Source organism: Carcharhinus amblyrhynchos, chromosome 19, assembly GCF_965287045.1.
Source record: "Carcharhinus amblyrhynchos chromosome 19, sCarAmb.v2.hapA, whole genome shotgun sequence".
In the NCBI taxonomy this organism is placed as follows: Eukaryota; Metazoa; Chordata; class Chondrichthyes; order Carcharhiniformes; family Carcharhinidae; genus Carcharhinus; species Carcharhinus amblyrhynchos.
In genome coordinates, this window is record NC_137342.1 from 11,017,109 (window position 1) to 11,161,287 (window position 144,179).

At 43.1% G+C, this 144,179-nt stretch overlaps 1 protein-coding gene across 1 annotated transcript; it reads left to right on the top strand.

The window, feature by feature from the left end:
• Positions 1-54,436: 54,436 nt before the first annotated feature.
• Positions 54,437-115,858, top strand: lmo3 (LIM domain only 3). Its single transcript, XM_080207817.1, has 4 exons — positions 54,437-54,518; positions 56,568-56,781; positions 104,346-104,471; positions 115,114-115,858. Exons 2-4 carry the CDS (start codon positions 56,576-56,578, stop codon positions 115,217-115,219), a joined length of 438 nt encoding a protein of 145 aa, XP_080063943.1. The 5' UTR covers positions 54,437-54,518; positions 56,568-56,575; the 3' UTR covers positions 115,220-115,858.
• Positions 115,859-144,179: the final 28,321 nt, after the last annotated feature.

Here is a 144,179-nt window from a genome sequence, read left to right on the forward strand (position 1 = left end):
CCAATGGGTATTCTACCTCTGCTTCATGGAGGAGTGCCTCTGAACTCCAGTGGAGGCAGTGAGCAGGAGGTGGGACGTAATAATGCTATGGGATGGCAAGGGGAGGTCAGTGGACCAGACAAGGAAAGCCTCGGCACAGCTGCAGCCCGGGTCAGTGGACATGTTGTGGTACTCCACACATGGATCCAGCACCACAAAAGGTTTAATTGTCATCTGCACTTGGCAAGGGTACACTGCAGAGACATTTTGAAGGATTCTTCGTGAGGCTCGGGGGCATATGATTCACAGTGCCAAAAGGCACATATACTTGTTCTAGCCAATGCTGGGAGATTTACCCACTAGCCTTGGGTGCATAGAAGGGTGCGGTGTACAAATCTGACAGGTACCTCAGCCAGGTGTTTTGGGAGAGAGGAGGGGTGTGAGGCAGGTATGGTGTTGCGAGTAACTGGTGGACTAATGAATGTACTTCTCTTATGCAGGATAAGAGAAGCCATAATGCTATTGTGGGCACGTGAATGGGTGGTGGGACGGCTCATACTCACCAAGTATGAGATGGATACCCTTGTGTTTGTGTGCAGGCATAGAGGAAGGTCCTCAGGTCATGGAGAGGCAGGGGTCTCAGAGGAAGGTAAGAGTATGGACAGATACGAGACAGGCAGAGTGTGTAAACAATGAAGTATTTCTTGTCTCAGTGTCCCCAGTGATCCTGCAATCACAATGCCATCATGCGGTAGTTGTTCAGAGGCTCAGTAATCCAGCTAACATGAACAGTAGCTATGTGATAGTGGGTACAGACATAGCAGGTGAGCCAATCTGGAGAGGCAGTGGGGAACCTGAGGACATCCATCTGACATCCAGGAAGGAACCACAGACGGATGTATCCGTGTCACACTCTCTCAGAGGACCAGCATAGATACAAGCACATTGGTTTAGATGGTAGTGACCTGTGGGAAGAGTATGGCACACTGGTATGAGGAGTTGGCAGAGGCAGAGACTGACCCGTGTGCCAGCTTTTGGAGGCCCATTGTAGAACAAGACCACGCAGAGTCTGAGGTAGACAATGAGCCTTTGGAGTTAGCAATCGGGTGTCAAATGCTGAATATTCAGCAGGATGCACAAGATCTGGCAGAAATCCCTCAAGGTCTGCATGCCATGGTACCTGTCAGGGAGGAGTTTGTACGGAGTGTGAGCACTGCACTGGCCCTGAGCACCAAGTGCACAGCCTCCTCCATTGACCGAGTGGCGTCTCTCATGGAGAGCTGGATCCAGAAACAGAATCAGGGGCTGCATTTGAACCTACAAGCCCACACACTAGCAGTGAATATCAGAGGTCACAGCCAGTGTGAGAGCTGACTGTGGCACCCAGTCTCTCTGCTGGCTGCCCATCCATCAGTGATGAGCGGGGAAGGGTCCAAACTGACCTCCTGCTGGTGGATGAGCTGCTGGCCATCTCTGCGGGACCCTCTCTGGGCTGCAGCTCCTCTGTCGCCCTGTCAGTGACCGTGGTATTTGATGAGGCCACGATAATTGAGATGCGTCCAGCCATGGCACTGAACCCTGCCAGGAAGTGCCCACTCACCCCCACCAGCCAGAGAACAACCGCCAAAGTCTTCCGGGCCAGCAGATTCAGCAAATCAGCCTCAAATGTCACTGCCAGCAAGTGGGTAGGGGGATGGTACCAAGACGTAGCACTCGCAAACATGAGGCATCATGTGCATGGAGGGGGTTTTCATGGGCGAGAGTTTTCATTTTGTCAGTGTTATGTATTATTTTTGTATGGCTGTTTACACTCGATTGTTATGTTCCTTTTTTGTTACTCACAGAAGGAGATAAATATTGATTTTATTTCAATTGCCTGGGTATCCTTCATGTTTTCCATTGGTTCAAGTCATGGCAGTGGCTTCTGCTAGATGGCAGGGGCTGTAAACATTATTACAGATGTTGGGATTCCACGTTGAGGTCAAAGGATTGTCTCATCAAAAATGTTTGGTGAGAAGGTGGCACCCTTGGCAAGAGGATGAAACTATGGCTTGGCAGCCTTGCCAATGATGCATAGAATTGAGGCTGCCCAGATGCCCCTGCCTCCCTAAAGGTTCCTCATGTCTGTTTCCGCATCCTCACTCTGCGCCTCCCGAGGCTGCTCATCAGACCCATCCGTTGAGTCAATCTCTGTGGTCTGAGGAGCTGCCTCACTATCTTCATTATCCATTGGGTCTCCCCTTCTCAGAGCCAGATTGTTTGCTGGGTTCTGCATAACGATCAGGAGCAATTCTGGAGAAGATTACAATGCTCCTCCTCATTGGTTCCGGGCATCTGAACCTCATCGTCAGCAGCCCAATGGTCTTCTCAGTTGCCGTCCTTGTAGAAGGATGACTCCTTCTGTATCTCTCCTCTGCTTCTGTCCTTAGTACCAGGGTGGCATCATGAGTCACCATTTCAAGGGATAGTCTTCGTTACTTGTTATGGTATGGAGGATGGTAATTGCCAGATTTGTCCAAATCCCAAAGGGAAACCTGGACAAGCTATCACAATGATGGGCAATTTGTATTTTATTACAAGAAGGTATCTCTGCTATATTCAGGAAATTTCAAACCAATCTTGAAGATTTTAAATACTCAATTTAAAAACTCATTTTAAAAAAAGAAAAACTCAAACACACAAGATTACATTTACACAGTTAATAGTAGTTTTACAAATAATACCCAAAAGATTTCCATGAGGTTAAACACAAAATTAAACATCCTTTTAAGATTGCTGCAAACGTTCAATGTGGCTGCAGGGGCAGTATTACACAGATTTCACCCTCTTTCATTCGATACTGAAAAATCAAAGCTTGTGTCAAAACTCTTCAGACACAAAGCCTGTCTTTTCTGAGGGTGGCTTCAGGCTCCTTTCTTCACAGATCTGTTTCAGTCCATAATCTGGAGTTAAGAATCTGCTACTGACCATGAAACCATTTCTGGTTGTCAGAAAAACCCTTTTGGTTCAATATTGTCATTTAGGGAAAGAAATCTGCCATCCTTACCTGGTCAGCCAACTGAACAAGAGCAACTAGGGTTGGGCAATAAATGCTGGCCAGCCAGAAAAGCCCATGTTTTCAAAGTTTATTTATTTCCATTAACACTGCAAAGAAGTTACTGTGAAAATCCACTAGTCGCCACATTCCAGCACCTGTTTGGGTACACTGAGGGAGAATTTAGCATGGCCAATGCACCTAACCAGCATATCTTTCAGACTGTGGGAGGAAACCGGAGAACCTGGAGGACATGCAGGTTCTGCATAGGCAGTGACCCAAGCCAGGAATTGAACCCCAGGTCCCTGGCGCTGAGGCAATAGCACCAATCACTATGCCACCATGCTGCCCAATGTCCCAGGAATGAATTTTAAAAATACTTTTCGGGATACCATGGTCATAATTATCTATCTAGCCTCCAATTTCTCCTTAAATATGTTTTCCCTTTTAATTTTTAAATCTATTGTTTCTACGTCCCTTTGGAAGTTTCCTTTATCAGAACGTACTGATCTTTCATATTATTTTTATGGCTAATATTTTAGGGTAAAAATGAACTTTAATACTTTGTTCTATGCACTTACAATCTTTACCAATTATGTATTTTCCTTTTGAAATGCATTAGTTAAACTTCAAGTCATGTCCCTTATCTTCTAATGCAAATTTCCAATTATGCTGCTCACTGTTCTTGTCTATCTTCACTTCAAGGTACTTCAAACTGGACCTCAAACACGTTGAGGTAGCTGGATAGGGTTACCTTCTACAGGCTGTTCCACCTTGCACTCCCTGCTGGCCCTGCATCCCTTTATGCCTGTGCCTCTCCTCCCACAGATGGTTCCCTGGAACTCTTCCCATGGATACCTGGTCTCTCCTCGCTTCTGCACCTCTCTTGCTCTTCGATGGAGGTCCCACCAGTGGAATCTCCAATGCCCATGTTGAGAAATGCCTTTGGGTCTTGCCAGAACGCACTTGCCAGAAATCCTCCAGTGGAGTTGGAACTTCCAATACAAACAGTTCAGCAGAAACCAGTCGGAAAGGTAACAGAAGCTCAGCAATAAAACAGTAACACCTGAACTCCAAGCAACTCATTCAGCCAATGATGCTCTTTTATCCCACCCTTCAGTGATAAAAGTGAAAAACAGAATGGCCACAGGCAACAACAGCAAAATGGCAATGGGCAGATTGCCTTCAATTGCTCCCTTAATTCATTATTGCTGGGCGCATTTCTGACTCCCGCACGCAGCCACTAACCAAAATATCTTGCAAGTGCATGACAACATTAGGGTGCAAACCCGATATTTTCTCCTGAGGTTTTACCTATTTCAGATTGAGTGTCCAACCACTCCTAATGCATAAAATTCTGTCCATAATCTGATAAGATCTATTTTATTATTAATGCAGCATGCTAACATTTTACATTCCATTTCGTCATGACTTTTCCTAACTTTGGTGCTTTGATTAGATGAGGACGGGAGGAGGGATGTGAATCAAACAATACCTACAATGGCAGAAGGAGGTCATTCAAATGCTCCAAAGCTTCTTGGTGCATAGGCTTCCAGGATCTCTCCATCCAGTCCTGGTGAAAACATGTCAGGTTTGTACGTTGAAATGTATAATGTGATTAATAGATTTTGTACCTTAATTCAGCTTAGATGTAGCAGTTCAAGAAACTCGCACCCACCTTCTCCAGGGCAATTAGGAGTGGGCATTCACTGCTGGTCTAGCCAGCGATGCCTAAATCCCATGAATGAATAAAAAAAATTGACAGCAATTTTAATAACCTGCCGTTTTTACAAATTCCAACTTTCAGACAATCTTCATGCTGAATCCAGATAATTATTTTGGCTCTCCTGGGTGGAAAGGTTCACAACAGTTCAACTGGACACCTTTTCTTTTTTAATTAATGGAAGATTATTTCCAGAAAAAACCTTTGCAGACATTCAAGGTCATGTATCTAGCAGGTGAATCACTGGATAAATTCTTCAACGTATATTGTTGCTGATTTATACTGTGATGTACTTAACTTGCTAATATTCATTGTTCTTTTGTATTCTCAGGTTGCGGACAGCATGCGTGAGATTAAATGAATGGCCGATCCCTTTTGCTCTGGAAGATGGTAGCAAGTCCTCAGGTGACAGTCCAGTTAGGTGAGGAATTCCACAGCGTTCACCCGAGGAACCATCTTGTACGTTCAAATCCAGATGACTTGGAAGCCCAATTGGAGATGTTGGTATTCACTTGATATTGTTCTTCTTATCCTTTTCATTACTATAGATAGTTGAACAGATCATCTTTTCTTAATTTGTTCTTAGGATCTGGGACCAGCATTTGTTGCCCATCCCTAACTGCCCTTAAACTGAGTGGCTTGCCACCAAGCACCAAGATAGATTGCTTTTCAGCTAAACCCTGAGTATTTGCTGTGGGCCTAGAGTCGTATGTCAGCCAGACCAGATAAGAACAGCAGATTTCCTTCCCTGAAGGACATTAGTGAGCCAGATTAGATTTTATGACAATAAACAATCGTTTCATGGTCATCGTTAGATTTTAAATTGCAACAATGGTTGGTTTCAGATTTCACCATCTGCCATCCTGGGATTTGAACCTAGTTCGCCAGAGCTTCTCTTGATAATTAGTCCAGTGACAATACCACTAGATCTCAATGCATACTGAATGGGTTGATGCAACATATTCTGCGGCCACACCGTACTCAGTGGTATATGAAGTGAGTCCAGTGACAGGGATACCAATCAAGCATCCTGCCGTATCACTTAGCAGAGATGTGTGTCTTTATTTGCATTTAGTGTATTTTATAGTACAGAAAGAGGCCAATTAGCCTGCCATGATCATGCCAGCTCTATGCAAGAGTAATTCACCTAATGTCACTCCCCTGCCTTTTCCCTGTAAGAGTAATTCACCTGGTGCACTCATCTGCCTTTTTCCTGATAACCTTTCTTCTTCATGTAACTATCCAATTATCTTTTGAAAGCCACATTCACAGACAGTGCAATCCAGATCTTAACCATTTGCTATATTAAAAGAAAGTGCTCCCTTATGTTGCTTCCTTTACCAATTATTTTAAAGCAGTTATCTTCTGGTTCTTGGTTCTTCCACCAATGGGAAAAGTTTCTCCTGATCTACCCTTTCCAGACTCCTCATGATTTTGAAACCGCGATCAGATCTTCTCTCAACCTTTCACTTCTCTAAGAAGAGTAGCCCCATCTTCTCCAATCTATCCAGGTAACTGAAGTTCTTCATCCCTGGAACCATCCTCATGAATTCTTTTTGTGTGTTTCCTCATGCCTTCACATCCTTCCTGAAGTGTGGCACCCAGAACTGGATACAATACTCAGGTAAGGCAGTAGCTGAAAATCAATCTATCTTTGCTGATTTGTATTGGTGGCATTGTATTAATGGTTCCAATTCAATCTTTGGATATTATCAGGGAGATTTTTCAGGGTCTATTCTGAAGTACAAAACATTTGGAAAGCTATCGGGGTTGGAGAGTACACCTGCAAAGACATTTGTCCCATTTTTCTCCTGCAATTTGATCAGACGGAAAATTTGATGGGTTCCATTTCATTAATGCACTGCATGATTTTCTAATGTTCAGGTGATCCATTGCACCTGAGCACAGTCCAATGTACATTGTTACCCACAGCTTTATCCAACAGACTGTTCTGTGACAGTTCATGAGAGTCAGTGGTATGGTTGTAACACCAGAACTAATACTAACTGCACTAGAAGAGTACTGAGGCAACCATTGTGAGTGAGATTGTTATGGTGCACTTATACACCACAAGCTTAACACTGATACCTTACACTTGGTGAATGAATCGGTTATCAAGGCATGAACTGACTCCAAACAGAAGCGGAGTGAGATCAGTTTCTTTAAGAACCTCACACCATTTCATTCTGGTGTCAAGTCAACCCTGACTGCATTTACACTGAAGTGCGATGTTACGTGAAACAAAAATATACTTTATACAATACTGAAGGCAACCAGTGATGAGGGTACAAGAGCATAGTGGTTATGTTACTGAACTGGTAACCCAAAGCTTCAGACGAACAAGCTAGGAACCTTGGCTGGAATTCTCCAGCCGTCCCGCCGGCAGCACACCCTTACCGCAGATTTCCCAGTGGTGTGGGCTGATGTCAGTGGGAATTCCCATTGACAGGGGTGAGGCCAGAGAATCCCACCACTAGCAAACAACGGGCCACCTCCCACTAGCGGGAAACACACGGCTGGGATACTGGAGAATCTAGCCCCTTGCGTTTAACTAATTGAGAACTTGAATTCAATTTAAATAAGCTGATATCAATAAACATTGTCTATGAAGCTGTTGGATTGTCAGTAGAACCCAACTGATTCCCTGATGTCTTTTTACGGAAGGATCTTTAGCCAATTGATTGATACATAATCTCTCCTTGCACTAATGTGATTGACTTTTAATTACTATCTGACGTTCCTTCACTGTGGCCGGGTCAAAATCTTGGAACTCCCTCCCTAACAGCGCTATGGGTGTTCCTACATCACCTGGACTATGGCAGTTCAAGAAGGCAGCTCACCACCACCTTCTCAAGGGCAACTAGGGATAAGCGATAAATGCTGGCTTAGCTAGCCTTGTTCACATTCCATGAATTTTTTTTTAATTCCTTAACCATTCAGTTGTAGCAGGCTGTTAAAGGACACCATCTTATCAGAGCAGCTAGGTATGGGCAATGAATATTGGACTTACCAGAAAAGGCCATATCCTGAGAATGAATTAAATATATGGCCTAGTTATTCCAGTAATCTGTGTACAGTGTTAACGCACAGGGACTGTCTTTAAAATCTATTATTCATGTCACAAGTGGGATTAGTTAACACTGCAATGAAGTTACTATGAAAATCCACTAGCTGCCACACACTGTGGCACCTGTTCGGGTACACTGAGGGAGAATTTAGCATGGCCAATGCACCTAACCAGCGCGTCTTTTGGAATGTGGGAGGAAACCAGAGCAACCGAAGAAACACATGCAGACACGGGGAGAATGTGCAGACTCCGCACAGACAGTGACCCAAGTTGGGAATTGAACCCAGCTCCCTGGTGCTGTGAGGCAGCAGTGCTAACCACTGTGCCACCGTGCCACCTTTAATGTAGAACAACTGTTTCAGAGGCATTACTTTATCCCCATGGGCAATAGCTTTGGTACCATTGCTACTTGCTATTGATTGAGAACTATTGCCCAATGGCGTGAATTAGGGGGTAATAATGCAGACTACTTTCTTACCGTTTAGCGAATCATATTTACCATTTTGGCCCAAGGCTATGATAAAAATCTGCCGACAAGTTTTTCTATGTGATGGAATAATAATGTGAAGAAATGAGTCAGTCCAGCTACCTTATCTTGTATCAAAATTACATTAGTTCCTGGATCACCGGATCCTGTCAGGTGTCACCTTGCAAGAAGCAATGAAAACATCATCAGAATCTCGAGAGGAGCGGGCATCCCTCGGTATATTAACCCCAGAAGATGTAGGGCAGGGACATACCCAAGGCGCAAAGGATGTCTTAAAGAGTTAACCCCTTGGCCTACCAAGGGTGGACTTTATTTCACCGAAGACTGTCAATTCAATGGAAGGTTCGGTCTCACAAAGGGAGTCTGGTGGCACCAGAACAGGGGGCTACCTGAGAAGCAGACAAATGGCATGTTACAGTGAAAGTCAATGAGCAAACCTCCCGACAGAGTGAGGAACAAAAGGCTGCTTACTGATCCGGGCGTCTGATCTTGCTGCATGCTACTCGGAAATGAGAAAATCTTGGTTCATTCATACCTGTCCAGCTTTTAGCACTGGGAGGCCTGATTGTTGTGAAATGTCATGCGTACAGATTTAATGCATATCTATGTACCTCCAATCTTCTGAAACAAGAAAATGCTCCATCATTTTTCCCTGTGTACTCTCCATTCTCGGGGAATTAAACGAGTGCGGAGAGGTGTACGAAAACCAGCAGGCAAATAGAAATATGGAATCAAAAGAGAAACGGTGATTGGACAAGTTGATTGGAGAAACAGGAGAAATAGGGGAAAGTGCAGTGAAATTGGAGCATAGGAATTGAGCGAAATGATACAGCTGTGAATTAGATTGAAGAAGAATTGTGGAAAAATAGCGTGCATTGCAGGAAACTGAAGCACAATGCACACTGAAAGTAATGCCCTGTATACTCATAACCAGAATCTATGATTACAATCTTAATTTGTACCATTCATTGCACATTATACTAGAGCTTCACAATGGTGCCTGGAACTGTTTCCTCTGGTATGTACAACATGTTCCCAAATGTCCTTCAACTACCTCAAGGCTTCTGTTGAACGGTTCTAAAATGGATGGAAATCTAGCATTTGTACTGTGCATGCACAGATTAGTTCTTGCAACAGAGAAATACACACAGAGGCAGGCAATCAGCCATTGTCCCTGCTGCCGAGCCACTATCCGGGATGCCTTGTCCTGTAGTCACGTGTAGGCGTGGTTGTAAAGCGAACAGAGGATTAGGTTCAGGCCATTTCTAGAGCCTTCCTATGAAAAACGATAACAAGGTGCCGGCTGAGGCCAGCGTACGTAGAACTGATTTTTCTCCCTGGCTGACGCAAGGGTGCTTACCCAGTTCTGGCACGTCTACACCTAGCCGGCTGAGGTCAGCTAACTCAGTGAGCTAACTCGGAGATCAAAAAATTAAGTCTGAGGCGAATTTATATGCAGAAGCACTAGCAAGAGTTGAGTCACATGCAGTTTGGCATTTAATTGGCCCTCTGCTTTTACGTTTCCCCAATGTTGAGTCACGTTATTTAAACTGATGGCGGTTGAGTGCTTGATAAAGGACATATCCCTGCATCTTCAGAAATGGAGGAAGGGGAGGAATTTATGGTAGACCACATCCAGGAACTTCTCAAGGGATGTCTGTCCAGAGACATCAGAAGGAATAGTGAATAATTTGAGCATGCTGCTGTTTGCAATCACTTTAGATTCTTGTGTGGAATAACAGGGCATATTCTGCAAGGTTGTGTAACTGGCAAGATTCCAGGTCAACAAATCATGGCTTTAATATTACAGACAGAACTCAGAGGTCTGATCACATCTGGCAAGGCTGCACACTGATAGTACAACCTCCCTGACTTCATCCTAACATTGGAAGAGATCATTAAAGTAAGCAAGTTTATTTATTAGCCACAAGTAAGGCTTGCATTAACACTGCAATGAAGTTACTGTGAAATTCCGCTGGTCGTCACACTGTCTCCTGTTCAGGTACACTGAAGGAGAATTTAGCATGGCCAATGCACCTAGCCAGCGTGTCTTTCAGACTGTGGTAGGAAACTGGAGCATTCGGAGGAAACCCACACAAACACGGGGAGAACGTGCAAACTCCACACAGACACTGACCCAAACCTGGGAATTGAATCCAAGTCCCTGGCGCTGTGAGGCAGCAGTGCTAATCACTGTGCCACCATACCGTTCATTATTAGATAATTATTTCATTAAAAGATTATTATTTATCAGTAGATAATAATGTTATTTTAAGCTTATTTATTAGTGTCACAAGCAGGCTCATGCTGCAATGCAGTTACTGTGAAAATCCTCTAGTCGCCACACTCCGGCGCCTGTTTGGGTACAGCGAGGGAGAATTTAGCTTGGCCAGTGCTCCTCACCAGTACGTCTTTTGGACTGTGGGAGGAAACCATTCACCATCTTTGCCTTTTTCAACCTTTTTCAAGGTCTTTGTCACAGAGGCTTATGGAGTATCTTCCTCAATTTTGGCTGCCTCAGAAATTTGCAACCATTGCAGTGATTGCTTTCCAGCCGCGATCCTCAACAATACAACCACCACCAACCCAATCTCAGTGAAGGCTGGAGTCAAATGAGGCTGTTGCAGCAGGAGACTCCCAGGAGGACGGCACAAACACTTTGGTGATGTCCTCAAAGCGTTCCTGAAGAGATCAAACATCACCACAAGCGCACGGGAGACCCTGGCTTGCAACCGACCAAAACGCAGACTGTTCCAGTGGAAAGGCACTGAGCACATTGTGACACTCCATCGGGAATATGCAGAGTAGAGACACAAACCACCTAATAACTCGTCCATCCAACCCTTCAAACACAATCTGCTCCACATATATCAGAGTCTGCAGGTCACCACAGTGGATTCCTCAGCCATCTCTAAACCCATCACACTGGAATGGAGGCAAATCACAGTGCCCGATGTTTCCAACATTTCAATAAATACACCCTGACTGAAATCTGTCACCGTGCCGCAATCATACTTGGAACCTCAGAGCAGGGCAAGGACAGCACTGCCTGTGGCTGTGAAGCTGACATTCCCCATAAGGGTTTATGCATCGAGCTCCATCTAGGATATAATTGCAACATTTTGCAGGAAAATAAGAGGTTTAAGATTATGCTGGCTGCAACTTGTAAATCGGCAGAGATTGTTGGATGAGGGGGTTAGTGGAAGGAGGAATAGGTTTGAGAATATCATCACCATTGGGTGGCATTCTCCCATCTGGGATTAAGTCCTGTGGTGGTTGGGGGATGGGGGGGTGGGGAGGGTGGTGGTGTTCCCCACTGCAGAGATCGACAGGAAACCATGACATATCCTCTGGCCCTGACCTCATTCATTGTGAACCCAGGGATTCAGTGCTGCATTCGTGACAGGGTGAGCGCCTCCTGTTGTCATGTCTGGGCGCCATATTTAAAAGGTGCCCAACATCGCTGACCCACCACTAGATAAAGAAGGTGAACCTCCTGGAGAAAGATGATGGATCTCCAGGAACACTCTGAGTCTGGAAGATGGAAACCCCACCCCCAACCTCCAAAACACACCCCTCCGCCAACTCTCCGCGCCACCCACCTGTTGGCACCAAATCTGGAAGATCCACCCCAAGATGCTCTCTCCATCCATTGCTGTGCTGTTCCTATTAATCCTGCACTGCCAAACTAGCCCCCAGCCCCTGCCCTCCCTCAGCATTTTGCACCCCCCCCCCCCCCCTCACCTCCACACTACCCTTATCTTTCTCTTTACATCGCAGTGCCTCTGTTACTGCTGTACCCATCCATGGTCACTGACAGCCTCCATCCCAAACTCTGGAGGCAGATCCAGGCCCTCTTCAAATAAATCCCGACTTCATAGAATCCCTACAGCGCAGGAGACCATTCGGCCCATCGCATCTGCACCGACCATAAACCCACCCAGGTCGAATCCCCATAACCTTCATTTACCCGGCTAATTCCCCTGACACTAGGGTCAGTTTAGCATTGGCCAGTCCACCTAACCCATACATCTTTGGACTTCTGCAGTCCAGGGTGTCTTCTCAGAGAAATAGGCGTTGGGAGGAAAATTCCGGTTGGGCCTTCAGGTGAGAGCGCAGTGTGTCAGTGAGTGCAGTGAAATCTGTCTGGCTGACGTGGCTGTCATGGTTGAATAGCTGGCAGTGTGTAGAAGCTGTGAGATGTGGGTGTGAAAGTGGCAGCAGTGTATGAGGGTGGGGTGAAACTCTGGATGTTAGGCCCGAGTCTGCTTTGATAATGATGGGTGACGGGGCTGGGTAATTGAGCAGTTGCTGAGGCTGATAGTGCAGGTGTGGCCTTTGAAGATGCATTCGTTCGTGGCAGGTGATTGAATCTTTCATGACATTCCATTCAAGGCCTCGTGGCTTGACCCCTGCCATTGATCACCATGACTACCTGGGCCCACTCCTTGTCTAGACAGCATCCTGCGAATAGACATCGTCTCTCCCACTCCACACTACCTCAGCCAAGGCCGCCAGTGCATGTTAAAATCTCTCCCATGTTTGTCTTCACATCAGAATGAATTCCGCAAGAACCTCAGACCACTCTGGACTTTCCCTTTAAGAGGTGCAAGCTGACTTTAAGTATTGCAGGCTGACTTTTAGTGGTGCTGATGTTGGGTCCCCTGCTGAGGCAAGCGGCAGCAGTTGGTGTTGGTTGCGCATTGCAATCGTATTTAATCGGTGGGCAGCACAAAGGTAGCAGGCTACCTGCATCGGAAGTACGAGGCACGGGTTAATCCCCCACTGCCAAACTAGCCCCACACCCTCTGCCCTCCCTCTGCCTCCTGGCCCTCCGCCTCCACACTACCCTCGCCTTTCTCCTTACATCGCAATGCCTCCGTTACTCCTGTACCCATCACACTATTGTCTCGGTCACTGTTTGGAGGGAATCAACTGCCAATGAATGTAATTTTGTTTTGATGTAGCTGAGAGCATGCCATGAGAAAAGATGCAGTGATCCAGCTAGTAAAACTAATATGAGCTGAGGAGATTGGAGTTAAGGGCATCCGGACTGGAAATTGTAATGCCAAACATACAGTTCAGCACTGGGTGGGAGATACACCCTGCTGAACATATTCCAGCTAAATGCACTTGCAATTTAACTTAAATATGAGAAAAGTATTGCTGCTACTTTGTCTCCACTATTTACAGTACTTGAGATTCTAGCTTTTAGTAGGAATGCTGCACTTTAAAGTATTCATTGAATCATCTTAGAATAGACTGTATTTCAAACAGTGTTTGGCACTAGAAATGAACATAGACACTGGAAAAATATTGCAGTCGCTATGGGAATGACAGAGAAAATGGACTCAGACAGATAGTGATTCCTTCAGCTTGATCCTTTATGATTCTCTTCTAGTTATTGTGTGCATAAATTCACTCCCCCCAATAAAACACAAGAAACATGGTTATCATAGCACTCATAAAGAAAGGAATAATTTTAAATTCACAATCGCTAATAATACAGGTATCAGCAAAAATTGCTTTTAATACACCATGTTGTGTAAGTGTTAATGACCCTTTCAAACCCCATTTCATTAAATCAGCATTAGAGTGCAGTAAAATAGATATTACGTTCATCATATTCAGAACCACAGTCTAATTATGAAGCATTTCCAAACCTGAAACTTTTTCCAAGCATATAAATTAATATAAAGCCCACTCCTAAAGTAAAATGTTCTAAAATGTTATCTTCTTTTTCTTTTGCCTTGCATTATTTTAAAGGATTTTTAAGGTAGTGTCATCAGTACCGATAGAATTGGGATATCGTTAGTTTCAAAAATAATCCTGATGTTCTTCTCAATCATTGTTTGTCTTCCTTCCTACGAATCACAATTATTTTTGACATACGACCTCAGTACAGTACTGAGGGAGTGCTGCTTTGTTATGGGTGTCAGAGAAGCAAGGCCCAAACATTAGTTCAATTGGAATTAAAAAAGGCTTGCAAAAGAAAGAGAAATTCTCTCTATGTGATGATACTGGGCTCTGTTGATATATTTTATGTTTAAGGTGGGGCTGCTTTAAGAGGCAGTGTTTTGTTATGAGAGTCAGTTTATCTGAGACAGCATGCAGCTCAAATATTGAGAATGCAGGGGATTAACTGATTTTAGCTTGGAATGTGTTACTTTGTATAGTTAATGGACATTTTGTTTATCTGGTTTCTCCTGAGATTTTAGATCAGATATGGAAAGTCATATGATTTAATGCAGGAAAAAAACAGTTTCATTTTCATTTTAAAATGAAGAATAGTGGCTGACTGGAGCTGGTTGAGGTGAGACCTGGTTCTATGGGTCCGATTTTGCCATCGTGTTGCGCCCATCTTCAGGTGTGTAAACTTGGTAAAGTCAGGTGTGAGACGAGTAGTGCGATCCGCACCCACCTCCCCACCAGTTCCCCCTTTACCAAGGCCCGGAGAAGGCCGTGATTGGGACCGCACACGAAATGGGCACGACAGCCATTTAAATGTATTTGCGTGCATTTAAATTGGCTTAATAGGCTGCACGCCCAATCTTACCAGCACTTCCTCTTTCACCAACAAGTTTGCCCATCCAGATTTGGAGCGAAACAGGCGCGCTCTACAGAAGTCCGATTTGCGCTGCGAAGAGGTAAGTGCCAAGCACTTGAGATTGGTGGTGGGGAGGTGTGGGAGCGGATTCCACTGCCACTCTGCCTATGATCAGCAAGGGGGAAGGGGGGTACCGCTGCACTCTGCCTGTAATCAATGAAGGGGAACGGGGGTCCGCTACCACTCTGCTTGTGATCAGTGAGGGGGAAAGAGCGGAGGGGCCACGATCAGTCTGGGTGGCGGGTGGGTGGGGGGATAAGGGGGTCAGTAACACTATGGGGGTGGGGCAATATCTGTAGGGGCCAAAGGGAGGCATTATCTGGCCCGGGAGGTATGTGGCAGGGGAGCCAAGTTCTATCTTTGTTTTCTGCACGTGCGCAGTCGGAGGTGCCGATTGGAGCCGCAGGATTTTGAGCAAGTTAAGCCCCGCCCACTGGCTTGGTTGGCTTCATAATATATCTTGGTTTCTGATCTGGTGCCGTAACACCTGGTCAACATTGGCATTTCGATGAGCATCATGAAAATAAATGTAATGAATATTTGTCTCATTTGTGGGAATCATGTTTCTTTTGCAATTGATTGCCACACAAGTGAACATAACCAGGAATTAATCGTGGAGTGCATATTTATTTATTAGTGATACAAGTAAGCTTATATTAACATTGCAATGAAGTTACTGTGAAAATCCCCCCGGACATCACACTCTGGCGCCTGTTCTGAGGGAGAATTTAGCATGGCCGTTGCACCTAACCTTTCAGATTGTGGGAGGAAACCAGGGCACCCGGAGGAAACCTACACAGACACTGGGAGAATGTGCAAAGTCCGCACAGACGTGAACCAACCTGGGAATCAAACGCATTCCCCAGCGTTGAGAGGCAGCAGTGCTAACCACCGTGCTACCGTATTACCGCCACATTGGAACATCCACGATGAGACCCTTTCTAAATGAGAGTTCTTACTTTCTTGCAATAACACGGTGGAGACAATGGGTAATACACTCTGGACCTTATCTTTCTGCCCGAAAAAAAGAATGTGTTACTTTGCAGTAGAGTCTTCTGTACTACATGTGGTGTGATCTACTGAAGGAGACTTCAATTATTAACATTTATTGAAGTGTTTATTCATCTAGTTCAACAGAGCTCTGTATCTAAAAGGACACTGATTGATAATTACATTCTGACACAATTCAGAAACAAGCAACTTAAATAGCAAATCCATCCTGGATATTCTAAAAGTGAGTGGGATTGGTGAAATCTAAATTAATTTGTAAATGAGGCTGTAACAGTTGACACTGTCAATCATATATTGAATCTTAGCCTTATTTGAAAACTTAAGTAATTACACAGTTCAGACATGTATTAAATTTAGAAATGGTAACATCTTTATTTAAATATTAATTCTGGAGTGGTCGATCTAATATTTAATTGCTGAATGTTGAAATAACTAATGTTTTTTAGCATCCTTCTCAAGACAATTATTTGTATTAAAAAGAACATTTAAGTAATACTTCAGATGTAACGATAAACTGTTGAATTGATGGCAACTTATTATTTCTCTCAGAAACGCATCAACATATTTCACAGAAAATTAATTATCTGGAAGTGTGAAAACTGTAGATATGTTAGAAAAAGCCATTTTGCACATAAGATAATCTGACTTGATGTGAGTTGAGAGAAGAATGCTGGTCAAGATGCTTTGACTAGCGCCACGGAATCATTAATGTCCACTTAATGAGGTGGAATGGGATCACAGCTAAGGAACAGTAAATGTCTAACAATGCAGCCCTCCTTCAAAACTCGTACTGGAGTGTCAGATTAGATTGTAGTGTAAATTCATGAATCCTGCATTCTAAATGATTAGCCATACTTAGAGGGAATGTGAGACATGGAATCCGTGGGTGACATGGTGGCACAGGCGTGGCACGGTAGCACAGTGGTTAGCACTGCTGCTTCACAGCTCCAGGATCCTGGGTTCGATTCTTGGCTCGGGTCACTGTCTGTGTGGAGTTTGCACATTCTCCTCGTGTCTGCGTGGGTTTCCTCCGGGTGCTCCGGTTTCCTCCCACAGTCCAAAGATGTGCGGGTTCGGTTGATTGGCCATGCTAAGAAATTGCCCCTTAGTGTCCAGGGACGTGTAGGTTAGAGGGACTAGTGGGTATACTATGTAGGGATATGGGGGGTAGGGCCTGGGTGGGATTGTGTTTGGTGCAGACTCGATGGGCCGAAGGGCCTCTTTCTGCACTGTAGGGTTCTATGATTCTACAGTGGCTAGCATTGCTGCCTTATAGCATAAGTGATCCTGATTCAATTCTGGCTTTGGGTGACTGCCTGTGTCGAGTTTGCATGTTCTCCTCGTGTCTGCATGGGTTTCCTCCTGATGCTCCAGTTTCCTGCCACACTCCAAAAAAAAATGATGTGTGGGTTAAGTTGATCGGCCATGCTAAATTGCCCCTTAGTGTCAAAGAGACTAGTAGGATAAATATGTGGGGTTTTGGGGATAGGATCTGGGTAGGATTGTTGTTGGTGCAGGCTCAACGGGCTGAATGGCCTCCTTCTGCACTATAGGAATTCTGCATCTACTGTGTGGCAGCATATTTGCAATACCGGGGTCATGAAAAGGGGTGTGGGGCAAGGGGAATGAATTTCTGAATAGGAAACCTGCAACTACAAGTTTGCTAATTGTCACACAGAAATTAGCTGCTGGATGTTTTGGAAAACCTTGTAGTAGGCCAACTGTCAGTCGAACAAGAAAACTGCTTAGCAACAGAGAGCAGGAAAGTAGGGGATCACAGGTGGGAGGGAGCTCTGAAAATCGCAAATGGGTGAGGTGAGAGAGAGGAATCCGAGGTGGATTTGAGGGGAGTTGCCAATGGCAGAAGGCTTTGGGCGTTGGGCAAATCAATAATCGGGTGTTGGGGGAGTTGGAGATAGCAGAGACTGGCGGGGGTGGATATGTCAGCCAATTGTGGCTGCGTACAAAGGTTGAACTTGGAGAAAGCACCCCTGCTCCTCTTCTTGGTCCACAAGCTGTGCATCTCCTTTTACCTTTTGGTTTTCCAGAAGAGTCCATAATTTGGGTGGGATTTTCTACGCTGCCCACAGCATATTTTGTGGCACAGAGGTGGCCCACATTGGCTACTGATGGGACCTTCTGGTCCCACCACAGTTCCCATTCTATGCAGTCCCTGTCGCTAGGAAACCCACCACAGGGGTTCGTCATTGGCAGGACCAGAAGATCCCGCTGGTAAGAACGGTTGGAAAATTCTGGCCATTATCTTCCATGCTTCCGACATTACAGCAGTGACTACACTTCAAAAATACTTCATTGGCTTTAAAGTTTCCTGAATCATGAAAGGCACTGTGTAAATTAGAAATAGGCCATTTAATCCTGCTCTGTTGTTCAATATTCAATAAGGGCGGCATGGTGGCACAGTGGTTAGCACTTCAGCCTCACAATTTCAGGGACCCAGGTTCAATTCCCCACTTGGGTCACTGTCTGTCTGGAGTTTGCACATTCTCCCCGTGTATGCGTGGATTTCCTCGGGGTGCTCCAGTTTCCTCCCACATTCCTAAGATGCGTGGTTAAGGTTGATTGGCCGTGCTAAATTACCTCTTATTATCAAGGGGATTAGTAGGGTAAATATGTGGAGTTGTGGGGATAGGGCCTGGGTGGGATTGTTCCCAGTGCAGGCTCGATGGGCCAAATGGCCTCCTCATGTGCTGTAGGGATTCTGTTCTATCCTAAATGCATGTCTGACTTTTGTTAGCATTTGACATCTCCAGGGATATAGTACAGCTATAATATGGCCCAATTATAGATCTCACCCAAAGCCTTAAATAAAGTACTGGTATGTCATTTTATTTCCATTTTCTACATCCTGAAAACTATTTGAGGGACATTGCCAATTCATACTGAAATAGGCTTCTTTTTCAACTGTAGGGATGTGTTCATTTGAAAGGCGTTGACACTGCTATGATTCATCCAACAAAGGGCCCTTAGAGTAAGCAAACACCTAAATCCAGCCAGATTGCAGCAGATGTGAAGCCAGGTCTCAGAGTTGAATATGAGCCCATCACATTACCCAGTGGTTCCCATTGCTTTGCCACTGGGCAAGGCCCTCAGATCCAGGTATTCCTTCAGGTTTGCCTGGGTCCAGCGGATGGGATTTACCTCCATTTTACAAACCTGTGGATGGAGAACTCTGAGAGGCAGTGACATAGTGGTATTCTCACTGGACTAGTAATCTCGAGGCCCAGGGCAAAATCTGGGAACCTGAGTTCAAATCCCACCATCACAGATGGTGAAATTTGAATTCAATAAAAATTCTGGAATTAGAAGTGCAACGAAAGCAATGAAACCATTATTGGACACATTGCGGGTTAGGTGGATTGGCCGTGCTACATTGACCCTAGTGCCAGGGGATCAGCAGGGTAAATATGTGGGGTTATGGGAAAAGGGCCTGGATGGATTTCAATCAGTGCAGACTTGATGGGCTGAATGGCCTCCTTCTGCTCTGTGGGCATTCTATAGTTCACTAATGTCCTTTAGGGAAGAAAATCTGTCATCCTTACCTGCTCTGGTCTACACGTGACTCCAGGCCCTTAGCGATGTGGTTGACTCTTAAATGCCCTTTGAAATAGAGGGCAGTTAGGGTTGGGCAATAAATGCTGGCTCTGCCAGTGACGTTCACGTCCCGTAAATTAATAATCAAAAAGGAATTGTCCACATTGCATTAGAAAAAGAATTATGATCAAGGTGATTTTAATGTCTATCAGAAAATCCAACCTGGAAGCTTATCTTGCTCCGATTGAGACTCAGGCTACCTGATTTGAATTGAAGGATTTCCATAACAACAGGCATCTCCTGCAAGAAAACGGAATGATGAGGAGCGATTGGGAACACAAAACATTGTTGTGTGATTATCTGTATAAATATTATACTTCTAAACAAACAAAAATTGTACAGTATTTCTCTCTCTCTCCTTTGTGCATTTGCCAGGCAACTTGCCTTAAATCGGGGAACAGGATAATCTTGATTTTTTTTATGTTCAACAAAATTTATAACTCTGTGAGACAGAAATTGAAGGTTGCATTTACAGACCAGGTGAGACAACAGGCCCCCTCACCCACCCTCACTGCATAATGCAGTGATCATAGTGCAGTAATGGCTGGAAATCAGGAGTTAGAAAGGCCAAAGGAACATGTTGAATTTCCAATCACTACTTTTAAAGTTTATTTATTAGTGTCACAAGTAGGTTTACTTTAATTAACACTGCAATGAAATTACAGTGAAAATCCCCTAGTTGCCATACTCCGGCACCTCTTCGGTTACATTGAGAGAGAATTTAGCGTGATCAGTGCACCTAATCAGCATGTCTTTCAGACTGTGGGAAGAATAACGGAGCACCCGGAGGAAATGCACGCAGACACGGAGGAAAACATGCAGACTCCACACAGAGAGTGACCCAAGCCGGGAATCAAACCTGGGTCTCTGGCGCTGTGAGGCAGCAGTGCTAACCACTGTGCCACCGTGCCATCCCTAGGGAAGCTGTACTGAGCAAAGTGATGAAGTTTTCGGCTGATAAGTCTCCGGGTCTCGAAGAACTTTACCCTGAGTCTTAAAAAAGGTCACTAGAGAGGTAGTTTATGTGTTTGTATTAATTTTCCAAAATTCACTACATTCTGGAAAGGTTACATCAGACTGGAATGTAGCAAATATAACTCCACTATTTAAGAAGGGAGGGAGAAAACTATAGGCCAGTCAAATGAAGTCTGTCATGGCTAAGGTATGAGAATCGACTATTAAGGAGGTTGTGGATAAAGGAGAGACTGTAGATATACTGTATTAGGACTCCAGAAGGCATTTGATATGGTGCCATTTCAAAGGCTATTGCAGAAAATAAAAGCTCATGGTTGCATATTATCACGGAGAGAAGATTGCCTGGCTGGCAGGAAACAGAGAGTATGCATAAATGGGTCTTTTATTGATTGGTGGGATGTGATGACTGGAGTCCCATAGGGGGCTGCGTTCAAATTTTACCATTTATATAAATGACATGGACAAGGGGAGCAAAGGCATCTTAGCTAAGTTTGCAGATTACCAAGAGACAGGTAGGAAAGTCTGCTGTGAGTTGGATGTAAGCAGTTTGCAGACAGACAGAGGTAGGTTGAGTGAATGGGCAAAAGATCTGGTGGATGGAGTATAATGTGGGAAAATGTGAAGCTTGGCAGAAAGAATAAAATAAGCAGAGTATTACTTTAACAGAGAACGACTGCAGAAAGCCAAGGTGCAGAGGGATGTAGGTGTTCTAAAGCATGAATCACAAAAGGTTGGTATGTGGCTACAGCAAGTAATTAGGAAGGCTAATCGAATGGTATTCTTTATTACAAGAGGAATTGAATATAAAAATCAGAATGTTAAGCTTCAATTATCCAGCACATTGATGAGACCACATCTTGAACGCTGTGTGCAGTTTTGATCTCCTTATTTGAGTGAGGATGTAAATGCATAAGAGTTGATTCAGAGGAGATTTACTAGATTGGCACCTTGAACGAGTGGGCTGTCTTACGAGGAAGGATTGGACAGACTGGGCCCTGTTTCCACTGAAGTTTAGAAGAGTGAGGGGCTGGCTTGATTAAAGGGTATAAGATCCTGAACAGTCTCGACAAGGTGGACATGGAAAGGATGTTTCCCCTTGTAAGTGAGTCCAGAAATACAGCACACTGTTATAAAATTAGGCGTCACTTTTTTAGGACAGAGATTAAAGGGAAAGCAATCTCTCATAGAGTTGCACAACTCTGGAAATCTCTGCCTCAGCAGGCAATAAAAGTGGGTTCATTGTATATTTTAAGGCAGAGTTGGATACATTCTTAAAGAGTAAAATACTGCGAGATGCTGGAATCTGAAACAAAAGCAGAGAAAGTTGGAAAAGCACAGCATGTCTGCCAGCGTCCTTTGTAGATAGATTCTTGTCAAGCAAGGGAATTCAATAGAGGGCAAATGGCAATGTGAAATTTGAAACACAAACAAATCAGATTTGACCTTATTGAATGGTGGAGCGGGCTCGAAGGGCCTGAATGGCCTATTTTTCTCCTACATTTTATCTTTGACTGTTTGTAAATTTAAGGAACACACTCACCATTGGTGGAAGGTCACTAATACAAACAGAGTCACGTGCCTGAGGTCGGAAGACAATTGTTTAAAACAGTAAACCATTTTCAAGTGTGATTTAATTTCCATTCAATCTTGGAGAGACCCTTGGCTAATTTCTGTTCAGGCCTACCCAACAACATTTACCAGGAGGAGTCCTTACAAGGGATGAACTAAACTAATATCCGAATGACACAGGAATAAGATTAACAAGGAAACTCCTGCTTTGTTGTACCTGCACGGTGGCACAGTGGTCAGCACTGCTACCTCACAGCGCCAGAGACCCGGGTTTGATTCCCCGCTCAGGTCACCGTCTGTGTGGAGTCTGCACATTCCCCCTGTGTCTGCGTGGGTTTGCTCCGGTTTCCTCCCACAGTTCCGAAAGACGTGCTGGTTAGGTGCATTGGCCCTGCTCAATTCTCCCTCAGTGTACCTGAACAGGTGCCGGAATGTGATGACTAGGGGATTTTCATAGTAAATGTAAGTCTACTTTTGATTAATAAATAAACTTTAAAACTTTTTTAAAAAATGACTTACTTAGGTACCAAGGCAAGAAGAGATATTGCTACTGACAATCTTAGAAGATTGGGGCAGCACGGTGGCACAGTAGTTAGCACTGCTGCCTCACAATGCCAGGCACCCAGGTTCAATTCCTGGCTTGGGTCACTGTCTGTGTGAAGTTTTGCATGTTCTCCCCATGTCAGCATCCTCCTACAATCCAAAGAAGTACAGGTCAGGTAGATTGACTATGCTAAATTGCCGCATAGTGTCAGGGGACTTGCAGGGTAAATACATGGGGCTACAGAGTTAGGGGCTGAGTGGATTGTGGTCAGTGCAGACTTGATGGGCCAAACGACCTCCTTCTGCACTGTAGGGATTCTATGGTTCACACTTCCCTTGCATTTAACATAAGTAAGCATGTCTTGCCTAATGCATTTGTAAGTACAGCTAATATGTTCAGTGCAATAAAAGCAAAAGCACAGTCAGTTCCAAAGGCACAGTGATCTTCAATATATTTATGACAAAGCAATGTGCATCTATGTGCGGGACAGGGTTGTGGATACCTGCATCATCAACCTGGATCAGAAGAGGGCCTTTGTCAGAATATCACACATCTCCACGATGGCTGCACTCTCCAAAATGGGTCTGCGGAAGGAATCCATAATTGGATCCAACTGCTCCAAACAAACATCATTGTTGAGGCCACACTTGGAGTATTGTGTTTAGTTTTGGTCACCATGTTATAGGAAAGACATTGATAAACTGGAAAAAGTGGAGAGAAGGTTTACGAAAATGTCAACAGGAGTAATGGGCCTGAGTTATAGGGAGAGGCTGGGCCAGGTTAGGACTTTAATCCTTGGAATGTAGGAGAATGAGGGGTGACCTTATTGAGGTGTATAAAATAATGAGGGGCAGAGATAGGATTACTTTTTCCCAAGGAAGAGGAATGGAAAACTAGAGGGTATAGGTTTAAGGTGAGAAGGGGAAAGATTTAAAAGGGACCTGAGGGGCAACTTCTTCACACAGAGGGTTGTCCGTATATGGAATAAGCTGCCAGAGAAAGTGGTTGGAACAGGTACAATAGCAACATTTAAAAAGCATTTGGATAAGTATAAGGATGGGAAAGCATTGGAGGGATATGGGCCAAACATGGGCAATTGGGACTAGCTGGAAAGGCACCAGGGTCAGCATGGACTGGTTGGGCTGAAGGGCCTGTGTCCGTGCTGTATCACTTTCTGACTCTACCAAGAGCACAGATTCAATCAATAGGTGGGAATCGGAAAGCTTTCCAATTAAACTAGGAATCAGGCAGGGCTGCCCTCTCTCTTTCCCGTCCTGTTTGTGTGTTGCTAGGTTCATCAGGGAGGATTCGGGTGTAAGAGGAATGACGATCCCAGGCAGCAGATGCGCACAGGTCAGAACTGCCCTGCACCTGGCAACATCACCGCCTTCTGCTCGGATTCGCTGTCAGCGCGCAGACTGATCAACACCTGTGACCAGTTCAAACTGGCCTCGGGTTCCAAAGTAAATTGGGGCAAGTGCAAGACCACGTTCTTTGGGAACTGGACTGTCTGACCCCTGTCCCCTTCACTGATAGGTGCTGGGGATATGGTTTGGAGGGAGCAGGGCATGCATTAGAAGCTGGAAGGAGTGAGTAGATATAATGAACCAAAACCTATGCACATGGAATGCTGCTCCCTCTCCATTACAGGTAAGAACCTGGTTATCAGGTGTGAACACAGTAAGAAGTCTGACAACACCAGGTTTAAGTCCAACTGATTTATTTGATAGTAAACTCACAAGCTTTCGAGGTTTCCCTCTTCATCAGATGAATGAAGAGTTCTGGCGTTGTCAGACTTCTTACTGTGTTTACCCCAGTCCAACACCAGCATCTCCACATCACATCAGGCGTGAGGCAATCTTGGTATTGCTGTAAGTGGCTCAGGTCTAGCCCATCCCACACTCCTGCACTCTGACAATCACCCAGCCATTTTACACTTCATCTGGGGGTCAAAAATGGGCTGTGTTCATCGGGACACCACGTACAAACCTCTAGATAAAGGGAAGGAAAATATATCCAACATTTCCCTAATCCTGATAGCCACCTTTGTGTGTTGCTGCATCAAGCTCTGCATCCACGTGCTGAGGTTTTACCTGTCCCTGGTGTTGCGAAGGATGGGCCACGCTCCCTCAGAACGCTCCACGTAGTTGGATGTGCCCTTCATGGAAAACGTTATGCAGACAAATACCTTTGACCACAAGTCTATCAGGAAGTAGTCCGCACCTAACATCCTGGAGGCCCTATGGGAAAAGGAGATGGTGGATCCTGTCAGATGTTTCCCTGAGCAGACTGTCAAATTCATCTGACAAAATGCCTAAACACCAGAACTTTCAAATAAGCACCGAGACCGACCTTGACTGGTGGTGAGAAAGGCCCTCCCTGTCAGATCCTTCCAACACGCCTAAAGTTTTATCCTATCTGCACTTGTCCTTGAGGTGGCTGCAGTGGGCAAGAGACACTGGACCGCCTCCCTGTGCCTTTGCACAGACAGTCTGGAGAGAGATGAGGTGGTTTTTGTCATGGTTCATCCAGAGCAGCTCCGTGAAGCAGGACTCTGTGCTCTACGGGCTGTTCCCTGGGATGCACTCCAAGACAAACATCAGCCGATGCTGGAGGATCATCAACTTGGTGAAAGACGCTCTTATGTCCACCCAAAACTTGTTGGTGTTCCAGTGCAAAGAGTTGTTTCCGATTGAGTGTTGCAGACTTGTACATTCCAATACTCAGGACTATGTGCTGAGGGATGCATAAAGCTTGGGGCAGCAACCGCAGAGATGGGGGGAAGTTGCTGTCAAAGACCTTTCAGCCATAGTGAGCTGAGAGAAGCAGAACTGAATAAAATTCCCCTTGAGCTGTATGACTCACATTGGATGTGTACAGTGAATATTAAAAATATCACAGTTGTATTGCATCACCTCAGAATGCATCTTGTTTGATGTAGAAAACTTAAACACCTTTGCACCATTTGTAATGGCCATTTTAAAATGTCTGTAACATTTCTTTGACTGTATCAAAATACTTCAGAGTACAACACGATGTATGTAAAGAACCTGAATATGGTTGTACCTTCAAGCGATGGCCATTTCAAAATGGTTGTAATGTTCTTTCAGATATGGGCAACAGTGGTTAGCACGGCTGCCTCACAACGCCAGGGACCCAGGTTCGATTCCTGGCTTGGGTCACTGTGTGGAGTTTGCACGTTCTCCCCACGTCTGCGTGTGTTTCCTCCGGGTGCTCCAGTTTCCTCCCATGCTCCAAAGATGTGCGGGTTAGATGGATTGTCCATGCTAAATTGCCCCTTAGTGACAGGACTCTGAGCTAGGGTAAATGCATGAGATTGTGGTCGTTGCAATGGGCCAAACAGCGTCCTCCTGCACTGTAGGATTCTGTATTTTATGAATAAAATATGTTTTTGCCATTAACAAAGGCAAAGCAATGACAACCATTTTGCTGCATGTTACTCAACTTCTTCCCCGTTGCATTATGTTTTATTATTTAATATTTGGACAGTACAGTCAACACAAAGGAATAACTAGAACGTGGGTCAGAAAATCCTTTATAAACACAGCAAGTTATTAGGATGCAGAATGCTCGACCAGAATAGTAGTGGAAACAAGACCCAGAATAGATATTGAAAGGGGAGTGGATAAGTGTTTCTTTTTAATGAAATGCTGTGACAAAGTTCAACTGGTGCTGCCGTCTGGCGATTGAAATCATGATGAGTGGATCTGTTCGGGAAAGAGAAAAAATATATAAAGAAATGTGCAAATTTTTATCATCAAACATACCCATAAAAAAATCCTCAGGGTTTCACTGACTTTTATTTCTGCACTGTGCAAACAGACTACTCTCATTCACTATATTACGCTTATATCACCATCATTTGTAGGAGGTCTTGTGGCACAGTGGGTCCCCACCTCTGGACCAGAAGTTCCAGTTTCAAGTCTAATGCCAAAACTTGTTGGTCACGGAAGGAGCTTTCATTATGTGGTTCAACGGGTTGATAACCAGCTTCGGAATCATTCCATGAATCCACAAAGGTGAAAATGTGTGCGAAGATGTGCTTCAAAAAAAAATCAACATTTGTGACACTGTGAACACTGCCCATAGGTTGCCAACCCTCCAGGATTGGCCTGAAGCCTCCAGGAAATGTAGGTCAATCTCCAGGCCACTGCTGTGTACAACCCTGGGGAAAAATCACAGGGACATTAAAAACATTTTTACATTTTCTTTGAACATTTCTCTTTACCAGATATAGAATTATTGAAAATGAGGGAGGGATGCTGTGTGGCTGACAATCATGCGTTTAGTTGGGTAATGAGTCTTTTTGCTTTCCATTTGGTGTAGAAAGTGAGTGTCTCACAATGGTGGATATGTTGGTAGACTCATGGCTGGACTGTGGGGGCGAGTCATGTGATGAATCCTCTGGGAATACAGTTACCCACAGCAGGCAACCCTGCTGTTGTCACTTGCTATAGTGTGTGTATAGCTTATTCCCATTTGCTGCAGTGTAAATACGGACCATTAGCATTCGTGCATACTAACCATCCCATTTTTATAATCAGCATACATCTCATCCCAGTTTGTTCATGTTCCTATAGCCTATCTCCATAGCCACCTCCACCTTAAAACACTAACACTATTCATGTGCTTTAAGCCAACATGTCAACACTTCTGACATTCCCTCTCTCTCTCTCTTTCTCAACCTTTCTGCACCCTGACAGTGCATAGGTCAGACTTTCATCTTTTCGTGTAGCTAATTTTTCCTGGAACAGATCCGTAGTCTGTCAGCCAAGGTATGCTCGCACACGCACGCACACACACACATGCACGCATGTACGTACATGTGTGCACACACACACACACAAACACACACCAGCACCATCCACACCACTAGTATTAGAAACCATTAAGAAAGCCATGTTAACTTTATAAATCATGTCAAAAATTGCAAATTTGCAAACTACAAAGCTAATAACTATGGCTATAACATGTTAATCTTTCTCACAGTAAAATAAATTGTCGAGTGGGTGGCACGGTGGCACACTGGTTAGCACTGCTGTCTCACAGCGCCGGGGTCCCAGGTTTGATTCCCGGCTTGGGTTCCTGTCTGTGTGGAGTTTGCACATTCTCCCTAATTCAGCGTGTGTTTCCTCCGGGTGCTCCAGTTTCCTCCCACAGTCCGAAGATGTGCAGGTTAGGTTGATTGGACGTGCTAAATTGTCCCTTAGCGTTAGATGGTTGTAGGATAAATAGGTAGGGGTCTAGGGATAGGGCCTGGGTGGGATTGTGGTCAGTGCAGACTCAATGGGCTGAATGGCCTCCTTCTGCACTGTAGGGATTCTATGATGGGTTCTATGAAGTCCCTTTTCAAGTACATTTGGAATTCTTTTAAAACTCAGTTTGTTCCATGAACCACTACACGCAATCTGAAAAGGGGGGAAGTATTTATGTTTTTTGTAAGGCATAGAATATGTTTCCATCTGTTACTTGTGGAGAACTGTCTGGAACTGTGACAAGTAACTAGTGTTAAATAAGTAATGCTTTACATTCCCTTGGTAAGACAGGCAGACGTGTAGAGAAAGGGGCTGAATTTTATGCTCCTCTGATAGTGTGTTTGAAGACAGGTGGGCTTGTAAAATGCAGCACATATTTGACCTGTCACCCTCCCACTTGCCTCCAATCTCTCTCTCTCCCATTTTATGGGGGAACGATGGCAGCTTTGGACCAGCCCGCCCTGGGCCTTTTGAGGTCCCAAAGTCACCTGTTATTGCCAAGACATATGGCAGGGAGAGGGGGAGAAGATATTGATTTGTGGTCATTTTCCCTTTCAGGCCAACAAGCAGAAAAGGATCATCTGGCTTAAGGAGAAATTGGGACTAGAGTGGGTAATTGTCCGGGGGCTGGCGTCCTCTATTAGGCAGAAGATGCGTAAGAGACTCGAGTAACCATGTGGGCTGCTGTGCTGTTTTTCAAATCAATCAGTGTCCTTCGTGTTTCTAATGAAGTGTGTGAATGTGCATCATTGCAGAGCATGGGCTGCCCCCGTGCCCATTGGAGACGCTTCCCCAAAGATCATGCCCACCTCCCACCTTAACCTAAACTCCAATCTTACCCGCAACCACGCCCCCCCCCACTACCCCTTCATCCGCTTTACCCCCTCACTGGGGACTGCCAGCCAGGTTCTGTCAATACACCAGTGTCGGGGGAGAGGAGGAGAGGAACAATGCCCTATAACTTCCATCCCAAGTATTCACAAAAGGCCATCTAGTCCATCAAACTGCCACATCTAGTCCATGTTGCCTCCACACATGCCAAAGGTTTGGGCCCCTATCTGATACAATAAATGTTTGTTCCACGGGGAGTTCATCCTGAAACTTTTGTCCATTGATTGCAGAAAATCGGGAAAAATAACGTGAATGGCCATTTATATCTCACCCAGGTTTCCACCAAAACAAGGACAGGAGACCAGGTAACAGCCAGGGAAATTTTATTCATGAGCTCTTTCCATTAGTGTTCTTATAGCAACCAGCCAGATGGATTGGTGAGTCTTTGCTGGTCCTATACTTTCCAATATTCCTATTCTGTGCCAATTGGAGGCACTTCCCCAAAGGGCATGTCCCTCTCCACCATCCTTAACCTAGCCTCTGAACCCCAGACTCCCCACCACCACCTCACCCGCACCTCACCGGGGCCTGCCAGCCAGGATCTGCCAATCTGCCAATATACTAGAGTTGTGGAGATTGGGGAAGGTGGGGTTGGGGGGTGGGGCGGGGGGGTGCTGGTGGTATGGTGGTGGGGGGGAGGAAGCAGGGAACACACGTCCTGTAAATTCCATCCCAAGGTATCAGAAAAGGCCACCTGGTCCATCAAAAGGACAGTCATCACAAATAGCCACACCTCCCCCTCTCCCCACCATGTCCCTTGGCATTAATAGGTGACTTAAAGATATCAATAGGCCCGGCCTCAGCTAGTCCAATATATATAGAGCGTCTCAGCGATGCCTTTTAAAGAGAATGAAAATGTTGCATTTTATCACTTAAATCATAGAATCCTACAGTGCAGAAGGAAGCCATTCGGCCCATCAAGTCTGCACCGACCACATCTCACCCAGACCCTATCCCCACAACCCCTTGCATTTACCCTAGCTAGTCCCCCTGACACAAAGGGGCAATTTAGCGTGGCCAATCCACGTAACCCGCACATCTTTGGACTGTGGGAGGAAACTGGAGCACCCGGAGGAAACCCATGCAGGCACGGGGAGAACATGCAAACTCCACATAGATGGTGACCTGAGACTGGGATCAAACCCAGGACTCTGGCACTGTGAGGCAACAGTGCTAACCCCTGTGCCACCATGGGAGCTGGGGTGGAGGCATGCATTTGCAACTGATTTTCAAATAGAGAATGGAGTTTTTAACTAAGGTTTATTTAAACGCAAAGATTACTTTTACCATCAATTAGTTAGGTCAGCCTGAATCACTGGGTGTTTTCACCCTACTTCCTCTAAACCATCCTGCACGGGTAAAAAAATGTTATTTGGTGACTCAGAGCCACATGGAGAGAGATAAAGAAAGATATTTCCTTTCTATGCCAAGGTATGAACAAATGTTCCCGGGTACAACACACACACACACACCCTCTTAGTGCTAATTACAATTCAACTGAATCACCCTGTAACTGTCGAGAATAAAATATCCTTTTTCACCATCCAAAATAATTCACAGATGTACAAGACATATGGATGCAAAGCAAAGCTACAGCATATGCACTGGGGGCAAGGGAGGATGCTGGAGAACTTGAGGCCCTTGTAGTTTGTAATTTCATGGAAGCATTTCTTTCTGGTCTTGGAGCACAGGCTACACCAGACAAATACAATAAAACCCATCACAATAGGGGAGTCATGGGTGCAGTACAATATGTGGTGCAATTCTAGAATCTTTGAAAGATAATGGGGCACTTTATTTGTGCTGAAGTATAACACAAGAAGAACAGTTATCCTTCAAATATCCAACTGAAACCCCACAGAAATCTTTTTGACCTTGGACATTGGTGACAAAAGAATCCCAGAGAAATCATTGCTCCCCACCTTCCTACAGCCCTGTAAAATATTTAAGGGAAGGATTTTACATTTGAGTAGTACCTACTACTAATGGTAGAATAACTGGACTACCTTGTCCGGTGCCTAGGGGGATAGGGAATGTCAATTTAAGATATTTTTATTGTTGTCACAAGTAGACTTACATTAACACTGCAGTGAAGTTACTGTGAAAATCCCTTAGTCAGCACCCTCTGTGATGCGCCTGTCTAGGTACACTGACGGAGAATTTAGCGCGGCCAATGCGCCCAACCAGCACGTCTTTCGGACTGTGGGAGGAAACTGGAGCACTGAAAAAAAGACCCAGGCAGACGTGGGGAGAACGTGCAGACTCTGCACAGACTGTGACCCAAGCCAGGAATCGAACCCAGGTCCTTGCTCACAGTGAGGCAGCAGAGTTAACCACAGTGCATAAGACATACATGAAAGGGAACACAGAAATCTAATTTAAGGCCCCAGTGCTAAGGCCAAGCATTTTGAAATGAATGCTACAGGGGGAGGGGGGACGCAAACAGTATGTTGGCCATACGTACATAGTCCTTCCATACAGCAGCAAAAAGGGAAAGTGGCTGGATGGCTGATCTAAATATACATCAGTAAGAGAGAAAGAAGAATGACTACTTTCCATTTTTGCTTTTAAAAATCAATCCTGAAAAGATTAAAAATGTAAATCCAGATCTCTCTCACTTCACGTCGCAAGGATGTAAATCATTAGAAAAAGTGAAACCTGAATAAATGGCTGAGAAATGGACACTTGAGAAAAAAGATTTATATCATCTAATATGTGTATTATGTATATTCACCATATAATAAGAAAGAGATATATTAAGCAGTGATGAATCTCCAGTTTTTGAACATTGGCCTTTTATGTCTGGACCTAAATAGTAATAAATCAGAAACATGAACCATTAATTTGATTTGATTTATTATTGTCACATGTATTAGTGTACAGTGAAAGTATTGTTTCTTGTGCACTATACAGACAAAACATACCATTCACAGAGAAGGAAAGGAGAGAGTGCAGAATGTAGTGTTTCAGTCATAGCTAGAGTATAGTGAAAGATCAACTTAATATAAGGTAATTCAAAGGTCTGATGGCAGCAGGGATAAAACTGTTCTTGAGTCGGTCAGTACGTGACCTCAGACTTTTGTATCTTTTCCTCAACAGAAGAAGGTGCAGGGTGTTTGGGGTCCTTAATTATACTGGCTGTTTCTCCAAAGCAGTGAGCAGTGTAAACAGAATCAATGGATGGGAGACTGGCTTGAGTGACGGACTGGGCTTCGTTCATAACCCTTTGTAGCTTCTCAGTCTTAAACAGAGCAGGAGCCACACCAAGCTGTGATACAACCAGAAAGAATGTTTGCTATGGTGCATCTGTAAAAGTTGGTGAGAGTTGGAGTGGGCATGCCGAATATCTTCAGTCTCCTGAGAAAGTAAAGTTGATGGGCTTTCTTAATGATAGCGATTGGTGTGGAGAGACCAGGACAGGTGACCTGGACATGTAGAAATTTGAAACTCTCGCTCATTTCCATTTCACCCCCCTTGATGTAAACGGGGCATGCGCTCCACTACATTTCCTGAAGTAGATGACCATCTCTTTCATTTTACTGATATTGAGGGAGAGTTGAATGGGTGTGACATATAAACAAAGTTCAACTGAAAATATGTTGTGGTGATCGGACTTGTGTGTGTTTTCATCTGGCACTGATACAACAGTAACAGGGAGAAAGTAGACAAAATGTTCTGAGGATTATAGCCATCTGTGGTTGGAATGTGATCCAGTAAATGTTCCAGCTGAGTCCAAGGAGGAAATCTGAATCTCACCTTCCAAAGAAGAGATTTTCCATAACAATGGCAATTCTAACTGAATTACGACCACTTCCCACCCCAATATAGCTCCCCGGATATGGCTTGAGTTGGGGTTGGTGCCAAACTGGCACAAAGCTGCTGTCATAAATTTGTGGACCCCTACTTCCAATCCCAACCATGACACATTTAAAAATCCTCCCCCGCAATCTCAATTTTTTCCCAATTCCTCCCTCTCCCTGATTTCTCAGGGAGCTTTTCTCCCTGTTCCTGCTCTAATGAAGCTACCAATACCCTGTAGAAATGCAGATCCAAGGACATCTTTCAGACTCTGGTACTTTGCCCATGGGCAGTCATCCTTCATGCCCTAAGTTACTGTCTCGGAGCTACCTAATAACAGAGGTATCGGAGCAAAGCCCGATATTATCCAAATAGTGCTGAAATGCACACACATCACTGTGGGGAGGGATGATTTGATAGAAGGAGGCCATATGATTTGAACTGAGGAACAAAAAATGGCACAATTATACCTTTGGAAGTGTCCTGTAGACCCCCAAACAGTCAGAGGGAGATAAGAGAACAAATATATAGGCAAATTTCAGGAAAGTATTGCAAATTTCAACCATCCTAATTAGGATAAGATAAGTGAAAAAGATATAGGGCAGGATTTTATGGCCTTGTTTGTCCCAAAGCTGTAAAATCCCACCCGAGGTCTTCAGACCTTTCCATGGACCATCCCATGCCCGCTCCAATTCTTGTGGCGGGCAGACTAATAAAATTCAGATTGTAGGGCGTGACGTTACCAGCTTTGGTCCTGCTGCAATGAAATTGGAGAATTTGGCACCTAGCCAAATCTCCATTCACTGCAGCGGGATGGGAAAATCCTGCTGGCCTGAATGGCCATAACATTCCCACCATAGAGAACATAAAATTCTTAAAGTATGTTCAGGGAAACTTGTTCAGCCAATATGCAGATAACTCAACGAGGGATGGAGTGAAAGTGGATAAACGGAAGGGGTGTCTGTGCGAGAGTATTTTCATGGCAGTGATTATGATTCAGTCAGATTTGGTGTAGTAATGGAAAGGGGCATAGATGACAAATGTTAAATGGTCAATTTTGCTAAGATGTTATTCAGCAAAAGCGGATGGGACTAGTCGAACCAATGGAAGGTATTCCTGGAGAAAATTGGGAAGATTCGGGATAAACATGTTTCTATAAAGAATGTGGCAGAACTCACAAACCAAAACTGCCCAAAACTATAAACGGTGAGATCAGTTAATAAAGAGAACCTTCATCGGATACGAGAGTTCACCACTACAGAAAGTCTACAGGAGTGTCGAAAAGAAAGAGAGAAAATCAATAAAGAAAAGAAATTCTGGGAAATAAAATCAAGAAAAACTACAGCTGTAGTAAATGCCAACTCGGTGGCACTGCTGCCTCACAGCACCAGGGGCCCAGGTTCAATTCTGGCCTTGGGTGACGGTGTGGAGTTTGTCCCTTTTCCCCATGTTTGCTTGGATTTCCTCCAGGTGCTCTGGTTTTCTTCCACAGTCCAAAGATACACACGTTACGTGGATTCACCATGGCAAGTTGTCCATTAGTGTCCAAAGATGTGTAGGTTAGGTGGATTGGCCATGGTAAATGCATGGGGTTACAGGGATAGAGTGGAGTGAAGGGCTTGGGTGGGATGTTCCTTCGGAGAGTCGGTACAGACTCAATGGGCCAGGTGGCCTCTTTTTGTGCTGTAGGAATTCTATGATTCTATGTTTATGAGTACATAAAGACCACAGAATTGCCAGGGAAAGACTAGGAAATAATTCAAAAGCATAATATTGTGGCTGCTGGAAATTTGAAATTAAAACAGAAAATGTTGGAAATACTTAACAGATTTGGCAACAGCAGATGGAAACATAGCATTGCAGCTCGATGACCCTTCATCAAAATATCAAGAGTAGAGTCTATTAGAGATCATAACAGGAATATACAAAATAGGAGCAGAAGTAGGCCATTCTGCCTCTCGAACCTGCTCCAGCATTTAATAATATCATGGCTGATCAGTTTGTGTAGAGGAGTAAAGGGGGAAGATATCGCCATGGGTCTTAAGGAAAACCTTAGGGTGGATGTTCATGCCCCAGTGGAAGCAGAAGGGGATTGAGAAGACCATGTCAGCTAGCGCGCTGGTATACCCACTGAAAGGAAGCTGACTGGGATTGTGTGATCAGCCCTCAGTTACTCGATGTGATGGGGGAACAGTTCCATGAGCTGGAGGTGGTCACCTGAATGCTGGACAGGCTGCCATCACTCCAGGCCTAGAAGCCCAGCCTTGCCTGCCTGTGTATCGGTACAATCAAAGACTACCCCTGCACAGGAATTCCATGTTGAAGTGTCCTCCTGATTACTTACCGTTTACTGCAGATCATTGGTCCCTGCAAGCTGGAAGCCTTCTAATTGGCTCTCCAGCTTTGAGAGTCCACCTGATGCTATTAATTGGGCAGGGAACCTGTCACCGTTCCAATTAAAGGGACGCCCCCAAAAGACCAATGATTGTTTCCCCAGGGAAGGATTTGAGACAATGAAACTAACCCGATTCCTATTTCCCACTTCCAAAGTGAAAGTTCAATCCTTTGTGTCTAAGTTCTAGGGGAAACAGTGGCACAGTGTATTGTCGCTGGACCTAGTAATCCAGAGACCCAAGGTAATGTTCTGGGGACCTGGGTTTGAATCCCTTCACGGCAAATGATGAAATTTGAATTCAATAAAAATTTGAATTAAGAATCTATTGATGACCATGAAGCTATTGTCAATTATTGGGAAAAGCCCTTCTAGTTCACTAATATCCCTTAGGGAAGGAAATCTGTCACCTTTACCTGGTCTGGCCTACAACAACAATGTGGTTGGCTCTCAACTGCTCCCTGAAATGGCCCAGCAAGCCATTCAGTTGAAGGGCAGCTAGGGAAGGGCACAAATGCTGACCCACATCCCATGAAAGAATAGAGAAAGGAGCAATTCACCAAAGATGATTTCAGTTGAAGAAGTGTTTGAAATATTAGACAGAGTGAAAGAAGAAATATTAAAAGGCATCTTTGAAATTAAATAAATTGCCAGATCCTGCTGCAATCTATACCCAAGCTGTTGAGAGAAGCAAGGAAGGAAATGACAGAGACTCTAAACATCATTTTTCAGACATTTCTTCAAGTATGTCCTCAAGCACTGGAGGACTGCTGAGGCGTACCGTTCTTTAAAAGAAGGGAGCAAGGAATGGATGTAGAAGTGACAGAGTTGGCAGGCTAACCTAGGTGTGGGGTAAATTATTGGAAACGTTGCTGAGGGACAGTATAGATCATCATTTTGAAGGGATCGAAAGAATCAGTGGGTTAGATAAGAGAAGATTGGGTCTGATTAACTTGACTGAAGGAGGTAGCAAGGAAACTGAGTGAGAGGAGAGCTTTGGTGTGTAGGTTGCATGAATCACAAAGAATTGGTTTGCAGGTGCAGCAGGTACAGCAGGGGCGGCATGGTAGCACAGTGGTTAGCACTGCTGCTTCACAGCACCAGAGACCCAGGTTCGATTCCGGGCTTGGGTCACTGTCTGTGTGGAGTTTGCACATTCTCCCTGTGTCTGTGTGGGTTTCCTCCGGGTGCTCCAGTTTCCTCCCACATTCTGAAAGACGGGCTGGTTAGGTGCATTGACCCAAACAGGTGCTGGATTATGGCAACTAGGGGAATTTCACAGTAACTTCATTGCAGTGTAAGTTTTACTTGTGACTAATAAATAAACTTTAATTAAGAAGGTAAATGGAATTTAGTCCTTCATTGCAAGAAGGATGGAATTTAAAAACAGTGCGGTAATATTGCAGCTCTGTAAGGTGCTGGTGAGTTCATGAAAAGATCAGCCATGATCTATTGAATGGCAGAGCAGGCACGATGGGCCAGATGGCCCACTCCTGCTCCTAGTTCTTAACGTTCTTAAGTTGGGAGGATTAGTCATGGTAAATGCACACAGTTTGGGGATAGGGTCAGGGGAGCTTGGTAAGATCCTGTTTTGGAAAGTCAGTACAGACTTGAATGGCTTCCTTCTACAGTGTAGGGATTATATAGATGTCGACATGGATTTTAGCAGGGATTTGACAAGACCCAACACGGCAGGTTAGTCAGACAAATGAAAGCCCTGGGATCTAAGGGAAAGTGACAAGATGAGTCCAGTGGCAGAAAGCAAAAGATAATGGTCAATGAATGTTTTTGTAATGGAAGGCTGTTTTCCATGGGGCTCAGTACTGCCTCCTTTGCTTTTCGTCATTAATTTAGCTTAAATGTAGGGGGGTGAAGAAATACTCAGATGAAACAAAAATTGGTAGAGTGTTGATAATGAGGAAGAAGGGTGTGGACCAAATGAAGCTATCAATGGTCAGATAGGCAAAAAAAAAAGGCAACTGGACTACAATCTGGAGAGGTGTGAGGCAATGTATTTGGGGACAGCAAACAAGGCAAGTGGAAACACAATAGGTGGTAGGATACTGAGAGGTGCAGAGGAACAGAGTGAACTTGGACATAGGGCGGATGGGTAAGGGCAAACACAAGGGGGAATAATGACGACAGAGGGGTATGCAAAGGTGAGGGGGGGGCAAAGGGTGAGGGAGCATAAGAGCAGGCAGAGGAGGAAGGAGGTGAATGAAAACGATGAGCAATGGAAGGCAGAGCGAAGACCAAGGGCTGGGAAGCTGGACCCCGACAAGGATGAGAAAACACTGACAAACAAGGAGGTCAAGGGGATTCTGCACCTCCTGCACGCAGACTCCAGAATATAGGGCAGGGCCTTGTCAGTGTGGCACATCAGGGATGGTTTGCACCAGAGATGTTGTGGTTTGGGAGGTCACCGTTGTCCTTAGTCCTCTTTGGAAATGTGAAACACATCATTAGTTCAAGGGTTGGGGACAATGAATCATATTCTTGCTGTGAATGGATAGGAATCACAGATAATAGGCAATCCAGAGGTAAGGTGGACCTCACAATCTGAAGTTAGAGAAAGAGACAGTGCAGAAGTGCAGTGAGCATCCATTGGAAGCATTGTGTACCCCAGCTACAGGGAGGGGGCAAGGGCTGCGTGCATCACAGAAACAATGCACAGCTTGGTCTGCGGGGCTGTCCTACAGACCATGTTCCCGAGTGTGGCAGGCCCTGTACTGGGCTGCAGGGAGTCTGATGGTGGTGACTGGGGGAAAGTGCAGCCTTTAGACAGGGAGCACCTTGTAAAGAGTGGGGAGGTGGTTGGGGGGTGAACATGTGAAGTTCTCACTTGGGGTGGTGAGAGTGGTGGGGACTCACTCTGTACATAACGGCGGATGCAGTCTCCAGATGGGATGGGTCGAGATCCACTTTGGTCTGTAGAGTCCATAGCTGAAATGCCAAATTTCCTTAGTCTTCTGAGAAAGTAGAGGCGTTGGTGGGCTTTCTTAACTATAGTGTCGGCATGAAGGAACCAGGACAGGTTGTTGGCGATCTGGACACCTGAAAACTTGAAACTCTCGACCCTTTCAATTTCATCCCCGTTGATGTAGACAGGGGCTTGTTCTCCTTTACGCTTTCTGAAGTCGATGATAATCCCTTTTGTTTCGTTGACATTGAGGGAGAAATTATTGTTGCTGCATCAGTCCACTAAGTTCTCTATCTCATTTCTCTGTTCTGTCTTGTCATTGTTTGAGATCCACTACGGTGGTGTCGTCAGCAAACTTGAAAATCGAGTTGGAGGGGAATTTGGCCTCACAGTCATAGGTGTATAAGGAGTATAGTAGGTGGCTGAGAACACAGCCTTGTGGGGCACCGGTGTTGAGGATGATCATGGAGAAGCTGTTGTTGCCTATCCTTACTGATTACGGTCTGTGAGAGGTTGGAGGCTAGATAGTTAGTTATGACCTGAGGAACATTTTTTAAATTCATTCATGGTACATTGGGTAGCACAGTAGCACAGCGGTTAGCATTGCTGCCTCACAGCATCTGAGATGCAGATTCGATTCCCGGCTTGGGTCACTGTCTGTGTGGAGTTTGCACATTCTCCCCATCTCTGCATGGGTTTCCTCTGGGTGCTCAGGTTTCCTCCCACAGTCTGAAAGGTGTGCTGGTTAGGTGCATTGGCCATGCTAAATACTCCCTCAGTGTACCCAAACAGGCATCGTAGTCTGGCGACTAGAGGATTTTCACAGTTACTCCATTGCAGTGTTAATCTAAACCTACTTGTGATACTGATAAACAAACTAAACTTTAAAATTTCTACATTTCACTGTCGTACTTGATGAGGGTGGAGGGCAGAAATCCTTCACAGACCCAGGAAACAAACTTGTCAGTGCACCTCAGCAGTTCAGTGGCCATATTTGTCGAACTGTACAGTCTTCATTCTTGGTAAGTGGAGTACTCCAACAGCAAAAGCACACCGGCTTGGTAATAGAACCACATGACAGCTTCGGGAACTGTAGTAACAAGCAATGCAAATAGAAGTGTTAGACTATTTCACTCAACAGTACTGAGCGCTGCATTTGCAAAGTAAGGTAGGAACAAATGAGTGGTCACACGCAGAGTAAATTACCGCTCGTTACTGTCAAATGTTTACATTGATACAAATGGTTTTGAAAAATGCTGGCATAGTACAACCTTTCCGGCAACGTGGTACACCAGGAGGAGGTTCATTGCAGTTGTGCGATGTGTTCTCAGTCTGTGTCACACTGAACACATAAAATTAGAATTTCCTCCTTCTAAGATCAGCAAAAATGCCCATTTGTCATTGTAATTAAGGACCATTAACCGAATTGCGGGATAGCATGGCTATGGAATGATTTTTTTTTAGCAGTAATGAAAAAACAGAATCCAATTATTACACTCCAGTAATGATCCTTTAACAGTACACAAGCAACTTGCAAGCCACTTAACCAACTAAATGTCACAAAATACATTGAATCCGGAACATGTAATTTTGGAGGAAATGGTTCAACTGCAAGTTGATCGAAAAAGATTAACAAGGACAAGGGTGGCATAGTAGTATAGTGGTTAGCACTGCTGCTTCACAGGGCTAGGGACCCAGGGTTCTATTCCCGGCTTGGGTCATTGTCTGTGCAGAGTGAGCACATTCTCTACATGTCTGCGTGGATTTGCTCTGGTTTCCTCCCACAGTCTGAAAGAAGCGCTGGTTAGATGCATTGGCCATGCTAAATTCTCCTTCAGTGTACCTAACCACGTGCTGGACTGTGGTGACTTGGGGAATTTCACAGTAACTTCATTGCAATGTTAATGTAAGCCTGACTTGTGACTAATAAATAAACTTTTTTACTTTAATTGCTGAGCACCTCACCTCCAACCATTGCGACTGGTGCATACAAACATACAAAGGCGAATGTTGCATTCATCTAACACAGAATGGCCAGTTCATCTGTTTTTGGACATGCTGGTGAAGGAAGGGGGAAGTCGGGATATTAAATTCAGTGATCAACCATGACCAAAATGAATGGTGGAGTAGGCTCGAAGGGCCGAATGGCCTACTCCTGCTTCTAGTTTCTATGAAGAAAGAAGGGGACTGGGGAAATTCCCTCATCTTCTTTCTCAGTTCTGCCACAGCAGCTTTTGCATCAACTTGAAGAATCAGATGTAACATTTTACCTCAGAAGTAATTGATTTGATTTGATTTGATTTATTATTGTCACATGTATTAACATACAGTGAAAAGTATTGTTTCTTGCACGCTATACAGGCAAAGCATGCCATTCATAGAGAAGGAAAGGAGAGAGTGCAATGTGTAGTGTTACAGAAATAGCTAGGGAATAGAGAAAGCACAACTCAATACGAGGTCCATTCAAAAGTCTAATGGCAGCAGGGGAGAAGCTGTTCTTGAGTCGGTCGGTACTTGACCTCAGACTTTTGTATCACTTTCCCAACGAAAGAAGGTGGAAGAGAGAATGTCCAGATAAAAGTTTCTCTCTGTACAGCACTGAAATGGTAATCTAGACAAAGCACACATTTAGGTTTAGACACTTCTGACACAGAGGCAAAAATTTTAGTGAGCCAAACCAACAAGCTGTAACCTATACCAGGTGCAGAGGGTTTGGAGTGGGACCAGATAGCTTCCAGAGGTACAAAGGAGGAAGTGTGTGCAATATTTCACCTCAAGAGTGAGTTTGGCATCTGAAATTCAGCAGAGGTGTGACCGAAGTTCCACAAGTCGAAGCACATCGCGGCGAGTGTATCTGGCGATTAGTTACACTGGCCATCAGTGGGCATGCGGAATGTGACAAATATTAAAAATAATAAAAGAAAATAGCTCCACTGTCATAAGGAAATCACAGCAAAGTTTGTCATCCAGCAGGACGACAAACATCAAATGCAAGTTATATCGTACATGCCATGGTGGGAAAAGGAATGTATTGCAGGAAGGAAGTTCCACGGAGTAGATCACTAAGTAAAATATTCACTGTTACCACAATGAAAAGAATACTGATGTTCACCAACTGAGGACATCACATGTAAGTGGAACTGAATCATAAATTCAGCAACCACTCACTTTAGATTAGGATGTAGAAGTTGATATTTTTGGATAAGAGAGCTTGAACAGCATTGTTCCTGTAAAGATTGGATGGGGATTCTAAATTATAAAACATAGCGTTTGTCAGAACAATACCATTCTTATCATATATTCCCTGTTCTGCATGATATGGACCATTACATACGTTCATCAAAGCAAGCGTACTTAATAATGAAATAATTGAAATAAATAAAATGCACACTTATTATGTTCTATCAGGTCTCAACAAAGAAACCCAACAGGAAGAGCACGAACAGACAATACAAAATAAAGGGTACAGTTATTAAGGGGGTGCAGGAACAGAGGGATCCGAGTGTATTGGTGCATAGGTCATTGAAGGTGGCTGGACAGGTGGAGAGAGCAGTGAATAAAGCATATAATATTCTGGGCTTTAACATTTGAGGCATTGAGTATAAGAACAGTTATGCTAACCTTACACAAGACACTAGTTAGACCTCAGCTGAAGTATTGTGTACAGTTCTGGATGCCACACTATAGGAAGGATGTGGGGAGAAGTTTAAAAGAATGGTTCCAGGGACGAGAAGCTACAGCAGTGAGGATAGATTGGAGAAGTTGGGACTGTTCTCTTTGGAGAAAACATAGAAACATGTTTAAGAAGCCAAAAAGGAAATTTGATAGAGATGTTTATAATGAGGGGACTGAGCGTATTAAGTAGGGAGAAGCTGTTCTTGTTCATAAAGGGATGAAGAACGAGAGGCCACAGATTTAAAATAATTTGCAAAAGAAGCAAATGTGATGCAAGAAAATAATGTTTTCACAGAATGAGTGGTTGGGGTCTGGAATGCTCTGTCTGGAAGTGTGGTGGAGGTAGATTCAATTGAGGCATTCAAGAGGGCATTAGATGATTCTCTGAATAGAAACAATGTGCAGGGGTACAGGGAAAAGGCAGGAAAATGGCAGTAGACTATTGTGCTCATCTCAAGAGCTGGTGCACACATGATGGGCTGAATGGCCTTCTGAGTCAGAGTGATTCTGTGAAATCAACTATGTATACCTGGAGATCACCATTCATCTAAATGCTAACAATCACCAGCATCAACTTAACACTGCGGGAAGTTATCATAGGGATCTTGAGGAGCCAAATCAGGGTGTGACCTTGCATAGAACTGGTAAGGATGGCAGTAGAGGGAGTTAATAGTAGAAGGTGGAGCTCTAAGATGTTGACTGCTTCTCTTGAGGTGCATGAGGATTCAGACTTTAGTGTCCTGTTTTTAAACTGGTGCTATTAGAGGCATGTCACCATGATGCATTTCCTTAACCCGGAAACATTGGAAAGTAGACTCAATAGTGTGACATCAAAGACGCAGATCTGTACTTGAAATTCCACACGGGCATCAGTTGTCAACACTGCTGCCTGGCAATAAACATGCACCTTCAACAGGTTTGTCCAGGTTATCGAAATATCTCTCATGGCTGTTCCCTCTGCTCAGTCAGAAATCTCACAACTCCAAGTTAAAGTCCAACAGGTTTATTTGGTAGCAAACGCCACTAGCTTTCAGGGCTTTTCCCCTTCATCGGGTGAGTGGGGAGTCCTGATCACCAACAGGGCATATAAAGGCACACACTCAGTTTACAGTTTACAGAATACTGATTAGAATGCAGTCTTTACAACTAGTCAAGTCTTAAAGGTGCAGACAATGTGAGTGGAGATAGCATTAAGCATAGGTTAAAGAGATGTGTATTGTCTCCAGACAGGACAATAAGTTGCAAGCCCAGGCAAGTCATGGGGGTTACAAATAGTGTGACATGACCCCAAGATCCCGGTTGAGGCCGTCCTTATACGTGCCAAATTTGGATATCAGTTTCTGCTCAGTGGCTCTGTGCTGTTTTATGTCATGAAGGCTGCCTTGGAGAATGTTTACGCGAAGATCAGAGGCCGAATGCCCATGACGGCTGAAATGTTCGCTAACAGGAAGAGAACAGTCTTGCCTGGTGATTGTTGAGCGGTGTCCATTCATCCATTGTCGTAGCGTCTGCATGGTCTCCACAGTGTACCATCCCTCTGCTACCAAGGGACAGATAAGGATATGTGAATATAAAAAAATAGGAGTTAGATTAGGCCATTCAGTCCCTCAAGCCCACACTGCCTCTCAATGAAATCATGGCTGATTTTTCACCTCAACTCCTGCCTGCTCCCCATTTCCCTTGATTCCCTCAAAGAGTTTTGCGTATACTTAATGATGGAGCATCACCAATCCTCTGGGATAGAAAATTCCAAAGATTCACAACCCTCTAAACTAAGGAATGTCTCCTCATTTCATTCCAAAATGATTGACTCCGTTATCCAGATGCTGCTCCCCACCCTCCCCTCCTTGTTCTAGTTTCACCAGCCTGGCGAAACAATCTCTCAGTCTATCTTGTCAAGCCTCTTCAGGATTTTACGTATTTCAATGAGATCAGGACCGGGATTTTCCGACCTCTCAAGTCAGTGGGATTTTCCCATCTTGCCTTCTCCTTCTTTACTGCAGTGGGAGCGTGTCGTGAACGGGAGGTAAGATCGTGCCCCACCTCTCACTCTTCTAAACTCTAGAAATTATCAGCCCAATTTACTCAGCCTCTCGTCATAGGACTACTCTTTCATCCTAGGAACTAGTTTTACTGAACTTTCATTGTACCATCTCCAAGCCAAGTATTTCCTTCCTTGGAAATGGAGGCCAAAACTAACCTTGTATTGTCAAAACTCCAGAACCACTGGGCGGCACGGTAGCAAAGTGGTTAGCACTGTTGCTTCACAGTTCCAGGGTCCTAGGTACGATTCCCAGCTCAGGTCACTGACTGTGTGGAGTTTGCACATTCTCCTCGTGTCTGCACGGGTCTCCTCCAGTACCCCGGTTTCCTCCCACAGTCCAAAGATGTGCATGTTAGGTTGATTGGCCATGCTAAGAAATTGCCCCTTAGTGTCCAGGGATGCAAAGGTTAGAGGGATTAGTGGGTATAATATGTTGGAATGTGGGGGTAGGGTCTGGATGAGATTTTGTTCGGTGCAGACTCGATGGGCCGAAGGGCCTCTTTCTGCACTGTAGGGTTCTATGATTCTATGATAATCAACTTCAACATGCTTGGAGTATGGCAATAAGTAGCCAAAGGAAACGGATCTAGAGACCTCATTAGTAGCCACCGTTCAGTGATCTGTAGGGGGTTTTAAGGATTTGCCCTCAGTCATGGCATGCATGAAATAGCAAAAAGAATTGAAGTGACCCCATACAGTCGACCTGTACCAAGTCATGGCCCTGTACCACTGACAGCTGTTTCTGAAAGCCAGGAGAAAAGTGTGACGTAATTACATCTTGGTATCATAAAATCCCTACAGTGTGGAAGGAGGCTATTCAGCCCATCGAGCCTGCACCGGCAACAATCCCACCCAGGCCCTATTCTGGACGAAACCCATGCAGATGGGGGAGAACATACAACGCAGTCACCCGAGGCCTGAATTGAACCCAGGGTTCTGACGCAGTGAGGCAGCAGTGCTAACCATTGTGCCACAATACCACCCACACAAGATTGGGGTTCCTGCGCCTCGCCAGTTGTCTACACAGCCACCTACCTACCGATTCTAAACTAAAAGCAAAAAACTGTGGATGCTGGAAATCTGAAATCAAAACAGAACATGCTGGAAGAACTCAACAGATCTGTCAGTGTCTGTGAAACAGAATTAACATTTGGAATCCAATATGACTTATATACAATATAGTATAAAATCCAGTATGCGGGGGTGGGGGAGTCACAATGATGCACAATGGATAGGATCATGGAGCTTCAGTAGTCAGCTTTTGGGGCACCGTATTTGTCAGATCAGGAGAAAATGTGTGGACATCTGGTGGAACTCCTCAACGTGGTGGGAGCTGCTGGACTGCAAACAGAGGAATTCATCATTTTCATGAGCGCCACTTTGTTCTAGGGTCTCAACTGCAAGAGATCTGACTATGACCAGGGCAGCACAGTGGCACAGTGGTTAGCACTGTTGCCTCACAGCACCAGGGACCTGAGTTCAATTCCCAGCTTGGGTCACCGTCCTTGTGGAGTTTGCACAGTCTCCCCACGTCTGTGTGGGTTTCCTCCGGGTGTTCTGCTTTCCTCCCACAGTCCAAAGATGTGTAGGTTAGGTGCTTTGGCCATGCTAAATTGCCCCTTAATATCCCAGGATGTGTAGGTTAGAGGGATTAGCAGGGTTACAGGGATAGGGATTGTTGTGGTTGCAGCCTCGATGGGCCCAATGGCCCCCCTTCTGCACAGTAGGGTTTCTATGTTTCTTTGGAACTGGAATTCCAAACACTTCTGAAGAAGAGTCATACGCACTCAAAATGTTAACTCTGTTTCTCTGTCGTCACAGATGCTGCCCAACCTGCTGAGTTTTTCCAGCGCTTTCCGTTTTTATTGCATAGCAATGTTACATTCTCCACCAGAAAAGCATTTTGTGATCAGGACCTCCACCAGCAAAAGGAAGAAATTCCAATCCAACAAGGGACAAATTCGAATCCAAAACATAAGCATCAACAAAACATAACATAAGCCTGCTGTGACTGAACAAAACGTATACAGCAACGCCACAGTCGTGACTAAATAAATGAAACAAGTAGATTGTGGAGATGTGTCTAATCGAAAGTACCAGTGCCCTTTAACAGAGATCATTAACAGGTTTGGGCAGTTAGACCTGTTTCACTGTCTATATTGGCCAGCCTGCTCCTGTACATTACTCTCCTGGCCTCCACGACTTGAGGATGGTTGGTGGAGCTTCTGTCCGTGGCAATAATGTGCAGCACTCAGCAAACCAGTCTAATTCTGTAGATCTCCTCTGGTGCATATTGTATATCTTATTGATCAATTCAAGCATCTAAAGGATTGTGTTAACACCATGATGTCTGCTGAGCTGTTATATTTTTCTCTGTGTATTCGGTTGTATCTTTTCTGTTTTAAAGAAGGAGGGCATAAAGGCATTTGGGTACATGCCGCTCACAGATGCCAGTCACTCATTGAAACATTTCAGTCAGACCGCATGGCTCAAACCTTCCCTCTCCTCCACCTGCATTGCTGGTTAAATGGATTTCCGGGGCTTCCAGAAACCTGGAAGCTAAAGGGAGGCAAAAACTGCTGGATGGTAAAGGAGGAAGGGCGTTTCCCCCGAGAATGACAGGAAGACCTGTCCCCTCCATTCAGTCAGTCCACTGCCGCTGATCAGAAGTCATGGTGGTACAGTGGTTAGCACTGCTGCCTCACAGCACCAGGGTCCTGGATTCGATTCCCTGTCTGTGCGGAGTCTGCACGTTCTCCCCGTGTTTTCGTGGGTTTCCTGACACAGTCCAAAAGACATGTTAGGTAGGTACATTGGCCATGCAATGTACCTGAACAGGCACTGGACTGTGGCGACTGGGGGATTTTCACAATAATTTTCACAACATTGCAGTATTAATGTAAGCCTACATTGTGACACTAATAAATAAACTTCAAACTTTTAAGTACTATGATCATAATCACTGAAACCCAGAATGTGGGTCTGGCCTAGTATCTCTTTGACCCCTTCCCACTATCATCTCACCAACCACCACCTCCCCCGCCACCCACTCCCCCCAGCCCCCCAAACTGCTCCTTGTGTAAACTGTTCTATAACCCCCTCATCCTAGACCTTGGAATCTCTATCCTACAATACAGGAGGCCTAGCTATTCTTGCATTGTGGTTTCTGGTGCAGAGAACCCACCACACGCCCCCAGGGATGGACACACACACACACACACACACACACACACACACACACACACACACACACACACACACACACACACACACACACACACACACACACACACACAGAGAGTCCTCTCTCCTCTTGAAAATCCCAACCCAGTAAAGATCAGGGTCTTGCATTGTTGTGTGTGTTGGTGTAAGATGTAAAATGTCAATGATGGCACTTACGTTGGGGAAAGCAAAAAAATGTGTTTGCTATTGAGATGTATGTAGCTAGGTTTGTAACAATACAAGTCTTCAGATAGAACTGTGCGCTGGAACTAGTTGACTCCTGAGACCTTTGCAGTGTGCGTCTGGATTGTCCCAACGTCCAAACATTTTAAGGTGCTGGTGATCTTTAGGGCTTCCGGCAAGAGTGGACTGTACAAATCAGTGAACGTTGTCCATGCAGCTTTCTTAAACCAGTTAGCATATCTCATATCATTGTGCTGTCCCTCAAATATGATTCCAAGGCAGCTTATGCACCTCTCCTCCATTACGTATAGATAGTCTACTTTCTTGTCATAGACCTTGAGCTTGGTGCAGCACTTGTTGTGCACTGCACATCTCCTGAGCCTCTCTATACCTGAGCTGACCTCTCCTCTTTCATCACAGTATTCCCACCAATGGTCATGACACAAAGCTTCTTTGAACCATGAATATACATCCATATTATTCATTTCCCTGTTGAAGTGACGAGGCTTTGAAATGTTTCTCTTTAATATACTCAATACAATCAGGACTCTTATATTCACTCTGATGCTCCCACAGAAGTTTTTATATTCTTCCACAGAAGGCGGACATCATTGGCTCAACCAGCATTTATTGCCTGTCCTTAATTGCCCTTGAGAAGGTGATGGTGAGCTGCCTTCTTGAAACACTGCAATCCCTGAGGTGTAGGCACACTCACAATGTTAAAGGAGGGACATTTAGGAATGCACCCAACAGCAGGGATAGAACAGTGACGCAGGGCCAAGAGTGCCATTCTCATTTCCAGTGCATAGGTTGATGCTGGTGAACCCTTGTAGCTTTGACCCCTTTGATCCAAAAAAATTAATTTCTTTATTACTACTTTGTAGCAATTTGATACAATGTACTAGGCCATTCAAGTTGCCATTAAAGAGCCAATCACATTGCTGTGGATCCACAGTCACCTGTAGGCCAAACAAGGACGGCAGATTTCCTTCTCTAAAGGATATTAGTGAATCAGATGGGGTTTTACATCAATTTTCAAATGGGGAGGCGATAGTATTATCTTTAGACTTTTAATCTAGAAACTCAGCTGTTGTTCTGATGATCCGGGTTTAAATCCCGGATGGTGGAATTTGAAGTCTATAAAAAAACTGGGATTAAAAGTTTACTGATGACCATGAAACCATTGTCGATTTTCGAAAAAACCCATTTGGATTTCTAATATCCTTAGGGAAGGAAATCTACCATCCTTACCTGGTCTGGCCTATATAGGACTCCAGAGCCACAGCAATGTGGTTGACTCTTAAATGCCCTCTGAACAAGAGTAACTAGGGATAAGAACATAAGAACATAAGAAATAGGAGCAGGAGTAGGCCATCTAGCCCTTCGAGCCTGCCCCGCCACTCAATAAGATCATGGCTGATCTGTCGTGGCTCAGTTCCACCTTCCCGCCCTCTCCCCATAACCCTTAATCCCCTCTCTTATCAAAAACCCATCAACCCGCGTCTTAAAAATATTTAGCGAGGCAGCCTCCACCACTTCAACGGGCAGAGAATTCCAGAGATTCACCACCCTTTGAATGAAGAAGTTCCTCCTCAACTCCGTTCTAAACAGCAATAAATTCTGGCCAGCCTTGTCCAACAAATGATTTTTTAAAAAATAATCATTTCATGGGTCTTCACTGTCCACAGGGATTGTGCCAGAGGACTGGAGAGTGGTGAATGTTGTTCCTCTGTTCAAGAAAGAAAATAGGAACGACCCTGGTAATTATAGGCCAGTTAGTCTTACTTTGGTGATTGGTAAGTTAATGGAAAAGGTCCTGAGGGACTGGATTTATGACCATTTGGAAAGATGCAGCTTAATCCTAGATAGTCAACACGGATTCATGAAGGGTAAATCTTGCCTCACAAGTTTGATTGAATTCTTTGAGGAGGTAACTAAGTGAGTAGATGAAGGTAGAGCAGTTGGTGTTGTATACATGGATTTTAGTAAGGTGTTTGATAGCGTTCCCCATGGTCGGCTCATGAAGAAATTAAGGAGGTGTAGGATAAAGGGAAATTTGGCTGATTGGATAAGTAACTGGCTATGAGTAACTAGAAGGCAGAGGGTGGTGATGGATGGAAAATTTCCAGACTGGAATCCAGTTACCAATGGTGTACCACAGGGATCAGTGCTGGGTCCTCTGCTATTTGTGATTTTTATTAATGACTTGGAGGAGGGGGCCGAAGGGTGGGTTAGTAAATTTGCTGATGACACCAAGATTGGTGGAGTAGTGGATGAGGTGGAGGGCTGTTGTAAGCTGCAAAGAGACATTGATAGGATGCAGAGCTGGGCTGAAAAATGGCAGATGGATTTTAACCCTGATAAGTGCGAGGTGATTCATTTTGGTGGAACAAATTTGAATGCAGATTACAGAGTTAACGATAGGGTTCTGAGGAATGTGGAGGAAAAGAGAGATCTTGGGGTTCATATCCACAGATCTCTGAGGGTTGCCACTCAAGTGGATGTGGACGTGAAGAAGACCTATAGCGTGTTAGTGTTTATTAACAGGGGGTTAGAGTTTAAGAGTCGTGGGGTTATGCTGCAACTGTACAGGACCTTGGTGAGACCACATTTGGAATATTGTGTGCAGTTCTGGTCACCTCACTATAAGAAGGATGTGGAAGCATTGGAGAGAGTGCAGAGGAGATTTACCAGGATACTGCCTGGTTTGGAGGATAGGTCTTACGAGGAAAGGTTGAGGGAGCTAGGGCTTTTCTCTTTAGAGCGGAGGAGGATGAGAGGCGACTTAATAGAGGTCTATAAGATGATGAGGGGGATAGATAGAGTGGACGTTCACTATAAGGTTCACGGTGGGAGATACAGGAGGGATGTCTGTGGTAGGTTCTTTACTCAGAGAGTGGTTGGGGTGTGGAATGGACTGCCTGCTGTGATAGTGGAGTCGGACACTTTAGGAACTTTCAAGCGGTCATTGGATAGGCGCATGGAACACACCAGAATGATAGGGAGTGGGATAGCTTGATCTTGGGTTTGGACAAAGCTCGGCACAACATTGAGGGCTGAAGGGCCTGTACTGTGCTGTACTCTTCTATTTTCTATGGTTGCAATTACTGAGTCTAGCTTTACATTCCAGTATTGTTAATTAAATTTAAATTCCACCATCTGCCACACTGGGATCTGAACCCAACATTCCCCATAGGGTTAGCCTGGACCTCTGGATAGTCCAGAGACATCACCACGACACCCCAGCCTCCCTCTTAAGTGCATAGTGCTATAGGGGTTCACCATTAATGACCCTGATAAGGCCTTAACCAGCAAAAAAAAACATGCATATGCCTCTAAATTTGACAAATCTGTTTTTGACAAGCCTGAATGTTCAGACCAGCAGACAATGGATATAGAGTTGCTTCATTCTGACTGAAATTTAACGTCACCAATTTTGTGATGTGCTATGACCTTTGCCTCCTTGGGGACTATCAAAGTTCTTTTGGAAAATTCTTTGACCACATCTTCCCTTTTGTTTGAGGGTGGGGGGGAAAGGTACACAATGAACCTTATCTATTAGTGAAAGGATTGTCAGTGCCAATCCAGGATTCTACAGTAGAGGAAATGTCTCCCTCTTTTAAGTGCAAAACCATAGCATTACCATCTCCCAAAGTGCTCTCTGTTTTAGGCTGCTTTCCTAATTAGCGGGATGATAACAGGCTTGCTGATTGGCATTATAAAAGCATTGGTTTGGCTTCATCTGTCCCAGGTGTGTGGTATTTTTTTTTTCCTTGCTGTTTCAGAGCAGCACCTCTCTCCTTCATTGCTCCTTAAAGTTTCTATCTGAGGAATTAAAACAGATTTTGGGGGAGAGGAAAAAAAAAGACATTAAAACAGAACTTCCCCTGCCAAGGCTGATCATTAGTGGCTTTTATCAGAAAGTACAAACTATACAAAGTTAGTTTATCTTTCCCTTTGTTATCGGAGTGGAATAGAAAGCAAGTGAACGGGAAGGGGAAAAAATGATGGAGCTCTGTCAGTGAACTGAATGTGCTATTAAAACTGGCGTCACTACAAAGGTTAGCAGATCTAACTGTCAATAGTATGAGCGAGTGGAGTCCGGTAAGGAAGGGAGGGAGGGAGGGAGGGGGGGAGGAAGGCAGGAAGAGAGGAGGGGGGGTGGGGGGGGCTTTGTGAGAAAGAGATACTTTGATATTTTGGAATGTTAGAAGGGTGAATGTGAAAAATTGGAGGTTGGGGATCTAATTACCCAACCGTAATTGGGGGCTGGGGAATAAGTTGCAGTCCTCTCAACTCACCACAGATCAATTATGTTAAGAGAACATCTGTAAGTAGAACTTAATGAGGTCCATTAGAGCAACATGTACAGCCTCCTCTAACAGTACTTGTCAGCTTCTTGGATGAGCTGAAGGAAGCTGCTAACTAGGGACCTGGTGAGGTGCTTAAATACTGGAGGAAAGGAGCTGGCCCACTCAGGTTTTGTGCTCAGCTAGAGAAGAGAGAGAGCGCGAGAGAGACAGACAGGTGGCCCTTTCATCCTTGCTGTCGCGGTTAGAAGGAACAAGTAACTGGTTCTGCCGTCATTCCCATGAAAAGAAATTTGCTCTCTTTCTGTCTTCCTTGGAAACTGAGGTGTTTTTTTTAAAAAAAAGAGGGGTGAAAAAACCCAACACTTAATTCTTGCCTCCACAACACCCTGTTGTCTATTATTTTTATTTGTGTGTGTATAGGATTTCTGTTTTTTTTATTAAGGAAGACCTCAAAACAACGCATTAGTGTGCAGCAGGGGGAAAAGTGAAAACGTGAACATTTTTTTTGTTTAACTCCCTCAGCAGTGATTTAATATAAGGTGAGTTGAATAATTGTCTTGTGCGGTACATTTTGATTTTCTTTTAAATGCTGGTAAAATAGGGGATTAGTGCATTATTTGATGAATGGGGGACCTTGTAATGGATTTTGGTTTTTTTTTGAGATACAGCTTGGGCTGGGACATTTTACAAGTAGGAAACAGACATCTCCTCTTAGTTTTTTTTTGAAAGGGGGTTTCTTGAGAGTCTTCAATTAAGCACTTAATTTACCCACTGTGAAAGGGGAAAAAAATGTTTGCCTAGTTAAAAAACAAGCTGCCAGTCTGATCCAGGGAATAAGTGCACAAATTCCTCTTTGAAAAAGTGGGGTGGGGGGGGGGGGTGTGTGATGGTGGGAGGAATTTTATGAAGGTTATGAATTGGTGTTTTTTTAATATCTGGAGAATATCAGCCGATGATTAAATTCCACCTCTTGTTCGCCAAATCACTTTGTGTGTACCAGTATTTCATCGCTGGTAATCACTGATGATCACATCTGTGCAATGTATTAAGTGGTGGGCCTCTTCAACTGTGGTTTGTGATGATTTTGTGAATTATTCATATGATTGTGAAGAATGGAAAGGGGGGGGGGGGAAGAAGAGAGAAATGCTATTTTCTGTCTTTTGACAAAAAAAAATCCCTGGAAATTGCATGATTGGGGAAGATAGCCCGCATTCAAATAATTTAATTCATGACAAAACCTAATTACTGTCAGGTAATACCCTGTCAGCTTTAATGCATTTCATCAGTTTATAATGAAAAGAAGAGCATTTTATGATCCATCTAATTATCATTACATTTTGTGTGTGGTGGGAAGGGGAGGAGGGGGAGAGAGAGAGACAAATGAATGACATGGAGCTGAATGTTAACTATTGATTCCTGTATGTTTTCTTATCAAATGTGATGGTGGCATTTTATTCCCCTCTCTCCGAAAGAATATATAATCGGAGGATTTTTTTTGGAGTGGGGGGCAGTTTGTCACAGGCGTGTGAGAAAGTGGTTCAATGTCTGCAACTCGCTTGGTGTTACTAAGAATCTATTGCCACGGTCTAAATACAGTACTAATTACTGGGAAATGATGTCACTGTCGGCAGAAGAATAATCCTATCATTTAATTAGTTGAATGACTCAAACAAAGATTTGCATAGATGCACTAATCAGTTACCATGAATTACAGAACAGTCATTGCGAGCGAGGGGTAGCAGATCATAGTTTTATTTTTAAAAAACTCATCTCGAATATAATTAATTTAATTGTTCTCATTATCTGTTCCATTTATTTTGTTGTCTTTCAATTTCCTTTCTCGCTGTACATTGGCGAACAAAAAGCATAGATATTTCATAGCAATTTGTAGATCGGGGTGAAAGGGTTTTTTGTGAAAGGGGAGGGGGGAAAACACCTCTTACTACACTTTTTTTGTGTTCGTCAAACGGTCAAATCAATAGGAAAGCGCTCATTAATCCGCAGTCTCTGGTACTGGAGGAACTCGGAGAGGTTCGTTCTGATGGCTTTACTGTTCTGTAAAGGGGAGTGTTGTGTGTGTGTGTGACTGCGTGTGGTTGTGGCTGCGAGCAAGGCTGGTTGTAAATGTCACCCATTGGGGGGAAATTGGCCATTGAGGCATGATCCATCCCATAGCTTGGACTCAGCGAGAGAAGCGTGTGTTTTTTTTAAAAAAAAACCCCTTCCCCAAGTACGGGGAGCGCTGCCGTGTGCTTTGACTGAGAGCTTTGTGTGTGCATTTCACAGCCGTGCTTCCTCGCTAATAATTGAATGACCTTTTACTGCATTGTGTCTCGCTGGCGAAGGATTGAATTTGTAGATGATGAAGCTGAATTCGTTTAGGACAATTCTCATAAGCTGATAGGTAAGTTGTCCTCCATCACTCGGCGCTGGGAAAGGTTACGCTGCAGATACCCAGACACCTGTGGCTGAGTTGCGCCCAACTCGATTACTAGCAGCTCCTTAAGGACCTCATTATCTTAAACTTTAAGTGCATTCCGGACCCTTCTAGTGTTTTGACCTTGTATTTGGAAGGAAGTACGCGCCGTTACCCTGAGCATTTGGAGTCGGTTTCTTTTTCATGTTTAATAGGGACGGTAAGTGACTGTGTCTTCCCCCCCCCCCAGCTGTGTGTATATATATTTTTCTCTGATTCGAACTTGTTTTTTTTCCGCGAGTGTGGAGTAGTTACGGCATGTGTGCTTAAGTTGATTTGTCTGCTAGTTAACATTGTCTGGGGTGTCATTTTTAAGTTGAGACACAGGAGGTCTTGCTATTGTAAAGCAGCACCAGGGGAATGGGGTGGATAGAGATTTAAAGCGGAAATTTTGGGTTTTTCTTTCTCTTCCCATCCCCCTCCCTCACCACCACCGCCCCGCCGGGGGGGGGGGGGGGGGGGAGAAACTCGCATGTGGCTGTGTCACTGGCATACAGTCGCCGCATGCATACACACAGAATTGGGTCTGTAAGTGGCAGCTTGGTAGTGGAAAGTGCGCTGTGTTAATGCAGTGTGTGTGTGTGGGGGGGACAATGAGCGTCCGCGGCTGTCCCTACACCCTGCCCGCTGGCAGCCCACCTCCTTCGGGGGAGGAATTGCTAACCGGGGCCCCTTCAACGTCAACCCGGTAGACGGAGGGGGGAAAAAAGGAAAGTTTTGGTAAGATTGCAAACCGTGTCCTTTCTAGAGCTTGTTGGGTTTGGGAGTCGAAACGTGAACGGCTCTCAAGACAGAGCCTCTAATTTCTTTTACAATGTCTATTTTTCTTGTATTTAGCAGCGTGGCGCTTTCTGCTACTTAGTCTTTTCTGAAAGATGTCCTTTTTTTATTCCGGCAATTAACGTTGTCAGGTTTTAAATTGCCACCTTCCGTCTGTATCTTGAGGAAAGGATGTTAGCGCCTAGATTGGGCATGTTAACGGGAAAAGTGGGGTTTTCTCTCTCTGTTTTGTATGCTGGTTGCATCAGAAATTGGGCTTTGCTGTTGTAAATCTCTCATTGGCCTTTGCCAAGCACCAGCACTTTGCTGCCATGGAAACTGTAATTAAACTGATAAGAGTGGAAAAATGTCAGTATCTCTCAGCCTTACAGCTGCATCTGAGGAGAGAGAGAGGGAATCAAATTGGTTCCCAGCTCCACTGTTTAAAAAGCTTTTTTTTTACACCCCCCCCCCCTCTAAGGAAGAACTGGGGACATTTATTTGCATTGTTGTCTAGGGTTAGCCCTGAGCCGCCGGAGGACAAGAGCGAGAAACGGTTCTTGATCTCAGCTTTCAGCGTTTTTCTCTTTTTTAAAAAAAAATCTTTTGTTTGCCATCCCTCGGCGACCTAATGCCTCTGTTTTGTATATTGGCAAAACCCTTTTTTAAATTTGTCTCAGCGATTTCCCCACCCCCCCAAAAAAAAAGCTGTGGGACTCAACTCCCAATCCGCCCAAATCCATCCCCTGGTGCAAGCTATTTTAACAATCCGCTTGGGAACCGCTATGAAACAATATATTCTGGGGAATGGGAACTCCTTACTAATCCAGTGGCTGGTAATGAGTTTCGACACTTTTTCTCTCTCTCTCTCGTTCTCCCCTCTTCTCCTCTTCTCTACCCCCCCCCTTCTCTTTCTCCCCTGTTGTTAACTACTGAGGCTGTTTCTTGGGGGGGGGGGGGGGGTGCCGTGGTACTAGGGTAAGAGAATGGAGGAAGTCAACCGTGGACACTCGTTCACAACGAAATCCAAGCAATTTAACTGGCCACAGTCTGAATGCAATGAAGTAGCTCTAACCATTACTCAATGTAAACACTGTGGTCCGTGCCTAACCCTTCATTTAGAAGTTCTGCTTTCTCTCAGATGGATATTTGTGTGGGGCTCATTGAAAAGGATGGTGATTGGGGGGGGGGGGGGGGGGGGAGGGAGGGGGAAAGAGGACAATGTGGCAATTGCAGTTTTGATCTGATCTCTCGCTAATGGGCTCTTTAGAGCTTTTTTTTCTCTACCATATAATGGACATCTTTTGAGCATGCCTGTCTGTAAAGATCTCAATGCGACTTGGGGAAGCGCATTTCCTACTGAGGCAAGTAGGAAATTAAATCACTTCTGCACACCCCCTCCCCTTTAAAAAGAGTTTCGACTCAAAAACATACTGACCTGGGAGGAAAGCTAGATCAACTCTCTGGAAAACGGGCGGCCAATTGGGCTTCGATGCGGTAAGGTGGAGTGAAATTCAAGTTTTTGAGGATGGGGATTAGGTGTGACTTCTCCTGAGCAGAGGTTCAAGTCCCGTTACTGTCGCTCCAATCGGTCGGATGACTTTTGTATGCGAACGAGTCATGTCTCCTGTAATGCCACATGGAAAGAAAATTGCCTCTTGCCGGAAGAATTGGGGGTGGGGGGGGGGGGTAGTCGGAACAATATAAAACCCTGAATGGACCTCCCGCTAGGAGACCACAATTACAGTTGCCCTCCCCCCCGGTGTAGGGGTACTGCGCTCCCTCTCTTCCTCAGGAACCGACAGGCGTGGAAATAAGACAGGACACACAGCAGCATTTTATGGTTTTGCCTACTTCATACAGAACATTGTCTAGATGGAAATTGAATATTCAATTGATTAGCTTAACGCTGCAGGCTAGAAGCGCGCACACACTCACCACTCTGCTGTCAGTAACTGATCTTTCTCTCCCCCCCTCTACCTGTTCTCTCTCTCTCTCTCTCTCGCCTAGGTATACAAATGCTCTCAGCCCAGCCAGACACCAAGCCGAAGGGTTGTGCTGGCTGCAACCGGAAGATTAAGGACCGCTACCTGCTCAAGGCGTTGGATAAGTACTGGCATGAGGACTGCCTGAAATGTGCCTGCTGTGACTGCCGCCTGGGCGAGGTGGGCTCAACGCTGTACACCAAGGCGAACCTCATCCTCTGCCGTCGAGACTATCTGAGGTATGGAGTGCTCTCTTGGGGGGGGGGGGGGGGGCGGTGGAGGTTGGGGAGGGCAGGGCACAGAGGAACCATGAACCGAAAGAGAAGGTGCTGGGAAAATCTCAGCAGGTCTGGCAGCATCTGTAAAAAGGAGGGGAACAAGAGCTGAGGTTTCCAGTCCAGATGCCCCTTCGTCAACGCTAAAAGGCTTAACCTTAGAAACCTCCCTGGGCTGGTTTCATTCATTCATTTCCTGTTTGGGGGCACATTCGTGGCTTTGGAATGATAGGACACTCTACAATCTGTGATCGCCAATCCTGTAAATGATTGAATAGGGTGAGGAAGCTGCTGATTTTGTTTTTAGTGGTGTCTGATTTCACCCCTAGGAATTAACCCTACATTAATTAAAAAACCGATATGTATTTTTCCTACCTTTTTTTAATACTGTTTTCCTCCTCTATCCTCTTCTTTCTCTTCCCCCCCCCCCAAAAAAAAAACCCCGGTCCATTCAGAACATCAAAACCATCTAAAGTAATACGCAGTCTATCGGAAGGTGTCTTTATTCAAGTAATCTGTACTGAGTTCCCCCCTACAATCCTTGGCCGTTGCGAAGTTGGATAGAGGAGTTAAAACGTTGACTTGAGGAAAATGAGTGAGAAGTTATTTGTTTTCGGATATGTTATGTAAATATACAGGTCGCAGCCCTTCGCAGTATTTAAAACTTAAACACAAGGCTGCGGAGATGAAGTAACCTTGGCTACAGTGGAACTTTTTAAAATTGATTTTTATTTTTTCAATGAAATTCTGCAGCACTTGGTAACTTTAGCCTCCAAAGCTACTGCGCTGCCCTCTAGAGGCTGTTCCCTCCTTCAAAAAATCGACTGCGTGAAAAAATGTTTTTTTTAGTCGTTCATCAGCGGGCCACTGTTTGTGCCTCCCCTTGTGCTCTCCAGGTAGAAAAGTGGTGGGTTTTTTTCCTGGGGGCGGTTTGGATATAGAATATTTCTTATTTTTTTCTTTAAAAATAATATGGGGCACAGGTGGATGATCCATGATCTGCTTGGATGGTGGAGCAGCAGGCTCGAAGGGATTTTTTTTGTTTCTTCTGCTCCTAATTCCCATCTTGTGTTTGCCACATTACATAAAGTGATGTGCTTAAAAGCGACACTTTTTAAGACAAAGTTGCGCAGAATGGTGCTTTCTCTCTGCTTTTAGAGCAAAAAGCCACTGAACACATTTTAGGGGACTTAAGGGGGGGGTAACTCTAGGTCACATGCAGTCCATCTGGGTTCTGAGTGGCGGACACAAGGTTGTCACATTCTGCAGATTCCTGTCCGTGTAACTTTTTTATTCTGCCTAGTATGACTGAAGTAATATGGATATAAAGTAAGTGTGCACTGAACAGAACTGTAAATATTTTTGTTTCTATTATTTGACATTGATATTAAGCATTTTCTGCAACTCATTATGAAATATTGGGTGTGTATTTAATCTTGTAGGGTCGTGGTTAATAAACGAGCTCAAGCATCAATATTGCAGTTCTGAGATGGAGGGTCACTCTAGTCTAGTTTGCCCATCGCTGACTCAATGCATTGAACTTGGTTTTCCTTCTGATGTCTTGGAATTACTTTTCAAAACTAACAGTTGATGTATTTAAGTCACAATTCCTTGTTGGTTCAGAATAATATCGGTTGAGCATCTGGATTTCTTTGCTATTTGCCCATTCTTGCCTTGATTTTTGCACTTCATCTTCTAGTAGATGAGGCCTGGGCAGACTGAAGCACAATTTGGTCTGCTGCAGTGTTGTGAATATTTCCCTCACCCTCCCCATAACAGTTGTGCATGGGACTTGTTTTCACTGCCCCCACCCTGTAAACTAGATCATTTTAACTTGCAGTTATAGGTGGAGTTGCAGCAAAATAACTAGCCGGTATTTGGTAGGGGAAATAGTTGATACGTGACTGTAGTGGAGGTATCGTGGCTTAGATGCGTATTCTGGTTTAGCAGCAAGGCCATGACAAAGGCCGTTACTTTTAATCCATTACTGAAAATAAGTGGCCAATTGTTGCACCAATTTCCTTTTGCTCGCAATAACTGCACAATGTTTATATCCTCTTCTGTACATCTCATTTTAGTCATGATGTGACTCTGAAATTAGTGGGGAAATGTATGGGTAATTGTTAAAGATAACCAACAATTGCTCTGGAAACCTTTCAGATAATAACTTTGTATTTGACTTTTTAAAATCAAACGAACTGTCCTTTAATGTATAAGCAGGCTGATCATTTCACATTCCAAGGTTGTGTATTGATCTCTCAGCTTTTTAGTAAAACTGTAGAGATGTCTTCAATGTGCGCTTTGTTTATTGAGAATAGAGCATGTCATTTGGTTTGTCGTTTTATGGTCTGTCTCAAAATGACTTTTTTGAATTTGATATGTTAAACTAGCAATGAGGGACAAAAAAAAGTCTGACGCCTTTTATAACTCCGTGCCGTCTGAATATTTAATGTTTAACTTTGAAACTTGGCTACTCCGAATTCTGCTCAAAATCTAAGAGGGTTAAATTTATCATTGCGCTTTCTAGTAGACAAAATTTTAAATCTTGAAGAAAAGTAAATGGGGATCAGATCTGGATGATGTGAGCCTATAAATCCCCACTTGTCGTATGTAGGCCTATTTTATTACCATTCTAGTACCAGCATCCAAAAAAACCTTTTGTGGCTGTCGGCTATAGACAAGCATTGAGGAATATTTTTCTCAAGAGTCAGATGCAGTACAATAAGTGTCTGAATTGAATAAATTAATTGGAACTGACCCAATCTGAGTCCATTCAAGTAGTTGATTTAGCTTGGCATTGGTAATTAAGACTGTACATTGGAATTTGCAGAAAATGGGAATTTTTTTAGCTGCGTGTTTGTAAATTGGGAGGAATTCTGAATTTATTTTCAACCATTAGCTGAAGCGAAACGCCTTTTGTTATAGTCCGGTTTGTCGCCAAGTGGTATTCATTCTATTCAACCTCTGTTTTGCTGTATATTGTCCAGTGAAAATAGTGTAAACTCTGCATTGTCATAACTGTGAAGATGTCCCACATCATTTAAATTTCCAAATTGGAATGTTTGCTTTCAAATTAGATGCTTTTAGGTCATATTCTACTGTAATATTTGCAACATTTGTTTGTACTTAAAATACTTGCGCTTTCTCCCTCAATGCCAACTCCTGAATTTAAAATTGAAACAGCATTCTATTTTCACTGGCAGGAAGTCAAATGGCCATTGTTGTCTCATTTGGGATTTTTGTATCAAAGACGGTACTCGGTAATGCTTTATTTGCACAGCATACTTGTTATATATCCAGGATAAATAATGTATTGAAGGAGGATGACTCCAAGTGAAAGGAAATATTTTAATACTTGGCATCCAATGTTTAAATGGCCATTGAGCCAATTTTGACCCCTCTTGAATGAAACCAATGTTAATGTTTGCATTGGAAACCTCTATTGCTAAGTGGCAGCATTGCTTGAAGTGTACATCAGATGCTCAGCACAGCTATATCGAATGTAGATCAGGATTGGAAGATGGATGACGCATATCCCAAAACCATTTCTGTTATCCAAGTCAAAAGTGGCACGTGCAGAATAAATCTGAATTTGACAAGTCATCCAATAAGTGTAGTTTGAAGCAGTCAACATACTGCAGTTATTTTTAAACTGCAATAGCCCTCAAACTTTCCAGGTAAACTTGGTTAAAGCTGGAAATTCCAATTTCCCAAATGTCTGAAGCTACTCTAAATTTTTTGGCTTTTCAATCTATCTACCTTCAAATTAACAATTCCTTGCTCCCTCTCCCCCCCCAACAGATCTTAATGTGTTCTTCTTCTGTTAGAATTTGATATGCAGTATATTTATTTTGATTGCCATGTTGACTGCAATCCACACTGACCTTGTTCCAAGAGACCTCTGACTTTCATGACCTGTGTACTGACCTCTTGTTTTAACCAGGTTTTATGTATCCTCATAATTATGTAACACCTTGCATTTACCATGGATAACATAGTGGTTAGCACTGCTACCTCACTGCTAAAGGCCTGGGTTCAATTCCAGTCTTGGGCCACTTGCAGAGTTTGCATGCTGTTCCCATATTTGTGTGGGTATCCCCCCAGATCAGTTTCCTCCCACAGACCAATTTGGGGTGCAGGTTAGGTAGCTTGCTCGTGTGAAATTGCCCCTAAGTGTCAGCAGGATTAGCACGGAGAATGGGGCAAGGCTTAGGTGGGATTGTTGGTGCAGGCTAGATGGGCCAGATGACCACCACCTACACTGTAAGGATTCTATGATCTTTGGATTGTGGGAGGAAATCAGAACAACTGGAAGAAACCTACTCGGACACCGGAAGAATGCATGCAAGACTGCTGGGGCTTTTGTAACCAAATCTCACCTCTCTGACTCTGAGCATCTTCCTAACACACTCTCCATCCAAGTACTGTACAAAATGATTGTATTCACTATTTCCTGTCATCTGTATCACACAGCTTATGCTCAGTGATTTCAAACTCTTGTCGTAATTCATCTCTTCACTGCCATCTTATCCTCAATTTCCCCCTCGAGTAAGCTCCCCAGCCTGTATTTACAGCCATGCCCTTGACCTTGCTATCTCAAGTCCTCGTTATTCCCAACCTAGCAATCACAATCTCAAAAAAGCATCATGGGTTGGTTGCTTGTATCACTGTCCACCTACAGTTCCAGTTTGCATCTCTCTCTCCCTCCCCCCAACACCTTCCCTGTATTTTTTTGAACGTGCATTCCCCTCAATCCAACAGTTAACTGACATTTGTATTTTAGATCTTCTGTCCCTCCCAGCTCAAAGCAAATGTGATCCCTCTTGCAAACTGCCATCGCCTCTTCTTCATCCCCCTCATTCTTGAACATGTCATTTCTGAAACTCATGTCCATCTTTCCTAGAACTTCATGTTCAAGTCTGTCCCTTGTGCAGTACTGAAATTGCTCGCAACATATGCAGATGGCTTCCTGTGTGATTGATGCAGGGAAGCTATCCCTTCTCCACCTGGATTGTTTTTCCTAATGGTAGCCAGTGAATTGATAGCAATTGCTTCTCTTCCTGTTTCCATGTTGTTGGCCGTGCTATTCTTCCATCGCTACACCCCAAGCCACATCCTCCCAGGTTCATCTGTTTTCACATGTATGTCAATTACACCCAGCTCGTCACCACTTTGGGCCTGTTCCCACTGTCTCCAAATTCAGATTGTTTGAGAAGACATTTCCTCTAGCTAAATATTGGAAGACTGATGCCAACATCATTGGTCACCACAGCAAACTCTATTCCCTTGCTGCTTCTACTCTAGCCTTTGCAATGTTGATGTCATATGTGGAGCTCAACCCAGGGCTAAAATCGTAGATTAAAATGGCCAATTTTCACCTCCGCTCCTCCCTCAGCCCATCTGCTGTGAAAGGCCTCCTCTATGCTTTGACTACTCTGACCAATCTATTTCAGTGCTTTCCTAGCTGATCACCCTTTTCTCCATAAACCTTGGGTCAGCACAGTGGTTCAGACTGCTGTCTCTCAGCACCAGGGACCCAGGTTTGATTCCTGGCTTGGGTCGCTGTCTGTGCGGAGTGTGCACGTCCTCCCTATATCTGCATGAGTTTCCTCCAAGTGCTGTGTTTTCATTCCACATTCAGAAAGACGTGCTGGTAGGTGTGTTGGCCATGCTAAGTTTTCCCTTGGAGTATCTGAACAGGTGCCAGGATGTGGCTACTAGGGGATTTTCACCATAACTTTAATGCAGTGTTGAAAGCCTACTTGTGATACTAAATAATTAATGCACTGGTGCTCATGCACCTGTATCACCTTCCAATTTGTCCACAGACATGGGGAGAATGTGCTAACTCCAGTGACCTAAGGCCAGAATTGAACCTGGGTCTGGTGCTGAGAGGCAGCAGGGCTGACCACTGCTGTTTAAATCACTTGAAGGCTTCACCCTCATCTAACCTCATCCAGTATTAAACTGCACAACTGGAACTCTGCATTTTCCCAATATTGACTTTATGCTCTTGGCTGTCTTAAACTTTAGATTCTTTCCCTAAATCCTTTCTCTCCACCATCTCTTCTAATGTTCATCATTTTGAATAGCTTTTTGTGCTGTGCTTTTCTATAATAAAGGTGTTATAAATGTGAAGTCTGCTCCTTTATCTTTTAATCTCTTGTACTTTGAGGTTGGCACAGCTTTTGATGCTTGTATTAATTGGGTGAATATTGAGTGCAAAAGGAACCACTGACCTGTGCTCCAGGGCACCCAAAAAATACACAACTGATTTTTTTTAAAGATGGCTGGCCTGGAAATTCCTCTAACGGCACTGAACTAATACCTGTATTAGAAAAAGCACCTGCCACAACCTTCTCGAAATACCTAACTGCAGGTAGGAAGTAAGACATGTCTCTTTATCCTGTCCATCCCTACAAGCCTGTTGGTTAACAATGAAGTTGTGCCATCCAGTTGACGATGACTAGTGTCAGGGTCCAATGTTGGATGTGGAATCTCGGCCTCCTGTGTGTTTCGGTCTCTGAAGTTCTGAGCCCCCAGTTGGAGCTCGAACAAATTCTCCCACCGCAATGGTGTTGTGTAAAGGCAAAGGATTCTGATTGTAGTGTTTCTGTACCAGTGCATTTTCACTGACCAACACTAATCTCAAAGACCAAATACAGGGATGAGTCAGTTTATGAAGATAAGTTAATGCAAGTGAATACTTTGATCACTTGGTCCTGTTATTTGAGAAGTAATTAAATAGATGTTTGTGAAGGAATTTGGATTTTGCTGTGTTTGGGAATAAATGGTTTGTACGTTTCTGCTTCCACGCAATCCAATCTTTTTCAAAGTGTGGGTTCAGGAAGTGCTGTGTGTGAATGTCTGTCCGTACGTTAATCTTTGAATGCAAAAATGGAACCTGTATAGGAACATAAATACCAGCAGAACAATTGGAAAGAATGGCCTGTTTCTGTGCTGACAAAAAAGCCCAATTGATGTGGAGTGTTTGGCCAACAGTTTTCACTGGGTGCACTAACAAGTGAAATAATTGTCTAAGTGCTGTGTTCGTGCCATCCCAGTATGTCTAAAATACCCTGCTGGCTGATGGAAAATAAACTCTCCAGGTCAGCTGGAGATGATTAACTAAAAGGATACAAATCTTGCTGGTTGTTTTCCCAGTTGACTGGGGTTAAATGTCATGCAGAACACAAGCCCCCCACCCTGGCCCCAAGTTTGTCTTTGATCAGTGTATTTGCTGCCATTCTGATTAGCTGAGTGCTACAGTTGGCCTGGACTGGTTGAAGTGAATCTCAATGCCCATTTCACCAGTATTTGGGTAGGTGAATGAGCAGCTTCAGTTGTGACTCTCCCTTTGTGCCTGTCGTCCCCTTCAGGCAGGCTTGTTTCAAAAGCTGGTTGATATTGCCCTCCTCCATTTTGTAGATGAGTGTTTTTAAATCCTTGCAGGTGCCATCGGAAGGAAATCAAGTAATGACTAGCAATTAGATAACTGCCCTTCAAAACCCCAAATGCCCCAAAGCTGGTCAGTCAGATAATGTAGTTTTGAGAAGTGACAGACAGCTTGTGCACAGTAAGATCCCATGAATAGACAAGTTAAGTGAGTGAATTATTGTGGGTGTTGCTTAATGAATACAGGCTCCAGGAACAACTATTGCATAATGAGTTTGGCATTTGCCTTTTTTTCAATGGGATTGAGCATTGGTAAGGCTAGCTTTTGTTACCGATCTGTCTTGAAGCTGGTAGTGTGCTATCCTCTCAATGCTGCAGTCCACATGGCATAGTGCTGTTTGCAAGGTGATTCCAAGTTTTTAACGCAGTGATATTGATGGAATGGTGATATAGGTCCAAGTCAGGATAATGCTTGGAGGGGAGGCAGGCAGTGATTTTTGCTGTGCATCTGCGCTTTTTAGATGGAGGCCAATGGCTTGGAAGGTGTGGTTGAAAGAGTCTTGAGTTGCTGCAATGTATCCTTGTAGATGGTGCACTGTTACCAGTCAAGCAAGCTGTTTTGTCCAGGATTGCTGAGCAGCTAGTATTGGAGTTGCACACACCCAGGCGAGTGACAGGTATTTCAACTGACCATTCCTTGACTTAAACCCATGTTGATAGTGGACAGGCATTAGAGAAATCCCCAGCAACTGACCTGCCCTTGTAGCTATTGTATTTGTATAGCTAGTCTAGTTCACTTTCTGGTTATCCCCTGCCCTGGATGTTGGGGTTCTGTAGTTAAGCTGTTTGAGCATCCTGGAGAAATGGTTAGATTTTTCTTGCTGGAAATGGTCATAATGTTATTTACCACTTAGTTTGGGCTTGTGTTGTCCAAGTCTTGTTTGGAGGCAGAGCCTGGGTAACCTTGAATGGTACTGAACACTGCAATTATGAGTGAGCATCTCCATTTCTGATGGGCTGGAGGAAGTTTATTGAAGCAGAAGATGGCTAAGCCTAGTGCTCTACCCTGAGGATACCAAGTAGTAATGTCCTGGGTCTACCATGACCACCTTCCTGTTGTGTTGGGCATACAGTCAAAAATTCCATTTGTAACACTGTTCCTCACGACAATTCATAAGTGTCAATACGCCCAAGCCTCAAGTGGAGCTCAAACACAGCCCAGACCATATGGCATTTGACAATTCATTAGTGTCGACTTCAATATATACCCAAGGCTCAAGTAGAGCTCAAACCCACTGCCTCTGGCAATTCAGAGGTGACTACCAGCTGAGTAAGGCTGACACCTATTTGATATTCACTGGGGGTTGGTTTGCAATGGGACTTTGAGAGGGCCAAGGCCTCCCCTCTAACTATGAATATTGTTTCAAGAATCTGTAGGTCAAGCCTACTTCCTTGCAATTAACTCTCTTGACATAAATCTGAATGCAGTTCTGACAGATGGTGTTGGGATGTAGATTTTAACACTCCTGTAAGATGTGTAGGAGTTCGTACTTTGGGTTTTCTTGTCAACTTAATGAAGACTGCTGTAAACCTTAATTTCACTGTTACTACATTTTGATCCACCTTGTGTGATTGCCTTTTTTTCCTCTGGGTGCATGCAATTGCTTAACTTTGAACATGGTTTCTGCTCTCAATGTCTAATTACCTGCAGCAGAATTGACAAAGTATGATGGCTGGAATTTTCTGGCTGCTGTCTGTGGGGTTTTCTGGTCTTGTTGATGGCAAACCCACGGCAGGAGTTGACCAGTATTGGTAAGGGTGGGGTAGATGTCCATACGAGGCTAAACCCCCAGGACAATGGTGGGCCATCTCATGAAACGTTCTGTGGGTGGGGAGGGGAGAAGAGATAGCAACATGGAAAAGTCTTCCCAATATTCAGTTGGGCCACTAAACTTTGACCATAGTGATAAGGTTAACGCTTCTGATTTGAATATGTTCTCTTGCCAAATAAAACAGCTTCAGGTTTTAGTGCACATCTGTGCAATTTGAGGTCCAGTTTTTGACCTGCAGATTGCCAGAGGGAGACATTTCTAGAAAAGGCTGAATAAATAGTACAATATACTGTTATTTATACAAGATGCACGGCACCAGCCAAAACAAATGTTAACTATTCTGAAAATGTAAATTAAAAATTTCTGAAATGCCATGATGTCCTTTTTTATAGATTATTGGAAAATGTTTTGTGCTTAGTTGCTGAGGGATACCCTTTACAGTCTGGATCTTAGGTTTACTTTCGTAGCTTGTATCTATATGAAAGTAACTGTTTTTGGTGATAGGGCTTTCTTGATTTTTAAAAAAAAAAGCTGTATTGCATTTGTATGCTGGTAAATGTTGTGCAAAATATTATCTTTGCCTACTGAAAATTTAAATTAAAGTAATGCCAGTATTCAAACACTAATTATAAAATTGCATGGGGTTGCCAATAATATCCAAGCATCAGCACTTCATAGCTGTGTAGATGCTGGTTTTGTGCATGCAGAATGTTGACCAGTTACGTGTACAACCAAAATGATTGTTAGAAAAATATTGTTAAATGGGTTAAGTGACAATGTGTGAAATGATGCAAAAAAAATCACTGCAGCCATTTGTTAATTAGCTGCTTGAATCATTGCGATCGTCAGTGCCTGTGTCGCACTCCATTAACATCCTCCCAGGTAGTGTCACTAACTGAAGAACAAAATTGGCACCCTGGAAATCGTTTGGTCGTTGTACACTCACAACTGTAACTGTCAGCATTTCTGACACAAGGAAAACTGGCTCTTGAACTGAATTTTAAAGCACTTGCCTGATGTGTCTTCTGGTTCCCGTAAGTTAGAAATCATCATTCTTTACACATTTTCTTGCATTTCTCCATGCGGTTGGTGGTAGATAATACTGTCACTTTACTGCACAGTGCAGTAATGTGACCCTCCCCTCGTGCATTCACGTACAGTTCATTCCTAGTCAAATCATTGATGTTCTAAACTAAAAAATTAACAATTTTTACTTTCCTAAATATGATCTCATAGTGGAAAATTGTGCCCTTGTAGATTTGTCATCAGTGTTGGCACACTGTGCATGATATTGCTATGGTGACGTTGATGTTCCCCATTTGGTGATATTGTTGTCTTGCTAGTTTTTTTCCCAGCTTACAGATGTGGGTTTGGTTTCAGTCTGACAAGTGACTTGAGTCTCAGCTTCACCAATAACTTTCATGTGGCTCCTGGTTTTTATTGATCTGGATCCTTTTGTCCTTTCAGCAATCTGGACAAGGATTTGGCACTTGAGTTGTTGCCTTCCTCCTGATCACATCTTGGCAGAGTTCCTAGCATCTCTGAAGGCAATCTTATCCTTGAGAGGTGTGGATCAATGATAAGGCAAGACTTAGGATCCCTTTTGTGCCTTGGCACTTAGGGTTAGCTAGAGGTGTCCTATAAGCCCTTGTCTTGGGTGGTAATGTTGAACCCATACTGAGCAAATTCTTTTGGAAGTGAATTGGTTCCATTGCATACTGTTTTCAGGAATGTCGTACTCCGTGAATAGAACTTGTACTGCTGAGATGCTTGGTGCAGACAAAATATTTGAGGGATACAATTGTGTGAATAAATCTACTCCCCAGTGCGGCTGATACCTCCAATAGGTATTGGCTCCTTTCTGCTGTATATTTCTGTACTTCTGCCATATGTTACATTATAGGCACCATTTCTTTCAATGTCTGTGGATTTCTATCCATAATGTGGAGATGTTAGCATTGGACTAGGGTAAACACACAAGTCTCAACACCAGGTTAAAGTTCAATAGGTTTATTTGGTAGCTACCAAATAAACACAATTTCTATTGAGTTTACAACTTTCATTCCCATGTGTTTGGAGAAGTTCTTCCTGCATCATTTTGAATGATGTTTTCTGCTAGCCAGATCTAGAATAAATCTTCAGTAATATGTCATCAGACCAGTATTGCTGTCTAGTGCAACCAATCCTAAATCACTGTCACTCTTCAGCTTTACTGTTCTCATCTCTTATTTGACTCAGTTTTCATAGCCTTCCAACAGTGCAGCAGGCCATTTGGCATATTAACCACAATCCCAAGTCCCTCCCTGTAACTCCACCTATTTACCCTGACCCTAACATGGCCATTGCACCAACCTGCACATCTTTAAAGTAAGGGAGGAAACTGGACCACCCAGAGGAAATCTAGTAGACATGGGGAGAATGTACAAACTCCACACACAGACCCAAGCTGGGAATTGAGCTTTGGTCTCTGAAGCAGCAGTGCTAACCCCCTGCCATCCATTTTGGGGGTGTTAGGTTCACTAAGTGATAGATCCTGATTCTCTTACCTCCTGGTTTACAGACCAGTTATAGCTCTTTAAAACTGCTTAACCCCAGGACAACATAGTTAAGCTGGTTTCACAAACCTAACAGCAGCAAAAAAAAAGTGGCAGTGGTTAGCACTGCTGCCTCAGCACCAAGAACTTGGGTTCAATTCCAACCTTGGGTGGGTGTCTTTGCACATTCCGTTTTAGTTTTCCTCCTGTAGGTTATGTTTGGCTGCAAGATGAAGGCAGGTAAAATCCCCACTACCAATGCACCCCTCCCTAATGAGCTCAACACATTCTTTGCCTGTTAAGTAAAAGGTCAGCAAGTGTATTCCCTTCAAGAAGCCTCAGACGTACCTGTATCTGATGTCACCATTGCAGATGTCAGAACAGCCTTCTCCAAACCTCAACAGCATGGAACTGGCAGCAGAATTTGTAAACATCTTCAACCCCTCTTTACACCAATCTGAGGTCCCTATCTGTGTCAAAAAATGACCATCCCAGTATCCAAAACCAAACAACATACCTTAATGACAATGACAATCATCTGACATCCATAATTATAAGGTTAGTCATGGTACAAATCTATTCCAGCCTCCTGGATTAGCTGGATCCACTGCAGTTTGCCTATCACTGCAACAGGTCCACAGCAGATGCAATCTCCTTTGCCTTACCGTCAACCCTTGATAACAGACTCCTATTTATTGACTACAGCTCAGCCTTCAAAACCATTAATCCCATGGAACTCAGCTCCGCTCCATGGCCTGGACCTTGGGTCCTCCCTCTGATCCTAAACTACTTCACCTCACAGACCACAATTGGTAAGGATAGGCAACAAAACCTCCTCCATAATCTCAATACCTGTGCACCACAAGGTTGTGTCCTCAGTCCCTTACTACAATCCTTGTATGTCTGACTGCAGCCAAATTCTCCTCCAACTTGATTTTCATTTTTGACACAGTAGTGTTGGATCTCAAGTAATGAAGAGAAGAGTACAAGAGGCAAAGAATCTGACCAGGTGCAATAACAATCTCCCTCAATGTCCACAAAACAAAGGTGATCGTCATCAACTTCAGGAAGTGCAGTGGCATACGTGCCCCTGTCTACATCAGTGGGGACAAAGTGGTTGAGAACTTCAAGTTTCTAGATGTCCAGATCACTGCCAACCTGTTCTGGTCTCCATGTTGAACTAGTTAAGAAAGCCCACCTCTAATTAGGCTAAGGAAATTTGGCATGCCCCCTTCAGCACACTGCAACTACTGATGCACCATAGAAAGCATTCTTTCTGGTTGTATCATAACTTGGAATGGTTCCTGCTCTGCCCAAGGCTGCAAGCAACTACAAAATGTCATGAATGTAGCCCAATCCATCAACAAACCAGCCTCCCATCTATTGACTGTCTACACTTCACACTTTCTTGGCAAAGCAGCCAGCAGAATGAAGGAGCCCCATGCAACCTGGACATACTGTTCCACTACTTTCATCAGGAAAAAGATACAGAAGTCTGAAATGATGCATTAACTGACTCAACCAGCTTCTTCCCTGCTGCCATCAGACTTTTGAATGGATCTGCCTCACATTAAGTTGACTTTTGTCTACACCCTAGCTATTTCTAACACTACACTGCACTCGCTCCTTTATTTACAGGATGCTTTGCTTGTATAGTATGCAAGAAACAATACTTTTCACTAATTCAAAATTGTCCTGTTTTAAGTTGGGTTGTTCCTAGCTGCTGAATCTGTTTCCTTGTGAACAGTGTTATTGGTTTTAGTTTCTTTAGATACCTATTTATTTTCTCAATTTCAAAGACTTTGAGCAAAATGACTCTTGTCTGTGTTCAGCTTCAGATTAATTGTGGGCTTGTCCCCTCTCTGATTGGAATGGTTGTGAACGTTGTTCCCTCTGGGAACTGTCATATTCGGACATATGGGTCTTGGTCTGTCCTCGCTAGCCATCTTCGAGGGTTGGATGTTTTGTTTACTGTTGCAGTCACTACCTCGTTTACCATCTTTTTATTCTGCGCCTTTTCCCTAGATTGAGCTCTGCAGTTAGATGAAATGCCCCACATATGGATCTGTGAACTTGCATGGTCATCCATAGTTTGTGTGTCTGCTCCCTCAGGAGTGTGCTTTTCTTGTTTCACTTCAATCCTGCTGTCTCCTTTCAAAGATGAAAGCTGACCATTTGGTTAATTAGTCTTCATCTGTTTATTTGTGGCTGTGTTCTGGCCGTGTCCACTGCCACTGATTTATTGTGAGCTTATCATTTTCTCATCCAAGTCTGTGCAGAGTCCCCAAATGAGGTTGATGTAGCAGCTTTTCATCTGGTACCCTTAAATTTGTACATTCTGGCTGGTATTCTCTGACCTCGCAGCTGGGATTCTGTCCCAATGCAGCAACTGGAGATTTGGCTTGGTGCTAAATCCTCTGCACTGGCAGCCGGGTGCATGAGACCAGAGAATTCTGACTGCATTTTTCAATCTTGTGTGAAATTGTCGATAGGTTCACCTGATTCTTGCTCCTGGCCTTTAAATCATTTCAAGATCTGATTTTTTTTTGGACTGGTAATGTGTGCTGAATTTTTCAGTTTTTACTGTCTTTCCCCACCCTCCTGACTATTGACCAAATTTGACCCATTCTCTCCTTCCCACTCAGTACATAGCTGACACGTTTCTCTTCACAAGCAGTGCCTCTTCAGAAAGCTAAATATCAATCCGCACTGCATCTACAGCACTATCAATCTCCCAAATTTTCATAGGCTTGGAGCTGTATGTCTGCAGCAGCAATTTTATTCTGTGCTGAAGAGTTAAACTAATTTCGATTGGACTAATTCTGCCATGAGTTTTAATGTTTGGGTTTTTAAGCACCCCCCACTCCATCCTATTTTTCCAGTTCTCATAAATTCAGTCAGTTCCGTTGAGTGTCTTGCATTTCCGCATGGCCAGTGAATTGGATGCATTGTTACTTGGCACAATGTGGCAGCCATAGAGTCAGATATACAACACGGAAACAAGGCCTTCAACCCAACTGTCCATGCCAACTAGGTTTCTTAAATGGAACTAATCCCATTTGCCCTGTTTGGCCCATATCCTTCTAACCCCTTCCTATCATGTACCTGTCTAAAGGTCTTTTAAATGTTGTAATTGTACCCTCCTCTACCATAGCCTCTGGCAGCTCATTGCATTTATGTGCCACTGTGGAAAAACTTGCCCCTCAGGTCCCTTTTTTAAAATCTTTCTCCTCAAACCTATGCCCTCTAGTTTTGGACTTCCCTACTCTGAGGAAAAGACCTTGGCTATTCACCTTTTATCTATGTTGATATGCTCATCTACAGTTCAATGTGTATTCAATCTGCAGTTACCCAAAAGGGGGTGAAAGCCTGAAGTATTTGCATTGTATTTTTCCACAACCTTGCCCTTTGGATCACTGCAATATCTTAGCTTTCAAATTTTGGATCCAGCTTCTCTTGGTTGAATTTTTGCGTGGTTTTCCTAGGCTGACTGATAACATTGGCCAGGTGCAGAGTATGGTGTTGAATCTCTTGTTTCTAGTTTCAGGCTACAGTTGTTACCAAGCAACTATTTTGACTTGGTTCTTTTAATATTAGTACCATGACAATTGCACCTCCCTGCACTAGTATTTTCCTTGTAAATGTTCAATTAAGCTTTCTGTTTCAACCAAAAATGTGACAGCACATTGAAGTCTTATCGCCTTTGGCAATCAAATGAATAAAGTTACACCAAAGTAGCCTTTCTTCTTAGTCTGTTAAAATGAAAGCTCAAGATGAATCTTAAAGAAATGAGCACTGCTGTTTTCCATAAGTAATATGCTTTGCTATTTGTCTCCAGTTGTGAAAGCCTCTCTTCCATGCTGAGAAATCTACTGCCTGTGACAAAGCAGTGCTCAAACTGATGGGTTTAATGTTGGTATCACAGACTGTCTCCATTAATTTATATGGATTACTGAAAATATTGCATTGAACAAAATGCTTGTATGAGTTTCTGAAGAATTTTCAGAATTGTGTATTTTCCAGCAAATAATTGACAGATTTGGCATGGTTAACTCGTTTAAAACTGGTTGGTCAATGCTGAGGTTAGTTTCCAAGCTCTTGTGCTCTTCCTCTGGTGTCTCATTTTCTTGTACCCTTTTTCCATTTCTAACCCTGCCCTTTATCTTCTGATGCTGTACTTTTGGATGTCTTCATTGGCACTATCTGCTAATATTGTGTGCACGCAAGAACAGAATCTGGGAAATCTCCAACAGGTCTGACAGCAACTGTTGAGAATAGTCAACATTTCAAGCCAGGGTGACCCTTCATCAGAGCTAATATTTCATTGCTTAATTGTGAGCTGGCCTCTAGTTCAAAGCTCATCTTTGCCTTGCAGTCTGGGTTTTGTGATGAAACTCTTTTTGCTTAATGTGCAAGTATGGGAAATTATAACTGGTGTTAATGGTGTGGATAAAAGGCGGTAAGGCAAATGGATGAAGTTGGTGTTTTTGGTTGCATCTGAAAGTATCAAAAGAAAGTGAAAATCTGCAAATATTACAAAGTTGGTAATTTCAGTTGAAAATATGAAATGCTATTTTTATCCACTCTTTACCCCAACCTTTTTCAAATGCTGGGGATCTCTGAATTTCCAGTATTTTTAGTTTCAGTTTGAGACTACCATTCCATGTTAAGATGGCCAGCAATGTACTTTGATAGAAAAGCATTGCGGTTGCTGGAAATTATGAAGTAAAAAGCAAAAATGCTGCAAGTATTCAATGGGTGAGGCAGTGCCAATGGTAATAGAAGCAGAATAACATTTGGGTCAATGACCTTTCACAGTCTTGTCAAAAGATTGAGTTGGAACAGTTTATTCCCCTCCGATGCTTCATTTGTAAATGTGGATGGCATTGTACACAAACCACAATACTATTACAATTTAAAACCATATACATTGGGGTTGGCACAGCTGCCCCACAGCACCAAGGACCTGGATTCAATTCCTGGCTTGAGTCATTGTGTAGAGTCTGCACGTTCTCACTGTGTGGATTTCCCTCAGGTGCTCTGGTTTTCTCCCACAGTCCAAAAGACATGCTGGTGCATTGGTGATGTTAAATTTTCCCCCTGTGTACCCAAAGAGGCACTGGAATATGACTAGGGAGTTTTCACAGTAATTTCATTGTGGTATTAATGTAAGCCTACTTGTAATAAATAAACTTTTCTTTACACTCAACCTCCCTGAATTCTCACCTTGGCCAGACATTCCTCCACTTCAAGCCCCAACAAAGATAGTTTGTCTTCCTGTTTGCATCCACTTCAAAGTTGTCAGGTAGACCTGTTCACCTAACGAATGTGCTACATGTTAAAAAATAGCCACGTACATTCTTGAAGTTGAAGCAGGAAAAAAAACTTATCTCCAAGGCTGGACTGTTGTCTGTAAATGCTCAACTTGTAAAGCTCATGCACTTGTAGCATGTTTCACCATCCACCACACAATGATAGCACTGCTGAAACCCAACAGATGCTAGAACAGGACTATAGAAAAGGGCAGCGTAAAGTAATCCTGGGTTATCCACAACAAGGAACATCGGCCCTAAACATAGCTTGTACCATAGTGTCGCAAATAGTGGGGAAAGATTTTCTGCCTGCGCTTAAATTTTCTGATTGTGATTTTGTTGTGCAGGATTTTGCATGAATTGGGATTGTGTGCGCAGAACCTAGGAAAGTCCCTCCCCTGGAATTTCCCAGTAGATGGTACTGGTGGATCAGACTTGCAGCTGGAGCAGGTAATTGGTCAACTAATTTGTGCATAAATAAAGATTAGTCCAGAATGATTGTGCAGGCCATGAGGTTTGGAGTTGGGTTGGGACAGGAGTTGAAGATGGGGATGGAGGGGCTTTTATGAATATAGAAATACATGTAAGTAAATGGCCTTGGAAGCAAAACATCCAAGCTGTGTTGTGATGAGCTGCAGGGGTACGTCAAAAGCTAGTGCTCATCTTACCAAAGCCTGAGTTTTGGGACCAACTAGGTATTTTCTATCTTGTTGGTGGATGATGTGCCAATAACAGCTTGGTTGGAAGTGCATTTGCCTGCAAAAGGTTTTGATGTCATGCTTTGGAACCAAAACATGTATTGAAAATTCCAGATACATTTTACCTTTGGAGGAAAGCAATTTTGTACTTGATTGTATGACCTGTTAAAGCAATTGGCCTATTCAAGCAGATTTAAAATATCAGCAAAAGGATTAGGGAGTTCCCTGGTGTTTTGTTAAGTGGTCATTTCCTGTCATGGGGCATGCATGTACCTAACTGCACTTCAAAAGTATGTAGAGTCTTCAGATTTCTTTGACTACAGCCAGTTCCAAATTGTGGCACTAATGGCATTTACAAGACACTAGGAAGGTGTTGAATAGTCATGATTAATGGTCATATTTGAGCAATAGTGATTACTTTAGTTGTACAATTAGTTTGGATCAGGATAAAGGTCTGAAGTTACTTGTGCAAGTAGCTTGTAGACCTCTGAACAGGAATTAACATTGTAGGATGGAGTATAAAGGAGGGGATGGCAGGAGATTGTAATAAAGGCACAGCAATGATCATGGCTGATTTTAATCTGCACACTGAACTGGATTAGCAAAAGTGGCTTAAGTTGGTATTTTGAAGACCGTTAAAGTCACAAGGTTTAATTAAACTTGTGGTCAATGAGCCTCCAGCTAGCAGTGATCATAACACACAACTTTGTTAGTTTGCAGGAGGGATGAGTGAGAAGCATGGAGCTTGAGACTAGTATATTAATAGTCGGCAAAAGTGCACTCAATAGGTTAAATGTTAGAACAACTGGTGGATGTTTTAAGGAAATACACCATCATTGTGGAGATCTCATTTTGAGGAAAGGATGCACCATCTGTGGCTAACTCAGGAAGGTAAAGGAAAAATACATTTGACAATTTAATGGGTCAGATCAGACAAAATTTGGGAATGAGCTGATGGATTTAAATTAGTCAGAGGGACTAAATTATTAGTGAGCTCAGAATTTGAGCTTGAGTTGGCACCTTCCTGACCCAGAAGCCAGGGATGGATGTGCATCATGGCACCCTTGTATGATAGGCTTGTGCAAGAGCTGGAAATCATAAACCCTGCAGTGCAGAAGGAGGCCATTTGGCTGATCAAGTCTGCACCGACAACAATCCCATCCAGATCCTATTCCCATCATTCCACATTTATCCCACTAATCCCTCTAACCAACGCATCCCAGGACACTAAGGGTTAATTGATCATGGCTGATCAACCTAACCTGCACATCCTTGGGAGGAAACCAGAGCACCTGGAGAAAACCCATGCAGACATGTGGAGAATGTGCAAACTCCAGACTGGGAATTAAACCCAGATCCTGGAGCTGAGGCAGCAGTGCTAACAACTGCCACCCAAGTGTGCTTGCTGACAATTTAAAGGACAATGAAACAATTGCCTGTGCCCTTTACACTTGGCATACAGGTCAGGTGGTGCTCACCTCTATCCCTGATCTGGGGAAAGATGAAATGTCAGGATGTAACAGAATGGTTATGCAGCTGGTTGCCTGCTTCCACGTGACAAAAGTTTGCAGCACTGTTTTGGTGCCAGTGTCATTGGAGCAATACTGCAGCTCTCTGCAGCTTGTTGTCAATCCTGCCTGCACCCTCATTTCTAGGCTTGCCTTCCCTGGCAGTGCTCAGTCTGTTTCTCTCTGGCTTTAATTGGCTACTTTGACCTCACTTCCAAGTGTGCCAAGTGCCTGATGGTGTTTAAGTAATGAGTTTGTCAGTCATGGAATGGGACACCAGGCAAAAGTGGAAGTGTTACAGGTATTTTGTCTACACTGTAAAAAGCACAACTATTTTCCAAATATTTGGAATATTAAAGGTGGAACATGAAATAATTTCAATCACTCGGCAGGGGAAGGTGCTAGGAAAGATATTTCATCTGAAGGTGGTTGAAGTCTAACACTCAGACCACAATCAGTAAGGATAGGCAACACTGTGATTGTCAACACGGATGCCCCACAAGGCTGTGTTCTCAGTCCCCTGCTATACTCATACACCTGTGACTGTGGCCAAATTCCCCTCCAATTCAATTTTCAAGTTTGCTGATGACGACGCCATAGTGGATGGGATCTCAAACAATAATGAGCCAGAGTACAGGAATGAGAATCTAGTGAACTGGTGCAGCAACAACAATCTCCCTCAATGTCATTTAAACGAATGAGATTGTCATTGACTTCAGGAAGCGTAAAAGAGAACATGCCCCTATCTACATCAATAGAGACAAAGTAGAAAGGGTAAAGAGCTTCAGATTTTTAGGTGTCCCAGATCACCAACCTGTCCTGGTCCTCCCCCACCCATATGCCAACACTATAGTTAAGAAAGCCCATCAACACCTCTACTTAGACTAAAGAAATGTGACACATCTGCTATGACTCCAACTTTTACAGATGCATGATAGAAAGCATTCTTTCTGGTGTGTCACAGCTTGTATAGCTCTTGATCTGCCAAGGTCGTACATGAAGCCCAGTCCATCACGCAAACCAGCTTCCCATCCATTGACTGTCTACATTTCCTGCAGCCTCGGCACAGCAGCCAGCATAATTTAAGGACGCCATGCACCCTGGACGTTCTCGTTTCCATCAGGATAAAGATACAAAAGTCTGAGGTCACATATCAACTGACTTGAATAGCTGCTTCCCTGCTGCCGTTAGACTTTTTCAAATGGACCTACCTTGTAATGAGTTGAACTTTCTCTACACCCTAGCTGTGACTATAACTCTACATTCTGCAGCCTCTGCTTTCCTTATCTGCACAGTGTGCAAGAAACAATATTTTTCACTACGTGACAATAAATCAAATCAAAACCTGTGGACCCAGGGTCTTGAAAGTAGTGGCAGTTGAGATAGTGGAGGCATATGCTCAAATCTTGTCCTTGAGGGTTGGGAAAAGTGGTGCTTTAAGAAAGGGAGAAGTGGGAAATGGAGAAAGTTATAGGATGCTATTAAGGAAGCAATAGGACACAGGAAAATTTTATTAGTTTGTTGAAGAAAGTATAGATGTGGTTACACTTTAATGCAAAATCAAAAGTATGCCAAATTTTACTGGCCAAAGAGCTCTGTTTGAGTGGGGGTGGTGTAGAGAGAGGGAAGAGACATTGGCATGGAGAGGGGTTTGATTAGGTAGCTGGAAGCTGAATAGGGATAAATGTCCTTTTCTGGTTTGTAAACTTACAGCCTCAAATCAGTGCAGGGACTTCAACGATTTAATCTATATGGATGAAGCTGAATTTACTGATATAACAAAAGGTAGGAAAGTAAGTTGACATGTAATGAGCTTGAGCAGGCAAAAATTTAGATGAATATAATGTGGCAGCATTTGAAATTATCCATTTCAAGAATAGAAAAGCAGTATGAATGGTGAGACACTGCAGAACTTTACAGTACACAGGTATCTGGGTGTCCTGGTACATGTATCACAAAGTTGGTGTGCAGGAAATGAATATAAAGGGCAGGAATGTCCTTCCCAGGATCAATGGACCCTAGCATGTTTCTGTCCCACTTACGATTCCTGTGGTGGGTGGGATCAGACAATTCTGTCCAGAGTATATACAAGTCAGAAGCTGCACTACAACTGTACAGTTTTGGTGGGACCACATTTTGGGTACTTGCCTCCTTACTTGGCATATAGTTGCATTAGAAGCAGTTTGGCAGGTTCATTAAAAAAATTGAGCAGGATTGACCCAAACCCACGAGTTTCGAAAAAAGTAATCTTAATGAAGCCCAGGATTCTGAGGGGCTTGATTAAAGTGGGTACAAGAGGATGTTTTCCCCTTGGAGTCTAGAACCAGGACCTTTTTAAATTGAGGTTTCCCATTAAAGTTGATTTGAAGTGTTTGTGTTGTCAGTGTCTGAGACATTCCTCAAGTGCAGTGGAAACTGGATCATTGAATACATTCAAAGCTGAAGTTGATTTTGATTTATTATTGTCACATGTATTAACACAGTAAATAGTTTCTCATGCACTATACAGACAAAACATCATATTCATAGAGAAGGAAAAGTGCTGAATATAATGTTACATAGCTCGGGTGTAAAGATCAACTTAATGCAAGGTACATCCATTCAAAAATCTGACAGCAGCAAGGAAGGAGATATTCTTGAGTCAGTTAGTACGTGACCTCAGACTTGTGTCCTTTTCTGAAGGAAGAAAGTGGAAGAGTGTCCAGGGTGCATGGTGTCCTTATGCTGGCCGCTTTCAGCGGGAAGTGTAGACAGTCAATGGATGTGAGGCTGGTTTTTCAGTCTCAAATCAGCAAGGGAGAATGTAGTGGGGTAGATAGAGAAGTAGGAGTTGCAGCCTCATCTGATCAGCCATGATCCTAACAAAATAAAACAGGCTCAGGGCTTAAAAAAAAATTCCTGTTCCTAATGAGAAGCATTTGAGGGACAATTGCTTAAATGAGTGCAATTGAGGCATGGTGTCATGATGGGGTGTTCTCTGCTCCTTATGTACAGCAAGTTGTTGTATTTTCTTTTGCAGTCAGTGATCATATTCAAATTGCACATGGGATGACTCCATGTTATTTGTACTCTCCAGTTTGTGTCTCAAGAACTGAGTTGCACATTTGTACTAAATGGTACCATTTTCAGAACGCTTTTTATAAAGACAGATTTTAAATGACCTTCAATACTTCATTCTATGCCAAGGTGTGCATCAGTAACTAACAATTAGTGATGAGTTCTTTAGTCGGAGTATTGCATTCAAATTGCATGTGTCCAGTATGCCCTTGGACTTGTCCTTTTTTTTTGAGGATGCTTCAAGGTAAAGGAAATGAGCCCTCTTCACAGGAATGTGTGCCTGTGGCTACTTGGATGTACAACATACCTTTTTTTAAAGTGATTTTGATGGTATGCTGGAACAAGGAAAGTGTAATGTAGTGACTTTAATCACCATTTGCAGCCGCCTCACTTGAAATACTAAACCACTTTAAGTGTCACATGAAAATGCTGGCATTCTCAATAGAAAATGTCAGTAATCATGCTGCCAGCCTTTTCTTGTCCATACTGTGAAAGTGCATATACAAATGATTCTTCGAACCACTCTAAATGGAGCCCAAAAGCCGAGCTTTCCTAAAGATTCCTGCAAAGCCAAATCCAAATTGAACAAGCTTAAATTGACTCGCAAACCATCTTGCGCATCGAGTGAAGCAGCCAGTTTTTGAGGGTAGCAATACCCTCCGCACTGCTACCATTAAAACTGATTACACTGTACAGAATTCTCCTTTATTGATTTTTGGTTCACATTAACGCAGTCTCTTTGCCAAGTTACTGTGGAAGTATGTGAATGCAAGAATTTTTTAAATGTCATTTTAAATATCCACTTTCAAATGTGATTCAAGCTTTCCAATTTACACTTTTTTTGGGGGGTAATGACGTACTGACAAAGTTCTGTGAACTCTTGTAAATCCTTTCCTGAGATTCGGTGGGGGGGGGGGCGACCCCTAGCATCCTGCACCCTTGGAAAGAAATAATAAAGATTGCACCATAAAATCCTTAGTGCGGAAGGAGACCAGTCAGCCAATTAAGCCTGCACCAATGAGATGTCACCCAGACCTCACCCTGATAACGCCAGATAAATAGCCCCTTATTTAATACCCCAGCACTAAAGAACAATTTAGTATGGCAAATCAACCTAACCCATGGATCTTTGGACTGTAGGAGGAAACCGTGGCACACAGGGAGAACATGCAGACTCTGCAGTGTCCTGAGATGGGAATTGAACCCAGATCCTGTGGTGCTGCTTACCACTGCTGCCATGGAGTGTAAAGCTTTGCAAGGCTGCTTTGGAATATTCTGGTGGTCTTTTCTGATCTCTTCCTGCAAAGTAAAGCACGGTGCATTAGAATAAAGCACCTTATCAAATATAATGACTCTGTTCAAAGCAGAGTGTATCCTGGTGAAATAGAGGACTAAATTTGTATGGGATTTGAATCTGGGATGCCCTTCCATGTTTGATTCTTGCAATAAAATGTTACTTGATCATTCCTGCAATATTTTTCCTCATTTTGACTAGTCAACTTGTGAAATTTGCCTAATTTAGGCAAAGGGGGTCCATGATGGGGATGGGGTAATCAGTCTGTTTTTGCTACTTCTATCTTTTTCAGTAGTTTAAGGTATTGGAAAAGGTACAAGCATTTCCTGGAGAGGAAATAGCACTTATGCATGCAAAAAAATCTCCATTTTATTGTTCACTTAATCCTCCAAAAGCCAATGTTCCAATTCAAATTGAAATAACTGCGCAAATGAACCTCTTTGTTTTCTAACGGGACTAATGCAGCAAATACCTCCAAGTGAGTAATTTGACTGCCAAACAAATTACTCTGAAGGCTTGGCCTGCACTCTGTTATACATTCCTTTCTTAATGTGACTTGATGTAGATAGAGTGGGGGCCTATCAGGTGTGAAAAGCCCTGCTGCTTCTGACTTGGAGTGGCCTCTAGGCAGTGATTTGGGGATGTCAATCCAGTCATGGTTGATTTCAACACTTAACGTGGTAAAGCAGGATTTCTCAACCCCTGATCAACTTCTCAATTAGTGAGCTGCCTTGTGTAACGGCCTTGTTCCTCAATCCCTGAGGGCTGCTTCAGGGGTCATTAAGGTGAGGGGGAAAAGCTTATTGAGCGCAAGTTGCAGTAGTGAGTGCGAAAGGTTTTTTTTCTGGGCCCAGAACAATCTGAGAAGAGGTGATCACGTTACTTATGCACGGTTGCAGTTTGAGATTTAAATTTTCTCAAGTGGGAATGTTTCCTGTAAATTTGACACCTAGGAGAAAAGTAATCCTTAGTTTGAAGTGAGAAATATTATTTGTCCACTTTGCCTTTACACCAGAACTATATTGCCACTGACAGTTATACATCTCGACTGTCATAGGCATGATTTGAGTTGGACTTGATTTTTAACCTGTGGGAGCACTTTGGATGTCCTGAGGTCATGGGCACTAAGTAAATAGAAGCCCTTCCTAATTCTTGTCTCCATACCTGGGTACAATCTTTAACATCTGGTTTGCATCCTAGAAGTTGGGGGCGATGCTGAAACTGCTTTGCAGCATTGCTACACATGTAAAGCCCATCCTGACGACGACTTAAGCAAGCAAGCAGTTGATGCTTGCCCAAAAAAATCGTAAATGTACTATACATAGCTACAATTTGTAGAAAAATACTTTTACACTCAATGCATTTAATACCCTTGGCAATTGTTCATATGAATCATCATTGATGGTTTGCACTTTTAAAACTCTCCCATTATTCCACACAAGTTCTTCCATTTTCCCTCTCTGCAGGTTTCAGTGTATTTTTTCCATAATTGCGCATTACTTCACATTTTGCTTTGACCTGTAAAGTGCATGTTCAGCCAGAAGATTAAATTTTCCACCCCTAGCCCAGATCTTCTGCTCGCAGCACATTTGAAGTTCACCCATTTTCTGTCTGTGCGCAGTGACTGATGTTTTGACAAGCAGTACTAATCTATAAACGTCATCAAAGGTGTCCCGTTTCCTGCAATATGGGCCATAGTGTTTGAGCTTGATGGGTAACAATCTCTGTACTAATGAAAACTTAAATCTATACACTTCTGAAGCAAACAACTAAATCTTTTTAATTCCCTGCCCTTGAATGACAGTTAAGTTGATTGAAAAGAGCTAATACAAAGGGAGATTTATTTTAAGTCAGCCATCTCCATCTTGGGGCATTTGCTCTGAAGAACAGCAGCAGTTTCCTAAGCCCAATCATCTAGCTCACCTCTGTTTATAAGTCAGGGTGTTCAACTGATTTTTCAGACTGCCTGAGTAAGGCAAGTAATGTTCTCCCATCTCAACCAACTCCTGTGGTAAGATTTGAGGGTGGCAACCAATGAATTTGCCATCCTGAGAATTGATGTCCAACTCTAAGCTGCCAAACACCCTTGAATTCCCACTGCCATTTATTGCTCATTTGAGCATTGATTGGCAGCAGGCAGGACTTCCATCCACCTTTTTGGAACAAATCTGATCAGCCGGCTGTGAGCTGTTTCCTGGCCCATAGTCCCAGGGTCTGGTGACGAGAGTCTGGAATGCACTGCCAAGCAGGGTGGTGGAGCTGGACACTGGGATCGTTTAAGACTTGACTGGATAGTCACATGAGCAGACTGGGAATGGAGGGATACAAAAGAATGGTCTAGTTGGACCAATGAGCGGTGCTGGCTTGGAGGGCCGAAGGACCTGTTTCCTGTGCTGTATTGTTCTCCGCTCTTTTTTGAGAGGTCGAGAAGGAGTCAGCCGCGATGTCAAGGGGAGAGAATCCTGATGCTGCAGTGTCCTGTGGGTCAGGGGTGGGGAGAATGCTAAGGGAGCTTTCATTGTAATGATGGGGGGGGCGGGGGGTGTGGAGTTTGTCACCTTCCCATCCTACTTCTGTAGTTTTCCCCAACATAGCCATAATGCAAAATGGTTTTGCACGTTGGTGTGTAGTCAGCATATGAATACCTGTGCTGCCAGCCTCCCAGGCAGGAATAGGCCCCATCCACTGACTTTTTGTGATTCACGCTGGCACTCAGCAGTGCACAGAGTATGGGAGATTCTTCTAAACTCCTCTATCCAACATCATTGGCTTTGATTTTTGGATAGTCTGAGTCAGTCAGTCAGACAGCACAGAAAAGGCTCTTTGGCCCATTGAGTCTGCACCAATAATAAATACCACTAAAGGTGCACACTAATCCCATTTTCCCACACTTGTCCCATATCTTTAAGTGTTATGATGTTTCAAGTGCTCATCCCAATATTCTTTTGAAGGTTGTAAGGTTTCTCCTACCTTCCCAGGCAGTGCATTCCAGATTTTTTTACCAACTTTGAATTTTTTTCTCAAATGTCCTCTGAATCTCCTGTGCCTTGTCCTAAAACTATGATCCCTCAACCAAGGGGAACAGCTACTTCTACTCGAGCAGCCCTCATGTTTCACTATCCTAAAATTTGAGACAGGTGGGATAAGGTACCAAGTTGCCACGTATGGGCCTTATTGAGGCCTTGCCCATTCCAGTGTGAAATTATGCCTGGGTTTGGGCAGGAAGGGATTCCCTGAAGGAATCCTGCCTAAGATTCTTCCTCCCACCCTCAGGACCTGCCTTGGGGTGAGTTTAATACTCAGCCCCTGCTGTTGTTACTATCATTCTCATCTCCCCATAGTTCTGGGTGAGCAGAAACTACAGTGGATCAGCCGTGTAAATATTCTGATTACGAGAGCAGATTGGAAGCTGAGAATTCTGCCGTGAGTAATTTGTTTCCTGACTTCAAAGCTTTCCCCAACCAGAAGGCACAGGTCGGGAATGTGATGGAATACTCCTCCCTCCGCCTGATGCACAGCTCCAACAACACTCTTGGCTTGATATCGTCCAAAGCAAAATGCCACTGCACAGCAAGGAAAGATTCCGATGTGATATCATGACTAATGAGTTCACACTGCTTAGCAAAATGAGGGAGGAAAAATACAAGGCACGAGAGCACCTATGTAATAAACCTAATTAGCATATTTTATCAAAACAGAACAATGCATCAATGGGCAGCATGGTGGCTGTGGTTAGCACTGCTTCACGGTGTCAGGAGCCCAGGTTCGATTACTGGCTTGGATAACTAAGGAGTTTGCACATTCTTCCTGTATCTCCCACACTCGCGATTTAACATGACTGCACAAGTTGCCATGTCATTTTTATTTTACCATCCAGTGATGGTTGCGGTCAATCTTTTGAGACTGCACCTGCAGTTATATAGGAATGACTTTGCTTACACTCTCGTTTCCAAACCAATGATTGTGTATCTATCCTTTTCTGGTATTTCTTGTCCTATTATTGTCTCCATTTTCATATCAAAGTCTCCTTTTGATGTGATCATTACATCTAAACTGAATTATCCCAAAGACTTAATTTCCCACTAATTTTAAGAATGGTTCAAGCAGCTGCATGAATGATTTAGAGGTGGAGATGTTGGTGTTGGACTAGGGTGGGCACAGTAAGAAGTTTCAACACCAGGTTAAAGTCCCATCAGGTTTATTTGGAATAGCGAGCTTTTGAAGCACTGCAGCGCACAAAGCTCATGATCCCAAATAAAGCTGGTGGATAACAGAACTGTGCCTCAACTTCCATATTTCTTTTGATCATCTTGACCATATGTACACACCCATCTCAATCTTAGCAGTTTTAAACTCCTAATTCTGAGACTATTGAGGTAGTAGTTTTCTCTCCGTTACCTTGACTTGGAGTCATTCTAGTTTGGTCTTGGATTTGACTGAAGCAGATTCTGGAGAGTGGATGTTTTCCACTACAGCGTGTGGGTTGTTGTGAACTACAGCAAATTAGTGTATAAATAAGGTGTTTTTAAGCTAGGAAATATTGTAGTTGGCTTAATATTGGAATAATGCAATTTTGTACAAATTAAAATTGAAAATTTGTCCCACTAGTTCATAATTTTAGCAATCTGGGGCAGCACAGTGGCAGTGGTTAGCACTGTTGCCCCAGTGCTGGGGAACCAGGTTTAATTTCCAGCTTGGGTCACTCTGAAACTTGCACATTCTCTCCATGTCTGCATGGGTTTCCTCTAGGTGCTCCAGTTTCCTCCCATAGCCTGAAAGACCATGCTGGTTAGGTAGATTGGCCATGCTAAGTTGCCCCTTTTAGTGTCGGGGGACTAGCTAGGGTAAATGCATGGGGATCAAGCCTAGGTGGGATGGTGGTTGGTACAGACTCGATGAGCCAAATGGCCACCACCTGCACTGTAGGATTGAGTTACTTGAATCTCATAATCTCAAATTGTAATGAATGTTTTTGTTACCCTCTACCCTTTGAGGTAATTCTGCAATGTTATGCTTCTAGCAGACTTCCTTGTCCTACCCCAACTAGGATTGCTAAAATTGTAATGCTCCAGCCCCAATTTGTGACAGTTCCTCACCTGCAATATTTGCATTATACTGTTATCTTGTCCTAATTTACAAATTTCTCTGCCAGTGCATCTGTTTGATCCCTGTGCTCCAAGGGATAAGATGACTCCAGAAGTTGCACTTCTGGTAAGAGCTCAAAAGAGAGAGCATGCTATGGATTTGCTATTTTTGTGGAGGAAGAGTGGAAATTTGGCCTGACAGATGTGCACAAAAAGCCACCGGGTGAGCAGCATTGAAAATAAACAATTTAATGAAACATTATAAGATCACTGGCAACTGAAAATCACCTTGCAGGCATATCCAGTATCATTGGCTCCAACTTAGCAGACTAAAATAGAACAAATGTACTGTGAAATCCTTTTGGCTCGAGTGGTAGGACTCTTCTGTAGAGACAAAACGCGTGATTCAGCCTGACAGAGTGCAATACTGAGGGAGTACAGCACTGTTGGCCTTGTCACCTGAGCTAAAATTGTGAATTTTGTATAAAATATGTGGTTTCATTTGTGCCCTTTTTTTGTTTTAGAATACTTAATTCCACCTCTGCTGTGTCTTTGCCATGATGTGGATGTTGGACTGGGATAAACACAGTAAGAAGTCTCACGACACCAGGTTAAAGTCCAACAGGTTTATTTGATAGTAAACCCACAAGCTTTCGGAAACGCTGTTCCTTTGTCAGGTGTGGGGAAGGACTTCCCCACACCCGACGAAGGAAGTGTTTCTGAAAACGTCTTTGCCATCCAGTCATGCTTGTGGTTGATATTTGAGACCAACTGCATCTGCAGTTACATAGGAATGATCTGTCCATCTCTGGTCTAAGTAATCCCCTGGCACCAAGCCTTTTCCCTAACATCCTTGATGTGGAGATGTTGGCATTGGACTGGGCACAGTAAGAAGTCTTGTGCATCACAACATCTTGACAAATATCCATCAGCTAAACCCACACCACTTTATTTAAAACCAAGCATTATCTTGTCTTTCGTCATTTTTCTGGGACCTGATGGGCTCCCATGTTTCCTGCAATAGGGACTGTAAGTGGCAGGACAATGCTTCAAAAAGTACTTGGCTGGAAACGGTTTGGGCGTCCTGGGCACTTTTATAAACGCAAGACTACTTTAGTGTGCAGTAGAAACCAGCAAAGGAGTGACAAATGAATGGAATTAATCTTCCTATAATTGGATTCAGTTACTTTTCAGTTGTAAGAAATTCTCAAGAAATGACTCTTATATGCCTACCTGAGGGATAGATGGGGCCTTGATGTCTCAATTGAAAGACTGCACCTCTAAATGCAGTGAGCTCTGAGCACTGCACTAGGAAGATCAGTCTAAATTGTATACTCTAGTCATGACTGGTTCATGAACTCATAACCTGCTGACCCTTGAAAGGCTGCTGCCAATTGTCAAGGCTGAGTCTTTCATGGTGTCCAAAATGCAGCACAGAGCTGCAAAGAAGGAAAGATTCTGTCCAGTGTGGGGGGAAATAAGTAAATTGCCTCCATCTGGTGTCTAATGCTTCTGGATTTGGCCAGCACAAATGCGCAAACCAAAAATAATACTACCAGGATTCTGACAAATGTATGAAACCCTCCTGTGGCTTTGTGGAAGGACTTGATGTCTGATCTGTGCCTCTCTGCAGACATCTCCTCTAGTCATCATTGCTATGATGGTGATAGGTTCTTGGACAACTTCCAGAAGATGTGGGAGAATTTCCTTGGAAGGAATATTTTTACTAACTGGTCTGTATGTGCATTGCAGATCAGTAATTAGATGAATAGACAATCATATTTAAAGTGCAAACCATTCTTGATACAAGACACTCTGCATGATTTGCAGAATTTTAGCAGTGAGCCTAATTCATGATTTCTAAAATGAAATGAGGTTATATTGAACCACTATGAAATTTAGTCTCTTCTGGGCTGCTGGAAGTGCAGTGCAGGTGGGTTGTATTTATTGTAAATTTTTAAGACTCCTGATTATTCAAAAATTGAGCATTGCCATTTGATTAATCAAGCGCAGCTATTTGATATGATTTACCTGTTTGGCTTGTTGGTAAATGATGTTTGTGCCACTTAAAGCTTTGGTCAACATTTACATGCAACACATGTAATATGGACAAAATTTACTGTCTGCAATGTCTAGAGTTTGTAAATACCTCTCCGGGAGGATCCAGTACAATCATTGGAGGGTTATAAGTACCAATCTACTGAACAGGGAAGGAAATTTACAACTTCTTTGTCGACTATAAAATCCCTACACTGCAGAAGGAGGCTTTCAGCTCGAGTTTGCAGTATCCACAATCCCACCTCAGCACTATTCCCAAAACACCACATTTACCCTGCTAATCCCTTGACACTAGGGTCAATTTAGCATGGCCAATCAACCTAACCACGTCTTTTGCACTCCGGGAGGAAAACGGGAGCACCCAGAGGAAACCCACGCTGACACAATGTGCGGACTTCACAAAGACAGTGACCCGAGGCTGAAGTTGAACCTGGGTCTCTGGAACTGAGGCAGCAGTGCTAACCGATGCTTGTGTAGCAGTTGTTTGATTTGCATTGGCAGATACAGACATGTATGATTCCAGATGGGCTGAAACATTGAACAGGATGAGGGCACAATATTGGATGCTGTCATTCACCTGTAGCCGTGTTTGTGTGATTATCACCACCTTGTGCATTTTCCAATTCTATTAATGTGGGCTGGGATATTTTATCAATTGAATCAGTTGGTAGCAGACTAGGTGTAGATGATCCTTAAGCTAAGAATCAGCCTGGCATGAAGCTGAGAAACTAGGCCCATCAAGATAGACGTCTGGGAATATGCAGGCATTTAAAAACACAACATTGAACTACACCTAAAGTTAGTAGGAAATAAGCTGTTCCATTCGTAAGCTACCTTTTTACTAGTAGCGTTCACAAATTGCTGCTACATTTCTTCTGAAATCTTTATTTCCTGGCTTTCCAGCTTGCTTTTGCAAATTTGGTGCACGAAATCTGTACTAACCCAGTGCACCTGTAATACACGCTTGCATATAAACAGGATGGTTGTAGTGTAGAGTACCTTGTGAGACCTACATTTTTTTCCTACCTCCATTCATTTCCAGAATCCAAATTTGTTTAATTCATGGAATATGAAGGCCCCCCTTTTTCAGATGTAAGGATCTTTGTGGAAAGAGACTGGCAATGAAATAGCACCTTTCACAGCCACCAGACATTTCAGAGTACTTTACAGATAATTGAGTGCTGATATGGGACATACCTCATCTACAAGAATTTTAATCTATTTTCCAGTCTGGACACAGTTAAATTCCTGACTTGCACAATCAGATGTTTACAGGTTTCGAAACCATTCCAGGACTTGGTGCATGATCTAAGCTGCAGTAGTGAGGGAGTGCTCATTGTTAGAGGTACCATCTTTCAATGCAATGTTGAACCAGAAGTTCTTGTGGTACTTCCTTTTGAGGAAGAGTTCTGGTTGGCCTACTTTTTTTCTAACCAAATTGGACTTGAGGCTGATGGTTAGTAAGGATCTGACTGACATTTCCTTTGGAAGGTAGTATAGGTACCCATTCTGTGTGAAGCAGAGATTGTAATAAATACAATATCTTTTTCCTTCTAATCCCTTGACACTGATTTTTTTACAAGTAAATGGCCATCTGTATATCTTCCAGAATAGGGTTAAACTTTCATTTAAAACGAGCAATTCTTTCTTGTATGCTGATACTCATCTGAGTGAGTCTAGTGGATGGAACTGAAGTTTGCACTGATATTTTAAAGGCTACAAATTGAAAAGGTAGTGTTGGGCAAGTTAATCATAAAATCAAACCCTACACTGCAGAAAGAGGCCATTTGGCCCATCGAGTCTGCACTGACCACAATCCCACCCAGGCTGTATCCCTGCATATTTACACGCTAATCTCTTTGGCTATGCTAAATTGCCCCTTAGTGTCTGGAGACGCGTAGCTCAATCACCCTAACCTGCACATCTTTGGACTTCCAACCAAAGCAGGAAACCCATGCAGACACGGACAATGTGCAAACTCCACACGGACCTTGCTCAGGAATCAAACCCGAGTCTCCGGAGCTGTGAAGCAGCAGTGCTAATCGCTGTGCTGCCCAAAGGGTTGGCAGAATGGGAGGTCCAAAGTCCTTATAGACTTAACTAGTAGCACTTATCAAGGCTGTAAAAAGATGAAACATTAAGAACACTACAGGCACCAGTCCAGCCCATGCTAGGTGGATTGTCAATGCTACTGCTACACTAATTTGGAAGGAATTGTGACTGGTTTTCCACCCCCACAGCATCATGTAATATAGATGGTTCATGGGATGTTGTGAAGACAGGCTTGTGACTGGTATTAGTAACCCTGTAATGCATGATTGAAGGAGATGGTGCAGTTGTGTATCTGCTGATCCAGACAGTATGAAGGTAATGGTGCACTGACTTGCTTGAGATTTGAGGTGGAGGTTGAATAGAACAGCACATCAGACTAGGTCATCTTTGTATGAATACTGCATACAATGAGTCCTTCCAACAAAGCATTGGGTATTCATTGCAGTTATCCCAGCTTCCTTTTGGTTTAGTGTGTGTATACACTAATTCATTCACTGTCAACATCACATGTATATATCTGCATGTGGCCACAAGTTAACTTTTACTTAGTCTCCCAAAGAAGTTCTAATGTTTAAATAGTGACTGTTCCTCAAATCTGCAGATGCAATGTAGCTAGGTGTTCAACTGTGAAGATCTGAATAGTTGTTGAAATGCTTTCTCCATGTGAAAACCAGCTTGCGTAGTCAAACACACTGGGCAAAATGGTGACTAGTAGCAGTGTCACTGGGTTAGTAATCCAGAGGCCTGTATAAGCTCTGAGGACAAGGATTCAAATCCTGTCCTGGTTCTGGGAAAATGAGAATTAAATTACTAATCTAGGAATTTGTCATTCAGCCCACTCTAGGGAAGGAAATCTGACACTTGTGGGTTTGGCATACCTGCAAGGCCAGATCCTCAGTACTGTGGGTGACTCTCAAATGCCTGTTGATCCACTGTGTTCAAAGGCAATTGCAAATATGCAATGAATGCAAGCGTTGCTAGTAATGCTGACATCCCTTGACAGAATAATTGATGTAAAGCCTCAAAATAGTCAATCCTACCAAGGGGTATTTCATAAGTAATGGCTAAATACAATTGTTTACAATCGGAGAATTTTGCTCTGTGCCTGAAGTATATTGCTCACTGGGAGCAGCTGGTAAGATATGTGTGGGAAAATTAGCATTGGGGCATATTGTGTGCAGCAGTTGCGTCATGTTCCTGTAATATGGAGATAATACTTTAGATTCCATGTTAGAGCTTTACTGCGTGCATCTCACCCTGGATGTATTCTCATGGCCTTCCCAAAATAAGGGCAACCCTATTAAGAGAACATCTGGTAGCAGAAGAGCAGACACAGGTTTGCAAGAGGAATCTAAGTAGCAGAATTATAGTATAGAAATAACTTAAAACTGTAAGGCCCCTTCTCTAGGCAGTTGAGTAATTCTAGCTACCCATCATATTTTGGCTAATGGTGGCCATCAGTCAGTTCATTATTAGAAAATTCCTGTCTATTTTACCTGCTATCTGTGCTAATCCTTAAACTCTGCATTCAAAATGCAAAAGTTTGTAGATCCACAATCAGCTAATTAGGTGTCTATTTGGTGTTGGAGTTGTCTGATTCTAAATCTGACATTGCATAATGGTGAGAACCTAAGCAACTTTTTGAGGATAATATGGTAAATATTACAAATAGTGTTGAAGCTAAATCTGTTAACATTAGCAAGTGTTTAAGTACAACAGTCGTATACTAAAACAGAACATGCTGGAAAACTCTGGTCTGGTCATATCTGTGGAGACAACACAATGTTTAGTCTGTATAACTTGGAACCATCTGAAAATCACTATCTTCAGATAATTCCACTGGGGCACTTGCCAAATTTGGAATTAAAACCTCTTCTAACCTTCAGTACTATTGTAAACACCGAGGCCAACTTCAATTCTGCCCTGACCACTCCAATCCTATCCACTTGCCTTTACTTTGCTTCCCAATTTCACTGAACCTTTTAACCTTGCCTGCTTTGTGGCTAATGCAGTAAGGGGTGTCCCCCTCCTGAAACCCACCAGACTGCATTGGGACCTGTGTGGAAGCGTTTTGATGTAGATTGGCTATTGGACACTTCAAGAATCAAGTCTGTTTGCACATAGTATCATAAATTCCATTGGAAAATCCCTGGAAGCAGTAATGGTGGAGGGAGGAGGAGACACAGATTCCTGTAAACATGTAGGGGAAGGTAACAACAGCATAGTGTTAGTGTCACTGGGCTAGTAATAGAGGTTGAGGCTAATGCTCTGGCAAACTTGAGTTCAAAATCCTGCCACGAGGGTAGTTGTTGAAACTTGATTAAATCTGGAATGTAAATTTTAATCATCAGCTTTTATCACAACCTTTAGGGAAGGAAATATGCCATCCTTACCTAGTCTGTCCAACTTGACTCTTAACCCCAGCAAATGGTTGACTCTGAACTGCCCTCTTGAATCAGTACAAGGGTAATTGGGAGTGGGCATTAAATGATGACCCCACAAGTTTCTGCCTACATTCCATGATGTGCATCAAGGGATTTGGATGAATGGCTGTTTAATCTGCTTCTGGTGGTGATAGCTGAGGGAAGAAGGGTGGACAAGGATCTTTGGATAACTTCCTGTTCTTCATATGACATGGGATCATTTTACAAATCTGAAAGAGGCAGAGAGAAGCTCTATAACATCTTCACTAAGATTGTACCTCCTGAAATGCAGAATTCCCTCTGCACTAATACCAGACTATTATTGGACTTGCTCAAGTCTTGGAGCACGGCTAAGTCTCTTGTGCATAGTATATTTTGCCATAGCGTAGCTCTTTAATGTTTGAGCAAGTCCATACATTGCTGCATCAGTAAAAGAGCTGAGTGTAATGTAAAGAAGGCTGTAGCATTAACAGTCTGCACTCATTCACTTGGAAGTTAGTGAGACAGTGAGTTATTGAAGCAGAGGGATGTTGGTTGAGCAATATCCTTTTATTACCTTGCATTGTTGAGTTAACCTGCCAAGTGTTTCAGTAGATATATTCAGAACTCCAAAAATAAAATCACTTCAGACTCGTAAGCTCTTGTAACTGTTGGAACCTACTCTTTTTTTGCAAAGGAAGCAAGCAGACATGGCCTTTTGGATCAGCTTAAATGATACATTCTATTGGAAAATAACTAGTGGCCCAATGACACACAATCAAACCCAGTGCTGAGATAGAGAATAAAGTGTTTTTTACATAGCTTTCCTCCTCTTTAATCAAAAACCTCGTTTGCAGAAAATAAAATGGCAGGAAGTTGCAGCCTTTAAGTGGGGTTGCAGGAAGCCCAATAAATGTCTCCAAAGCTTAAATACTGTCACTAACAAAAATCTTTTGGGTTCAGTCATTTAATGCACGAACTTTTGTGGGGAGTAGTCCAACAATTAGAGCCACTGATCCGTGAGTGCTCCGAAGGTGTGTAGGTTAGGTTGATTGGCCATGCCAATGTCAGGGAATTAACAGGGTAAATGAGTGGGGTTATGGGGATGGGGCCAGGGTGGATTTGATGGTGCAGACTCTGGGCCAAATGGCCACCTCACACTATAGGGATTCTACTCTAATTAGTGTATGTTATCTGTTGCAAGCTCCTAAAGTTTCCCAGAACTGGGCAGATTTTCCCAATGTGTGACTAATGTCCCAAGTTGCTAGTTTTGATCTTGCCAAGAGGAGATAAAATTATTTTTTCACTTTCTGTAATTGATTCTGATGTCGAGCCCTCTTGCCAACTCAGTCAATTTTGGGTAAAATGGTTCCCCCAACTACAAACATGACTGCTTTAACTCTTGCTTAATTGAAGTCATGCACCCTTTAGAAAAGTGTGGCGCCCTTCAGTGTAGGCATTGTGCTAATGCTGCAAAGCTCTGATTAAAAGAACTCTTTAAATCATTTTGTAATTGCAATATGTTGTGACTAAAACCACTGCATACTAATTTCTGAACTATGGTGTAATTTATTGCCTAAACATCCATTTAATAGAACAGGGTGAGTGATTATCGCAATGCCTCCACACAACAAAGGAGTCCACTAGTGTCTTTGTGCAAATGATTGGGTGAAAATGCTCGCAGTAAACAAACAACTGAACTTTGTCAGTTGTAAGTGAAAAGCAGGATGGGGGGGAAAGAGAATGAACAAGTACTCTTTGGTCTGCCTTTTTAGAGTTGTTTTGCAACAGGAGCATTGATTTGCAGCTAATTAAATCAAGTTTCTGCATCTCTGCACCCAAGTCTGAAAGCTGACAGTTTGGTAAAATGTACCCTTGTAAGGTTTGCCCTCTTAGGAAACAGGGTAATAATTCATCATTAGGACATCAGAGTGCAGGTGTAGATGAAAACTGATGGAGCCTCCAGTGAGGCCCAGAATGTGTAAGGAGGAAAATTTTATCTGAAGTACAATTCCCCGGTTGCAGCAGAGAATAATTAAGATAATATTGCTTCAAGAGTTGTTTAATGATTAAAAATCACATATGCAGAATCCATAAATTGGAGGGCAACAAATTGGAAGGATGGAGTTTCACAATCGCCTGGCAGGGCTGTGTTCTGTGCAGCGCAGTGGAAATCGTACGACTGGCAGAGCGGCAGCTGAAGAGGCCACGAGAGACTAGGCTTATTCCAAGGACTTTGTTTAGTTGCAACAAATCATTTGTCTGTTATTAACCCAGAGCTTGTAATTATGCAGATTGCCATAGATTTTCCTCGGCCTGGAAGTTAGATTGAGGGTTGTTCACACTATAGCAGGCAGCTCAGGGCTGGCCATGCATTACTGAACTTGCCACATTTATCATGTTGACTGATGGCAGGAGAAGCAGGTCTCAGGTCCCAGTGGTTAATGTAGTGGGTAATTAACTGTCATTTGCCTAGTAATAGGCTGATGATCAATGGTTTGTGTGGAAACAAATTCTAATCAGGTAGCTGATAAATGCTTGGGGAACCAGAGCAATTTAAATGGGCTGGATCGGGGAAAAGGGGACTGCAGATACTGAAATTTAATAATGAAATTAATCTCTTCTTTTGAGGCTAAATTAAAAATTGTTCTCAAAAATAACTTTCGTTTCAACTAAGATGTTGAATGTGTACCGAGGCTGCAAATCTATCCTGGGATGGGCTACAGTAGTGAGCACAGAATTGCTCTTCCCTTTGACCCAAATTTACTTTTCATATCAAAGTCCATGCCTTTTACATCAAGCTAAACAAAATGGGAGCAGACTTTGGATTTAAAACGGAGCATTGTTTTGTTATCCGACTGAATCTATAGACAATACCCTCCTTTTTTAATTGGGTGACACCCCCCCTGCCAAACCCAGCTAAGACCCAAACAATTTGTGCTTTGGCAAATAGTATTTCTCAATTCAATGACCTCAATACATTGGCCTGGGATTTGTTAAGAAAATAAGTGAGCTTAATGACATAGCTGTTATTGCATAAATGTCAATTTGTAATACAGAAGAAATACCTTAAATTATGAATTGTGCCTCTTTGTGCAACTTTCTGAAGTTAGCTTTGTGAAGGCAGCATGTCACACTCCAGTGAGTGTCAGGCATTTCTACATTTACCCTGTTGAGCATGACTTAAAGCTCTCAAAACTACGGTCTGTGCTTAATGACATGCTGTCTTTGTTCCTGCGCTACTACTCAACCCCTCTGACCGAGAAAAGGGAACAGTTTAAACTTTGCAATATCATTCCCGCAGCTTGAATATTCATACTTGTTTAATGGTTACATTTGTTCATTGCCCATGATCAAAATGTTTATGTATAAGGTGTCTATCTTACCCTGAGTAATTTTCCAAGTTTAAATAATCCAGCAGCAAGTTCTTGAGAATTAAGAAATACAGCTATTAATCTTGCCCCAAATATTTTTAAAATGTGATCTCTACTCATGCATATTATCCCACAAAGATTTGATGAAGATAAAAGTAAAACAATATAGGTGATAACGCATCACCAATTTCTCTAAAGCAATTGGGACTGAGCTATTTTTTGAAAAAAAAGCTAATCTAGCCAGTAATGGTCAAGTTCCATGAAATTGAAAAACTCATGATTTTCTCAGCCTCCTTGCAGTAGGCCTGTGGTTTCTTGGATGAGTTGGCACTTCAGAAGTGAAGGTCTTGTAAAGTGCATTCTCAGCTGTGAAGCTTGTTTTGCTGTCTGACTCCACTATCACTCCCTTTCCCTGGCCTTGGAGCAATGTTTTCCTGACACTTTTTATTTCAATGGTAGATCTCTACACGTATTCACTTCAGATGTTCGGCACCAATTCAGGCATGTCATGGAAATTGTAGGAAAGACATTTAGAAAATGGGATTATGGTTTTGGATTTGGGCTTTGAAAGGCCTCTTTCTTCCTGGTCCTGGAAGCCTCCCTCTTTCTGGCACTTGAGGCAGCAGGTTCCAAGTGCTGCAGATTTTGAGAACGAATTGCTGCTTGGTCCACATGAAGGATTCAAACTTTATAGGAGTTTTCTCTACTAACTTTGAAAGCAATTTGTTGTGGCTTGTACATGGCTTATAGAACTGCAATGCACGTCTACTTCTCCCTAGCACCAGTGAGGTTCCTCTTTGACCTTGCATCTTATTAGCTTGGCTTCCCACATTGCCTACATTGGGTCTGGCCAGATCATGTGACCCTTCAGGCACATCCCTTTTAAGGGACCAAACTTTCAAAAAGGGAGTAGTTGGGAAATTTGTACTCATTTCTGGAAAAGTACAGCTGAAATCTGAAGTGAGACAACATGTACCATAACTTGAACATTTTTGTCATCCAGATATGATAGTGAAACTAGACCAAACTTTCCATGGATGTGATCTCCTTCTGCCTGAGGTAGTTGAGCAATGCCATTCCTGGGGGCTTGGGGAGGACTTCAAGGTACTGTCTAGTAGACAGGGCAGTATACCTGCCACAAGATAGCTGCATAGTGAATTGTGACTCTGCAATGCTTGAGTGCCCTTTTCAACCTGCAGTGAGAAACCTTGGCCTCATATGAGATGACTTCATACATTGCAGGTCAACCCTAACTATTTTATACTGGGTTGGCTGCCTACACCTGATGTCCGTGATGCTACATTGTATGATTTGATACTCTAATGACAAGTTTGTTGCCATTGATTTGAGGAAGTAGGTCCAAATGGGAGAAATTACAGCCCTTTTTTATATGCTAGAGATAGTGACCTCTCATCTTTTCTAAGAGTAGAGGTCAGTCGAACACCAACTTTTGGAGCTAATGCTATTCACTGGTTCTGAAGCCATGCTTGCAACAATCTCATAACTGATGTAAGCTCTCCTTGAAGGCCTAACTTAAGGTAGAATTCTAATTTCTGTTGAACCTCCTGCAGTTTGGTAGTTGTGATGTCTCAATCCGTGTCTCCAACATTTCAGGCAATTGCCAATCTATATGCATTCCAAAACCGAGTGAAGCTGAAGATGTGACGTTTCAGTGATGGGCAGCAAGTGACTTCAGAAAATGCAGCCATATGGTACTTGGATTTAAGTGGGAAATGAGATGAAAATCTATCCATCAGTTACCTGTTTGTGATATCAAGATGCTGGCATTGGGCTGGAGTGGGCACAGTAAGAAATCTTGTCACACCAGGTTAAAGCCCAACAAGTTTATCTGGTAGCATGAACTACCAAATAAAACTGTTGGACTTTAACCAGATGTTACCTGTTTAATACACGTTGACTAACACGGAATCCCTACCCTAGCATAGGGAGGTATTGACAGAAACTCGGACTATGGCTTTAACCAGTGCTAATGTTTAGCATTACAGCTGCATAACCTGTAAGGTGTCTTTCCCCTTGGCCATGATGGGTTCGAGTCTACTGATTAGCGCATAAAGGTGAGTCTGGCTGTGGTGACTGTTCCTTGATCTCTTCTGTTCACATGCATTTGGGAATAGTTTAAAAAGTAGCTCCCATCATTCATTTTTTAATGATATGCTGGACAGTATGGAACTCCATTGCTTACACTTGAATATCTTGCTACCTGAACTTTGGTTTTTTAACAGCTTGTGCTCCCTCTTTAATCAGCAATTCCTGTCTACTGTCCTATTACAGTAAGCTTTTCAAATTATTTTGTAACAGCCATTTGGACAGTTGTTAATTTCTTTGGTTCAGGGTCATGTTTCTTATATAAACTGGAGCCAGGCAGTGGAACCATGTGTTTGTGCTTTAGAGTTCCAGCACACACTGAATTGACTGAGTATCATGTTGCCAGTTGCATATTTAAATTGATGTTGTTACTTCAGTGACATTCTTGGGGGCACTAATTGGTTGGCAATTTTGCAGCCCCTTTGGCACAATCCCATGGGCTGTTTCTGCCAATTCCCAATCTTCCAGTGATTGTTGAAACCAAAGATCTGTGACCTAGGTCCTCCATTCTGTTTTGTTTTGGGCTCAATTTTTCCAGGCTCGGTTTTACCCTAGCATTAAATCAAATTTGGTTTTTACAGCACTGGTTTAAGAAATATCACTACAGTAAAGAGTATCTATGTTGGAAGTCTAGAGATGCTTTGCTACCTTGATCACTGGATCATTCAATCTGTTTATACAATGCATTTCACATCTGACTTGAAAAATCAATATTTTTTAGTGCAAATATTTCTGGGCAGAGTAAGATGCCACAGTAAGTGACCAACTATCGAATGTAGATTGAATGACCCCTCTGTGGGATAACTCCATTCTGCAAATGTGATTGACAAGCTTTCAGCCACTTGAATGTGCCTATTAAATTTCAAATTGTCTCTGGCTGAGTGCAAAACCAACTCATGGTCCCCTTCTGAATAGGCACATTAAAGTTTTCCAAACTCTGCACTGAAATCAAAGATTTCAAACTAATTCCCTTCTCTTTCCCTTGTGTTTCAATCATCTCTAGAACTAATACATGAGCTCGGAACCTGGGAAATGTTGCTATTTGCAGGGTGTATTTACAGTTGGCTGTGTGAAGCCTTGTGCCTTTGAAAGCATCAATTTGGAAGATCTCGCCTACATGGGTAGGCGTGTGGTGATTCGGGGCTCTTCGACAACAAAGTGCTGATCCTGTAAGCTGCTGACCTCCGAGCTGTTTTGGTGACCTCCACTGGCAATGTAACGAAGATGGTTGAATATTCCTGCAGATTCTCTTGAACCAGATCATCCACTTTCGAGCGCAACCCCTTGGCTAAGTCTGGCCCCCTGGGTGCTAACTGGGAATAACATTCTGATCTAAAGCAAAGTGCCCTTTGGCAATCATCCCTAATATGTACAATTAAACATCATCAACTTAAGTCCTTTAAACATGCAAAAAATTGGCTCTTTGCTGGTGTCCCACTGGAATATTTTAAACTAAAGTTTGATGGTTTGTTATTTCTAATTCCATAAAGTGCAGGATCCATAATTTGAAAATGATTTGTCAGTAGTGATGAGGGAAATTTGTAGAACAAAGCTGCAGGGCATGAGGTTGGATTTGGGCATTGTTTGTACCACACTGATAAATGGAATATAATCACCATTCCCAAGTGTGGCTTCATTAGGTGGTATAATGCAGAGAAGGAGGAGAAAAGATTGAGAAAGCTCAGACAACATAAAAAGATATTCTAGAAATCATCCTTATTGAAAACCCAGTTTCTAATTTTAAGTTGTCTTGATGGAAAAACACAGTAAAAAGTCTGACAACACCAGGTTTTAGTCCAACCTATTTATTTGATAATATTCTCACAAGCTTTCGAGGGGACAAGAAAGAGGCTGTCCCCTCGAAAGCTTGAGAATATTATCAAATAAATAGGTTGGACTAAAACCTGGTGTTGTCAGACTTTTTACTGTGTTTACGCCAGTCCAACGCCGGCATACCCACATCATGATGGAAAAACAGCAGAGGTCTGGAGACAATGCGCTATTTCTAGTTTAAGAACAGGACAAATTGCTAGAAATTTCATTGATACAAGCTTGTGTTCTCATGTAGAACTCTGCCCCAATATTGGAAAACCCACTCTGGCATAATGGTGTTTCTGCGTAGTGACTACATTGATTCCACTTTGGACTAGATTAAGGGAGTCGTAGCCAGCCATGCAATCCTGGTTTGAACCCCATTTTGTGCTTGTTAGTCAGCTTCTGCCATACTGAATGGAGGGGCTGTCCACCTGACCTAGACCCCTTTTGGGGGCTGGGAGAGAGCAATGAGCCGAGCTGGCTGTAACCGTTTGCTCGTAAGAACAACCCTGCTGAAATCCTGTGGATGTTGCACCTGAGCTAAATGTCTTTTAGCGGTAACCGTTGGCCAGTGTCTCTTCAAAGAATGGGCACTTGTTGGATGCATTATATCTGAGTAAGCAACTTAGGAAGAAAATTAGTTACAAATACAGTAGTGCAGTGTCTGTTAATGTTGATTGTGAACACAACTCATCAAAATTTCAACTGGGGAGACTTTTTCTATCCATTCTGATGCCCTTGTATTGAATAGCAAATAAAGGGGACATGTTAGACGAGCAAAGTACATGGCTGAGTACTTTTAATATTCTTTTATTTCACTTTAGGAATTAATTTGTGGTCCCAGCACTGCTGTCCAGTTGGTGAAACCGTGAAATTGCAATCTTGGATAGGCAAGGTGGCTGAATTTGCCTCCTTTATCACTATGCTTTAGAGCAAACCTATCCAAGCTGCTAACTGTATATGCAAAAAATCTAGTTTCTTTTTGTTTCCACAAAGTGCTAGCAGTTGGGCTACATGATCAAAATGCAAACAGCTAATTTCAGTAACTAATTATATTCTGCAGTATATGCACCATATGTTTAGCAAGACTGGAGGTGCTGTTGTGGCCCATTTCGTACTGCAGTACTCCCCAGTGTAATGATGCCTGTTCTATGATTACGATTACTAGTACCATCGGGGGGACAGCTGGAACATTACCACAACTGTTCAATGCCGGCGCTGGGATCTCCTTTTGCTGTGGAAAATGTGCACGGAGACCTCTGTAAAGATGTTTGCCTTGGTCCCAGTCTTGCTAGCAAACTTTTACAGCACAGAGATGCTATAAAGTGTTGTTCAATATTCCGCAACACCCCTCTCTGCTGAACATGCTCTAATTGGGGTAACTTTGAGGCACTCTTTCCGTATGGAATACTGCTAGCTGGAAGCACAGGCTGGACATGGCCCTTTTACAACATTACAGGAGAATCCCTGCAGCCAATTGGTCAAGTCCAGTCAGGAGCATTAGGCATTGAGTGGCAATCGACTTGAGAGCAGCCTTGAAGTACATCTCTCTTTTGTAGCTTTTCCAGAGGAAAAAGAAAGAAATGAAGAAATTTTCTGACTTTTCTAAAACCTTCTCATTCTATCTAGTTAAAGTTTACTTGTCACAAGTAGGCTTACAGTAGCTTCATTGTAGCATGAATGTGAAAATCCCCTAGTCTCCACACTCCACCTGTTTGGGTACACGGAGGGAGAATTTGGTATGGCCAATGCATCTAACCAGCGTGTCTTTCAGAATGTTGGTGGGGGAGAACTGGAGCACCTGGAGGGAACCCACACAGACATGGGGAGAATGTGCAGACTCCATACTGAGTGACCTGAGCTAGGAATTAAAGCAGGTCCCTGGCGCTGAGGCAGCACTGCTGCCTCATTGTCACCCCAGGAGTATCAATTAAATCACCTGGTTAAGTTGACAATCTTGCATTCAATCATTACTCATTCTCAGCTGTTGGTTGAACTTCAACCAACTAACTTCATGCTAAGGAAACTCTTGTTTTCAAGAAATGTAATGATGTTCCCAACCTCCCCATTGGAAAGCTAGCAGGTTTTGTACTTTGCCCTGCTCTCAATGGGAACTCCCAATATTTTCCTTCAGGCCAGTCTGGATCAGTACAAGTAGTGGTCGCTCAAATTCTAGGTTCACAGGAAAAATTCCCATGGATTAGTGGTGGACCTTGTTGAAATTGGCCTTTTTTAGAGCCTGTGGGTTTTTAAACTGTTTGCAGGGTTCAAGGATAACTTGCACTTGTGCCTGTATGTTGAGGTTTTACCCACTATATCAAATGCTGACCATGCCATTTTGCAACAATAGTTTAATCCTTTACTTCATGGCCAAAATTCTCCACAAGCAATTGTAGTGTTTGGAGTCACTTTAGGTTTTCCACTTTATTGAACCGGTTTGAGGGGCTGAATGGCCTATTCCTGTTCCCACTTCATGGCAATTATCTATGGTCTATCCATAAGTCTTGGATACCTGTAACAAAGGCAACTACATAATGAGGGATGGGCTGACCAGGCTTGGCAAGCAGCTAACGTAGACTGAGTGTGAACAATCAAGGTTGAAGTTCTGCAGGATTATATTGATTTTTGTCTATGCTAAATTGTAAGAAGTTCTGGTCTATTGCTCAGTTGAGTTAGTGTTTCATTAGTAACGGGGAACTAATCTCTTGAAGGCCACCTGAATATCCCTGACGGGCAAGCCACATTATTTGGTTGTGGGGAGGAATCCAAATTGAATGAGACAAAGCAGCTTGCTGATTGGCATCCATCGATCACAGTAAACACTCACTCCCTCCACCACTAACAGTGGCAGCAGTGTACACTATCTACAAGATGCACTGCAGCAACTTGAGGCTCCTTCAACATCCCCCTTCCAAACCTGTGACCTACCACCTAGAAGGATGAGCAATAGATGAATGGGAATATGACAACCTGCAAGTTCCCCTCAACTTCAAACAGTATTGTGTTCCTTCATTCACTGGGTCAGAATGTGACTCCCGTCACTTCATGCAGGGAGACCAAAGAATATATCTGTGTGTTTGCTTAAATGTCAAACCACTAGAAGTTCTACCTTAAATTCTCTGGATTAATTTCATCTCTTTGACCCTTCTCTACTTGATGCCTCTTCCTTACTGCCTGATGTGTCATTTTCTATCTTAACCTTTTGCAGTGACTTTGGACTGCCACTAGGAGGCAGCCTCTTATCTAGTGTTGGAGATCTATTCTCCAGAATAAAGTGCACCATATGGATTTACAGGGAGGGGATGGGCTGTGACTAGGATAGCCGTACCTTACAGCAATTCCTAATTGCAATATGGAATAAATATTAACAGGGTATGGGAGCAGCTAAAATCAAGTGGCTCAATTGGAGATGCATACAGTGGATGTGGGCTAATGCTGGTTAACACAAACGCACTTGGAGATTTTGTATTACTTTCTACATTGTCACAGAATAACATACAAGTATATTTTTGGCTTTCCAAGTTGTATATTCGAGTGATATGTAGTACTTCTGACAAAGCTTTGGTCAGAATATTTTGGGCAGATCTGGGTTTTGCTCCATCACTCTCTGGGTTAGTTCTGGCCCCTGTTTGATGTTGACACTGGGTATCTGGGGTATATTTGTTTCAGTTGTCAGCAGCACCAACCACCCTCCTTGTCCCCCACACAGTAAAATTGTGTATTGGCAGGTGAACAATCTGACTTGGCATGCTCTACATTTTTTGTCATTTGGATCCAAATAAGCTACTGTTTCCCAAGGCACCCTGCAGAGGTGTTAGTCTTTTAAATTATTTAAATAAGAATAATGACTGCAGCTATATGAAAAGCAGAGCTGGCCAAAGCCATTATTGCAATGGGGGGGGGGGGGGGGGGGTGTTGTGGATGGAAACCATAAAATGTTGGAAGTACTGCTAATCTCTAAACTGCTTTGCCTTTTGAGTTGCAGTTATTAAAGGCCTGAGATTTCTTTTGCCTGCTTTGAACATTTGAGAATTATCGAGATCTTTGTCCATTTTGTCCCAATGTTGCTCTCCTCCCAATGATTGTGCTTGCTCTCAAACTAGAATCCATTTAAGATGCATTTGTCTTGCAATGAAATGCTTCATATGTTGTCTTACAGTTTAAGGGTGACAGCCCATTGTATGTGCCGGTACATCACTAACCAATAATTCCTGTTCCCCTTTTCAAGCATTTATCCAGTTCCATTACTGTTGGATCCGCTTTCCAGCACCTTTCTCAGGCCATGGGTTATTTATGGTATCTTGCTGTATTTGTATATTTAAAGAATTTCATTTGATCCTTTTTGGTTCTTTGGCCAATTAGCTGTGACCTTTTGGTTACTGACCCACTCCATCAAAGTATCATAAAACTGAGCCCTTCTGTTAACACTCCCCTTCTCGTGCTTTTAAACCTTCCGTATAACAGAAGCACTGCATCCCTGGTACCATCTCCGCTGCAAGATGAGTCACCAGTGTAAGCACTTGTGCTCCCTTGGACCCTTTGATTAGGCAGAGGCTTTCTAATGAAATGGTTGCAAAATGGACACTGCTGTTGTATTTTTAGTGTCACACAGGCTTACATTAACACCGCAATGAAGTTACTGTGAAAATCCCCCTAGTCGCCACAGTCTGGCACCTGTTCAGCCACACTGAGGGAGAATTTAGCGTGGCCAGTATATCTAACCAGAGCACCTGGAGGAAACCTACACAGACACGGGGGAGAACGTGCAGACTCCTCCACGGTGGCCCAAGCTGGGAATTGAACCCAGGTTCCTGACGCTGAGGAAGCAGTGCTAACTATTGTGCCACCGTGATGTACAAACTCTGCAGTGACCCCAGCTGGGCATCAAACCAGGGTCCCTGGTGCTGTGGGCCTGTAGTGCTTGCCACCATGGGTGGAAGCAGACAAGCTCTCGGGGTGCATTTCCTCCTGGTCCTTTTTAAAAATTTCATCTTCCGCATTTTGCAGGTTGTTCGGTGTGACGGGGAATTGTGCGGCATGCAGCAAGCTGATTCCTGCCTTTGAGATGGTAATGAGAGCCAAGGACAATGTTTATCACCTGGACTGTTTTGCGTGTCAACTCTGTAATCAAAGGTACAATTTTTTTGATCAAAAGTCCTCGTCAATGATGCATATGGAAACCCAATTAGTTAAAAGAATGTAACATCTGTTACTCACTGTAAATTCATATCGTTTTTCTGAAACCCATCTGCTTTATATTAAATTTTTGACGATCGCAAATGTCGTCCATTAATCACCTCAAAGTCTGCCTTGACTATATAATGCTGCCACCCGCGTGCCCCCCACCCCCATACCCACACCCAGAGAAAAAGCAATGAACATTCTTCAAGTAACTTAATGCCAGAGTTAGCGGCATAAAGTATTCATTGAAAAATTCAGTCGGGTTCTGAATAACCAATAATGTTCATGGGGTTAAACAAATTAATAGTAAAGCGTGTTTAAATAGTGATGGAGATACCAGCACTTGCCAAGAAGCCAGCGCTGCACATTAATAGGAAAATTCATTAACGTTCCCACAGCCTTCGGGGGCCCTCCTGCCAACTGAAGGCCCCAGGGGGTAATAATTGTATTGAAGTCCATAAATATGTAGGATCTAATATAGAATGATACATTGAAGAATGTTTGTTCATTAGCTTGTGGCTGAGGTGCACGTATATTAAATTTAATTAATATTTTAGGAAATGAAAAAACTATTATTTTGATCGTGAAATTACTGTTTTCTTGGGGAATTAAAATCATTTGCTTTTTAATTTTCTTAAATGGCAGAAAAGTAGCAGGCATGAAACTGGAATTGCTTCTGTTAGTGTTATTGTGTAATATTCAATATTGAGAATTATTACCCAAAAAGATGGAAGTGTTTGACTTGGGATAAGAGCTTTTAGCTGATCTGATGGCAAAGCAAAATGGACGAGAGCTATCTCAACAGAGCCATTTTAGTCATATTTAACCCTACAGCATGGTGACAGGAGAAGGTGCTTGGAGTGCAGTGCACAACCCAAGCCACAAATTAGCCCTGTCAATGATTGACCACATTTGGTGATGGGCGGGGGCTTGGATTCAGTAAATAGATTTGAGATTGTCTCAAATCTCCTGAGGGTGGTCAATTAAACTCACCAATTCCATTAAAATGATGGTTGTGAATGTTGCCCAATTCATCATACAACCAACTTCCCATCCATTGATTCCATCTACACTTCCTGCTGCCTCAAAAGTAGCCAGCATAATTGAGGACCCCATGCACCCCAGACATTCTCTTCCACCACCTTCCATCAGGAAAAAGACACAAGTCTGAGCTTACATACCATTGACTTAAACTGCTGCTTCCCTGTTGCCGTCAACCTTTTGAATAGACCCCAGCTTAAGTCTAACACTGTCTTCTGCACTCTTCCCTTCTTCCTGGTCTGTTTTTGTCTATACGATGCACAAGAAACAACATTTCACTATCCCAATTCGTGTGACAAATTAAATCAATAGACAACCTCTCTTTGGTGACACATTCCAAACACTCCATCTCAGTTGGTTATTTTATCATCTAATTGCAAACTAGCTGCAACCTTGTTTTGCTACTTACCCATTCACGTACGCTGAAGGTCCTAATTCTGCACATCGGCATCATTTTGCTTTCTTGAGGCTGCTTCAAGAAAGTTTGATTTGCGGGAAATTAAACCTCAATGATGAATGACCACCATCCACACCTTGTGTATGAGCTGGATGGCACAACCACTGTTGCAATTCTCACTCTGCCAATGGGCAAGTCTGGGATGAGAAGTAGGACCATAGGAGCAAGGTTGGGAAACACCATGCACTGTGATAGGAGTCTGAAGTTCCCATAAAAACCCTAGATACCAGCTTGCTCAATTTTACATTGTGCTTGCAAAACCTGATTGTCATTTAGCCCATCACCCATCAATCTCATTCCTATCCCATTCTGCAGAAAATGGATGCAGTGAAAAGAAATAATGGAACTTGACTCTATCAGGCTGACATTTTGAGGTGCTAAATCAGCACCTATATTGCTCAGTGGTCAAAACATCAATGAATGGTGGAACTATATTGCAATATGGGTTACATAAGGGATGGCGTTCTCTGTTTAATGAGTAGAGCTGCAGTGTCAAACTAAGTTGCATATAGTGGATGATGGTCTTGCTTTGCATTTCCTAAGAACAGAGTTTGCCAACTTGGACTGACTTTTGAGCTGCTTTGTTAACAAATGACCATGTATCAGCTGCTTGTTTTAAATGTTTTGTGAATTCTTTGTGCACATGCTTCTATATTGGTGTTCTTGCCTGTTGAAGTTGTGGGGCATCTGCAGGTTGTGTAGAACTGTCCTGTTGTAGTTCTGTCTGAATCTACTTCAGTGCCTTTTTTAGGCTCTTTCAGCACTGAGATGAATTGGCATGTGTATAATTAGTAGTTGGCTTCCCGTGTGTCCCTTACAGCACTGAGGAGCACTTTATCTGATATCCACTGTTCTGAAGATAGAACAATGGAAAACTGAGTTCTTTGGGTAACTAGGAGGGATTCACATTCACTTCAATGCTTGCTTGGCCTGACCTGTCCAAGGGATACCTTGTGCTACGTTACTGAGATTAATAATTGCTCAGTACGGTGCTTTGGAAAGCTGGTCCTCTGATCAAACCAACGATGGCTCGGAAGGCAATCTGCTTCCATCTCATCAAACCTCTTACTGGTTCTTCAAACTTGCTGTTCTTGCCTGTATCTAATCAGCCAGTACTCTGCTGATCCCAGAGTCTTTAAGCTCTGAAGAGCAGCAGATGGGACATTAAAGATGGTAGTCAAATAGCTAAGCATACTAATGAGCACCTACAATATGAAGTTGCACAATTGCAATGCACGTAAGTGAACAATACAATAAGGACTAGTTGATCCTCCTGAGTAAAAGGATAATTGGGTACTCCTGCCTCTGTCACCCTGCTCCAGTTCAGTCCTATTCTGTGTGAAGTTTGCTTGGATGAGAACCAGGTAGGTTGGGTTAATTGTGTGCAGTAAATAGCTGTGATTCACCAGAACATTGAGCAATTACCGTGGAGCATTGCCAAGAGCTGTCCTAACCGTTTGGCAGATTTCCAGTGGGGTGTCCATTTGGTATGATGGTGGGAGGGTTAAAGCATTTGCTGCAGACCTTGAACACTTTATAGCAGCTTAATGCGGACAGGAGTTAGTCAAGTTTCCAACATTATTTACCAGTTAAAAATAGTTGATCGTGGTGAGCCTGACAATTATGTTCCCTGACTTCCAAGGTGCCAAAGCCTTTGGGCTTCCCTTACGACTAGACACCTGATTCAAAGCAACTGGGGTCCTAAATTGGTGAAACTATAACCTCATTCAATTCTACTTGACCCCACAGAATCTTAATCTTGGAATTATCATGCAGAAGGAGGCCATTCAGTCCATGTCTGTATCCTCCTGCCTTCTGCCCCATAACCAGATAAGTTAAATTCCCTTTTGAATTCCCCAACTGAAACTTCCTCCAATACACTTGGACAGTGCATTCCAGACCTTAATGACTGGCTGCATGAAAAAGATTTTCCTCTTTTTTGCGCTTAACCAATTACTGCAAATCTGTGCTCTCATTCTTGATGACTTTTGATCGCCTCCTCTCATCTCCTTTGTTCTCCAAGGAAGACTATCTTACGTTCTCCAATCTCAAGCTCCTCAAGCTTGAAGCCATTCTTGTGAATTTTTTTCTATATTCTCTCCAAGTTGCTGCATCCAGAACTGGACACACTCGTCCAGCTGGAGTTGAACTGATGTTTATTCATGCAGGACATTAACCACTCCTGCAATCTGCCCTCAAATGCCCCATTGAAGAGCAATCGTTCCCAGCATCCTGATACCAAAGTTGTGATAGTAAGCAAAACAGCATGACATTTTCTCTGCTTGTCACCCTGCCACCCAAAAGAAAACTGGGATAACTTGGAAAATCTTGTTTTAATTTCACTGCATGCAACATTCCTTTTGTTTGCACTTTGAAATCCATTTCTGAGAACACTTGTAAGGATGTAAATAAATAACACCAAACATTGTGTTTTCATTTTATTTTGTGATGTTACCTTTACAGTATTCTCCTTCTAGGGTACCCAAGGCTTTTGTTAATCTTTTTTCAGCTAGTTTTTACTTGGACAGCTCACCAGCCTGTCACTAAGGACTTGTATCTTGAAGGTTGCCACTGTCAAGCATGGCTGACCAGAAGTGTCTCCCCTTCTGGCGTGTGGTGAAAGAATTTTGCAGATTGATTCTCAACCTGTTTGGATTTATGAATGGACCTTCCTTGGCCATTGAAGTCCTGAGGTGGGACTTGAATCCAGGACTTCTGGCTCAGAGGTAGTAATGCTACCCACTCTGCCATAAGATCCCTGCCTTTCAGAGCCTCTTAAGCTTTTTGAAGTAGTCCTCCATGAGTTTCAAATGTCTTGTTACTATTGCCAGGCACTTAGTTCTTGATCCTGTTTCTTATCTGCTCCATTGGCAACTTCTCCCTAACCTGCTTGAAAGAACAGATTTTTGTACTTGGTGCAACATTTTGTCGAACAGCTAAATGGGCATTTTTCTTACAAATTTACACTGATTTTAATGGCAGTTACTTGAGAAATGAAGCAGAACTATTGCATATGAATCAGGATTGGTTAGTCTTGTTCGTTAAAATTTATGTTGCATAAATTTGCTCATTAGCAAATGTCAAAGTTGCATGGATGTTCTAGTGTCTGACCAAAAATTATCCCTCAACCACCATTACTAAAACCAATTGATCACTTCCCTCCCCTTGGTGCTCACAATATCTGCCACCTTTCCCTGTATGGCAAACAACTTTGTCACCTGTTGGAATGGAGTGCTTTGGGATATACTAAGGTCTTAAATCTGCATTTTTACATTAATTATTTTTGCATTAGAAAACTTTTTTAAAACACTGCCCACCAGTACCCATTCAACATGCTGTCTTTTTTTATTCCAATCAAATCCAGTTTGGAGTCCCAACAAGTTGAGACATTCCCGATCCAAGCTGACAAGACAGGGCTCTCACCTCCTGTCTTGGGCTTGATCTACATGATCCAAGCTGATTGGGGTAAGTATAGCTCCTCATCCAAGGCTTGATCTCATTTGCATCTTAGCCAAAAGACCGAGATGCTGCTTTTAAAAATTGCTTCAAATGAAGCTAAAAAGTAGCCTAATGACTTCAGCCAAGTGCAGCATGTTAACACTACACTTGATCTTTGCCAAAAATGCTGAGAAGCAACATACTGTCTGGCAATGTGCCATCAGTGAGCAAGCCCATTGGCTTCCAGCATTGAATCTGGCCCAAAGAGTTGATCTTGAGTGAGTTTTACTCGTTGAAAATACTAGGCTGGGAGTTGAGGCTGTGCTTGTATCCTTTTAACTTGTGGCTTCACTGAAGCAATCCCATCTTGGCCAATAAACACACCATCCAGTATGGTACTGTAACACAAATGTGTAAAATACCTCGTTTGTGCCAAGCTGCACCTCCCCATCCCCTCCCACATGTCTTTCAACCATTAAAAGTTCATGTGAGACTAGTTGCCTGATATTGATGTAATGGTCACGTTTCTGATCTAGAGCTAGCTAACTCACTTGGCAAAATGGTTTTCAAACCACAAATGGGTGTTTTTTGAGTATGATCACCAAGTAATTAAATTGAGATATTAGGGATTCTGAGAAGAAATGAGTGATTCCTGTTGCCTAAACATTCTGGCATTGCGTAGATCATTTTAGCTTTCTACAGAGAATTTGTGCTTTTATTCCAAATGGGCCACGTTTTATACTTGGCCAAAACAGTCTGCTGTGTTTGACTAAATGCTGGCACGTTTTAAGGCTGGGAATTTACATCTGCAAGCTTGTTAATATATCCCAATTTTGGATGAAATGTTGAAAGATTACAGGATGAGGGGAACCTTTTCCTTCAAGTACACCCAAAAGGTACTAAAATCCAGTGGGTTCCTGAATTAGATGTTCCTTTGGCATTCCTCAACCTGTTTCATTTCTGAAAATTTTCCTGATGCCCCAAATTTGCTGTTCACCAATTTGTACTTGTGTCCCTTGTGCCACTCCTGCTTCCATGAGTTCAAACTTTAGGTCAATCTAAACTGTTTACTTGCTCCATAAGTTTCCATAATGTCTCTTCCCCCCCCCCCCCTGCTGATTCCCAACCACCACTCTTTCAAGACTAATGTCATTTCTCAACTCCATTTTCTATCACCCACTCAAAGTTTGGCAAATTGAACTACTTTTGCTACTGTTTGCTTAACTTTTTTACACTCCAGAGTTGCTGCTATTACAGCTATCAGGCCCATTTTCAGGATTTTACATAGCTTTAAGAAGCTTGCAGATATTGAATCTTGAGTGAGATGTGTGAAAGCCACTACTGAGATGCAAGCAAGAGTTTTCTTGAATTAACAAAAGTTACAGTAAAATAAACTGATAGACCCAGAGCCTTTGATAATTGGCCATCTACCTCTAGGATCTAGTTTTAACTTTCTACAGTACAATCCCCTTTAAAATATTAGAACAGTACAGGCCCTCTGGCCCTCGATTTTGCCCTGAGCTATGCCTGATCCCAAGATCAAGCTATCCCACTCCCTATCATTCTGGTGTGCTCCATGTGCCTATCCAATAACCACTTGAAAGTTCCTAAAGTGTCCGAGTCCACTAGCACAGCAGGCAGTGCATTCCACATCCCAACCACTCTGAGCAAAGAATCTACCTCAGACATCCCTCCTTTATCTCCCACCATGAACTTTAAAGTTGTGCCCCTTCATAATAGCTACATCCACCTGAGGAAATAGTCTCTGCATGTCCACTCTATCTATCCCTGTCATCTTAAACCTCAAGTTGCCTCTCATCCTCCTCTGCTCTAAAGAGAAGCCCCAGCTGCCTCAACCTTTCCTCTTGAGACCTACTCTCCAAACCAGGCAGCATCCTGGTAAATCTCCTCTGCACTCTCTCCAATGCTTCCACATCCTCAACTGCACACAATATTCCAAATATAGTTTCACCAGTCCTGTATAATTGTAGCATAAGCCCACAGCTCTTAAACTTAAACCCCCTGTTAATAAATGCTAACACTATAAGCCTTCTTCATGGCTCTATGTACTTGAGTGGCAGCCTTCAGAGATCTGTGGATATGAACCCCAAGATCTCTGTTCCTCCACATTCCTCAGAACCCTGCCATTTGACCCTGTAATCCACATTCAAGTTTGTACCAAAATGAATCACCTTGCACTTATCAGGGTTAAACTCCATCTGCCACTTTTTGGCCCAGCTCTGCATCCTATCAATGTGTCTTTGCAGCCTACAAGAGCCCACTACCCCACCAATCTTGGTGTCATCAGCAAATTTACTAACCCACCCTTCAACCTCCTCCTGAGTCATTGTTAAAAATCAAATAGCAGATGATCCAGCACTGATCCCTGTGGTATACTGCTGGTAACTGGCCTCCAGTTTGAAAATGTTCCCTCCACCACCACCCTCTGTTTTCTGCAAGACAACCAGTTACTTGTCCAATTGGCCAAATTTCCTTCTAGCCCACACCCTATCGTGGGGAAACTTATTAAACACCTTACTAAAGTGTATCCATGTATACAACATCAACTGCTCTACATTCATCTAAGAATTCAATCAAATTTGAGGCAGGACTTATTCCTCAAACTGTGCTGACAATCCCAGATTAAGCTGTATCTTTCCAAATGGTCATAAATCCTATCTCAGGACTTTCCATCAACTTAACAACCAAAATAAGGCTAACTGGTCTGTAATTACCAGGGTCATTCTTATTTCCTTGAGGAACAACATTCTCCAGTCCTCCAGCACAATCCCCATATAAGAAGTCTCTCAACGCCAGGTTAAAGTCCAACAGGTTTATTTGGTAAGCAGTGGCTTTTACTATCAAATAAATCTGGACTTTCACCTGGTGTTTTGAGACTTGTGTGTTTACCCCAGTCCAATGCCAGCATCTCCACATGATGGCAATCCCTGTGGATAGCGAGGACCCAAACATCAAAGCTAAAGGCTTTGCAATCTCATCCCTTGCCTCCCAAAGTATCCTAGGATGTATTCCCATCTGGCCCAGGGGACTTGTCGACCCTCAGGTTTTTCAAAATTGCTATTACATCTTCTCAGAACATCTACCTCCTGCATCCTATTAATCTTATCTCTCTCATCCTCAAAAAACATGGCCCCTCTCATTATGAACATGGAAGAAAAATATTCATCCAATGCCTCCTATCTCTTCATGCACAAGTTTTCACCACTATCCTTGACCAGCCCTAACCTCACCCTGGTCATTCTTTTATTTCTCGAGTAAAATGTCTTGGTGTTTTCCTTCTTCTCTCCTGCCAAGGACTTTTCTCATGCCCCCTCTTAAGCCCTTAACTCATTCCTAGCTACCTTGTAACACTCAAGCAACCCAACTGAATCTTGTTTTTCCATTCTAGCAGTTTGAATTAGATTTTAAACTTCAAGCAATACAAAGCTGTTGGAAAATCAGTTGAACAGGCTATTACAATTCAAAAATATAAAATATTGGTTATTTCATCTTGGAATCCTAGAATCCCTGCAGAATAGGAAGCGGCCATTTGGCCCACTAACTATCTACCCCAGACGCTATCGTTACCCCCCCCCACAACCTACATATCTTGGGACATGAGGGACAATGCGTAGCCAATCGACCAACCGTGTAATCCATCGTGAATTATGCATTGGTTTGATATTTCACATTTTGGTCTGAGGGGAGACTGCATAGATGATCAAACATATCTATGTAAATGCTCCATCAGTGGCATTTCATACAGTATGAATTGAACAAGTTGGATGCTTTCTGAATTAAATTTAGTCATTTTAACATCAATTTTGAGATGGATTGAACACATCAGAATCTAGATCATTTAATACAAATTGGGTAGAACAAAACCAGACAGCTAAAAAAACAAAATCCCTACAGTGCTGAAGGAGGCCATTTGGCCCATCAAGCCTGCACTGACAATCCCACCCAAGCCCTACCCCCTGTGACCTTGTACCCTGCTAATTGCTGAAACTTGAGCAATTTAGCATGACCAATCAACTTAACTGCCATTTCTTTTGGAATGTGGGAGGAAACCCACACAAACACCATGCTCTGGTGTTGGTGAAGCCACATCTGGGGTACTGTGCACCCTCTCCAATGCCAGTGTTCTTTCTCAACTAAAGAGACCACAACTTTACAGAAGACGTTTCACTGGGTTGATTCCAGAGTTGAGGGTTGGTTTATGAGACTGGGACTATTCTCATTGGAATTCAGAAGAATTTGGGGGGGGGGGGGGGGGAGGACATCTAGAAATATATGATTATGAAGGGAATAAATCAGGTAAAAGTAGAGCAATTGTTTCCACTGGCAGGTGAAGCTAGAACTAGAGGGCATGGCCTCGAGGGGTGGTGTGGGGGGAACAGATTTAGGACTGAGTTGAGGAACTTCACCTAAAGGGTTGTGAATGTGTGGAATTGTCAGTGAAGCATTTAGGCTACCTCATTGTTTTTAAGGCCGAGAGATTTTTGAACAGTAAAGGCATTCAGGGTTATGGTGAACGGGCAGGTAAGTGCAGCTGAGTACACGAATAGAACAGCCACAATCTTACTGAATGACGCCACAGGCTCAAGGGGCTAGATGGCCTACTGCTCCTTTGGGTTCTTATGAACGTGCAGAATCCAGCAAATAACTCTGACAAAATTTCTTTACTCAAGTGACTGCAGTAAGGTGAGGGTAAGTGGTTGAAGTGACCAAAGTAATGTTAAACACTTAAGGGGTATTAGCAATAAGCTGAGTGGGTTAGATGAAGCAAGAGGCTATTGTATAGAGAATTTTAAAAAAAACCACTACAGACAGACTGGGGCTGAATGGCCTGTTTTTCTGGTATGTTCTGTAATTGTCTAGTTCTTTGTATCCACAATGCATGACTTCAAAGTTAGTAGCAGAAATGTTGAATTGTTTGCAAATGGAAGTACAATGGGATCCAATTTTTTGAAAATTTTTAAACTGGAGTAGGAAGCTCTTTGCAAAGAATAAAATAGATTTTAGTTTAAAAGACAATCTCTTGCTATTTGGGAACAACTTGGTCAAAATGGTGCAGCAAATTTAGAAACCTGTCTGAGTTAAAGAGACAAATTCTTACAATTACTATCCCCGAAATGCTTCTAATTCAACACTTAAGCAACACAGCATTCTGTGGCCCTCATGATATTCCATCTAACCTGCTTAACATTATTACCAAAGGGAATTCTGGCAATACATTGGAATATCAGTGAACAGCTAGCTAAATAACACTGCCTGCTATTGAGGATAACCTGGGTTGCTATGTGTAATTATGCATGCTTTTGCTGGATTTGGTAGAGTAAGCATAAGAGCTTCTGAAGGTTAAATTGATAGTCAAAAGCATTGCAATTTGCTTAAAAGCCTCCAGTTAAGAATATTTTTGTGCATACTTGAGTTTTATATATACATATTAGACATAAATGGGTTTTTTTGGAACCCACACCTAACAAACGTACTGCCAAATGTCTTGACTCAGTGAAGTAGTTCTCAAAGTACAATATAAATGCACAGGCAGATTATACGCTAATGGCTTTTATTTCTATTTAAAGACTCTCTCTATTGAGCTCTCCTGTATATTCACCACACTTGTTACTCTTCTATTCCCTGTTATCTGTTCAGGTTTTGTGTTGGCGATAAATTTTTCCTCAAGAACAATATGATTCTGTGCCAGACAGACTACGAGGAAGGTTTGATGAAAGAGGGCTACACGTCCCAGGTTCGCTGATGGCCATGCGTGTCAAATCATTTGAAGCACTAATTTCTGTACTGTTTACTTGTAAATATGAATTGCAACAGGAACTAATAGCATAGACGTACAGTATCCAGAGCTGGTGGCCATGTTTGGATTAAAGGTGGGACAGAAAATGGTATATAGTCATTTTGTTCCTGTTCTAAGTTGAATGTCTCTTAGACCACCTGTATATATTGAGCTTTGCCATGAGGGGGAAACCCGTTCCCCTTTTTGTTTGCTGCTTACAGTTTATAATTTTGTTTGTCATTTTGGCATGAGATGTTTATTTTGGATGACTCTTGTATATACTATTGTAATATTTGAAGCACAAATGTAATACAGTTTTATTGTGTTAACATTTGTGTTCATTCCCTTTTTTGTTTCTTGGTACTGTGCATTTAGTACAATCAGTGTTCAGATTTATTGTACAATTATGCTTTCTGTATTCTAACTATTTTAACTGAGCTGTAACTTTCTATTAAAATAATCAAACTGCAATTCTATGCACTTTAATTTATCTGCCAATACAATGTGTTTAAAAAAAAAAAATCTGGAGACCCAAGAGTAGCCAAATATATATAATCTCCTCACCTAGAGGCTGGCATTAGAAATTACCGTTCTGATATAAATGCTTTGTCTACCAGATGAGATCAGTTTGTTCAATAAACAATTTTACACCATGGTTTTGTGCAACATGTTGCATGAAGTTGCTTTATTTTTTCGAAACTGGAATTGGTGCATTTTCGTGTTGGCATATGTTTTAAGTGTCACCCAGACTCCACACAATCCTGACCCGAGGAGTGTATATTTCTGATCCGTTACTATATTGAGAAATATGTTGACCTCAAGGGCTTGAAGAATGGAGACTTGTTGTTTTATGTTTGACTCTTTTTGATGTATTTCAGTAATGATTAGCAGCTGACTGACTTATCTGCAATTTGGCAGCCCTTAACAGGCAGTTTAACTCTACAGCATTAGTCAACTTCATTCTGTTTTCTTGATAACTGTGATCTTTAACTGTAAATGTGTGCTTTTAAAAAGGTACAAATCGCACAAAACAAATTGACCCACAAGAACAGCCTAGCGTGGATGTAATTTAATGTATTTTTGAAGAAAAATCAAAGTGAGCCATTTTAGCAAAGGATCTCTACCTCTGAACTGCAATTTGTGTTCATGACAACATGCATGAGGTGATATTAGAAAAAGTTGGGCATTGGTTGCACATTTAAAATAATTGGATTTGGGTAATTTAATCTGACTCCATCCACATTTAGTAATGGGAAGAGACCACCTACTAACATCTCAAATTCTGAATACCATTGGAATTCAAATTGGTTCCAGATTACTTGAAGGACCCTGGATGTTCTGCAAGGGTATCGACTATATGGGCTGCTTTCAATGGTATTTTCAAAGAAATTTATCTTGTAGCACTTATAGCTGCCTAGTAAGTATCAAATGCAAATGTTCCCACTGGTGCTGTGCAGTGTAAGCTATTAACTTTATGTATAAAGGAGCTGCTGCTATAGATGTTGCATTTTCTGTAAAGATCCATTTTGCAAAATGGAAGCATTGCTGATGGGATAGCTCATTCCAGATCGGGATAGGGATGGGAGCTAAATGTCACAGTAGTTAAATTGTGGAAATGTTCCTTTTACTCTGCCTTGAACTGCAACATTGTTCTCACTCTGCTTTGAACTGTAAGTGGAAATTTAAACTCCCATTCTCTTGCAAATTTCTTGATGTGGTCAACAGCAGCACAGTGGTTTGCACTGCTGCCTCACAGCACCAGGGACCCCAGTTTGATTCTCAGCTTGGGTCACTCTGCAGAGTTTCACAGTAACTTCATTGCAGTGTTAATGTAAGCCTTGCTTGTGACTAATAAACTTTAAAACTACTTTTTAGAGTTTGCATGTTCTCCCTGTGGGTGTGTTTCAGTTTCCATCCAAAAGATGTGCTGGTTAAGTGCATTGACCATGTTAAAAATTCTCTCCCTCCAGTGTACCTGAACAGGTGCTGGAGTTGACAACTAGAGGATTTTCACTAACTTTTTTGCAGAATTTTGTTGAGGACAGGTTAAGTAGGAAACTTCCCAACCCTGTGGTTTTTTTTTCCAGGGGCATTGGACAGCAGCAAGATCCCAGAACCAATTGTTAGCTTGTGTAACATTGATCTTAGTCAGACTAATGGGAACAGTTGCTCTGTGGGATAAAAACTTGCAGAATCAACGCCTGCTTGTGGCTTAAACTTAACGTTTAAAAAGTAAGTCATGACGTCTGAGGCTGGGAAGTACCTCCCATGTGTTGCTATTCACAGCAGGAAGATCTTAAAATCAGGCTATCATCTGTAGCATTGATCTTTAATCAGGCAATGATAGGGAACAATTGCTCTGGCCAATGATAGGAACAATAAGAAATAACAGGCTATTTGGCCCTTCAAGCCTGTCCCAAAAGATTCACTATCTTTCTCCTCAGCTGCATCCTAAAAGATTATCCCTTATTCTGAAACTCCCAGATAGGAGAAAATATCACCCCAAAATGAAAGGGCTCTATCTAAATGCTCAAAGACTTAATTTTGGCTTTTATTGTAAAGCAATTTTCAAGTACTGCATTTGCTTTCCTCAGTGTTTACAATTTCTATCTTCCTGTGATTTGTGTGCAAGGATGTGTAGACTCCTCCCAATGCCACATGTTTTTAAAATGTTCCACCCAAGTGGATAACATGTTCTATTCCATCTGTCATGTTCTTGCTGGCTTAAAACTGCCAATATCACTGCATCATCCTTGCTGCTAACTTTTTAGTTTTGTACCATCAAACTTGAATGCATTATACTTCCCCTCTAAGTCATTGCTATAGATTATTAATAGCTGAAGCCCAAGCTGCAGCATGTCAACATCAAAATAACTCACTAATTCCTCCTTTCTGCCTCTGATTCCCTGAATGCTACTTTTGTCCAATAATGCTCATCAGCTGCTCCTGGAATTCTCTTTTGGGCAGAGCTGCTCAGTTTCCGAATGAGGGTTGCCTTTCGGACTGAGGCGAGAGGCCTGTGAACTTTGGGAGTTTTACCCCAGAGAGCTGTGGATACTCAGCTGGGCACCAAATGAATAAAGTGGCTTGGGAAGATGGAACTGAAATGTATGCTGAGCCCATCATCCTATTGCATTGATGAAGCAGGCATTGATTATGCAGGTTTTTATCCCACAGAGCAACTGTGACCATCAGTGGTCTAACTAAGATCAATGTTATACAAGCTAACAATGTTGTCCTGGGATTTTACTGCTGTCCAATTTCCCCAGAGCCAAAATATGGGGTTGTTAAGTTCCCTGACTTAACCTTTTCTGTTTCAACAAAATTCTGGCCCTCTTCCTTTTTCATCTTATACTTTTAACTATGATTGGACTGCTCCTCCTGTTTGGGAGGTGTTGGCAGAGTGGGGGGGGAGAGAAATGGGGATAATTCCTTTTGGGTGTTTACATCAATGTGAATTATTTGTTTTGCACTTGCGTTAGTCAACCCTTCCTGCTAACCTATGTCTGCCTTGTTCAGATTTAAGCCTAGTTTTGACTTGACAAAATCACTCAAACAAGATCATGTCATTATCATTCTACCCCAAAGCCTTTAATGAGATTTATTAACTTTCATTACACAACACTAGATCTAAAATTGTTTTGCTTCCCCTCCAATTAGTTTTCTCAATCACGGTTGTCCTACACAATTGGAGTAAATGTGGATTGCCCAGTCCAAAAAAGATTAAACTCTGTAATCCTTGTCAAATGCACCCTTTTTCTTAATTTTGGTATTGTTCCTAACACTTTCTTGTTAAAGAACTCCCACTTGTGCTCCTACCTCATTTTAGTGCTTTAGCAAGCTGAGAGCTATGTAACGTTAGTTTTGGTAGGAGTTGAGATGATATCTATTGTAATCAGGGTTGTGCACTTATCCTTTCAAGAGCAGGAATACTTTGATTTCATTGATCATGGTGCATCCATGCCTATGTCATGGTATTTGTGGGATGTGAGCAACATGGGCAAGGCCAGTATTTGTTACCCATCCCTATTTGCCCTTGAACTGGAGGGCTTGCTGGGTCATTTCACAAGGGCAGTTGAGAGCCAACTTCACTACCATGGATGTGGAGGACACTTGGAACCAGAGATTTTGTTTATGACAATTATGTTCACCATTATGGAGGCAAGCTTGGGATTCTAGATTTATAATTGATTGGATTTAAATTCCACCAGCTGAGGTGGATTTGAACCAGGGTCCCCAGCACATTAGCCTAGATTATTAGTCCAGTGACATCCACTACACGTAACCAACATGAACATTTATTTTGTTGTGAAGGCTTTTAAATTTGGTGCCTTTTGTTTCCTGCTATGTCACCATAGTCTCTAATGTCCTATTGCTTCACAGTATTTGCACTTCAGTCTGTGCTGCAAATTTTTGTTCAAATTGGTACTCTGCTTCACACCCTTAACATTTTCCTTCCTGCTTTTTTTGAATTCATCTTTTGTTGAATTTCTTTACTCTTAGTTATGGGGTCTCAAGTGGAGGCTGCCCTACTGGAAGGGCTCCTTCACTCCTCTCCCACATTCTGCACACCTCCCCCCCCCCTCCCAATCATCCATTTAGCCACAAACTTTCATCCTATCCCAATTTGGATGTGGCTCAGATGCAAAACTAAAGATTGATACAGAACCATGCAACAATCTGGATATCTCAAACTTGCTTTGCATAACTGCAATAGTTCTACCTATGTTCTTTTGTCCCTGTGTATGGGATCCTCCTATTCCAAGGCCACCTTCAGCTCTAAGGATGTGTCATTAACATTACAAGCCAGGTAACACAGCAGTCAGAACTCCTGGTCGTAGGGATACTGTTCCCTGCAGCTATGTCTGATTAGTCTGTCCTACTCCCAATTCTGCACTACTGGGTGAGGAATGAATTTGATTCATCTGTGACATTCCTCCTCTTCCTGTAGTCTATTGTTTGCATTCACTCACTCTAGGTTTAGATATAATTTGCTGAAAGGCCAGTTCATGGCATTTGGAACCTGTGAATCACAGTGCAGGATCCTCCCTTCAAATAACAGGAAGGCACAAATTAGAGTATATGAGCTCCACTGTCTGTAATCGCCACTACCATAGAATCCCTACAGGGTAAATAGCCTCTTTCTGCACTGACTCTCAGAGCATCCCACCCAGGCCCTTTCCTCTGCTCTATCCTATGTTTCCCATGCCTAATCCACCTAACCTACACATCCTTGGACTAGAACAATAATTTGCATTGATGTGGAGTCTTTAACATTAAGTTCCTGCAATGCCCTTTGGGACAATTAATCAGGTGCAAAACTTGACACCAGGTCAAAGAGGTGGATGTTAAGACAGCCTGCTCAAAGTTTACTGCAGCATTGAATACTTGCCTGTTAGGGGTGTAACTATGATCATGCAGGTAGCTCACCCAGGACAAGGCTAGCCCATTGCACTTCAGGTGTGCTGAGGCCTGCAAATGTCCCCAAATGCGGGATACTCAACTGCAAAATTTGTAAAAAAAAAGGGAGCTGGAGGAGCAGGGAAGTTGGATATGGGGGTGGGCCTGGGTGGGATTGTAGTCAGTGCAGACTCAATGGGCCAAAGGCCCTCTTTCTGCACTGTAGAGTTCTATCGTTCTAAGTATGGGTGTAAAGCTGACTGAACTACTCAATGGGGGATGCAGAAGATGACAACAGTCTTGGTTGTAGGAGGTTACAGAGAAAGCTAGGGCTTGACCACTACCACAAAGTGAATGACTGGAGAATGGACTGATGAAGTCATTTCCAAACTTGGACATGTGTCAGCACGTGGTCCCAGTCCCATCCTCTACACTTCCAGAAAGCACTCTGGTGATCACTTGATGATTAGAAAATATATTTTTTCCCCACTTTTGTATATCGTGCATTAGGTAACCTTAGCTGTTTTAATAAGTGTAATGTCTTTGTAAAGTAGATCTTTTTGTGGCACCGTACCATACAGACTAATCTGGTACTGCAGTTTAGCAGGCATCTAATGCAAAATGACATGCCCTGGAACAGATTTCTGCAGTATTTGCTGTTGGTGTTTGTAAGTGTGCCTTGGAAAATCATGTACATTTAGTTGGGTAGCTAAGGATCCCTTGCATCGTCATAACAAAAAGAAACATTACTCTTGCCTGCATACTTTTAACATGCTAACTTTAACATTAAAAAAAAGGTGGAAACATGCAGCCATCAAGTAAGCAAAGCCATTGGGAGAAGTGAAATGTCAAAATCTTTAGCTCACTGAAATTATTAGTGTTACCACAACTGTCAAAGGTTTTCCCCTATGTTATTTCCCCCTCTTTAGATTAAAGAGTCAGTAATAGCCCACCATCACCCTTGTTCCAATATCTTAATTACTTGTTGGAATTTAGTTAAAAGTTGCACTTGAAGCAGCCATTTCCATTTGAAGACTTTTATGATCATCAGGAGTAGCATCTGCATGGGTATCTTGTACCCACCGCTCATTAATTCAATAGCAATGAAACAAAGAAAAGCACCAATTAATTAGTGAGTCATGCAGCCTCCGATTGCTTTGATCAGGCTTTCGCAGCTCTGAGCTGAATGAAATGAACCCACTCCAATCAGTACTCAATCCCGCCCCTTTCGTTAAATAGGGCCATCTCCCTACCTGAGCCGGGGGCTGATTGTGTAATTAGATGTTTTTAGAAGAGACAAAATATTAGATTCGATATGAAGGAAGACTGTGTGAAACTGAACAAGTGGCTGCGTTCAGTTCTGCTGATAGTTGAAAGCTAACTTGAAAGCGTTACCGAGGGAATAAAAGAACCATGAAAATGAATGAAAACTCATCGCAAATGCATCATCTTAACTGGACTCTAATTTTGCATTTAAAAATGTGGATATTTAATTTTTTTGTCAGGTTTTGGAATCAAGAGTTACAGAGCCGCTGCAGCTAAACACACCATGAAGATACTGATGAACCAACATAGAACCGTAGCAAAAACAGAAAATGCTGGAAAATCTCAGCAGATTCCAGCAGCGCCTGTGGAGAGAGAATAGAGCCAGAGTTTCAAGTCAGCATAACCCATTGCCAGTGCTGCTAGAACAATAGAATCCTGACCGCAGAAGGAGGCCATTCAGCCCATCAAGTCTGCACTGATTCTCCAAAAGAACACCTTGCCTAGGTTCTTCCAGCCCCCTCCTCTTCACCGTCCTATTCCCATAACCACACACATTTACTGTGGCTAATCCACCTAACCTACACATCTTTGACCACTAAGGGCCAATTTAGCATAGCCAATCCACCTAACCTACACACCTTTGGACTGTAGGAGGAAACCGGACTGTCTCAAGACAACCCAAAGGAACTAATTGAATAGCAGAGCAGGAAGTGAAAGGCTGAACAGCCTCTTCCTGTTTCAGTGCTCCTCTGTGCCCAGACATCAATGCAACACTTGAGTAAATGTTATTCCATTTGCAACCTATATCAAGACCTACAGTCAATCCATTGCTAGATCAACACCATTAACAGACATATCTCACGTAATCCAGTAAACACCCTGTTATTTAGAGCATAAGCTAAGGTTTAGGATTTGACTTGGACCTGTTGATATCTGATTATCACCTTTAAGTGCCAGACAGATGCAGCATGCCTGAGATGCATCATGCCCAAAAGGGAAAGAGAGCACTCAGATCAAAGGACCTGGATTATTTGATTCATTCAGGTACACCTCTGGTCCTTCCTGGCAGATTTACGGTGGGGGTGGGGGTAGAATGGTGATGGGGTTTCTCAATGCCTGGTCCCTTTGCACATTCAGCTGGGACACACAGCAGCCAAGTTTTATAATCATCTGGAAAGGAATAATTTGATTAGGGATAGTCAACCCGGTTTTGCGAAAGGTAGGTCATGCCTCGTAAACCTTATTGAGTTCTTTGAGAAGATGACCAAAGAGGTGGATGAGGGTAAAGCATTTGATGTGGTGTATATGGATTTCAGTAAATCATTTGATAAGATTCCCCAGGGTAAGCTATTGCAGAAGATACGCAGGCATGGGATTGAGGGTGATTTAGCAGTTTGGATCAGAAATTGGCTAGCTGTAAAAAGACAGAAGGAAGTGGTTGATGGGAAATGTTCATTCTGGAGTTCAGTTACTAGTGGTGTACCGCAAGGATCTGTTTTGGGGCTACTGTTGTTTGTCATTTTTATAAATGACTTGGATGGGGGTGTAAAAGAATGGGTTAGTAAATTTGCAGATGACACTAAAGTCGGTGGAGTTGTGAACAGTGCAGAAGAATGTTGCAGATTACAGAAAGACATAGATAAGCTGCAGAGCTGGGCTGAGAGATGGTAAATGGAGTTTAACGCAGAAAAGTGTGAAGTGATTCACTTTGGAAGGAGTAACAGGAATACAGCATACTGGGCTAATGGTAAGATACTTGGTAGTGTGGATGAGCAAAGAGATCTTGTTGTCCATGTGCATAGATCCTGAAAGTTGGCACCCAGGTTGATAAGGTTGTTAAGAAGGTGTACAGTGTATTAGCTTTTATTGGTAGAGGGACTGAGTTTTGGAACCATGAGCTGTACAAAACTCTCATGCAGCCGCACTTGGAGTATGGCGTACAGTTCTGATCGCTGCATTATAGGAAGGATGTGGAAACATTGGAAAGGGTGCAGAGGAGATTTACCAGGATGTTACCTGGTATGGTGGGAAGGTCTTATGAGGAAAGGTTGAGGGACTTGAGGTTGTTTTCGTCAGAGAGAAGGTAAAGAGGTGACTTAATAGAGGCATATAAGATGATCAGAGGATTATATAGGGTGGATAGCGAGAGCCTTTTTCCTCGGATGGTGATGGCTAGTATGAGAGGACATAGCTTTAGATTGAGGGGTGATGGATATAGAACAAATGTCAGAGGTAAGTTCTTTACTCAGAGTAGTGAGGGCGTGGAATGCCCGGCCTGCAACAGTAGTGGACTCAGCAACATTAAGGGCACTTAAATGGTCGTTGGATAAACATATGGATGATATTGGAATAGTGTAGATTAGATGAGCTTTAGATTGTTGTGCCGACCTGTGAAACCATCGAGGGCCAAAGGGCCTGTACTGCGCTGTAATGTTCTATGTTCTAAGTGAGCAAGAAAGTGAGATAGGTGGTGGGGACAGCTTTAGAACAAATGACGTGTATATTTATCTAAAGAAATTTAGAAATTGTAATTTACTGGAAGAGTAATAGATTAATTTGTGCATTAAAACTCAATAAAAAGATAGAAAATTACTTCAAATGTGGACTATGTATAAATGTATGTACATAATGTGCAGGAATTTATTAAACTATTTGAATCAACCTCAGAGTAGTGAAAAAAATCCTTCAAGTTAAAAGGGTTTAAGAAATTACTTCAAAGATAGGGTAGGAATTTGAAATAATAATATAGAAATTGTCCACCATTATGGAAAATGTGACAATTGTGCAAATTCATTTAAAGTAATAACAATGGCAGCATTCAGAAAGATAGTACAGAAATTCACCTAGCAAAGATGATGTGGGAATGAATTAATGTTAGCACAGGGCAGGTATTCAGCCAGAATGATGGTGCAGAAATCAAATTAGATGAAGGTTAGGAGAGAACTTCACCTTCATTCAGAATACCAATAGGATATATACATATATATGTATATATATATATATATATATGCATTAAAAGTTATTTTTAAAAATCCAGGAATTAATTTACTTTATAGATAGAGGGAAGATTCACTTTAGAGTAGAGTTAGGGATTCACTTAATGTAAGGATCATTTAGAAATTCACTTAAAGTAGAAATGCTTTTGGAATCCATAGAATTTGGGCACCAATCCACTTCCCAGAAGAATAGTGCAGGAATTCACTAACCAGGGATGGTGTTGTGTTTTATTTAAAGTACGAACAGGCTAGGAAGCGAGAATGTGATCATAACGTGAACTAATTAAATTATGTTACATGTAGCAATTCACTTACAATGTGAGCAGTGCTGAATTGGACTACTAGTTCTCGTTTAAATGTCTTTAAATGAGGTGGACAGAAATTTACAGGCAGTCACGTTCAGATATTTGGGGTCCAATTTTGTTCTTTGAGTTTATTTACTATTATCACAAGTAGGCTTACGTTAACACTGCAATGAGATTACTGTGAAAATCCCCTGGTTGCCACAGTCTGGTGCCGATTCGGGTATGCTGAGGGGTAATTTAGCATGTCCGGTGCATGCAGCTAACCTGCACGTCTTTCGGACTGTGAGAGGAAACCAGAGCACCCAGAGGAAACCCACGGGGAGAACGTGCTAACTCAGCACAGACAGTGACCAGGCCGAGAATTGAACCCGGGTGCCTGGCACTGTGAGGCCGCAGTTTTGGAATGGAAAGCTGTCATAAACTGGTGCTTCTCCCAATTTTAATGTCAAGCCAAAAATGATACAGAATTTGGGGGCCAAGGCTTTTGTTAAATGACTAAACTGCTTGTGCTATATTCAAGTTGCAACCAATTTGACAGATATTAGAAACTTGCACTGTAGAGCCATCTTGTGCCCAGAATCCACAACTACACCATGACAGTTGACACAGGAAAATTGGATGAGAAATGAAGACATAGCAGTATACAATATGAAATATTGACAGCAATGTATATTGAACAACATGGTTAGAGGAATTAAGCTTTATAAGCAAGAACCATATTTCAAAGAGAAAGTTTTCAATAATAGATAATATTACATACAGAACTTAAAGAGGTGCTTACAGAGGCGGCACAGTGGTTAGCACTGCTGCCTCACAGTGACAGGGACCCGGATTCATTTCCAACCTTGAGTGACTGTGCGGAGTTTGCACATTCTCCCCATATCTGTATGGGTTTCCTCTGGATGCTCCAGTTTTCTCCCACAGTCCAACGATGTACGGTGGATTGGCCATGCTAAATTGCTCCTTAATGTCCCAATATGTGTAGGTTAGATGGATCAGCCATGCTAAATGTGTTAAGTTATGGGTTGGGGAAAATGCCTGGATAAGATACTCTGTCAGAGAGAGTCAGTGTAGACTCAATGGGCCAAATAGCCTCCTTCTGCACTGCAGGGATTCTTTAAATACGGTGTTTTACAACAATGAGGATAATGACAGGAAGAAAGTGTGTCATTTCCAGGAAGGGCATCCTCAAAGACTTTAATGTATAATGGAATATGTACTTGTGTATCTATCTAGAGATGGCTGCCACTGATCAGGATGTCTACTAGGGCCTCTTGGTGCAGCACAATGGCACAGTGATTAGCACTGCTGCCTCACAGCACCAGGGACCCAAGTTCAATTCCCAGCTTGGGTCACAGTCTGTGTGGAGTCTGCACATTCTCCCCGTGTCTGTGTGGGTTTCTGCTGGGTGGTCCAGTTTCCTCCCACAATCTGAAAGATGTGCTGGTTACGCAGGAGTGTGGCAACTAGGGGAATTTCACAGTAACCTCATTGCAGTGTTAATGTAGGTCCAACTTGTGACTAATAAATAAACTTTACCCTTTTGCTCAAGTTATTGGCACAACTCTTGAGTCTGTTTTGACCAGGAGAGAAGGGGTGAAACAGGCTCCCCTCTTTCCAACCTCCTTGGCTCATCCCAAAAAAAGGTTTCAGATTATTTTTCATCAAGCTACATTTTTTTCATATCAGAATGTATTTAACTACTTGAACTGTGAGCATTGAGGAACCAATCAAAGAAGTTTTTTCTTGAATTATAGGATCATAGAATTCCTACAGTGCAGAAGGAGGCCATTCGGCCCATCGAGTCTGCACTGACTCTCTGACAAAATATCTTACCCAGACCCTCTCCCCGGCCCTATCCCTGAAATTCCACACATTCCCTCCACACATTAACCATGGCTTATCTAACATAGACATTTTGGGACATTAAGGGGCAATTTAGCATGGCCAATCCATCTAATCCACACATCTTTGGACTGTGAGAGGAAAACAGAGAACCCGAAGGGAAACCCCACGCAGACGCATGTAGGACATGTAATCTCCACACAGACAGTAACCCAAGGCCGGAATTGAACTCAGGTCCCTGGCTCTGTGAGGCAGAGTCAATGAAAGAGCAAATTTATTAACCACTAAACCCGAGAAAAGTAATAAAAATGTGATATCAAAGATTCAGACACACACATAAGAATCTGAAATAGGCATAATTAGAGTCCAGTTTAAAAAGACAGGTAAAAGATTACCGATAAGTGTCCTTTGATTGTCCTTGAGGTTAAATGATGCAACAAATTTGTGTTAGCCAATTTTTTGGATGTGGTCAGGTGGGGACGATCTTGAAATTATTACAAGAGTTCGCTGGTAGGTTTCTGGTAGCAGTGACTTCTTGAACAGGGCAACACACTTATTCCAGAAGAGACAGTGGAGCCTCCAGCCTGTTTCCCCTGTTGAAGACTGTCTTGACAATATCACATGCAATCTTCCTTCATTGAAATACTTTACTCGCGGTGTGTTTCCATGAGGAGTTGGGAGTGCCTGAGGCAGCCATTCTTTCAATATCCAATACCTTGCATTTTTAATGGGTCTTCCTCAGACGGTTTTGATGGGCTTCTGGATCATAATTTGTTCCTTCATTTTCATCTTAGAATGAGGTGTTTGGCTTTTAAGCACTTTGCTTTGTCACAGTTCAAATTGCACAAATTCCAGTTGAAAGTTGAAAAATTATATTTTTAAACAATAAAGGGGGTAACCTCATCATAATCTTAAATTGTGGGCTAAACATCTGTTATCTGTACCATGAATCTTGAGAATTCTACATTAAATCATAGAATTCCCACAGTGCAGAAGGAGGCCATTTGGCCCATTGATGCTGCACTGACTTTCCAAAAGAACATCCCATCCAGGCTCTATCCCAGTAATTCCTCACATTTATCCTGCTGATCCCCCTAAACTACACATCTTAGGACACTAAAGGGTAATTTATCATGATCAATCCACCTAACTTGTTCACTAGTTGACTGTGGGAGGAAATCAGAGTACCCGGAGGAAACCCACGCAGATGCGGGGAGAACATGCAAACTCCACACAGGCAGTGACCCAAGACTGGAATCGAACCTAGGTTCCCAGCACTGTGAGACAGCATTGCTAATCACTGCATCACCATGCCACCCATTGAGTCAACTACGATTAAGTTGGAGAAGGCAGGGAAGTTCAGTCTGCTGGCAGATTCAGCAGCTAAAAGTATTTCTGTAGACACCCTGGGAATGAGTAGAGTGTGGCTGGCTTCTGTGTTTAATTGCTTTCCAATTCATCTTCCAAACTCACTATACATGTAACAATGCAGGGATGCTAAAATGTAATATGAACAAGCTCATGATGGCAGTGACTAACAGGTTAACAGGGAAAGTGATGGAGTGTTTCACACATATAATCAAAGGATCTACTATAGTTAAGAAGATTTTGAAGGATGAATTGACTGTTGTTCTAATGCAAGGAGCACTGGGAATAAACTATTGGAGGAAGAGATATAATCAGACAGCAAAAGGATCAGTATTATAGGCATCAAACAAACATGGTTTGAACTGGAGATTGACATAAGATAAAAGGATAAAAATTCATTGCAAAGATTGACTTGATGAACTAAGAAAAGGAACTGTTGGGAAGGAGTAGCATAAGAGATACCAAAACAGTGAATACATCAGAAAGCGAGATGGGAGAAGTCTCCAGATTTGAAATCAGGGACAGTAAAGGTGACAGAAGAATAATTAACAACTGTTACCAATCCACAAGCTCAAGGTGAACATCAAGACTGTCAGTTGCTTAGGTAAGTAGGAGATGCTACGGCAATGGTAACATGATAAGCATTAAAGATTTCAACACCTGGGGGGATCTGTGACAGATCGGAGAACACCAAATGTAAGCGGTGAATTTACAAGCAAATTTAAACAGGTAATTCCATTTAATATGCAACGCAGATTTGTTTTATTTATTAGTGTCACAATTAGCTTACATTAACACTGCAGAGAAGTTACTGTGAAAAATCCCCTCGTTGCCGCATGCCGGCACCTGTTTGGGTATACTGAGAGAAAATTTAGCGTGGCCACACTTCTCCAATCTTACACTTGGCCGAACAAGGAGATACTGTAAATTAGCTATTTATGAAAAACAATTGCAACATTACTGTGTTGACCACCTCTAATTATTATGACTGGCACCAGCGCTAAAAGATGCATATTGTAGCATACTCAACAAAGACTTATTATTGTGCTCCAAAGATTTACTGTGAGCTGCTTATTGACTGGATCACACAATGCTCCACAATAATTCCCATTTCCAGAGATGATAGCATGGCATCTCACATGTTAACGAATTCTTATACCACTGGCATAACAGCTGGATGGCATTTACTGTGCAATTCAATCAAACAAATTGTGAAGGAAATGAGACTCTAGAAAATATAACCTGAAGCTAATCAAAAATTTAAACCTTAACAAACATATAGCATCCTCACTCAGTGATTATATAGAGCCATGGTGAATCTGACAGTCCCAGCTTCAGGCATCAGAACATCTGCACAAACACAGTACAGTATATCTGTGTGTATAGCCTGCTCCGCCTCTCAACACAATCATAGCTGACCTTGGGCTCCAATCCCATTCTCCCGCCTGCTCCACAATATCTCTCCATTCCCTGAGAGAGCAAAATTCTGACAGTCCCAATCTTAAATAGGTTCAACGATGGTGCACTCACAACCCTCTGGCATATAACTGGTATGATGGCACAATGATTCTCACAGCTGCCTCACAGTGCCTGGGACCTGGGCTCGATTCCTGGCCTTGGGTCACTAGCTACGTGGAGTCTGAATGTTCTCCCCATGTCTGCGTGAGTTTCCTCCAGGTTCTCTGGTTTCCTCTCACTGTCCGAAAAACCTGCTGGACGTCCATTAGTTGAGAATGTTAACTCTGATTTTCGCTCCTGGACCTGCAAGGTACTGCCAGCATTTTCCATTTTTATTTCAGATTTCCAGTATCTGCAGTATTGGGAATTGGGCGGGATTCTCTGATCTCATCCAGACCCCACACCCCTCTCCCCGCACCCATCCCCAGCTGCCAGAGAGAATGGAGAATTTGGCGCTCAGCCAAAATTCCGTACACTGCGGCAGGACTGGTGAATCCTAGCTGTGGATGAGGTCAGAGGTTTTTCAGCAGTGATCTTGTTTATTTTCTGTACCATCATAGAATCCCTACAGTGCAGAAGGAGGCCATTTGGCCCATTGAGTCCACCCAGGCCCTTTTCCCATAACCCCACATATTTGCCCGTCTATTTCCCCTGACACTAGGGACAATTTAGTATGGTCAAGCTAACCCACACATCTTTGGCCTTTATTTGACCTTTTTTAAAGGCAAGAAGGCAAGAAATTTCCATGCTTTTGGTGTGAACATTACAAGCAATAATGCAACTACTGAGGTCCTGAATATTTGCTTAAAAGTCACAGGTTGGTGCCAGGAATTAACAGTCTGGGCAACAGGTTTGTATTCATCAGACAAACCACACTGATTTACCGCATGTTTAATCAGTGTTCAATCTCTTAAACTGTGCTGGACACCACAACAGATGGAGCAGGCGAAGCAGTTTCCTCTCAGAGTGACTGCATTTCCAGAAACGGAAGAATGTAGGACTTAGGAGCGGGAGAAGGTCATTCAGCCCTGAGTAGGAGAAGGTCATTCAGCCCTGAGCAGGAGAAGGCCATTCAGCCCTTTGAGCCTGCTCTGTCATTCGATAAAATCATGGCTCATCAGTGTACCCAAACAGGCGCAGGAGTGTGGCAACTAGGGGATTTTCACGGTAACTTCATTGCAGCGTTAATGTAAGTCTACTTGTGACACGAATAAATAAATTCACATTGCGCATCGGAGTTCAAACTTCATCAAAATTTTTGTCTCAATCCTGAAATGTTAGCCCAAGTTTCTGCCTCACAAACAGACAGTAAAAATTAGTTTCTTAGAGAAATAGCTTACTTGGTCTGATGAAGATTATTATGGCACCCTTAACAATTTAATAACTGAAAAAGCAGAGGCAGGATATCATTTTTGAAATGAACTCAACAATTTTGAAATTAAAAACTGTCAACATAAAATAAAAATAATTAAGGAGTTATGGGAACTATCCATGCACTCAGCAGAGAGGTTCCTTAATAACAAGCGTGCAGTTTCACCATTCATGAATCAGCACAGCGTCAAGCAACATAAATTTGGTATTCCAATGCTTCTAATGAGCAACCCCGCACATCTCCCACCTACATAAGATGCTTTAAAATGCTGTCCGATGACAAATCTAATTTGGGCATACCTACTATAGTGGGTCAGCAAGAAACACATTAAAGGGATAGACCATCAGTGTCACTCTTAGTAACCCTAACATTAACAGAGCTGTTGTCATAGCACTATTTGCTTGTCTCTGCCACTTAGAATATAGAATGTGCACAGGAATAGGCCTTTCAGCCCACGATTTTATCCAAACATGAAGCCAAATTAAACTAATACCTTCTGCCTGCTCTTGGTCTATATCCCTCTATTCCTTGCATATTCATGTGCTTATCTGAAAGCTCCTTAAACACCCCTGTATTATCTGCCTCCACCACCACCCCTGGCAGCGCTTTCCACACACCTACCACTCTGCATACAAAATTGCCCCTCACATCTCCTTTGAACTTTCCCCCCTCTCACTTTAAGTGCGCATGTTTCAATTTAAACCACACTGATGAAATTATGGGGTGAAATTTACCATCCCGCTTACTATGGAAATCGGAATGAACGAGGCGTGGACCTTAATCTCATGCAGGATTTTCCGGTTTCGGGGCAAGGAAAAATCCTGCCCTATATTTGGAACTGGCCATATCCAACAGACTTAAATTATTCTTCGTAAGTGCAGTTATCAAATGAAGGAACGGAATATCTTGCCAATGTGTTGAAACAGTTTTTTTAATCATTTGTGGGACGTGGGCATTGCTGGCTGCCCATCCCTTGTTGCCTGAGGGCAGTTAAGCATCAACCATGAGGCTGTGGTTCTGGAGTCACATGTAGGCCAGATCGGGTAAGGACAACAGATTCCCTTCCCTAAGGGACATCAGTGAACCAGATGGATTTTTCTGACAATCGACAGTGGTTTTGTGATCATCGTTAGATTCTTAATTCCAGGCCTTTATTGTTTACATTGAATTTAAACTCCACTATCTGCTGTGGCAGAATTCGAAGCTGAGTCTCCAGAACGTTAGTTGAGTTTCTGGCTTAATAGCCTAGCGATAATAACACTAGGCCATCGCCTCTCCTTATTCCTTACACTGTTCTTACACTGATCAAAATAAACCCCAAGAATTCACTAAACAAAAGGTGTGAAGGATACAAGATTATTTTGACATTTGGCAAAGGTTTAATTCCTCTGTGTAGTAATTTGACTCGAGAATATCATTGCCAAGTCATGCATCTTAGAACTAGATGCCTGACGAACGCAATGTCATCTTTTAAGCATTCGATCTTTCAGGTGGTGAGCTTGTTTGCAACATTGGAACATGTTGGAACTCTTTGCTGCAGAAGGCTGTGGAGGCCAGATCACTGAGTGTCTTTAAGACAGATAGGTTCTTGATTAATAAGGGGATCAGGGGTTATGGAGAAAAGGCAGGAGAATGGGGATGAGAAAAATATCAGCCATGATTGAATGGCGGAGCAGACTCGATGGGCTGAGTGGCCTAATTCTACTCCTATGTGCTATGGCCTAACATTGTTTTCTGGTAACAACTAACACACGGGAAGTGGGCGAATACTGCAATAATTAGCAAGGATAAACCTCTCGACTTCACCACCCAATGGGTAATGGCAGATTGCACAGTGATGCCAGTGACAGTGACAGCAGGGTGGCACAGTGGTTAGCACTGCTGCCTCACAGTGCCAGGACTCGGGTTTGATTCCCGGCTTGGGTCACTGCGCAGAGTCTTCATGTTCTCCCCATGTCTGCATGGGTTTCCTCCAAGCACTCTGGTTTCCTCCCACTGTCCAAGATGTGCTGGTTAGGTGCATTGGCCGCGCTAAATTCTCCCTCAATGTTTCCAAACAGGCAGCAGAGTGTGGCAACTAGGGGATTTTCACATTAACTTCATTGCAGTGTGAATGTAAGTCTACTTGTGACTAATAAATAAATTATAGAAAAAAATAGAATGCAAAATTAGTTGTAAGATCAGTTCTGTTAGACTTATTACCAATGTGGTGAAGTTGAAGATTCACCCAGCTCCTTTAAGTGACTCTTGGAGGAACTACCCACCCAAATGTTGCATAACACTTTGCAGCTGCTACACAGTGACTTAGTATTGCATCAGACTATAGTGTGGAAACATTGAGCCTAACTGGATTATACCAGTGTCCCACACAAGCCACTCAAAAATAGAATTCAGGGGTGGCACAGTTGTTAGCACTGACGCCTCACAGCGCCAGGGACCCAGGTCCAGTTCTGCCCTTAGGTGACTGTCTGTGTGGGCTTCCTCCAGGTTGATAAGTTTGTTAAGGTTGTTAAGAAGGCGTACGGTGTGTTAGCTTTTATTGGTAGAGGGATTGAATTTCAGAACCGTGAGGTCATGTTACAACTGTACAAAACTCTGGTGCGGCCGCACTTGGGGTATTGCGTACAGTTCTGGTCGCCGCATTATAAGAAAGATGTGGAGCATTGGAAAGGGTGCAGAGGAGGTTTACCAGGATGTTGCCTGGTATGGTGGGAAGGTCTTATGAGGAAAGGCTGAGGGACTTGAGGTTATTTTCATTGGAGAGAAGAAGGTTACGAGGTGATCTGATTGAGGCATACAAGATGATCAAAGGATTGGATAGGATGGACAGTGAGAGCCTTTTACCTTGGATGGTGATGGCTAACACAAGGGGACATAGCTTTAAATTAAGGGGTGGTAATTATAGGACGGATGTCAGAGGTAGGTTCTTTACTCAGAGGGTAGTAAGGACGTGGAATGCCCTGCCTGCAGCAGTTGTGGACTCGCCAACTTTAAGGGTGTTCAAATAGTCAGTGGATAGGCATATGGATAATATTGGAATAGTTTAGGTTAGTGGGTCATTAGATCGGTTCCACTGGTTAGCGCAACATCGAGGGCCAAAGGGCCTGTGCTGCGCTGTAATGTTCTATGTTCTATGTTCTAGGTGCTCTGGTTTCCTCCCAAATCCAAAGATGTGGGGGTTAGGTTGATTGGCCATGGCTAAATTAACCAGATGTCAGGGGGATTATCAGAGCAAAATGAGGGGTTATGGGAATAGGGACTGGGTGAATTGTGGTTGGACCAAATGGCCTCCTTCTGCACTGTAGGAAATCTACGATTCTATGAAATATAAAACGCACACAACGAAAGAACTTGAAAGTCAGGTGGGTAACTGGGGAAAGTGCCAATCTTTTAAAAGTTACTAAAGTTTTGATACAAGCTCTGGCGTCTGATGTAGCTCAAAACTGGCACAGGTCCATTTGCTTGGGCCTAACCTTCAGGCTGGATCAGGGGGAACTCTCCGGTGAGACAACGCAGCATGACTTTGCTTTTCATGTTAGCTTTTCAAAATTTTACTTGGATCAATTTTTTTGTCTTTACTAAAAAATAATTGGAAAACCATGTATTTTTCAAAAGTCAAGCCTCCAGAAAGCAGATACGTTACATCAAAGATTGTGATGTTGATTTACTTTCATTGAACCTCCCGGATATATCTGTTCACTGCTATCTCTTGATAGTGGCGATGAAGTAAAGCCTGCATCATTTGCTTTGTTCAATTAATTTTTCTTCAAAGTTTTCTCTCCACAAAAACAGTTATTGGCCTAAGGCAAAAGGGAGCTATTAGAAATATTTACTCTAAAAAGAAGGTAACATTAGATTTAAAGCAGCAATAATGATATTCCAGATTAAGTAGCTCCAACATTGTGGGCTGTATTTTCCAAAGCTTGGCTTGGAACCCTGGGGAGCAAGCGGTGGGTGGGGGAACTGTGGGGGGAGCGCAAATAAGGAAGTCACAGCAAGATTGTTCCACAACACATTCCCACAGTGACCTTTCCCAGGGGTGGGCTTAGAGTACATTTTTTTAAAGTTTATTTATTAATGTCACAAGTAGGCTTACATTAACACTGCAGTGAAGTTACTGTGAAAATCTTCTAGTCGTCACACTCCAGCACCTGTTCGGGTACACTGAGGGAGAATTTAGCATGGCCAATACACCTAATCAGCCTGACTTTCATAAGAAATAGGAGCAGGAGTAGGCCATCAAGCCCTTCGAGCCTGCCCCGCCATTCAATAAGATCATGGCTGATCTGTCGTGGCTCAGTTCCACCTTCCCGCCCTCTCCCCATAACCCTTAATCCCCTCTCTTATCAAAAACCCATCAACCCATGTCTTAAAAATATTTAGCGAGGTAACCTCCACCACTTCAACGGGCAGAGAATTCCAGAGATTCACCACCCTTTGAGTGAAGAAGTTCCTCCTCAACTCCGTTCTAAACCGCCCCCCCGCTTTATCTTGAGGCTGTGCCCCCTAGTCCTACTGTCCTTTCTGAGCGGGAAGAGTCTCTCCACCTCTATCCTATCCATCCCATTCATCATCTTATACGTCTCAATGAGATCTCCCCTCATTCTTCTAAACTCTAACGAGTACAAGCCTAGTTTATTCAGCCTCTCCTCATAGCTCAACCCCCTCAACTCCGGCATCAGCCTAGTAAACCTCCTCTGCACTCCCTCCAAGGCCAAAATATCCTTGCGTAAGTACGGCGCCCAAAACTGCACACAGTACTCCAGCTGCGGTCTCACCAATGCCCTATACAGCCGCAGCAAGACCTCCCTACTTTTATATTCAATCCCCCTCGCTATGAAGGCCAGCATCCCATTCGCCTTCCTGACCACCTGCTGCACCTGCAGGCTGGGTTTTTGCGACTCATGCACAAGGACCCCGAGGTCCCTCTGCACCGTCGCCTGCTGCAGTTTTTCGCCACGTAAGTAATAATCCTTCCTACCATTATTCCTACCAAAGTGGTAAAATGTAGGTGAAATGTTAGAATCCGTCATGAAGGAGGAAATAGCGAGGCATCTTGAGAGGAATTGCTTGATAGAGCAGACGCAGCACGGTTTCGTTAAAGGGAAGTCGTGTCTGACAAATTTACTGGAGTTCTATGAGGATGTGTCTAGGGCGGTGGATAGAGGAGAGCCGGTGGATGTGGTCTTTCTTGATTTTCAGAAGGCGTTTGACAAAGTACCTCACAAGAGGTTATTGCAGAAGGTCAGGGGACATGGAGTTGGGGGTAGGGTGTTAGCGTGGATAGAGGATTGGTTGTCAAATAGGAGGCAGAGAGTGGGGGTCAATGGGTGCTATTCAGATTGGCGGATGGTGACTAGTGGAGTGCCCCAGGGGTCGGTGCTGGGGCCTCAGCTATTTACCATTTATATAGATGATCTGGAGGAGGGAACTGAGTGTAGGGTGTCGAAATTTGCTGATGACACCAAGATTGGTGGAACGGCAATTGTGTGGAGGGTGTGGAGAGTCTACAGAAGGATCTAGATAGGCTGGGTGAATGGGCCAGGAAATGGCAAATGGAATTTAATGTTGGCAAGTGCGAGGTGGTCCACTTTGGTAGGAATAATGGTAGGAAGGATTATTACTTTCAGACTATGGGAGGAAACTGAGCACCTGGAGGAAACCCCACGCAGATACAGGGGAAACATGCAGACACCACACAGAGAGTGAACCAAGTCAGGAATTGAACCCAGGTCCCTGGCGCCCTGAGACAGCAGTGCTGACCACAGTGCCACGATGTGGCCACCATGGCTAAGAAGGGTGCTGACTGTGGCACATTAAGAGATCAGAATGAGTTAATGGCAGCACAAGGGTAAGCAGTGTGAAACTGGTTGGACCAAGGAAATTGGGACCCAGTGGCCAGTTCATTATACAGGTGTTTGTGTATATGGCCATCATCCATCCGATTAATGTGGCTGAACCAGCACAGATACCATTGTCTTAACAAGGAGAGTAAGTTGGAATAAGGATACTCCAAACCGTCTGAATTGGTAACTTTGAGTTGCTGCCAAGAGATGCTGAGGACATATTTGCGACAGTGAAGCTGGAAACTGTTCAGCCTTTTTCCCTGCCTAGCAGGTCTCATAATATAGAGGAATGAGCTGAGGATTCAGGCTCGGGAGATTTGCAATTTGGTGTTCTCAGGTTGCTGTTGTTCCACACTCTCTTTCTCAGCTTGTGATGAGTGTTTATTTCAGCATCCAATGACAGATTGTTGGTGATTGTGGAACCCAGATATGTGAAGCTGTCAACAATCTACATGTCAAAACAGCAATGCTTAGATAGTAGTAAGGTCACATCTTGGACCATGACATTAAGGGTTTGAAGGTGTTTCCTAAACCCTACTAAGAGTGTTCAATCCAACTAAGTGGAACCATGTACATTGGGTGGTTGTGGAAACCAGTTTTCCTCTTACAGATGGTGATCAAGTAGAGAAAATAAATGATGGTGGTTAGAGTGGAAGTGACTAATCGTACCAGTTGGGATGATAACTGGATTACGAACATCCCCGTTCTGGTTGTCTGGTCACTGTGGTCCAAGAATGTTAAATACTGTGGTTGCATCAGCAATAGCGGTGCATAAGGCCTCAATACAGGGCAATGGTGTGAGATTGCAGGTGTTATAATGCTTGGCGGAATGATTCCCTCCACCGTGTGTGGGTATCAGCAGCTCAATGACAGTGACCTCCCTGCAGCAGGCTGAGAACGGGAGCAGGGAATGGGATGTTGAGGGATGAGGGGACGGTGAGAGGGATCTGGTCAGTGTACCTGATGCTCCATGTCCCAAACTGGGGCCAGGGCAGGAATGGCTGCACCTGTCACTCCAAATGCTTCACTCGAAGGCCAAAAGAGAAAACACTGGAAAATCTCAGCAGGTCTGGCAGCATCTGTAAGGAGAGAAAAGAGCTGACGTTTCAAGTCCTTTGTCAAAGCTTTTGTCTCCCTTTGGCTCTTTTCTCTTCTCACAGGTGTTGCCAGACATCTGAGATTTTCCAGCATTTTCTCTTTTGATTTCAGATTCCAGCATCTAGAGTGATCTGCTTTTTAATTCACTCGAAGGGGTTCCCTCTCCGTTCTGAACTTTGCCCCCGCCCCCCCCCCACTCCCAATTGTCATTTTAGATCCACGCCACTGAGGGTCAAAAAAATCATAGAAATCCCGAAAGTGCAAAAGGAGGCCATTCAGCCCATCGAGCCTGAACCATCAATGATCTCACCCAGGCCCTACCCCTATGACCACTCATATGGACCCTGCTAATCCCCCTCACACTGAGGGATAATTTAGCGTGGCCAATCCAACCAAACTGCACATGTTTTGTCGTGGCGCCCTGACCTGCCTCGGCTGTGCCCACCACTCCTGGTGAGGCTGTCAAGGCTCCTGAGGTGCCAGGTCTCTAATGGCTGCCGGTACCATGGGAACTTTACCCATCATCCTTAACAGGGCTCATAAGAGACTCATAAGAGGCTGTATTCCTCCCGGAAGATTAGCTGCGCCAATCTTGCTGCTGGCATTGGTGGATTTGGCTATCCCCTGATGCCCACTGGAAAATCCATCCCATTGCTTGTCTGCTGTGTTAGAAACTTCAATGACTTTATTTATGTTAAAATAGGGATCACTGCTAAGGAATATTGAGTTCCCTGGCAATGTAAGGAGAGGCACATCATAAATATAACAATATTTAATAGGATTATAATCAAGTGAAACTTTCTAATCCTTTTCCGAGCATACAACTGTATTCCTAAAATGAATGGAGTGCATTGAGAGATAATATTTAATTCCAAGCTTCATTCTGGTTTGTACAGTTAAACGTCTGACTTAGATCATTTGGAGCAAGTCACTGTTTTGAGGAATTTATTTGCATGGTGAGCGGGATTAGTAAATCTTTTCACTGAGTGCCAGAAAACTTACAGCACAGAAGGAGGCCATTTGGCCCATCATGTTCACACTGTCTAACGGAGAGTTATCAGTCTACTATCACCTCGCGGCTCTTGGTCTAGACGTTGTCGTTAACAGCACCTCACATGCGATCTATGCTTTTTTTAGTAATGCGTTGAGGGTCTTGGCCTCTGCCACCCTTTCAGGCAGTGAGTTCCAGGCCCCCCGCTTCACTGGAGTGAAAAATATACAACTCAGTTCTCTTTTAATCCTTATACCAATTATTTTAAATCATAGATTCATAGAATCCCTTAGTACAGAAGGAGGCCATTCAGCCCAATGAGTTTGTACCAACCCCATCCCACCAAGACCCTATTGCTATAGCCCTCATTTACCCTGCTAATTCCCCTGACACAGGGCCTTTCAGCATGGCTAATCGATCTATGCTCCCTGGTTACTGTCCTCTCTGCTGAAAGCAATGGGTCTCTCCTCTCCACTTTATCCAGGCCCCTCATCATTTCAGCCAACTCAATTAAATCTCCCTTCAGTCTCCTCTGTTCCAAAGAGAACAACACCACCACCTTCAGGTCAACTGCTGAGCTCAGGCCATCTGTACCTCTGTTCTGCCATTCACACATTCAATTTAATCTTTCTTCATGGCTGAAATCCTCCGTTCCTGGCAACACCCTCATAAACCTCTTCATGGGTGGCACAATGGCACAGTGGTTAGCGCTGCTGCCTCACAGCATCAGGGACCCGAGTTCAATTCCCAGCTTGGGTCACTGTCTGTGCAGAGTCTGCACATTCTCCCTGTGTCTGCATGGGCTTCCTCCAGGTGCTCCAGTTTCCTTTCACAGTCTGAAAGATGTGCTGATTAGGTGCATTGACTGTACTAAATTCTCCTTCAGTGTACCTGAACAGATGCCAGAGTGTGGCTACTAAGAGATTTTCACTGTAACTTAATTGCAGTGTTAATGTAAGCCTACTTATAACAATAATAAATTAGCTTATACTCTCAATTACATCCTTCCTGCACTATGGTGACCAGAACTGTATGCAATACAGTGTACAATACTGTACACTGAGCTCCAACTGGTGTTTTGTACAGCGTAATTTTCCTGTGTGTATCTTGCCCCTCTAACTCCAACCTCCTGAGTAGCCACAATTTCAGTCACTCACATTGATGACTGCACCTTCAGTTGCCATGGTGCCAAGCTATGAAATACCCTTCCAAAAACTCACCGCCTCTCTACCACACATTCCTCTTTAAGACAGTCCTTAAAACCAACCTCTTTGACCAAGCTCTTACTCATCTGACCAAATACCTCCTTATGTCCCTTGCTGTCATATTTCGTCTTATAATGCTCCTGCGAAGCACCTTTTGAAACTTTGATGTTTAAACGGCACTATACAAGTGTAAATTGCCCTTGTTCTTAAATTCTAAGCCATGGTCAACAAGGAAAGTATCCCATGTGCCTCCTTTATCACCCTTCTTCCTCACTTCCATTTTTTCACTTCTCCATTCCCGCTCTCCTTCTTGCCCACCCCCCCGACCCCCTTCTTCCTCTCTCCCCACCGCCCCCCCCCCCACCCCCACCCAACTGCTGAGCTCAGGCCATCTGTACCTCTGTTCTGCCATTCACACATTCTGATCACTTAATGGGCACTTTTAGCACCTCTCTCTCAGCCTTCTTCTTTCTTATTTACATCCCCTCTGTCCTATCACCACCCCACCCTCCCCACCCCGCCACCCGAATAATATAAATCTCTTCTGATTTTCTTTGCTCTGACGAAGGGTCATCCAAACTCAAAACGTTGGCTCTATCCTCTCCCCACAGAGGCTGTCAGACCTGCTGAGATTTTCCAGCCTCTCCTGTTTTTGTTTCGGATTCCAGCATCCGCAGTGTTTTACTTTTGCCTTCTTGATCATCTTATCTAGTTGTCCTGCCCCAATCTGGGATTTATCAACATACTCGCCAAGGCCCCCTCTGGCCCTTTACAGGTTGGATCCGTGGCACTGCAGGAATCACATTGCCACAACTGCCCTTGCTGGATAAGACTTGATAAGCTGTAAAAACTCACATTCTGGTCAGTATTCTGTAGACTGAGTGTGTGTCTTTACATCCCCTGTTGGTGATCAGAACTCACCACTCACTTGACGAAGGGTCAGAGGCCCGAAAGCTAGTGGCTTTTGCTACCAAATAAACCTGTTGGACTTTAACCTGGTGTTGTGAGACTTCTTACTGTGTTTACCCCAGTCCAACGCCGGCATCTCCGCATCATAGCCTTGACGGGTAGCAGTCCAGATCAGAGACACTGTTCTGGGGAGAGTAAAGCTGCCTTCTTTAGTGACCTGTTAAAAAACACCTGAGCCATGGCATCAGCTGAGCATTGAAAATGACCCTAGCAGATGTTTCGCAGCAACCTCCAAGAATAATACACTCAGGCCTTCATAAAGAATATATTCATTTAATTGTCAAAGCTGGCCATGGTATTAGTAGGGATTTGCACTCTGCTGTGGCTGAATACAGCTTCACCATCACCGACCTCTGAACTACCTCAAATGTCATGGATGCGCATCCTTCTGTCCGCTATTTTTAGCTTATTGTGGGCCATCGGAAGTAGCAAGAGACGACAGAGTTCAGGGAGAATCGTGAGCAGAAATCTACAGCAGATTGTCTGGCTGAAGTTCCTCCAGCAAATTATCTGACAGCTTGGGGTGAAGGTTAAGTGGTCTGTCGGGTGAACTATGTTCAGTGGCTGAATTAGACATGGCTCCCTCTTATTCTTTAGCTCCTATGGCATTCCACAAAATCCTATGCGCTATTACAATATAATAGTCAGATAGATGAAGAAATGAAATACCTGGATTTTTTTAATATGGGCAATCAGTATTTACTGTTGAGAAAGGCACGAAACTTGGGGAAATGAACAGTGATGTCTTGACGAATGTACATATTACAGAGAAAGAGGTGCTGGAAGTGCATCAAGGTAAATAAATCCTGAGGACCTGATGAAGTGTATCCCAGGATGTTGTGGGAGGTTAGGAAGGAAATTGCGGGTCCCCTCACAGAGATATTTGAATCATCGACAGCCACAGGTGAGTTGCCTGAAGACTGGAGGGTAGCAAATGTTGTTTAAGAAGGGCTGCAGGGAAAAGCCTGGGAACTACAGAGCGGTAAACCTAACGTCTGTAGTGGGTAAGTTGTTAGAAGGTGTGCTGGGAGACAGAATCTGCAGCATTTAGAGAGGTAAGGGCTGATTGGCAACAATCAGCATGGCTTTGCGAGTGGAAAATCATGTTGAGTTTTTTGAAAGGGTAACCTAGAAGGTAAATGAAGATAGTGCAGGCGATGTTATCCACGTGGACTTTTGACAAGGTACCGCATGGTAGGTTGTTGCACAAGGTTATATGACGGGATCCAGGGTGAGGTAGCCAATTGGATACAAAATTGGCTTGATGACAGAAGACAGAGGATGTTTGTAGAGGGTTGTTTTTCAAACTGGAGGCCTGTGACCAGCGGTGTGTCTCAGGGATCGGTGCTGGGCCCACTTTTATTTATCATCTATAGTAATGATTTGGATGAGAATTTAGGAAGAAAGGTTAGTAAGTTTGGAGATGACACCAAGATTGGTGGCATAGTGGACAGTGAAGAAGGTTATCTCTGATTGCAACGGGATCTTGGTCAATTGGGCCAGTGGGTTGACAGATGACAGATGAAGTTTAATTTAGATAAATGCAAGGTGATGCATTTTGGTAGATCGAACCAGGACAGGGCTTCCTTAGTTAATGGTTAGACACTGGGGAGCGTTATAGAACAAAGAGAACTCGGGGTACATGTACATAGCTGTTTGAAAGTGGAGTCACAGGTGAACGGAGTAGTGAAGAGGCAGTCAGCATGCTTGGTTTCATTAGTCAGAACATTGAATGCAGGAGATTGGACATCTTGTTGAAGTTGTACAAGACATTGGTAAGGCCACACTTGGAATACAGTTCTGATCACTCTAGAAAGTATATTATTAAACTAGAAAGATTGCAGAAAAGATTTACTAGGACGCTATCAAGAATTGATGGTTTGAGTTAACAGCTCCAGAGACTTGAGTTCGATTCCCAGCTGTCCGTGCGGAGTCTGCACATTCTCCCTGTCTGCGTGGGTTTTCTCCGGGTGCTCTGGTTTCCTCCCATGTTCCAAAGATGTGCAGGTTAGGTGAATTGGCCATGCTAAATTTTTCCTCAGTGTACCCAAACAGGCATCTGCGTGTGGTAACTAGGGGATTTTCACACTGACTTAATTGAAGTGTTAATGTAAGCCTACTTGTGAGTAATGAATAAATAAATAAATAAAAATAAGGAGAAGCTGGAACTTTTTTCCCTGGAGTGTAGGAGGCTTAGGGTAGAGGTCTATAAAATAACGAGGGGCATAGATGAGGTAGATAATCAACATCTTTACCCAAAGGTAGAGGAGTCTAAAACTAGGGGACATAGGTTTAAGTTGAGAGGAAAGAGATACAGAAGGGTCCAGAGCGACAATTTTTTCGCACAGAGGGTGGTGAGTGTCTGGAACAAGCTGTCAGAGGTAGTAGTAGAGGTGGGTAAAATTTTGTCTTTTAAAAATCATTTAGACAGTTACACAGGTAAGATGGGTATAGAGGATATATAGGGGAATTTCACAGTATTAATATTAATATAAGCCTTACTTGTGTCTAATAAATAAACTTTATTTTCAAGGGTATTGGGCCAAATGCGGGCAATTGGGGCTAGCTTAGTAGTAAAACGGGGCAGCATGGACAAATTGGGCAGAAGGGCCTGTTTCCATGCTGTAAACCTCAAGGACTCTACAGAGGGGAATCATTAAGAAAACAATCAGAGTTTAGGCATGCTTAGAGCCTTACTTAATTTCTACTTGAGAAAGATTAAAACGACCTTCAAAAGATAAGATTTCACTGCAATTTGTAAAATTGTGTTTTGCTTAATTACGAGTTAATCGGATATTGTGTTGGCAG

What these genes read in the sequence shown, in the direction of transcription:
- lmo3 (XM_080207817.1), top strand. Translation starts at nt 56,576, where the DNA reads ATGCTCTCAGCCCAGCCAGACACCAAGCCGAAGGGTTGTGCTGGCTGC. An exon ending in TGCCGTCGAGACTATCTGAG is followed by an intron (nt 56,782 to 104,345) that starts GTATGGAGTGCT and finishes CGCATTTTGCAG; the next exon opens with GTTGTTCGGTGTGACGGGGA. An exon ending in TGTCAACTCTGTAATCAAAG is followed by an intron (nt 104,472 to 115,113) that starts GTACAATTTTTT and finishes TTATCTGTTCAG; the next exon opens with GTTTTGTGTTGGCGATAAAT.